Source organism: Scyliorhinus canicula, chromosome 16, assembly GCF_902713615.1.
Source record: "Scyliorhinus canicula chromosome 16, sScyCan1.1, whole genome shotgun sequence".
Lineage (NCBI taxonomy): Eukaryota > Metazoa > Chordata > Chondrichthyes > Carcharhiniformes > Scyliorhinidae > Scyliorhinus > Scyliorhinus canicula.
In genome coordinates, this window is record NC_052161.1 from 46,429,662 (window position 1) to 46,555,203 (window position 125,542).

The window sequence follows — 125,542 nt, forward strand, 5'->3', positions numbered from 1 at the left end:
AAGTCACTTATATTCTTTTGAGCTTTTTGTCCAATCCTCTATTAAAGGTAGGAAATAGATTAAAATACTCAGAAAAAAGTAGGCAAAGGAGCTTAGTAGTGTATGTTTTGAATGCCTTGATTTATTTGAATTGTGTTACAGTCACATACGAGCTGCCAAGGTGCCAGCGTCACCACAAACTCTTTGGGCATTTCTGTTACAGACCCTAACATAATTGACCAGTAAACAACACAAGATGACAGTTAATGTGGCACAGGACTAAGCGTTTGGATGAATCTTGTCTAAGATTCACAATTAACAGTCATATTATAGCTAGAATTCTCCGGCCACCCATCTCCAGTAACAGAGTTCCCAACGTGGTGGAGAATCTCGCATTGGGCAAAAAACAGGATTGGTGCCGTTACGATGCTCCGGTTCCACGCGCCGGTGGAAGGTGACAAACGGGTCATTTTAACCCATTTGCAAATGATTAATGGACTGAATGCTGGATTCACCACTCCTTTGTGATGCTCCAATCCTCTAGGCAGGGATTCACATGAGCATTGATTGGTGCAAATATTTGCCAGTGTAGCCCTGACACAGTGGACCTCACAGTGGGCCAAGTAGGTCCCCTTAAGTGCTTTTACTTTGTCTTTTTCTCAACAGAAAGTACTTCACTGTTTTTGATATGGTCAGGAGCTGTCAATCATAGCTAGATGTTTATAAACATTGTGGTTGGGTTCACAGCAGGGCATTTGAGATGCAATCAAGTTCGAAGGGAAAGGAAAATTTAAAAATCCAGACACCTAACTGTCTGGAAGTTATTATCCTATCAATTACAGCTACTGAAAGTTATTTTTCTTTGATAGTGAATAGAAGCCTCAGATTAAAGTGCCTGATGGGTTTTGAGTTTCTATGAAGTAACAATTGCTGCTTTCTACACCTCTGTCTGAGGCAGGAGCTATGTGCCAGATAAGTGAAAAGCACTGTTTACTGTTTCTACCTGCACTGCTCTCTAGCTTCCAGGCAGGAGTGACTGATGGGGAATGGGGGTCTCTGATATGGGGAGTCTCTGATGAGAGATCTCTCATATGGGGGGTCTCTAATATGGGCGGTCTCATATGGGGGATCTCTGGTGGGGTTCTCTGCTGGGGGTCTGATGGGGGTCTCTGGCATGGGTCTCAGTTGGGAGGCCTGATTGTGGGAGATCCCACAGGCCCTGGGAGTTTGTTTTTCAACTGCATCATTGGATCAGCTTACCGATTACTATGGGACCCCAACTCCCTTCCCCCCACCCCTCCCCAGGAGCATCATGTTCAGGTTTCCATCCCTTCAATCACTCGCCTTCCTTCCCTCGAACACTTGATCCCATTGTTATAGTGTTTCATATCATGTCCTCCCCCAAACTGTTTGATGGTGATATCCTGATGCCCTATGTAGATCTGACCCCTCCCCAACCTGAGGGCTATTTCTCTGTAACTTAACGAGACACCCCAAGAGGCCACCAAGTGTTCCCCCTTACATGATACTTATTCCTCATCTACAGGTTGCAGGTGCCTCCCCTAGATGTGACTGTGCTATATGTGGTCCAATATAAATGCATCAATCTGAATTATGGCACAGATCCATAGGACAAGCTATGCTTTGTGACCCGGACGGCTTGTTGTGCAAATGTTCAGGATGCCTCTGCTTTCTGGCCCCCAGTCATGTGTCTATGTGCCCTTTTCACTGGTTATCCCCACAAGTCACATGTCTGTGTGCTCTCATCCCCAGTATTCCCCCGCCCCATCCAAGCCTTTGCCTTCCAGCACCTTCCCTTGTCTCTCTCTTGTCTGTTCACCCTCCCCGTCAAGGCTTTGCCCTCCAGCCCTTCCCCCTTGAGTTTTTGTTGGTCTTGACTGCACAGCCTTGGTACAGAGCTGGAGCAGCTACAAGCGCAGGGCTATGAAATGGGTGAAAATACCTCAAGGTCATGAGTGAAGTGGTGCCCACATGCACATCACTTATATCTGGTCATGAATCTTATCAATCTAGATAGCCGCCAGCCGAGTCATTTGATCTGTGTGTGGGGACTTGAGTCTGGCAAGCTGCCTTAAAATATTCCTGATATTGAAATGTATTCAAATGCGGTTGCCAACCATACAGTCCAATATTAATTTTTATTTTTAAGCAGTTTTTGCCATGACATAACCATTCTACGTGCACAAATCATGACAAATAAATATGCAGTATGGGTCCATGCAATGTTTTACTTCCACTGCAGGAAACACAAGTGGAAGTGTTTCATTTCATTTTCATTTCATTTCATTTTCTATTTCATTTAATTTCATTTTTCATTTCATTTTCAGTAGTGGAGTGGCATATATGGGGAAAAAGATAGGGAAATGAGACTAATTGTGTAGCTTATTCAAAGAGCCCAAACAAGCACAATAGGCCAAATAGGTCCCTCTGTGCTCTATCATTGTATTGTTCCAGTGATATCTGTTACATATCATTCAGGAAGGCGAGTTGCTGCAGCAACATGCACTTTTATATGCATATTGCAGTCTGAAGTTATAGGTAGTGATGGCAGAGGCTCCAACTTTCTTTCCATCACATGGCTGATAATCAATCTCTTTGGACGCATTACAAATTAACCTTCCTGGCCCATCAAATCCTGGGGTGGGAACCAAATCTGGAGCTTCGGGTTTAGAAACAGGAACACTACCCATTATGCCACAAGCACTCCCTCATGATTTTGGAAGTAACTAAGTAGTAAAACCTTCATGGAGAGCACAATCTTTCCTTCATCTCACATTTTTGCACAGATACTGATGAAAAGTTAGTTTATTGAATCTGATTAGTGCTGAGTTGTACTGTTTGTAACCCAGATTAAAATAATTAACCCACCTTGAGGTGATGGCTTGCATTAAGTTATATAGACAAAAAGTGGCTGCTGTTAAACTCCTTGTTCTATTAAATTAGCAAGAGATCAAAATAGCAACACTTACTAAAAATTCTGAACAATTTGGGCGGGATTCTCCCACCCTCCGGCAGGTCGGAGAATCGCCGGGGGACGGCGTGAATCCCGCGCCGCCGCTCCGACACCGGCTACCGAACTCTCCGGCGCCGGTTTTCAGGCAGGGGCGGGGATCTCACCGCGCCGGTCGGGGGGGCGTTGGAAATGCCCACCCCCCCGGCAATTCACCGGGCCTCGATGGACTGAGCGGCCGTCCGTTTTCGGCCTGTCCCGCCGGCGTGAAATAGACATGGTCCATCACGTCGGGACCTGGCTTGTCGGCCGTCTACCAGGGGGACAAGGGGGGGGATCCGACCCCGGGGGGCCTCTACAGTGGCCTGGCCCGCGATCCGGGCCGACCGATCTGCAGGCGGGCCTGTGCCGTGGGGGCACTCTTTTCCTCCGCGCCGGCCTCTGTAGGGCACCGCTATGGCCGGTGCGGAGAAGAAACCCCCGTGCATGCACAAGAACACGCCGGTGGTTCTGCGCATGTGCCAGAACATGGCGGCGGTTCTGCGCATGCGCGGGATCACGGCGGCCCTTCGGCGCCGCTTGGTGTGCGCCAACCCATCCACCGCCGGCCTAGCCCCCAGAAGTGGTTTGCGCCGTTCTTGGCACCAGCGCCGGGCCATCCCGCCCCTTGTGTCACAAAAGAATACAAAGATTATTTATGTGCAAATATAATTTATGCTTTTTTTTGAGAAGACACATATTTCAGCTTTATATCAGTAAACTGTTATAATCCCAGCTGATGTTAAGCCAAGTCAGGTGCTAGAGTGAAATCTGGCTTGATAGATCCAACATTTGTTTTGAGAAATATGGAGATAAGCTACTGAACAAATTCACAGGAGTCTGTTGACAAACTTTAATACAAAGAATAAAATATTCATTAAAACAAGATTAATAAATTATATTACACCAGACAAAAAGAGTGGAAAGACCACAATACAAACAAATGAAGACAATTCAAATTCCCACTATTCCTTTACCCCAGGAATATATTTACAGACACATAGTCCAGTGAAGAATTATCACTAGATTTGCACAAAGTCTTCTCGTTTGGTATTGGCACAGTTGCAAAAGTTTTTCTTCTGGTGAATTCCTGAGCATTCACGTTATGCTTCTCACTCAATTTGTATCTCTCCCAGAGACACCCCAAAAAACCACACTCTAAACTCACTGTTTTTTCAACTGCAGAGTAATCAAATTAGTTCCCAAAACTCAGTCTTCTAGTGGCATCTCCACTGAACTGATCATTTTATTAAGTCCCACAACTGCTGATTATTCAGTTAACCCCGTCCCACTGGCCTTGCAGTTTTTCTTCTCAGTGGGCATCAAATCCCTGCCTTCTCTCTCTGACTTACACACTAAAATCCCCTCTCTCAACTCCTGTCTTTCCTGTGACTGTATCCCTAGATCACTTTGGCTGACCAACCGTATCATCAAGTTGCGAATGAGCAGCTAAGCCAGGCATGTGAATATGTGATCAGCCTCAGTGTTGCGTGGCATTTGAGGCCAAGAGGCTTGTCAGTTTGGTTTGTGCAGCACTTGGATCCAATGTACTACTGATGGGTCAATATGTATAATAGGGATACATACAGACAAGGAGGTTAGGTGTCACGTGACATGTCACTAAATCTGCACATTGTCATGCAGGAGAAGCAGACGCCCAACTCAAGGGAGAGAGCAAAGTCCAGAGGAATGCCTGGCCTGAGTTAGCTCAACCCTGCCCAGGGTGAAGAAGGAAGAGGCAGGAGAGGGGGATGGCCAAGCAATTGCAGACGGTGAGGCTGCAATAGCCAGAGGTAAGATTGAGAATGCATTCAACCTGGTGCTGGCATATGAGCACACACCAGTCAATGCAATGTGCTCTTAGACTGTGCTGACCCTTAATGTGGATTATTTTGCTCTCCATTACAGGTCCTCACAATTCTGAGTCCAGGCTGCAACCAAGGCAGGAGACTGACGATTCCACCTCTGGGGGTGATAAAACTATTGAGCTGGACGATGCAGCATCACCTGCCTCTCCCACAACCTCCATTAGTATAGTGACACCAACATGGGCCACAGAGGGTTCATGTTTAGAATCAGGAGTATAATTTAGTGAGCACTTTGCGCACATATCCCAGAAGCTGAGGTAGACTGTGACAACCGAGGCCTCTGATACTCGCAGGGCCCTAGGGACTAGACCCCCGCTGATCCCCACTCTGATTAAAGTACTTTGGTCATAGTCACAAGAAGCCTTCTGGGATTGCAGAAAAGGGTAGGGGAATATATTGACCCCGTTGCCTCCAGTAGGCAATATCAAGGAGCATGTCTCTGCACCGGTTGAGGAGACTCCCAGTAGGCTGAGCCCTCAAGGCCTTAGAACTTCAGACACCCACTATAGTCACCATAAGCAACGGGATAGTGCACAAAGCAGACTGCTTCCACCTCAGCTGCTGCTGTTGGAGGCAACTCTGGTTCCTGTGGAGATCACCTCCTGTGAGTTATATCCCAGACATGTTCATGTTTTCGCTTTCCAGGAATATGCAGGAAAAGGGGCTAAAACTCAACTGCAACCCTGGTCTCTGTGCGCTAGTCTGGTGTTCTTGTTCCACTCTTCTAGTGTGTATTGTGAGGACCACAGCTGAAGAGCAGACACTAGGCACCCAAGACACGAGGTCTCTTGCTCTCTGATTGCTAGAAGCAAGTTAGCAAAGTCACAGTCAGAAGGGAAACAGGAGAATGTTTCTCAGCTAACCTGCAGAGCCAAGAATCTCTAAACCAACTGCTCAACTGCCGAAGTGAGCGCTACTGGAATCACCCAGCGTTCCACTATCTACTCCTAACGGACAAGCCAAAGACTGAGCCATATACCTCTTTTAATTTATATTTTTGGCCTCCTAATTTTTAATCTCTACCTATGTATGTTGCATTTTATTATTTCCTTCCCGCATTGTTGTAACTAATTAACTTACTCTTTCTTTAACTCAAAAAAGCCTTGTTAAATTGGCACCTTTTAAAACATCAATACATTTGGACTGGGAAAAGGTACCACAAGGAAGGGATCCTTTTTAAATTAAGCTTGTTACGACCAACCAAGGGGGTTGAATAAGGATGGGGAGCCAGTTCATCCCTCCGCACCCAGGAGTGTAACAATTTGGGGGTATCCCGTCCAGAATCATAATAAATTGGGGGATCTCTCTCGGGGAGAGCCGTAACAAAATAAAATGGGAACTCTAAAATTATGTGTTGCCAACCTTGTTCAGAACCAGTGGAGGCAGATCGCGAATCATGGCTCCTGCACTCAAAAAACAGAACACACAAATTTCTTACCATTGACATCAGAAAATAATAATAGAACAAGCAGAATGCTGACTAATCATTAAGAGAAGGTCAATTTGCAGAAGCTTCAATTTTCCTTTGTTGTGCTCCAGATCTTTCTTTTCATCTCCTGCATCACCAGAGTACACGCTGCCCTTTCAGATACAAGACTACCAATCATTCACTCTTGCAGCTGCACATTCTCCAGAATATCCTCCAGTTAAATAACATTGCTGTGTTTGGTCCAGTTCTTCTTTCTGTTCTTGTGGTAAAGCAACATTATTCCCCATTGGAATAAGGGCAGGGGAGGATTGGTTAATGCGTGAAGAAATGTTACCTTTACGTTAATGCTTTTATCAACAAATACCTAATAATGTATTGTCACTTGTTTTGTAACAGAATAGAATGAAAATTTATTGTCCACACAAGAGTGGAAATTTGTCTTTGGCTTCACCCCCAACATAACATATATCATACAGGCATCAGTTCAAAACAGTATGGGCGCGACTCTCGGCACTCATGACGGGGGAGAGAATAGCGGGCGGCGCAAATTTTTACGGCGACGCTGGTCCAACGCCCTCCCGCTATTCTCCCCCCCCCCCCCCCCCCACGCCCGCCCCCCAACACGAATCGCTGCTCGCTGTTTTTTTACGGCGAGCAGCGATTCTCCCCTGGCCGATGGGCCGATTTCCAAGGCGTTTACGGCCGTTTTCACGAATTTGAATACACCTGCTATACAAGTTCGTGAAAACAGCGCCAAAGTGCCGTTCTGCACAACCATGCTGCGGCCGTGCTAAGGGTGGCATGGGTACTTACCCCGCGCACTCGTTATTACTCCGCCGCCCCGCTGGATCAGTCCGCGGGGCGGCTGAGGGGCATGCGCGGGTCTAACGCATATGCGTGGATGACGTCATCCGCGCATGCACGGATTGGAGTCGTCCAATCCACGCATGCGCGGCTGACGTCATCAATGCGTCAGCCGTCGCTAACTTTGGCGCGCGGGCTTAACGAAATTCGTTAAGCCCGCGATGCCGTAGTTCACGGGGCCGCGATACTAGCCCCGACCGGGGAGCAGAATCGGGTCCCGGGCGGGGGCTCGGAGGCTGCCGTGAAACACGGCCGTTTTCGTGGCAGCCTTCATGACCCGCCGCCTTTGCGGAGAATCGCACCCATATGTTTCATGTATGCCTACATATTTGTGCATATATAGCATATATATAACTAATGCTTCTAAAACCACGCAGTTTAAGGCTGCTGTAAAGTTTTATGTTTATGGATACTAGATTGCTGAACATGAACATATTTGCAATTATTAAAATTAAAGTTAATGCAATTAAATATTTAATATAAATTTAGGTAGGGTGCTCTTTCCAAGGGCCAGTGCAGACTCAATGGACCGAATGGCCTCCTTTTGCACTGTAGGAATTCTATGATTCTAGTATTTCAGACAAAATATTAAATAAGCAAATTTTGCAATTAATGTTCTTCAATTTTTCTAATTTTACATTGCATCTAATCTTACCGGTGATGTGCCACTAATTGCATGCTAATAATTGAAACAAATCATCATATTTTGTACATTTTGCAGTTTTTGTTAAACAGTCTAGGAGAATAGTTACAGATCCTTACTTATTAAATTAACACTTTTGGATTTAAGTTGAAAGAAACCCATTAATGGCATTTTTCAGTAATGCTGGGCACCCATTCATTCTTAACAATTTAATGAAAGGTTGGACTAGGTTAGAGATCAACTGTAATCTTGAAATCAAGTCACCTCTGGAACTATCTGTACTGGAATTTAACTGCATGTGTTTAAGCTACAGGTTTTGGTCAGAAATCATATTAGTTCAGTTCATGTTTTTCATCATTAATGTATCTGGAAGCTTCACTGTAGCAGTTACCTGAAAGGCTTGAAATGGCAGGCAAAAGTGTTCATCAGCCTCACCAAAATGGAATTAATGGTTCAGTCAGCACCTTTCAAACCCTTATAACGAACTATGCATCTCGACAGCAATAGTCATTCTGTAACCTACAAAGCAATTTGTATTCCCTGGTCACGTGTGTTCTAATGTTGTACTCATCAACTGAAAAGGATGGACACAAATTAAACAGATATGTTCAGCATTTTAACAACTCAAAAGTAGAGTCTGGAGAAAGTATGGAATTTAATTCAAGATTGAACTCAAGGTGTTTTTTAAAATATTCTTTCACAGGATGTGAGCGTCGTTGGCTAGGTCAGAATTTATTGTCCATCTCCAATTGCCCTTCAGAAGGTGTTGGTGAGCCGCCTTTTTGAATCGATGCCACCCATGTCATGATGTTAACCCACAGTGCTGTTGGGGAGATGCCTAATGCTAATGACATCAAGGGATATGGGGATAGCGTAGGAAATTGGCATTGGGGTAGATGATCAACTATGATCTAATTGGATGATGGAGCAGATTTGATGGGCCAAATCTGTGGAGAGAGGTGATTTGAGGAGGATTTGAAATTGATCTGCCTGGGGAAGCCTAGTTAATGCTATAATTCTAACTTCACTCTACTCTATACTGAAACAGCCTGGCTCGAGGCAAGGTAAGTTCTAGGACAGAAGTCATCAATACTATTACTGGAATATTGTCAAAGCCCATAGTCTTTGCAGTATCACTGTTTCTCGATATCATGCAGAGTGAATTCAATTGTCTGAAGACTGACAGCTCTGCTGCTGGGGGAACTCCGAAGGAGGCCAAGATGCATCGTTTACTCAGTACTTCTGGCTGAAGATTGTTGCGATTTCTTCAGCCTTATCTTTTCCACTGATGTGCTGGGCTCCTCCATCATTGAGGATGGGGATATTTGTGGAGCCTCCTCCTCCATTAAGTTATTCGATTGCCCGCCACCATTCAGGCCTGGATCGAGCAGGGCTGCAGAGTTTAGGTCTCATTGATTAGTTCTGGAATTGCTTAGCTCTGTCTATTACTATTTGGCACGTAGGAAGTTCTGTGTTGTAGCTTCGCCAGTTTGACACCTCATTTTTAGGTGCACCTTATGTTTACTCTGGCATGCCCTCCTGTACTCTTCATTGATCAAAGGTTGATCCACTCGTTTGGTGGTAATGGGAGACTGGAGGATATGCCAGGCCATGAGGTTACAGATTGTGGTTGAGTACAATATGTAGGGAAGGCAGTTGTATAGTGATACTGGACTAGTATTCAGAGACAGGGGTAATGCTCTGGGGATCCAAATTCAAATCACATCTTCGCAGGTGGTGAAATTTGAATTGAATAAGAATCTGTCAAAAGTCTAATGATGACCATTAAACCATTGTCGATTGTCATAAAAACCCATCTGGTTCATTAATATCCTTTAGGGAAGGAAACTGTTGTCCTTATCGGTCTGGCCTACATGTGACTCCAGATCCACAGCAATGTGGTTGATTCTTAAATGCCCCCTCAAGAGCAATTAGGGATGGTCAATCAATGCTGGCCCAGCCAGTGATGCCTTCATCTGAAGAAAGAATGAAAAATAAAATTCTTCTGGTGCTGATGGCCCACAGCACCTCATGGATGCCCAGTCTTGACCTGTTTGGTCTTTCCCATTTAGCATGGTAGTAGTGCCACACAATATGATGGAGGGTATCCTCTGTGTGAAGAAGGGACCATCTCCACAAGGACTGTGCGGTGGTCACTCCTACCGATATTGTCATGGCCAGACGCATCTGCAGCAGGCAGGTTGGTGAGGATGAGGTCGAGAACAGTTTTCTCTCTTCTTGTTGCCCTCACCAACTCCTGCAGTTCCTGTCTAACAGCTATGTCCAACATGACCGGGCCAGTCTGTCTGTGGTGATACTGCCAAGCCACTGTTGGTGATGGACATTGAAGTTCCCCACCAAGAGTACATTCTGAGCCCCTGACACCTTCAGTGCTTGCTCCAAGTGGTGTTTAACATGGAGGAGTATTGATTCGTCAGATGACAGGGGGAAGGTACATGGTAATCAACAGAAGATTTCCTTGCCCATGTTTGATTTCATGGATCACCTTCACTTCTACGTATTGCAGCCATGTTTATGTATGTCCTCCTTAATAACAATGATACATTGTTCTGTATAACAAACAGAGATTGAATGATTTGTCTCTCCTTGGACTTTAATTTTGCTGGATGTTGTCCAATGACTTTCAATGTAGTCCCAAATGGATCTTGTAGCTGGATAGCTGATGGCTCTGGTGTAATATACTGAAACCATTTTACTTTGTCAGAAAAGATGGCACCTGACCCTGTGTCTAATTTGAACTGTATGGGGTGCCCATTCACTTCAAGATAAATGCGCCAGTATCTATTTTCTGTTTCTTGTGCTTCGTCAAGGAAACCTATTTCCTTTTTCTGTGGTTTTTTCCACTTATTTTATGCCGTTTGGTCTTAATAGTTTTTATGTTCTATTTTATTGGTGTTTTAGATTGGCAGACAACTTTAAAATGTTTGAATTTCCCACAGTTGTGGCAGTCTGCTCCCCCTGCTGGAAATCTTCCTGCATGACCAGCTTTTTCCCCACCAAACCGAGAGCACGTCAAGATGGCAGTGGCGTACTTTTTCCCGTTTTTGCGGGCCTGTATTTTGGTGCACTTTCCCTCCCCTGGCCTACATATTGAACAGCCTCACTCATTCATTTTAAGGGGAGGCTACGTTTCCGCAAATAAACACTCTCTTTTGCTTTCAAAGCTCAGTTTGTCTCGTGATTTGTACTGCCTCAATTAAAGTTAGTTCTCTTGTTTTCTAGTGATCTGCTAGAGCTTCATCTAGGACCCCAACTACTATGCTATCAATTCATCTCTCGACATTCTGTTGCACAATTTTTTTTCCAGTCTATATAGATTGTTGATGAACAAATTCAGGCTTTCACCTGGGCTCTGTTTTCACTCATTAAATGTTGCCCGTTTTCTAAATTTTTTTTGCACATGCTGAAAAATGGATCGAATACCTTAAGGAGCTCTTCATATGAGCTTGAAGTTTGCTCATACATGTCCTGCTATTACATGGTCGACAGTAGTTCCAACTGTGCAGGCTGGTTTAGCACAGTGGGCTAAATAGCTGGTTTGTAATGCAGAACAAGGCCAGCAGCGCGGGTTCAATTCCAGTACCAGCCTCCCCGAACAGGTGCCGGAATGTGGCGACTAGGGGCTTTTCACAGTAACTTCATTGAAGCCTACTTGTGATGATAAGCTATTATTATTACTCAGCCTTTTGTTTATTTTTATGCAAATCAGAAGTGGTTGTATTCCTGGAAAACCTCTTTCTCCAATTGTCTCATTGTTATGCTTTTTGCGAGCCTTCAATGTTTCTGAAAGGTTCTGGGAATGGCAGTGTATACTCCACGCTTGAATTGTTGTTGATTTATGGATATTGTCTGTTGATTCTGGTCTGTGCTCACCACTGTCCACTACCACCATGTTTTGTTGTATGTTCGGGGCCGAGATGGGGTACTTCGGGGTTTGTATATTTGCCTGAAGTAAGTGAATCAAGATAGTGTAACTTATTTACAGCTCAATGTACATCTCAGGAATTCTGCACAAGGTTGGACTTCTCCTCCCTCAGAACTCTCTGACTTAATCATGTGACATTACATCATGATTACATCAGCATCAGCTTTGGATGTTAACTCCTTACGATACCGACTCCCTAAGGGAAAATGACAACTGCATGCAGGTTTCTTCAGAATTCAGGAGTGCAACGTCAAGAATTGGCCCGACTTGCGACACCTGAGTCTCCATGGAAAATCTAACCATCAGTTTTGCTGTTGTATTGCAATCTTGTACACTGAAAATAGTTATATTGCAATCTTATACACTGAAAATAGTTATATTGCAATCTTATACACTGAAAATAGTTATATTGCAATCTTATACACTGAAAATAGTTGTGTAAAACTTTTATAAAGCAAGCCAAACTTCTCCTTGGGTACTGGATTGATTGTACATAGCTCAGTGCTTTATATACTCCACAGTGCTAAATCTTGGGATGGTGTTTATTGTATTCTCATTAATGTTAAATAGATTATTATTTCATGCATCACTGTGGCTGACTTCACCTTTGATGACTGGCAGAAGTTAATGACTTCACTTGCTCACATTTTAAACTTTGCAGGAATTTGTTATGCAGGAATAACCATTCCTATCATTTCGGCTGGGACATATAAGAAGGATCCAAGGTGATTGGGTTTATACATTAGATGTGAATGGCAAATCTTCAAACTAGTTTTTGTTCATTTTACTGGGCCTTTTATTCATTTGTGGGATGTGGGCGTCACTGGTTAGGCCAGCATTTTTTGCGCATCCTGGGTTGCCCTTCAGAAGATGGTGGTGAGCTGCCTTCTTGAACTGCTGCAGTCCGTGTGGTGTAGGTACATCCACAGTGCTGTTCAGCAGGGTTTTCCAGCACTTTGACCCAGCGACAGAGAAGGAACGGTGATGTATTTCGAAGTTGGCATGGTGAGTGACTTGGGATGGAACTTCCAGGTGGTGATGTTTCCATGTAAATGGGACAGGAGAAAAACATTGGGTGGGATTCTTCGCACAGCGACGTCAGAATTGTGACACGCGATAGGCGGGGAATTGTATGTGAGGTGAAAATCCTGGCCAGCACCAGGAGCCCGACAGTATGCCATGCTCCAGGGCCTCAACAACGGCATCAATGCATTCTACTCTGCACATTCAATAATCACCATTGATGCCATTAACGGGCGTCACCCGGTATTTTCCGAGGCACCCGCAATGCTCCGCCTCCACCAGGAGGAATTACCGACGGCAAGCTTCACTTGTGGAAATTGGGGAAAAGGCGTTATGGCTGCTGAGGGAGAGAGAAGATATAGGAGATGCGACCGTGGGCTGCCAGTCCTACCGCTGGCAGGGCTGGCTGCGGGGTGGGGGAGGATGACCGCCATAACCAGGGTGGAGTAATGGGGGAACCGGGGGGAGAGGGGGGGGGGGGTGACCAGGGGATTGGCTGTGAGGTCAGGGGGACCCCCGCCCCGTGAATGGAGTGCAGGCAAGGGCCACCATTGCCACTTCCTGCAGGGCAGCCACCTTGCTGCACACCTCACTGACGGTCCACTGAGGCCTATGGTTGCGCAGAGTGACACTGGCCGTATGGGTGACCCCATCACCACACCCCCACAATCCAACCCACACCCTCCATCCCATCACGTTCCATCCCCCCACGACCGGGTGCCACCTGCCAGCGGGGCAGCTTTCGGTCCACCCAAGGATATGCCCACAGTAGCCCCTACAGGAGGGCGCCGGACAACGTTCCGCCGGCTTGAGTAGGGTGGGAATGGTGAGCGGTTGGTGAAGGGGGTGTGCGGGTGGTCAGAGGGCATGTGGGATGGCTGTGGTCTCACTCATGCCGTGGCAAACAGCAATGCAGCTCACTTGGTTGCCCGATACCAATCTTCACCTCGCCAACTGCCTTCTCTCTTGGCCCACTGACCAGGTTTTATACCCACCACTCTGCTGCAGTGAGAGGCCACAGGTCTGAAGGTCCACCTTCTGCTTTTCCCCCCGCTTTCTGCGGTTATGACCCACCTTCTCTGTGATGTTGGGGCGGAGGGGATGGAGGTGGGGGGGCGGGGGAGGGGAGACGGAAAGTGCAGTGTTACACAGTCAGAAGTGAGCAGCACAGGGTGTGGGTAACTGGTGGCCTTTGTTGCCGGGGCATTCGGCCATGGCGGCCGATATGGGAGCTGGCATGTGGTGCAGGGTGGGGAGCGTGCAAACTGGCAGCTGGGTGGGGTTTAGTCACTCTCCGCGTGGGGGAAGTGAGGTGATGAAGGCTGCACTTGTGTTAATGTATTCTTCTATACAATTAACTGGGCAGAAATTTGCCCTAGACTTCTCGGATGCAAAATTAAATTTTATTGGTAACTATTGATTATAAAGAGAGTTCTCTTCTTCTGGTTAGAAAATCAAAATGTTCTCAATTCAGCCCCTTGCAGAAAGCTTTACTTGAGATGATTATACTTAGTAATTTACAAACGACTTGGAATTCAAAATACATTCATGGTTTCTTTGCTCGAAGCAAACAGCTGCGCAGATTAGATGTTGAATGGAAATATGAAAATACAAAATAAAGATAGTAGATAACTAGGAAAACAGTATAAGATGATTCTAGAATAGAAATAATAGCCTAAAACTATTACCTTTAAGGAATTTGTTATCAGTCTCAGTCAATCTATTCCTGCCCCTGTAACATGCTGATTGGTTTGGCTGAGTCTTCAATACATTTGATTTGATGATTGGGTTGTCAATTTTCAATATGCAACATTAACTTAGAATTATCAGCCATGTTGCATCTGTGAATTCTTTAGTGTGCATTGGTATGCAAAATCTGTTCTTGTCATGGACTGCTATGCACTTTACGCTATAATTCGTTCTTTCGGACAATGGAAGGCTCATATGAACTCTAATGTCAACCTGACCTTCAGTAGAAATGTTGCATTGGCTTAGCTTGTTTGCAAACTGTTTCAAATGCTGTGCCTTCGTTTTGACTTATTTCTGCAAGCTATGTGCTTTGTAAACTGATATTAAATTTGTACAGTTTGCAGTGTCATGATGGAATCCATTTAAAAATGACTTTTGAACTGAGTTTTGTTTTTAAATCTATAATCAAAGGACCATTAATTAACCTTTTTACCTGTCAGAACCAGTTGGTTTCCATCAGTGGGATTACAGGTGTGTGGGACGGGCGTTGTACCTTGGGCATGGTGCTGCCCATTTACCCTGGCATCCCTGCGGTGGTCATGCAGCTTCTTCTTGCATTGCTGTCTGTTCCTGGCAGTGGGGCTCACAGCACTCATGGCCTCTGGCACCTGCATCCAGCTCCGGTGTACGGTGGAGGGTGGTGGCCTTTTTCCACTCCAGGGAAGAGGATGGCCCGCCTCTCCTCCACGGTGTCTAGCAGGGTCTCCAGCTCTGGGTATGCAAACCGGGCTGCCGATCTCCTTGCTGCACTCTTCTTGGCTGGAAAGTGTGTGTGTGGGGAGTGGCGTGCTGACATGCGGCTGAAGCCTGTCAGCCTCCCAAGTGTCAATCCTGACCCTGGCGAATCGGACACGGTTTTTCATTGCAATTACTCGAGTTCCACGTGGAGCAGGTCCTAGCCCATTGACAGATCCTGAATTGCTCCAGGGCCGGTGCAAATTTCATTGTCGTGGAAGTCCACTGATCCAAACCCGGCGTCAGCACTTAGTTTCTGAAATGCAGAATCCCGCCCATCATCTGACTGATGTGTTATCTGTGTTGGTCTAACATCGACTGCAACTGGATGCAGTAAAACGGGAAACAGGCTTCCGACACAGGAGATGGTCCAACACTGTTTTATTGAACCTGTTGATTGCTGTACATAATCTGCTGTGCGTTGACACTCTATTAACCTAACTGATAACCTCCTACTGGCTTGACCAGACTAGCTCTCTATCACATGGTGATGATGTTCATTGGCCTGTTCACTGTGACTATCTCCCTAGCTGTGTCCTGGGAAAGAGAGAGAGCCTTAATGCCCTGTGGGCTTTATAGTGGTGGTATCCTGTCTGGTGATTGGTTGTTCTGTGTCGTGTGTGTTCATTGGTTATCCTGTGTGTCAATCACTGCCTGTCTGCATCGCATGATATACATGAGTGGATATTATGACACTGATAATCTCCAATAAGATTACTTTATTCTTCACAGATTCAGAGTTCATCACTCTAATTCTTTTGCTTTGCAGAATTTCAGCTATAAGGACTTGAAAATGAAAATTTCTTATTGTCACAAGTAGTCTACAAATGAGGTTACTGTGAAAAGCCCCTATTCGCCACATTCTGGCACCTGTTCGGGGTGGCTGGTACAGGAATTGAACCCGCGCTGTTGGCTTGCCTTGGTCTGCTTTAAAAGCCAGCTATTTAGCCCTGTGCTAAACCAGCCCATGACTCTGCTTATGTATCCAAAAGACGTTTTGCACTCAGCCCACAATTTAAATTTCATACCAAACTGAAATTTGAATGCTTAATATTTGAATATTTTGGTAAGCGTTCAATTGATGAATGAAATTTGTTGGCATAGAGTTGTGCTCACAAACCAAACAGCAAGCCATTGTCTCTAAGTCTTGGCCTGTATTGAATTAATATTAATAAATATTTATTTCCACGCCTTTGTTTATCAATCACTGCTGGATAAACAAAGGCAATGCTGTTATGTGTTTTGTGGATATTGGCACTGAGCCCTTCTACAATGGAATCTCTCTGTTTATACAATTCACAATGCATACCTCAGCACTGTGATGCTGCTGACAATGCTGGCCTCCAGGTGGTGCAATAGAGTCGTACTAAGCAGAATGATAGATGCACAGCTAATACCTGTTTAGTTGGCAGGTGAATTATTTTTTTATTTTTTTTTCATAATTTTTATTGAAAATGTTTTACAAAATATATAACAACAAACAGTAATAAACCACAATAAAACAACATAATAAGCATAAAACCTTCAAGACCGTAACAACGCATATATCGAGCCCCCCCCCCCCCCCCCCCCCGCCCCCCGCCAAACCCGGTAAACAACAAAAGAACTTGAAAATAAATTAAATTAAATAAACATAGTCAACACACCCCCCCCCTTTTCCCCCCCCCCCCCCCCCCCCCCCGGGTTGCTGCTGCTGCTGACCTAGTTCCCTATCGTTGAGCCAGAAAATTGAGGAAAGGCTGCCACCGCCTAAAGAACCCTTGTACCGATCCTCTCAGGGCGAATTTGACCTTCTCCAGCTTAATAAAACCTGCCATGTCATTGATCCAGGTCACCACGCTTGGGGGTCTCGCGTCCTTCCACTGTAGCAAGATCCTCCGCCGGGCTACTAGGGACGCAAAGGCCAAAACACTGGCCTCTCTCGCCTCCTGCACTCCCGGCTCCACCGCAACCCCAAAAATCGCGAGTCCCCAGCCTGTCTTGACCCTGGATCCTACCAACCTTGACACCGTCCTCGCCACCCCCTTCCAGAACTCCTCCAGTGCCGGGCATGCCCAGAACATATGGGCATGGTTCGCTGGACTCCCCGAACACCTGACACACCTGTCTTCGCCCCCAAAGAACCTACTCATCCTAGTCCCGGACATATGGGCCCCGGTGCAGCACCTTGAATTGGATGAAGCTAAGCTGCGCACATGAGGAGGAAGAAATAACCCTCTCCAGGGCATCCACCCATGTCCCAACCTCGATCTGCTCCCCCAGCTCCCACTCCCACTTAGCCTTTAACTCCTCTACTGACGCCTCCTCCACCTCCTGCATTACCTTGTAGCTATCAGGGGCGAAATTCTCCGACCCCACGCAGGGTCGGAGAATCGGCCGGCAGCGGCGTTAATCCTGCTCCCGCCGGGTTTTTTATTCTCTGACCGGCCAAAAACCGGCGTTGTGCAAATCCCGCCGGCAGCCTCTGAGAACAGCTGGCGCCGGCGGGATTTCATTATATTTTTACTTTCACCAAATCTCCGGCCCGGATGGGCCGAAGTCCCGCCGACGTGGCCACGGGTCACGTCGGCGAAAAACGCAGTAGCTTTAAAACGGCGTTTGTGTGGGGGGCGTTTGGGGGGGTGGGGGGGAGAGAGAGAGTGTCCCGGCGTTTGGGGGGGGGGGGTTTGCGGCGTTGAAGGGGGGGGTTGCGGCGTTGAGGGGGGGTTGCGGCGTTGAGGGGGGGTTGCGGCGTTGAGGGGGGGGTTGCGGCATTGAGGGGGGGGTTGCGGCGTTGAGGGGGGGTTGCGGCGTTATGAGGGGGGGTTGTGGCATTGAGGGGGGGTTGCGGCGTTGAGGGGGGGTTGCGGCGTTGAGGGGGGGTTGCGGCGTTGGGGGGGTTGCGGCGATGAGAGGGGGGGTTGCGGCGTTGGGGGGGTTGCGGCGTTGAGGGGGGGTTGCGGTGTTGAGGGGGGGTTGCGGCGTTGAGGGGGGGTTGCGGCGATGAGGGGGGGTTGTGGCGTTGAGGGGGGGTTGCGGCGTTGGGGGGGGGGTTGCGGCGTTGAGGGGGGGGTTGCGGCATTGAGGGGGGGGTTGCGGCGTTGGGGGGGTTGCGGCGTTGAGGGGGGGTTGCGGCGTTGAGGGGGGGTTGCGGCGTTGAGGGGGTTGCGGCAATGAGGGGGGGTTGCAGCGATGAGGGGGGTTTGCGGCGTTGAGAGAGGGGGGGTACCGGCGTTGAGAGAGATGGGGGGGCGGTGTTGGAGGGGGGTAGGGGTGGTGGGGAGGGGGGTAGGGGTGGTGGGGAGGGGGGTAGGGGTGGTGGTGAGGGGGGTAGGGGTGGTGGGGGTGGGTAGGGGTGGGGGGTAGGGGTGGGGTGGGGGTAGGGATAGGGGGTTGGGGGCAGCGGCGCCCCCCCCTCTGCCCCCACCCCACCACCCCTACCCCCCTCCAACGCCCCTACCCCCCTCACCATCCCTACCCCCCTCACCACCACCACTGCCCCCCTCACCACCACCCCTACCCCCCTCACCACCACCCCTACCCCCCTCACCACCACCCCTACCCCCTCCAACGCCGCCCCCCCTATCTCTCAACGCCGGTACACACACCCCCTCCCCCTCCCTCTGAAGGCCGGTACCCACACCCCCCTCCCCCTCCCTCTGAAGGCCGGTACCCACACCCCCTCCCCCTCCCTCTGAAGGCCGGTACCCACACCACCCCCTCCCCCTCCCTCTGAGGCAGGTAACCACAACCCCCCTCCCTCTGAAGGCCGTTACCCACACCCCCCTCCCTCTGAAGGCCGGTACCCACACCCCCCTCCCCCGCCCTCTGAAGGCCAGTACCACACACCCCCCCTCTCTCCTCCTCTCCCCCCCCTCTCTCCTCTTCTCCCCCCTCTCTCCTCCTCTCCCCCCCTCTCCTTCTCTCCCCCCCCTCTCTCCTCCTCCCCCCCCCTCTCCTCCTCTCCCCCCTCTCCTCCTCTCCCCACGCCGGTACCCGTCCTCTCTCTCTCAACGCGCCACTTCTGCAGCGCGTTAAAATGACGCATATCGCGTCGGTCCGATGCTGGCCCCTCCGGGAACAGAGATTAGCGGCCTAAAGAAGGCCCCGACGCCGGAGTCATCTGCACTGCTTTGACTCGCCGGAAATCGGCGTCACAACGGTCCGCGGAGAATTTCGCCCCTGATACCTTCCCATCCCCGACCCAGACCCCCGAAAGCACCCTGTCCCTCACTCCCCTCGCGGGAAGCAAAGGGAATCCCTCCACCTGCCGCCTAGCAAACGCCTTTACCTGCAGGTACCTGAACATGTTCCCCGAGGGGAGCTCAAATTTCTCCTCCAACTCTCCCAGGCTCGCAAACCTCCCGTCAATGAACAGGTCCCTTAGCTTTCTGATGCCCGCTCTGAGCCACCCCTGGAACCCCCTATCAATGTTCCCTGGGACGAACCGATGGTTCCCCCTTAGCGGAGCCTCCATCGAGCCCCCCACTTCCCCCCTATGGCGCCTCCACTGCCCCCAAATCTTGAGGGTAGCCGCCACCACTGGACTCGTGGTATACCTCGTAGAAGGGAGCGGCAACGGCGCCGTTACCAGGGCCCCCAGGCTTGTGCCTCCACAGGACGCTATCTCCAACCTTTTCCATGCTGCCCCCTCCCCCTCCATCACCCACTTGCGCACCATCGACACATTGGCCGCCCAATAATACCCCGAGAGGTTGGGTAACGCCAGCCCCCCACTATCTCTGCCCCGCTCCAAGAAGACCCTCTTCACCCTCGGGGTCCCATGTGCCTAAACAAAGCTCATGATGCTGTTAGTCACCCTCCAAAAGAAGGCCCTAGGGATAAGGATGGGCAGGCACTGAAAAAGGAACAAGAACCTCGGGAGCACCGTCATTTTGATGGACTGCACTCTACCCGCCAGCGATAGCGGCACCATGTCCCACCTTTTAAATTCTTCCTCCATCTGCTCCACAAGCCTGGTAAAATTAAGCTTGTGGAGAGTCCCCCAACTCCTGGCCACCTGCACCCCCAGGTACCTAAAACTCTTCACTGCCCTCTTAAACGGGAGCCTACCAATTCCCTCCTCCTGATCACCCAGGTGCACTACAAACACCTGGCTCTTACCCAGATTCAGCTTATAGCCCGAGAAGCCCCCAAACTCAGCTCCATCACCCCCGGCATTCCCCCCACTGGGTCCGCCATATACAGCAGCAGGTCGTCCGCAGGCAGGTGAATAATTAACTATCAGGAATAATATCTAATAAATTTACTTTGATTTCCATGGCGACTTGAATTTAATGTATAAAATATTCTCCAAATGTCAAGTAACATTTACAGTTTCTATTCAGCCCACACTGGGATGTCTTTTGATCGATATAATTGCTGAATGCCAGCTGAACTCTCAAATGCCAAAAGATAGTTAGGGATATCGGGAGATGGAATATGCAGGTGGAAGGATTTTAACCTGGGGGTGCGAACCCTTAGTCTGAAAGACAAGCATCAGCCCCCTGACCTCAGCAGGGTGTAGGCTGGGAGATATTAAGTCCCAGGTCTCACCGGTTGCCCTGCCAAAACAGCGGGATGCAGACGGAAGATCTGCGCATGATTCTGGACATCAGGTCGTCAATGACCAGGATCAAAAGTCTGGTCATCAGCACTCAGAAAAATCAAGAGACTTTTGGAAGGTTCACATGATTGCGATCGAGGGAGCCCAGGACAGGGAGGGTCCAACAGGAACATTTCTGCTTCTCCTGGCCCCACAGTGAAAGTTACTGACAAAGGTTTTAAAGTATATTTGTTTGGGCCTCTTTTGACTCTTCTCAATGGTCCAAATGCCTTTCCTGCCAAGGCACCCAGTTAAAATTGCAACTCTGGCTCAGTTATATCATCAGGACGTCAGATTGCTGGTTTCTCTCCTATCATTTATATTTTATGCTTTGCCTGGTCCCCTTGATTCAAACTTGTTAATTGAAGGCTAAATAAAGGATGTTAATACTTGAGTAGGGAGCAGATTGTGTACCCAAAACAAGTCTTTAAGACTGGGAAGAATAGGGGGCTGGATTCACCGCAGGCCCGCACTTAAATTGCGTTTGGCGTGGGGGTGGAGACTCCAAGTTCATGCCGAAATCGTGCCCACTGCCGGTCCGGCATTTCTCCAGGACCTGGGAATTGGCGTGTTCACAGAGTACTCCGCTGGGGGTCAATTGCCAGAGGCCCAGCCAGCGATCCTCCACTCCCAACCGACTGAGTTCCTGACGGCGTGGTTCTAACCACCTATCGCCATTCTGGAAGCTCGGGTGGCGGCTGCAGACTCAGTCCGCGTCTGCCCTGGTAGGGGGCGGGGGAGCTGGCACCGGGGGGGGGGCCTTTTGGGGGGCCGGGGGACAGATCGGGTCGGTCAGATCTCCGGGCGCCCAGTCAATCGGGGGGGCCTACATTTTGCAGCTGCCTCCACGGTGCGAGTCCACCATGGCACTTGGCACGGCCGCCTCCGTGCGCGCGGACTCGAAACGGGAAGTGTGGGGGCCCGTATCCACTGCTAAAGCTGCGTGAATCACTCTGGGTCCCTGCTAACCACCTGCAGGTGAGCAAATTGGCTTATCTTTTTTTTTAGGACTCTCCGGGGTGAAACACCAGCATTTTTACGCTGGCATGGGGATATAGTCCCATTTTAGGAGAATCCAGCCCAGGATGTTTTATAGTGGATCTCAAACAGTGGCTTCCAAGAGAAGTATGGTCAACATGACGCAGATTTGGAACTTGCACCCAGGATTCAAAAAAACTATCAGTTTCATTGTTGGGTTGTGTCTTGTCCTGGTGCATTATGAATTTTCAGAGAATACTTTGAGATTTTTAACAAAACAATATTGTTAAAACAATATGACCTTTGTCAATATCAGTTCTAGACAGTCCTGAGACTCAGGAAAATACTAAATTACATACTCACAGCCATCCAGGAAATTCACACATCCCTTTGTTTAAGAATGGAACATCCACAAAAGGACTATAGCATTCCAGCCGACTCACCTTTCCAGTTCACCATGGACAAAAGACACATCGAAACTAACTGTGTGATAGATGAATGTGAATGGATCTCCATCAGCCTCCCATTGTATTATGATGGTCTCTGTTCCACATCGTTACTCTTTGCTTACTCCCAGAATGATCTGGTGGTTGTCATTCAATGAAATTATCAGTCTTCAATTTAAAGCAAATAACATTTACTGAATAACGAATATGGATATTAATGAGTTTTTTCCATTTGCTGGGCATTTCTTCTTTAAGTGGGCAGTTCCACATCTATAACATGTCATGAAGTTGAAGTTGAAGTCACGACACATCTTCGCGCATGCGCAGATCGGCTTTCATCCGACTTATTTATTCACGCAGGGTTCGAGTGCGCGCGTGCAAGATGGCTGCCATCCAAAATTCTTCATCGATTGCAACACCATTTTTACACACTCAACCTCGTGGTGGATTTTCACGCCTTTTTCACGGGTATAATATTCATGATATTGATTCGTACTTTGCTGATGTGCTAGCTATTTTTCAATTGCCATTTCTAATGTTAAGTCCTGTTCTCTGAATAGCCTTTCTCTTAGGTGCTCATCGTTTATCCCAAATGCAATCTGGTTAACGAATCATGTAGTGCTGCGAAGTTGCAGGATTGAGCTAGAAGTTTTACGTCTGTCACAAAGCTTGTAAATGATTCCCCTGTTTTTGCAATCTCTTGTAGAAAATAAAACGTTCAAATGTCTCATTTGTTTGGTCGTCGAATTTAATTAAAATCACATCAAATTTAGCTTTGCCCTGACCAGCAGAATACTGGAAGGAGTTATATATTTTGATTGCATGCTGTCCTGCCATCAATAAGAGCAATGCAATTTTTCTAGCATCAGTCGCAGCAGTTAAATCTGTAGCTTCCCAATATATTTGAAAATATTCTTTAAACAGTTTCCAATTAGAATTCAAATTACCAGTAATCTTAAGGTGATGTGTAGCTTGTGAGTGGTCCATCGAAGCGGTTGTCTTCGATGCGGTGATGCTTCTCCAGTCAAATAGCTGCTACAGATTTCTTCTGTTTCCGATCGAACTAAATCACTCTGTCTAGTTTTTTCGAACCCCACTCCTGGTACCATATTATATTACATGATCGTAATATGAATTTACTCTTTGCTTACTCCCAGACTGGTCTAATGGTTGTAGTTCAATTAAACTATCAGTCTTCAATTTAAAGCAAACAACATTTAATGAATAATGAACATAAATACTAATGAGTTTGTTCCCTCTTCAGAACTATAATTGATGATAAAGTAAATCAGAGGAAGTATTAACTGTGTTTAACTACACGTGCAAACTAAGCTATATCTCTCTAACACTCTGCTGTCCAGTCACTCCTGGTTCGAAGAGGCAGGAAGGTTCTCTGAGTTCAGTTTATATACATGGATCTAGTGCTGCCATCTAGTGGTTGTCTAACACTATGATACAGTTGTTAACCCTTTACATAGCAGCAGATATACAGATCGCTCAGAAGTGAGGAAATTTACCTGTTGATTTTCCATTAGTACCGATGCTGGTGATGTGAGGAGAGTGGTAACCGTTTTTATTGCCAATAAAATTGCATAGAAATCTACCATTTGTGAAAATTATTCATAACCAGTAGTAACATTTCTCATCCCACATGATAAAGAGATATTTAACTCATCATTAAGTCCAAAGATGTGCAGGTTAGCTGAACTGGCCATGCTAACTTGCCCCATAGTGTCCAAAAATATGTAGGTTAGGTGGGGTTACAAGGTTACGGGGATAGGGCGGGGGAGTGGACCTAGGTAGGGTGCTGTTTCGGTGCAGACTCGATGGGCCAAATGGCCTCCTTCCGCACTGTAGAGATTGTATAGATTACGGGTGGGACATTACAATACATCTGTGGAACCTGACATGTCTGGGATACACTGATCTTCAAAGGGAGGTTCGGGAGGACAGTTACCCCACTTGCCTCCAATTAACAGCATATTAAACTCCATGAAGAGTTTGTTCATGGTCCGGGAGTGTGAGAATGCAATTTTCAAATGTGAATTCAGTGAACAGGAACAGTCTGCAGCACATTAGTGCAAGGCTGTTAGATTCCATGTGAGAAGTAAAAGTTTTTTTGTAGTGAAGACATCAGGACTCGGGGGACCTTGAGTCATTGGATCTTGAGCATTGCATCTCATTCGGATACATAGACATGTTTGTTATGCTTTAATGCTGCTAGCTCTCCAAGATTCCACCTGTTCTCTTTGGAAAGGCAGCACCAGACCCCATCATGGCTGCCATCTCCACTCATGTTCTGCAGGCAGCTCCCACCTCTTAGTGATACTCTGCATCACTAATTGGACCTTGAACTCGCCTCCAGCCCAATTAAGGCATTTATATTTCAAAATAGCATTACAGCATAGGATCGAGACCCAGGAATTATTATGGTACCAGGTTCCCAACACCACTTTGAAAATCCGGCCCAAAGACGCAGAACATTGTCCATTCTTTGTCTTTATTTGGGGAAATAAACGTTGTAAAAGGAATTGAATTTGACCTGACAAGTTGCATGAAATTACTAATCAAATTATTTTGAAAACTTTATGAATTTTGTCTGGAACTGTCATTTTGATCTTTCGGTCAGCTGAAATTTTTCAAATAGTAACGTAAGACAAAATGAGTTGGACATCCAGCCTAAAAGCAAATTATTGCGGATGCTGGAATCTAAAACCAAAGAGAAAATGCTGGAAATCCTCAGCAGGTCTGGCAGCATCTGTAGGGAGAGAAAAGAGCGAATGTTTTGAGTCCAGATGACCCTTTGTCAAAGCTATAATACAGAGAAAGTGGGGAATATTTATCCTGTGGAGGGGGGAGGGACATACGGAGAAGAGCAGTACATCCTGCCTATTGACTATCTCTTGGAAGGGCCAACTTTATTTTGGAAACCTGGAACAAAATTCAAAGTAATACGGGGGTCTTGGATTACTTTAACTTATCAGTATTGTTAGAGGAAGGAATTTATAAAGTAAATACTGACAGACGTCACTGTACCTATGTTCCTCATCCTCTTATAAAAAACAGTATTGGGTGCTATACTATAAGGAAAGTACTGCGGCTTTAGAAAAAGTGCACCATAGATTCACTAAGGTGCTGTCTGGTTCTGAGGAAATACAGAGTTTACTAGTGTGAAAGAATTGGATAAAGAAGATAGAAATGGACAGTTTCCAGTAGTTGAGACCATTGGTTGTAAGACTAAATGTAAAATATTTAGAACAGAGGGAAGGGAAAATAATTACCTGAGTGTTTTGAGGCTTTGGAATTCACTTCCTAGCTTAGTACATGAGGCTGAGACCATGGGCGGGATTCTCCCCTACCCGGCGGGGAGGGGGGTCCCGGCGTGGCGGAGTAGCGCCAACCACTCCAGCGTCGGGCCTCCCCAAAGATGCGGAATTCTCTGCACCTTTAGGGGCCAAGCCCTCACATTGAGGGGCTAGGCCCGTGCCGGAGCGGTTGGCACCACACCGACTGGCGCCCAAACTGGCTCCAGCGGCCTTTGACGCCCGCCGCCCGGCGTCGGGGCTGGCCGAAAGGCCTTCGCCGGTTCGCGCATGCGCCGGTGCGTCAGCTACCGCTGACGTCACCACCGGCGCATGCGCGCTGGGGGATTCTCTTCTGCCTCCACCATGGTGGAGGCCGTGGCGGCGGCGGAAGAAAAAGAGTGCCCCCAGAGCACTGGCCCGCCCGCCGATCGGTGGGCCACGATTGCGGGCCTAGCCACCATGGGGGCACCCCCCGGGGTCCGATCGCCCCACGCCCCCCCAGGACCCTGGGAGCCCGCTCGCACCGCTGATCCCGCCGCCACCAGAGGTGATTTAAACCACGGCAGCGGGAGAGGCCTCCCAGTGGCGGGACTTCGACCCACCGCGGGCCGGAGAATCGCCGCAGGGGGCTCGCCGATCGGCGGGTGGCGTTTCCTACGGGGGGTCGGAGGATTTTGCCCCATATATGTCACATTCAAAACGGAATTAGATAGGTAGAGATGAGAACAGGCCAGGATAATATAATTAAAATTATTTGTTTGGATGGAAGGTAAAACCCACAAATTGGTTGGACCAAATGAATTGTTTGGTGGTGTAACTTCTTTTTTCTGTAAAATATTTTTATTCTCCATTTTCACATTTTCTCCAGAATTTACACCCCACCCACAAGCAGTAAATGGTAACAAATACAAAGTCAATTTCCTTATCAACAACAACGATCCCATCCTCCCACCACCCCAAGCAATGATCCACCTGACAATATAAACATCAAATAGAACAAACCCTCCCATGATGGGACAAACAAAGGAGAAATAAAAGAGAAAGGAATTAGGAATTGCCTATGGTCACCATTAACCTATAGAGTCCCTCCCATCCGCACACCCCCCCAATACCCTGCCATAAAATCCCCGCCTAACATTCAATGCCATCCAATTCCCGTTGGTGGTGTACCTTCTACACATGTAATTGTACATAGTGATGGCAAAGAAAGAAAGGGGGAGTGGATCGCATTGATAGGGGAGATGGATGGGAATGAAGAGCAGAGAAAAGGGGAAATGGATGGCAATAAAGGGGAGATAGAATGGAAAAAAATAGTAATTGCAACAAGATGGAGAGAAAGGAAGCCGGATGATCAGAGATATACTATTGCAGGACAAAGGTGGAGAAGCTGGGAACAGCACATTGGGTTGGGGGAGGAAATGGTGTTAATATTTGAAGTACAGAACTTGAATATTGCTGAAAGAAAACACATATTTGAAACTATTTGTCTTACACTCATCAGGAAAGTTCATAAGAATATTAAATTGTAAAAGGAACAAGAATTTATACTGCATGAGAAGAGAGTACTAATTGGTTGGCAAGTGAACTCTGATTGGTAGAAATGTTGCTGTGGAACATGTACTTGTTAAGTGATAGCTGACAGTTAACTACAAAACTTTGTTGAAATTCAATAAGCAGGTTGACTGATTGGTCAAGGCGTTGCCCTCGGGAATGAACCAGGGAATGGCTGTTGCCTATTTTGTTTAGTTGAAAAATGCTCAATGAAGTACATGTTCTAGAAGCTGCATATATTAATATACATTGCGTCATGTCCAAATTGACTCTTACCAATTTTTGCAGATGCACCATAGAAAGCATTCTATCTGCTGCATCACAGCTTGGTATGGCAACTGCTAAGCCCAAGACCATAAGAAACTAGAGAGTCGCGAACACAGCCCAATCCATCACACAAACCCGCCTCCCATCGATTGACTCTGTCTATATCTCCCATTGCCATGGGAATAATCGCAGACAGCATAATCAAAGTGTTGCTCGTTCTGGGTGAGTGTGCTTAACACTCAATTTGGCTCTGTTTCGTTACTTAGCTCTGGAGTCGCCAGGTATCGTTAAGATACCGCCACAAGTTTCAAGGTCAAGTTCAAAGCAATAAACCATACACCAATTAGTAAGTTCAAACAACTGAGTTTATTATAATACAATTATAATACTACGCATGCACACGCTAAGATGATTAAACTATTCCTACCACTAAATAAACCAATACTTATCTCAAAGGGAACTGCCGGATCAGGGGACAAGGCCTCTTGCTCTGCTCTGATCTGCAGACTTCAGGTTGGTACGGGTTAAAAAGGGGTCAGGGGTGTCTATCTCTGGTAGTGATCGTTGTGAGACACTTACTTGCTGGTGGCTGCTGTCCCAAACCTCTCCACTCTCTCGTTCAAGGTTTTCTTTGGCAAAAGCTGGTCGACATGCTGGTCCAGAGAGGAGGGCTGGTTAAGAAGAGCGAACTAAGTGTGGGACCTGTCTTTTATAGGTCCTAGGGCTTCGCGCCCTTTTGGGCGGACCCTTTTCCTGCTGGGAATCGATTGGGTCTCTTCCCAATCAATTTGTTTGAATCCCCCCAATAATGAGGCTATCTCTCGGCTACTGGGCGGGCCTTCAGGTGCTTTGTTTTCGAACCCCGCTGGTGCCGGGGTGTCTGGTTTCCCATACACTGTTGCAATCACTTCTCTATTTGTGCCCATTGTCCCTGGGATCGTTCCATTACTATGTTAACTATCCCGGAGATTGCCTCATTAGTATGTGGAATGTTCGTTTCGGTGCTGTCTGCTTTCTTAGCAGACAGAATACACATTGGCTTGGTGCAGCCTGCTTGTGCGGCAAACATCATCCCTTTTAACCTGCAAGCTTTGCGTTCCTCCATTTTGTATTGAGGGAATGGCCAACTTCGGTGGCTACAAAGACCCCTCGCATCCGAGGTATTCTCTCTTCCATCAACAAAAGTCTGAGAACACGCACTAACACAGATTCAGAAACAACTTTTTTGCCCTCTGCTACCAGACTTATAAATGACCTTCTTGTGGACTGAACTGAGCTCTCCACACATCTTCTCTACTGAGTAGCACTACACTCATACATGTCACCCAATATCTCTGTCTATGTATTTACATTGTGTATCTAACGTATGTCCTATGTTTTGTATGTATGGTACGATCTGACTAGACTGTACGCAGAACAATACTTTTTCTGTACCGTGGTACACGTGACAATAAATCGAAATCTAATCTAAAATGTCCTTTGAAGACTGGAAAAACATGTAGATTTCCCAATCATGCCTCCCACATTTAGGTCCAAATCATTAATATATAACATAATAATATAATAATAATAACTTTTATTGGCACAAGTAGGCTTACATTAACAATGCAATGAAGTTAGTGTGAAAAGCCCCGAGTCGCCACATTACGGCATCTGTATCGGGTACATGGAGGGAGAATTCAAAATGTCCAAATTACCTAACATCGCATCTTTTGGAAATTGTGGGAGGAAACCAGAGCACCCGAAGGAAACCCACACAGACACATGGAGAATGTGCAGACTCCGCACAGACAATGACTCAAGCCTGGAATCGATCCTGGGACCCAAGCGCTGTGAAGCAACAGTGCTAACCAGTGTGCTATTGTGCTAAGTTGCAGGGGACCCAACATTGGGCCCTATAGAATGCCACTGAAAACTGCTTTGCATTCACAAAATCATGTGTTGATTATTACCTTTGTTTCCTGTTACTGAGCCAATTTTGGATCCAACTCGCCACATTCCCCTGTATCCGACGGACTTTTACCTTTCTGACCAGACTGTCATTTGGCAAATTGTTGAATGTCTTCCTAAAATCCATGCAGACCACATCTACTGCAGCATCCCCATTAATCCTCCTTGTAACTTTCTCAAAAAAAAATTAAGTTCGCAAATCATGACATTCCCTTAACAAAACCATACTGAGTTTTCCTGATTAACTCCTGTCTTTCCAAGTGACAATTTATCCTGGTTCTCAGATTTGGTTCTAATAATTTGCCCATCACTGAAGTCAGACTGACTGCTCTGTAACTATTTGGTCTATCCTTCACACTCTTTTTAAATAATAGTAAAATGTCCGTAGAGCTTCAATCCTTTGATACCTTGCCTGTATCTAATGAGGATTGGAAAATGATCCTCAGAACATCCATTATTTCTTCTCTGGCTGACTGCAACATCCTGGGATAGAATCCATCGGCCATGATGATTTGTCCATCCTCATGGACGTCAGTACCCTACAGTACTTCATCCCTCATTATGTTTATTGTCTCTCATATTTCACACTCCTCGTCATTAACTAGAATGTCTGCATCATCTCTCACCTTTGTCAGAGGCAGAGACAAAATACTCCTTACGAACCCTGCCAAAATCTTCAGCATCAATGCGTAAGTTACAATCCCTGATGGACTCAAACCTTTCCTTAGTTAATCTGATTTTGCCTTGATTTTACTTGCCAATATCTTTTCATATCCTCTTGTGATGAATGTCGGAAAAGTGTTATATGTATTGTATTATATATCTCTTGTTGTAATATTATTTAAATTTCTGATTTAACATAGAGGCAGACAATGTGTCTTCTTGGCTTGGAATTAAAGTATCAAAAAGTGAGGTAATCATTCATTCCAACCATGTACTTGTTTACCTTTATGGGGTTATTGGAATATTGTGTATTTTGGAAGGTTCCCTGGGATGGAGATAATTGAAGCATTCTGTTTACCCTTAGTAAATATGGTCATGAGAAATATAATGGAATACAGACGATATAACGTTTGGGAGGAGCCAGGTCTGCATCAAATAGTTTAGCTGTCAGGTTTTCTAGCCTTACAAAGACAGAATAATTTCCAGGCTGTGCCTGAAAGGGTTTCTCTCTCATTCTTTGAAAGAAAATATCTGCACAATAGTACAGCAAGTATCCCTGTGTTTTCGAACTTTATTTACAAGTGGCTTTTGATCTGTAAAGGGCTTTGCTTAATTGGAGATAGAGAAAGTATAAGTTAGTAATTAAAGTGTTTCCTTCTATGCTAAGAATTGTTTAACTGTTAATTATAAAGCTATTTTCTGTGATGTTAATGTGTTTAAGAATAAAGTTATTTTAATATAAAAGATCTGTATTTGAGATCTTTTATATCAAACATTAAAGACCAAGTTGAGGGCCTATAGTTAGGATTATCCAGAAATTCCACTTGTACTATTTGCAATTAGTGCCGCACCTAATGAATCAACCAAATTTAGTCCATTGAATTGGTTTTTGGTCATGAGGTAAGAGGACCACTTAGATTACTTACAAAGAAATTGGTGAGTCAGCGTTTGGAGACGACATTATTGGACTATGTGTCAAACTTTAGGGAGAGATTAACTAAGGATGTTGAGTTGGTGAAAAAGTATTTAAAATTGTCACAGAATGTGATGAAAAAAGAGGCGGATAAGAAATATGAAATTTGTGGTTTTGCTTGTGAGGAGTAAATATTAGTATTATTACGAGTGGTACGTGAACCATTAAATGCAAGATGTGGTGGGCCTTATCAAATCGAAAGGAAATTGAGTGATGTGAATTATTTTGATAAGAATGCCAGATAGAAGGAAAACTCACAGAGTGTCATGTTAATATGCTCAAAAGGTATTTTGATTGGGAAGGAAAGCAGAAGGAGGATGTGGGTTATTCATTATAACTCACAGCAAATTCCAGATGGGTCTGAATTTGACATTCCACAAATGAAATTAGGCGATCAGGAAGTAATAAGAAATTGGGTTAAATTACTGAGTTACCTTCCAGAGGAAAATCAGAGTGACTGAAAGAGTTATTGCAGTCACATAAAGCTATATGTGGGAACAAACTTGGAAGTACAAAATGAAATTCTATTCCAATTAATCAGCATCAGTATAGACTTTATCCACTAACGTTGGCCCAGGTCGAAAAAGGATTGAAGGCATGCTTAAGAAGGATATGATTGAAGTGAGTTGCAGTGATTGGAGCTCACCTATTGTGATGGTACCAAAACCAAATGGAATGAAATGATTATGTGTGAACTATAGAAAGGTCAATGCAGTTATAAAGTCAGATTTGTATCCTGTTTCTTTAGTATAAATTTAGAGTGCCCAAATATTTTTTTCGAATTAAGGGGCAATATTAGTGTGGCCTACCTGCACATCTTTGGGTTGTGGGAGTGAGACCCACACAGACATTTTGTTTTATTATTTTTTAATAAATAATAAAATTATTTTTTCCAATTAAGCGGCAATTTAGGATGGCCAATCCACCTACCATGCACATCTTTGTGTTGTGGGAGTGAAACCCAAACAAATGCGAGGAGAATGTGCAAACTCAATATGGACAGTGACCCAGAGCAGGGATCGAACCTGGGACCTCGGCGCCGTGAGACTGCAGCGCTAACCACAGCACCACCAAGACCCATGCAGACATAGGGAGAATGTGCAAACTCCACACGGACTGTGACCCAGGACTGGGGTCAAATCCAGGTCATCGGTGCCATGCGACAGCAGTGCTAACCACTGTGCCACCATGCCGCCCCCTCAGACTCGCATCCTATTCCTTGTTTGGAAGACTGAATTTAAAAGGTGGGAGAAGCAAATTTTATTAACAAACTTTGCCTACTTAAAGGATACTGGCAGAAGGGACTTCCGGTGACAGCGGGTGGGAGGCAGCCGCACATTGGAGGGCTCCCGTTCGGGAATGGCATTTTGGGGGTTTAACGCCCAATCCTAGGGGCAACGAAGGCGGCAAAAGCAGGGAGAAGACACAGTGAAGGGAAATGTCAAAAATAAGTTAAAAAACGGTACATCAGCAAGGTGCAGTGCGGCATAGTATACCCAGCTAAGTTGAGGGTGGCCTACAAATCCAAGGACTTTTATTTTGGGATGGCGAAAGCAGCGGAGGTGTTTGCGAAGGCAGAAGGACTGTGGCTGAATTGAGAAATGGTCGTGTACCGATGTAGCCTCATGTAACTGTATTTTTTCACTGCGTGCTGGTGTATGTGCTAAATGAGCCAACGTTGTATATATTTGGACAAGGGAAGAGATGGGACTTTCATTTGCAATGATGGTTCTTTGGGGCTTGGGTGTGTATGTGGGGTTTGTGTGCTGAAGGGGATTTCTTGCTTTTACTGGGACCAGGCAAGGGGGAAGGAGACCCGGGAGGGGGCCTCCACGCTGGCCAGTTTAAGCCGGCCAGTGAACGGGAGTGAGGTGGGGGGGAGGGGCTGCGGCCATCTGAGCATGACAGAACAGGTACTGATGAGTCCACCCAGGGTGGAAAGTTGGGGGGAAGGATCAGAGGTTGGGGGGAGGAGTTTTATAAGAGGAAGTGGAGGGGAGGAGTCGGGGAGGGGGTGTTTACAGTTCATGGGTGTCATTTACTGTACTCTTTTGGGGATTGGATGGAATTGAATGTTGGGATGGGGGGGGGGGGTGCGAGCTCTATAGGTCAATGGTGACCAGAGGCGATTCCTGATTCCTTTTTCTTTTTTTTCTTTGTTTCCTTTGCTTTTCCCACCGTGGAAAGGTTTGTTTTATTTGATGCTTATATTATCCGGTGGGCCGTTGTTTGGGGTGGTGGGAGGATGGGATCGTTGTTGTTGATAAGGGAATTGACTTTGTATTTGTTACCTTTTACTGCTTGTTGGTGGGGTGTAAATTCTGAAGAAAATGTGAAAATGGAGAATAAAAATATTTTTAAAAAGAATACTGGCAGAAGGGTCAAAGGAAGTTTTGACTTTTGTAATGCCAAATAGTCGGAATCAATTTAAAGTTATGCTGCATGGAATGAAGAATGCACCGGCAACATTCCAAAGACTAACCAGCAAGAATTATGCAGTACATAGAAGATCTGGTAGTGTTCAGTCAAACGTGGAAGGAGCATTTGAAGCATTTAAAGGAATTGTTCAATCAACTACAGGAGGCTGGCTTGGTGGTAAACTTGGCAAAAAGTGAATTTGCAAAATCCCAAGTCACATTCTTTGGCCATACTGTTGGACATGGTAAGGTGGCCCCACGGAATGTGAAAACAAAAGCTATTGGGGAGTTCCCAATATCATGAATGAGAAGAAAAGTTCTGAGATTTCTGGGCATGAGTGATTTCTACAGGACGTTCATGCAAGATTTTAGCAGTGTGGTTCCTCCACTGACTGAACTTCAGAATTTTATTGGATGTTAGGAGGTGCTGAAATCTTTAACATCGGAGTAAGACGTTTAGACTGAAAGAAGCGTAACAGATAACAACACAATTAAAGTTAAATGATTTTACTTAGAGGCCACTAGAATCAAGGGTCGAGCAGGCACTCTGAGGAACATGAGGGACGTAGCGATCTTTATACACAAAAGAAACCCATCTGCCCCCCCCCCCCCCCCCACACAGGTGATACATTGGTAATTGCTGAGCCTCTCAGTTGGCTTACACAGAGACAAAAGTACAATTCTGATACAAAGTAGGGGTGATTAGATGACGTCAATGTCTACTGCAGTAATTCTACAGAGATGAATATACATTAGCAATACAAAGGCCATGCTAATCGACTAACATCATTGGCTCCGATGGTACTGTTATTGAACAATGGTGTGTGTGTGTCACCATACAAACTAAATTGACCTTGTCAAGAAACTGATTAAATGCCAGACAATGTAATCAATTTACAGGGGGCCATCTGTCTGCCTGAATTAATGAGGTAGCTAAAGCAATTTACAATGAGACACTTTAAGACTTTATGTCAAGTATCCCATGATGCTTCAAACAGCCATGTTAGGTTTCCACAGGGGCATTTGACAATCTGAAAACTTTTAACTACCACAACACCAAATTATGCCTAGCAATTTAAGTTGGAACTTGATGCGAGTGATGTGGCCGTTGGTGCTGTACTGAAGATGACAAAAGGATAGAAAGACCTATTGGTTATTTTTCCAGAAACCTAAATATTCATCAAAAGATGTATTTGAGCATTAAGAAGGAGACATTAAGTTTTGTATTGCCATTGCAACATTTTGACATTTATGTTGCTAATAATTTATCACAGACAATTGTATATACAGATCATAATACATTAAAGTTCCTGGAGAAGTTTAAAGATCAAAATGCAACACTGTTTCGGTGGAGTTTATTGCTACAACCATTTAACTTGAAAATTATATATGTAGCAGGAAGAAAAAGCATTATTGCAGAGTGATGGAACATTCAATGCTGAAAAAGAGAGACTGAAATGAACTGTACTGATATGTAAATTTGTATGCAGAAATATAATAAGGTATGTATCTTATGGAGTACTGGTAGTGAGTAGTGTTTAAAGTTGAAAAGACTTTGGAAAAATGAAGCCATTTTGCTGGTTCATTTTTTAAGGGCGAAGATGTGGTGAAAGTAGGAAAATTGTTATATATGTTGTATTATACATCTGTTAATGTAATATTTTTTTAAATCCTGGTTTAACATACACGCAGGCGATGTGCCTGCTAGGGCTGTAATTAAAGTATCGTAAAAATGAGATAATCATTCATTCCAACCATGTACTTGTTTACCTCTATGGGGTTAATGGAATATTGTGTATTTTTGGAAGGATCCCTGGGATGGAGGTAATTGAGGGGTTGTGTTTAGCATTAGTAAGATGGTCATGAGCCAGTTAGTGGGATAGAGATGACGTAATTAATGAGAGGAGCCAGGCTGCAGCAAGCAGTTTAGCTGTAGCACTTTTTAGTCTAAGACTGAAGGATTTCCAGGTTGTGCTTGAAAGGGTCTCCCTCTTGCCTTTACTGAAAGGAAATATCTACACAATAGCACAGCAAGTATTCCTGGCTTTGCTAACTTTATTTACAAATGGCTTTTGACCTATATTGGGCTTTGCTTAATTGGAGATAGAGAAAGTATAAGTTAATCGTTAAAGTGTTTCCATTTAGGTTAAGAATTGTTTAACTGTTAATTGTAAAGCTACTTTATGTGATGTTATGCGTTTAATCCTGTGTTAATAATAAAGATTGTTATAATATAAAAGATCCCTATTTGTCAGAGGAATCACTGGTGGGGATGAAGTATCCTTTCCTCACAGTTTTACAAATTGAAAATCATCGGTGTTTCTCGTCCAATTTCTTTATATAAATTGGGGTTTGGTCCGGTACTGTAACATACTCTTTGCTTTCCAGTTTTCGTTTTTACTTTGCCCCTGTATTTTCTATAAATCTTCAGGCTTTCTAATGTCTTAAGTTTTTTTTGTTACGTCCAAACTTTCTTTTTCTGATCCGCTTACCCTGCATGCTTCTAGATAACGCACAGGGCTCTAGATTTGGCAGCACCACCCTTTTTCCTTGTGGAGACATGCCTACACTGTGCCTGTAGAATCTTGTTTGTGAATACCTCCCATGTAATGCTTTGTCACTGATTTCCCTTCAATTAGCTGTAACAAGTTCACTTTCTCCAGATTACACCTCAGCTTCCTAAAATTTGTCTTTCTACAATTTCGAACTTTTACTCCTGTTGTCCCTTTAATTTTTTCCACAGTTGTGCCAAATCTAACCGTGTTATGGTTACAATCTCCAAGATGAAATGAAATGAAAATTGCTTGTTGTCACAAGTAGGCTTCAAGTGAAGTTACTGTGAAAAGCCCCTAGTCGCCACATTCCGGCGCCTGTCCGGGGAGGCTGTAACGGGAATTGAACTGTGCTGCTGGCCTGCCTTGGTCTGCTTTAAAAGCCAGCTCTTTAGCCCTGTGCTAAACCAGCCCTTTTGCTTCTCCATCCACTTGCCCAGCTTCATTTCCTGAGACTAAATCTAGAATTGCACTCCCTCTCATTGGGCTTATTGTGTGCTGAGTAAAAAATCTATCTTGAATGCAGTTCAAGAATTTCTCCCTGTGTCTGCGTAGATTTCCTTCGAGTGCTCCGGTTTCCTCCCGCAAGTCCCGAAAGATGTGCTTGTTGGTGAATTGGACATTCTGAATTCTCCCTCAGTGTTCTCGAACAGGTGCTGGAATATGGCGACACGTGGATTTTCACAGTAACTTCATTGCAGTGTTAATGTAAGCCGACTTGTGACACTAATAAAGATTATTATTATTATTGTGTGCCCTCTGTGCACTGTTTGTATCCAAATTGATATTCAGGCAGTTGAAGTTCCCAACTATTACTAACCTAAAAATAGGCCTACAGATCAAAAGGCTAACTACCTGCCAGTGGAATTCTCAAAACCAGCTAGGAGGGCTACAAGGGTTAACAAATCTTGTGAAGTTGCAACAAAAGAACCAATTTCAGTCCAGCCACATGCTAGTGAGCTTAAATCAGCCCCCTTATGTCCGTCAAAAAGAACCTTCGGAGAAAAGCGTATTAGTGCAGAAACCTCTGATCCATCTCCTAAAAAAAAAATCAAAAATGGAAAAGGTGACTGGAAAGGTAATGACTGAAGGCAGAAAAACAACTAAAGCAGCCTTGAGCACAAAAAAGGCACTTCCTGTCACACCACAACCAGCCAAGCTAACTGGGCATTCGACCAGATTGTGAAAATACCAAACACCACATCCAGTCGTATTCTTATAATCCTAATATGTAGATTGTAGAAATTGCATTTTATGTGCCTTTTTGATTTTCCTACCTTTTAGTTTGCTTTTGGCACGGGTGAGCTCATATGTTGCAAAATTTTAGTAGATTGCTTGATAGTCGATGGAAAAATAAATATTAATGTTGTATTGGAATTTTGGCGGAAGGACTAATGTTTTGTTATTTTTTTTAAGTTTAAGATTTCAAGTTTATAAGTTGTATGGATAAATATAAAGCAATTATCAATTCATGCGCATAGTGTTAATCGGGAAGATGTAAACTCTCAGCTACAAAACCATTTTTTTTTTGGTTTTAAGTATCTGCATCAAATATTGGAATTGTTCAATGATATAAAAAAACATTTTTATACTCTCTATATTCTTGTTGCAAGAGATATAATTTTAGCAATAAATTTTGTATATTGTGAAAAAAGAAATATGCTTACATATTTTTTCTTCTGCCTCCTCAGTATTTGAGGGTCTGTAGCAGACTCCTAGTAATGTCACTACCCCTTCTTTTAGTTTGGAGCTCAATCTGACCTTATGTGATGATTAATTTAGCATGTCATCCCTCCTCACAAATGTAATTATCTAACCAAAAATGCTACAGCCTATCTGTTTAGCACAACGCTAAATTGCTGGCTTTGAAAGCAGACCAAGCAGGCCAGCAGCACGGTTCGATCCCTGTAACAGCCTCCCCGAACAGGTGCCGGAATGTGGCGACTAGGGGCTTTTCACAGTAACTTCATTTGAAGCCTACTCGTGACAATAAGCGATTTTCATTTCATTTTATGCCCCTCTTTATCCTGTCTGCTCACCTTATATCCAGGGATGTTGAGCTACCAATTTTACCCCTCTTTAAGCCAAGTTTCTGTTCAGCAATTATATCATGCTGCCATCGATCTATCTGTGCCCTTAGCTCGTTGACTTTGTTTGCTGTACTCTTTGCAATACCTTTTATCACTGCCAAAGTTCTGTGCTATACACTTTTGAAACTTTGCTTTGTAAGGGTCCTTCTTGCTGATTTGCTTATTTCCCCTTTCTTTATTTTTACCATTATCATCTTTTATCTACGGATGCTTAATGGACATGTATCTTTAAGTCAAGCAGCAGAGAAAGAGGAATTCAGAAAGTTGCAACATAGTATATGGTGCTGCTAGCTTTGGACAGTAAGACACAGAGTTCTTGGCGTTCACGGGATGGGGTGGGACTTGGTTCGATTAATTGGCTAGTGAGCAATAAATTGGCCAAAAGGCCGTACTCTGCCCGGTAACAGGTGGTGATTGGGTCCTACTCGAGTGCAATCATTTTCAGGGACCCAAGGAGCTCAGTTTGAATCCTGGACACTCAAGGCAAAGGATAATTTCTCTCTCTCCAGACAGTTGCTGTATTTTTGAACTTACAGAGAACCTGAATGAATTAATCTACTGTAAAACCATTACAGGCTGCAACAGAGACCTGAATCTGAAAGCTTACTTTGGAGGAAGGGCTGCTTAAAGACAACCATCTGAAACAACAACTCTTTTTCCGTTTACTTATTATTTTCACCTTCTGTGTTTGCGTGTCCTATGTCTGTGTGTAGAACGTGGGGGCAAATTAAAATGAAGGAATAGGAATTAGATAATAGTTAACCAGGTGTATTTGCAGCATATTTAATTATAGTTCTTGTTTAAAAATAAACAAGTAATTGTGTTTAAATCTACAAACCTGGTGACTGTAATTGTCAGGCAGCCAAGGACCGATGACCTCAGCTATGTTTCTAAGAATTCTTGGTTAATTTAATTGTATTGCGACTTCGGGTCAAGTGGGGCTGGAATTGACCGTACACTAGTCCAGGGGGTTGTAACAGCTTGTTCTGTCTTGCAGTCACTTGCTAATTTTATGTCTCATGCTCTCTACTCTGAACTACCGGTTTCTGCCCTCAGTTTCCCATCCCCCTGTCAATCTAGTTTAAACCATCCCCAACAACACTAGCTAATCTCCCTGTCAGATCATTTGTCCCATCTGGCTCAGGTGTAGGCTATCCTGCTTGTACAAATCCTATGTAAGTGCTGCCGATGTGCCTATTACCCTGAAGTGGTCTGTTTAAGAGATCAGCAGAGTGCAATGCTACCAGTGCTGCCTGTGTGCCCATTACTCTGAAGTGTCCCCTTTAAGAGATGCGTAGTATGCAATGCTATCAGTATTGACTGTGTCAATTATCCTGTGGTGGCCCCTTTAAGACGCCAGCAGTAGGCAATCCAACAGTGCGGCCATTACTCTTAAGTGGACCCTTTAAGACAGGCATTGTCAAACTCAGGGGCGCGATCCGCGGGTGTTGGGAGGGTCGCGGAGCCATCGGTCGCGGCGCTACCGATCGCGCAAACCTGCGCCCAACAGCTGCAGCAGCCGGCTGTTAATAATGCCGGCCGCAAGCGGCCTTCAAAATGACCGTGAACATGTAAAAAAAATGCGACCGCACTGCGCATGCTTGCCAGATCATAGGCGCACATGCGCAAAACTATGCGCATGTGCGCTGATGATTGGTCACACTTGCGCAGTGCGGCCTCTTTTTTTTAAACAGTCGCAGCTTTTTGTTTTACAAGTTCAGGGGGGGTTTTATTCATTTATTTTATTCATTTTATTCTTATTTTTTTCATTTATTTTATTCATTTTATTTTTACTACAAGTTTGGGGTGTTTTATTTGATAAAATTTTGCAGGAAAAAAATGCAGAACTTTGGACAGAAAGAGACTCCATGCTTTCCAACATCGGAAGGCTTCACCTTCATCCAACAGATTCCATTGGAGGAGCATGTACGAGGGTCAAAGGGACCCAAAGCCATCTCTTCCATTTTTGTGAGCAGCAAACAAGGTAAGAGAAAATGGTGGGTCACGAAGGTCGGCCGGCGTGGGTCGTGAAGATTGGCCGGGTTGGGTCCCGAATGTTGGCCGGTTGGTAAAAATGAGTCCCCGGTAAAAAAGTTTGAAGAACACTGCTTTAAGAAACCCGCAGCGTGCAAACCTATCAATGCTGCCCGTGTGCCATTACTCTGAAACGGCCCATTTAAGAGTTCAGCAGTGTGCCATGCCATCTGTGATGCCTGTGCCCCCATTACTCTGAAGAGGTCCCTTTAAGAGACCTGCAGCCAGACATACCTGTGTGCTCATTACCCTGAAGCGGCCCTTTAAGAGACCAGCAGCGTGCCAAGCATGCTACAGTATCAGTGCGGCCTGTGTGCCCATTACTCTGAAGCGGTTCCTTTAAGAGCGGACTGCGCGCGCCGCCAGGCGGTGACGTCAGTGCATCATGCCGCCTCCCCGTGTCCGCCATTTTGGCCTCTCGCTGACGGCCGGAGGGACCTGAAATTCTGTCACCGCTTCCGGACCAAAGATTTAAAAAAAACAACCTGCACCGCCCGGACTTACGGAGCCGCCTCGTCCAGCCCGGCCCCGCGGGAGGGGCGGGGGTGGGAGTTTACTCGGCTTGATCTGAAAGACATGGCGGGTAAGACCTGGCCGGGAATGGGGCCCACATGTCTCCCCCCCCCCCCCCCGCTAATCCTGGGGTGAGGGGATTGGGACGCGCACTCCCTCCCGGTTTACTGGTAATTGATTTTGTTTTTTTTTAAATAGGGGTCGGAGGTGTCGGCACCTGCGGTAACGACCTGCAGTGGTGTTTCTCCCAGGTGAAAGGTGCTGTGGATGAGGATGTGGCGGAAGGTGAGTTGGTGCCGGCGATTCCGGGGGGGTTCGGTATCGGCCGGGTGGGGGGCGGCAGCATCGCCTGCCCTGTAAGCCGGGCCTGATGCCTGTCTGATGCCTCCCAACAACAGCCCAGCCCCGCCGGCAGTAGCAGTTTGTTAATTTGTAAACATCGGGCTGAGTTTAAAAAGTTCCTCCTCGGTGTGAGTGACGCAAATGTTGTGCGTACGCCCTTAGTCCTGGGGGTTTGGGGGGCGGATGAGCGGCCGCTTCAAATTTATCAGCTTGTGTAGTTCAAAAGGACAAAGCTGAGAACAGATTTCCGGGAGGATCTGCTTACTAACGTTAAAGACATCGAGCCACAAGTGCTTGAAGCAGCTTCTCGTATTGTGCAGAATCTCTCGGCGCTTTTATCCAGGCGATTTGAAAGCAGATCCTATTCTGGTGTTTTTGAGACGGCTGTTTTTACGAGTTGCACTTTTCAGGGAGCTAGGCATTTAAAACAAACCAAAAAAAAGTCCCCTTTGCGCCCCATTTAAAGCGTGCGCTGTGTTAGACCCAGGGAATACTGTCCCAGTTAGCGGATGGAGTGCCGCAGGGATTGGTGTTTGGCCCGCAATTGTTCACTGGTGACACGAAAATGGGTGGAAGGGCATGTTGTGACGAGGATGTTGTGATTCTACAACGGGATGTAGATCGGTTGGATGAGTGGGTGAAAACCTGGCAAATGGAGTTTAATGTGGGGCTGAGGCCATGTAATTCGGTACGAGTAATCGAAAGGCAGATTATTATTTAAATGGGGAGAGACTGTGGGTGAAAGAAGTTCAGAGGGAATCTAGGTGTACTAGTGCATGAATCACTGAAAGCTAGAAGGCAAGTTCAACAGGTGGTTAAGACAAACGGCATTTTGGCTTTTATTGCAAAGGGGCTGGCGGTTTTGTTGCAGTTGTATAGGTGATGCCTCATCTGGGTTACTGCATACACTTTTGGCCCCCTTGCCTAATAGAGGATATGGTAACATTGGAGACAGTCTAAAGGAGATTCACCAGGCTAATACTTGGAATGAGAGGGAGACTAAATAGTCTGGGTCTGTGTTCCTGAGTTTAAAAGAGTGAGGGGTGACCTTGTTCAAACATACAAGATCCCAAGGGGGCTTGATAGGATAGATGGTGCAATGTTTTCCACCCACGTGAGTCTCGATAAAGGGCTGGTCATTTAAAACTGAGATTCACAGAATTTCTTCCTGCAGAGGGTGGTGAATCTCTGGAACTCTCTGCCCCAGAGGGTGGTGGAGGCTGGATCATTAGAAGCATTTAAAGTGGAGGTGGATAAATATTTGATAGATCGAAGAATAGAGAGCTGTGGGGAATAGACAAAGCGAAGGATTTGTGGCTGGCATAGAACATACAGTGCAGAAGGAGGCCATTCGGCCCATCAAGTCTGCACCGACCCACTTAAGCCCTCACTTCCACCCTATCCCTGTAACCTGATAACCCCATCTCGCCTTTTTGGTCATGAAGGGCAACTTATCATGGCCAACCCACCTAACCTGCACGCCTTTAGACTGTGGCAGGAAACCGGAGCACCTGAAGGAAACCCATGCAGACACGTGTAGAAAGTGCAGCCGCAACAGCCAGTGACCCAATAGGGAATCGAACCTGGGATCCTGGCGCTGTGAAACCACAGTGCTATCCATTTGTGCTGCCCGTCATAGATCTGTCATGATCATGGCAGGGCAGACTTGAAGGGCCTGGTGGTCAAATCCTGATTATAGTTATTGTTTGTAACAATCTCATGAGTAAATCAGGTGCAGATTAGGTGGATTGGCCATGCAGATTTGCCCCTTAGTGTCCAAACATGTGCAGGTTAGATGGATTGGCCATGTGCAGGGTCACGTGAATGTAGAGTGGCAGAGTGGGTCTGGGTAGGGTGCTCTTTTGGAGTGTTGGTGCAGACTCGATGGGCCAAATGGCCTCGTAGGGATTCTATGGAAATGTGGTTGTAATATGTGTTATTTATGTGGTCAATATGTGAGCTCTTTGTTTTTACTGGATGGCAGTTTTTTTAAAAAAAGTCAAATTATAAAGTTTTTTGCCAAAAAAAACTGCTGGTCAATCAATACTTCAAATATTCCAAGTACATCAATTATACACCTCGCAAGATTAATTTTCTGTTAACTATGCCATTCAAAACAATGAACAAGCTTCATTCACACCTGTATATTTATTTCAAATACTGTGCATGACTTTGAGTTTCAAACTGAGGAACAGAAGCAGTTTCTAATGCAGAATGTATGCAAAATGAGGGCGGGGAGTGAAATAAGTTAATGGCTTGGGTTCATTGTGCAAAGTTAAATATATTGTATCACAAGCATTGTTTGTAATTTGGGTGTATTAATTAGATGCTGCAGAATTTTCTGCAATCTTGAGAAGTAAACAAAATCCATAATATGGTTTTATTTTCACCAGGGGACCTAGGTTTGAATTTATTAAAAGAGGGACCTACGATCGTGCAGTGAAAAATGTCAAAATTCACGCAGGCAGTGCAGGCTATTCTTTGATTATTTAAAATAAAGTAAAAGGTTTTACTCCTGAAGTTCATCATACTAGATATGAGTAGGGAACTATTATTGCTGATACAGGGTGTTAGAAACAAAAATATAAAAAATCACCAAAAAAATGTATTATTTACTTTAGTTGTAAACCCACATATAGAATCTTGATTTTCAAAATTTCCCAATTGATCATATGGAGTGACAATCCTGTATAGAAACTATAAATTGATTTAATTGATGGGTTCAGGTATGGTAAACCACAAACTTGTAGCACTAATTTATGAATGAGTGTACACCTCTAGAGCAAATTACTGTCATGACTTGCATTTAACTCAGAGCTCACTTCTCATTACATATTTTAAGATCGATTTGTTTTATGTGGAGCTTTTCAGGTGGTATTTGAAAGATGAAAGCTGCGGAAGCATTTGGCAGCACGGTAGCATTGTGGATAGCACAATCGCTTCACAGCTCCAGGGTCCCAGGTTCGATTCCGGCTTGGGTCACTGTGCGGAGTCTGCACATCCTCCCCGTGTGTGCGTGGGTTTCCTCCCGGGTGCTCCGGTTTCCTCCCACAGTCCAAAGATGTGCAAGTTAGGTGGATTGGACATGATAAATTGCCCTTAGTGTTGGGTGGGGTTACTGGATTATGGGGATAGGGTAGAGGTGTTAACCTTGGGTGCGGTGATCTTTCCAGGAGCCGGTGCAGACTCGATGGGCCAAAAGGCCTCCTGCACTGTAAATTCTGTAAAATTCTATGACTTCTCTGAGGAATATTATTACCTTATTTGTATGTATTTTGGGTAGCTTGAAATAATCCAAAGTATAATTTCTTTGCGACTTTCTCTTTTTTTTTAATAAATTTAGAATACCCAATTCATTTTCTCCAATTAAGGGGCAATTTAATGTGGCCAATTGACCTACCCTGCACATCTTTGTGTTGTGGGGGCGAAAGCCACGCAGACACTGGGAGAATGTGCAAACTCCACACGGACAGTGAACCAGAGCCGGGATCGAACCTGGGACCTCGGCGCCGTGAGGCAGCAGTTTTTCTTTTCTAACCATTATTAGAGGAAGATAAAACTTGGAGTTGAATTTCAAATATTTCTGTTAACTGGTTCACTGGCTATTAACTGAGAATTTTGGTCAGTTTAATGTTTTTTTTTTAAAGTTCTTTTGGTTTTATGTGCGTTACTATAGAAGTTTAGAGAACTGCAGGATCTCTTGGGGCATGATTGACGATCCTAAACACTGAGCAAAACATGCGTGATTTACAATGTTCCATTCTTCCAGTAGTTTGTGTGATTCACAACTTTATTGCAGTTTGTATCTTCAATTATTGCTGGTTTCTCTGCAACTGTTGCCGTTTGGATGAATTTCTACCCTTTTTAAGTATTTCTGATTGTGGGGATACATTTCTTATTCATTCATGAGATATGCGTGTCTCTGGCTCGGTCAGCATTTATTGCCCATTCCTAATTGATCTCCAGACCGTGGTGGTGTGCTGCTGTGAACCGCTGCAGTCCATGGAAGCCCATAGTGCTGTTAGTGGAGGCATTCAAGGATTTTGACCCAGCAACAGTGAAGGAACAGGTCAGGATGGTGAGTAGTAGGGCAGCACGGTGGCGCAGTGGGTTAGCCCTGCTGCCTCACGGCGTTGAGGTCCCAGGTTCAATCCTGGCTCTGGGTCACTGTCCGTGTGGAATTTGCACATTCTCCCCGTGTTTGCTTGGGATTCACCCCCACAACCCAAAGATGTGCAGGGTAGGTGGATTGGCCACGCTAAATTGTCCCTTAATTGGAAAAAATGAATTGGGTACTCTAAAGTTTTTTAAAAAGGATGGTGAGTAGCTTGGAGGGGAATTCTCAGTTAGCGGTATTCCCATGCATGTATTGCCCTTGTCCTTCTAAATGGTAGCGGTCGTGGGTTTGGAAGGTGCTGCCTAAGGAACATTAGTGAGTTCTTGCAGTGCAACTTGCAGATAGATGGTGTACACTGTTATTGTGTGTCGTTGGTGTAGGGAGTGAATGTTTATGGATGGGGTGCCAATCAATTGGGCTGCTTTGTCTTTGATGTGTGAACCTCTTGAGTATTGTTAGCGCTGCACTCCAGGCAAGTGGAGAATATTCCATTAAACTCCTGATTTGTGGATAGTGGACAGGCTTGGGGGAGTGAGGTCCACCCCCCCCCCCCCCCCCCCCCCCGGGTGCCTCCCTGCCGGATATTGATATATATTAATCCGCGGCGGCTTGGAAGAGTTTCCTTGCACACCCTTTAGAAGGCTGACCTCCATTCACCTTTTGAAATAGAGCAGTCAAATGTTCTCCCCCTCCTTGTTATGCTAGTTGTGAAATATGACTAGAGATTCTCTCCTGCCACCAGTTCCGCGTGCGATAATATTGGCCATATTGGAAACCTCATAAATGGAAACTGGGCAATTTGCTCACCACGCAAACCTGATACTGAAACAGGGTGCATCAAAATCATTTTGCGAGATAATGACTACCCTGATCGGATCATTACTCGTATAACGCACAAACTCATGAAGCTGCCACTTTTGGTTCTGAAGGTGCCCAATCTACCTTCAATTACCCCGAAAGGGTAAGGTGCCTCAGAAATTGGAGCAACAAATGAAGCTAGTCATTTCACATTACAAGTAGTCGCAACCCGAGCATTCACCACTAACAGGATGCTGCCCTCAAACTAAAATGACGTTCTGCATAGCGTGCAAATGAGTAATATGGTATATGAATTTCAGTGCTGATGTGATGCCACGTATGTACTTCCCAAGGACTGGCAGATCATATCAAGTGATCTATCCTTTAGCTGCTTGCAACAGGCAAGTACCGACCGTACCCAACAAGACCAGCTGAAAACACTCAATATTAAATGTGAATCTACGATTTACAACATTTGCTCAACAATCCTGAGTGGGCTAAGAATTATGCCTCGCATTGCACCTGTTTCAAAAATAGGTGACAGCCATTCTCTGGTTCATTCCCCAGGGCAATGCCTTTTCCCATCAGTCAGCCTGTCTAATTTGAATTTAAACAAAGCTTGGTATTTAACTGTTTGTCATTAGTTAACTGGTGCATTCTCCATGGCAGTACTCTGCCAATCAAGAGTCCACTGGCCAACCAGTCAACACCCCTCTTCTAATACAGAATGAATTGTTGTAACTTTTTATAATTTGCTATTCTTGCAAATTCTCGTGAATAGTGAGTGCAATGTGAAAAGCTTCAACAACGTGCTTTTCAAGTTCTGTACTACCAAATGACTTGTATTTTACTGTATTTTCTGCCAAGAAAGAAGCTGAATTTTAAATGGGATTGCAGTGCAGTCAATGTACAGGAAGAAAATATAATTATTTCTTGAGCTTGTTCTCCGCAGAATTTGAAGACTTTTTAATATCTAGCATAAGAAAAAACTTTCATTTATATAGTACCATTCATGTCCTCTGAAATTGTTGGTTGCTACAGAGGCAGGGTATTCTGTGGCAAGCAACTCCTCTTCTAATTCCGCCGAGCCCTCCATATATAAGGTGGGAGTTAAAAGTATGATGGAAAGATCTCCACTTGTCTTTGGATGAGTGCTGCTCCAATAACTCCTCAGAAACTTGACATTGACATTATCAGAGCAAAGCAGCCCACTTGATTGCCCCACCATCACCTTAAATATTCACTCCTTTTATCAACAGCATACACAGGCTGCAGTATGTACCATCCACAAGAGGTACTGTAGCAACTCTCCAAATGTCCTTCAACAGCACTTTCAGGATCTGTAACCTCTGCCATATAGGTTGTGCAGCAAGCACATGGAAACATGGCCATCTGCAAGTTCCCCACCAGGCCACACGCTATCCTGACCGTTCCCCCTCCGCTCCTGCACTGTTGATGCACAGCTATGCAAGTCGCACATCAAAGAAATCCTGAGTGGGAAATATATCAAGAAATAACTGTCAAGGCCATCATGACCATATTATTTTTTTTAAAACAATTTTGTTAGCAGTATAGTAACCAGTTTGCCCATAGCAATAACCTCAAATAAAACAGGATTGATTCAGCTAAACTATTTTGAGTCATTAGTTGAGGAGTAAATTAAGTTGCAAGCAAATTGGTTACTGTGGTTGCCCATACAACTGTGACCATTCAATGATTGGTGATTTGGGACATCTTGAGGATAAGGAAGGTACAGTATATATATTTGTGCTTATTTAAAACAAAAAGGATTTTTGAAATAACTGATTGGTACAAAGGCCATTCAACCCCAGTGCAAACATTCTGACATTGCTTCGGTTTCTGACCTTGGACATGGAGTTAGTCACTCAGATTAGATCATGTAGACTGGCCATTGGTGTCTGGATTTGCAGTTAACATGTAATAGCAATTTTTAAATAACTTGGAAGGAAAGAAATTATAACCTGAAAATAAATTGTTTTCTGAAACATTGTTCACATTGTATGTTCCTCTTGTGAAATGTAGGTGCAGGTGAATTTGGTAGCCCCCTTTTTCAGCTAACCAAATAATAACTGTGGGAAGATGATGAACTCCAAACTCAGGTTTTTGACAGGGACTCAGATTTTTGCGCAAATGCACTAAATAAAGGTACTCTGATAGAAGATGCAACTTTGTAAGAAGCATGTGAACATTAGGAATAGGTGCAGGATTATGATCTCTAGAGCCTGCTTTGCTGTTCGGTATGATTGTGGCTGATCTGCCTCATTGCTGCTTTCCTATCAACTTCCCATGCCCTTGATTCCCTGAGGTCAAAATCGGTCAATCCCACCGTTTTAATGTACTCATTGATGGATCATCCGCAATCCTCTGGGGTGGAGAATGTATAACCCTCTGACTGAAGAAATTTCTCCTTGTCTCAGTCCTAATTGATTGACCTCTTCTTGTGAGGATGTGGCCTCCATGCTCTGGATTCCCCAGCCAGGAGAAATTACTTGTGTGTCTAACCTGTCGAGCTTTCAGAGTCTTGTATGTTTCAATTAGGCAATTTATTTTTGACTCCAGAGAGTGTAGGCCCAATTTTCTCAGCTTCCTATCATTGAATAACCCCCTCACCCCAGGAACCAACCTCTTGAATCTTTTCTTTATTGCCTCCCAAGGCCTATTATTAGAGTATGAGAGAAAGCTAGCCAGAAAATCTTTGGATAATGTCAGGTCTAGTATAGCCTGCTCTCTGGTTGGCTCCAGAGCATGCTATTCCAAGAACTATTCTGAAATCAAGGAACTCCTCATCTAGGTTACTTTGCCCAATCCAGTCTATATGCAAATTAAAATCCTGCCATGATTATCACTGTACCTTTCAGAGAAGCACCAATTATTTATTTTATGCTCCACCTTACCATGTGGTTAGTGTTGAGGGATCTGTACATGACTCCTGCCACGAACTTCTTGCCTTTACCATTTCTGATCTCTGCCGAAACCGTTTCCACATGCTGGTTTCCTTAGTAGAAAAAGGTTAATGAACGTTAGTCCGACAAAGTGAGCCTGGCATATAATAATGAAAAACAGGGAGATGGCAGATGAATTGAACATATATTTTGCGTGTGTCTTCACTATAGAGGATGCAAGTAATATCCCAGAAGCAGCTATAAACCAGGACAGTGAAGGTGGGGGATAAAGTCAGGAATATCACAGTCACCAGAGAAGTAGTAGAGCCTAGGTTTGATGGATTTAATCTAGGGTCCTAAAGGAAGTGTCTAGTGGAATAGTTGATGCATTTGTTTTAATTTTCCAAAACTCCTTGGATTTGGGGAAGGTCCCATTTAGATTGGAAATAGCAAATGTAACTATTATTCAAAAAGTGGAGAACTGCAGATCAATTATCTTAACATCTGTTGTAGGGAAAATGTTAGAATTTTTTAGCAAAGCTTTTAGTGGCCAGCCTAGTAGCACAGTGGTTAACACTGTTGTTCACAGCTCCAGGGTACCAGCTTTGATTCCCGGCTTGGGGCACTATCCGTGCGGAGTCTGCACGTTCTCCCTGTGCCTGCGTGGGTTTTCTCCGGGTGCTCCGATTTCCTCCCACGGTCCAAAGATGTGCAGATTAGGTGGATTGGCCAGGCTAAATTGCCCTGACTGGCCAATAAACAAGGTTAAGGATCGGGTGGAGGTGTGTGTTTTAAGAAGGATGCTTTTTCCAGGGACTGGTGCAGACTCGATAGGCCAAATGGCCTCCTTCTACACAGTAAATTCTATGATTGTACAGGTGATAGCAGGGCACTTGGAAAAGGTCATCAGGTAGAGTCAATATGGCTTGTGAAGGGGAAATCCTGTTTAACAAATCTCAGTTCTTAGCAGAAGTAACCTGTGCTGTAGATCAGTGTTTTTCAAACTTTTTTTCCGGGGGCCCATCTTTACCAACCGGACGACCTTCGCAGCCCATGCCAGCCGACCTTCGCGGCCTACAATGGCTGACCTGCGCGACCCACCATCTTCTCTTTTCATTTCATTTCTTACCTTGTTTGCTCCTGACAAAAATGGAGGAAATGGTTTTGGCTCCCTTTGGCCCTCATACACGCTCCTCCAATGGAATCTGTTGTATGAAGGTGAAGTCCTCTGGTGTCGGAAAGTATGGAGTCTCCATCTGTCCAAAGTTCTGCATTTTTTTTCCTGTAAAAATCCAATGAATAAAATAAATGAATAAAACCCTCCAAACTTGTAAAACAAAAAGCTGCGACCGTTTAAATAGAAAAGCGGCCGCACTGCGCATGCGTGCCCGATGATTGATTGGCGCGCATGTGCAGTGCGGCCACATTTTTTTTATGTTCACAGCCATTTTGAAGACCGCTTGCAGCCGGCGTTATTAACAGCCGGCTGTTGAGCGCAGATTTGCGCGATCGGAAGCGCCGCGACGGACAGCTCCGCGACTTTCCCGTGGGTTGTGCCCCCAAGTTTGACAATGCCTGCTGTAGATAAAGGGGAACTGGTGGATGTATTGTACTTGGATATCCAGGGGGCATTTGATAGAGTACCACATGAAACGATATTGCGGAAAATAAAAACTCATGCTTTGGGGGTGTGATGAATATAAGAAATTTTCATATTTTATTTATTTTTGTGTAATTACAAAGGGAGGGAATCATTGGTTTTGCAATGTAACCTTTCGTAACAAGACACAAAAATGTAGTGAGCTTTTGGATTGCAGGTGGCATAGTTAATGGGAGGGGCCAGGCTTGGCAGTTCTTATGGGAGATCAATTGAACAGACATGGTTCAAGACTCTCTAAAAGGCTTTGTATATAATATAAGCAAGTGGAAACCTTTGGTTGACTTATTCGCAAGTGGTATTCCAGAGATGTTAGCTTGCTTAATTGGAATATATATATATTTAGGCAGGGTTAGAAAATCAGTAAATGTTGTAACTATTAAATGTAATCTATTCCTTTATTGCTGTTGTTAAATTTGTGTTTAAATATTTTTTTTAGATTGCCATAAAAGGTGTCTGCTGGTCAGTGTTGTCACTCTTACGACGCAGTAACATTTATTCACAATTTTCCAGAGTAAAAGATTGGGTTCTCACCTGGACCTATAACGGGGATAACATTGACATGGATAGAAGATTAACTGGCTAACGTGAATAATGAGGTGGCGGGTGGGTGGCCAGGGTGTGAGGGGTGGGACACAATGTTCGTGCCCCTAGCCAGCTCCGTTCCACAGTCATTGAACTGGCTAAAGAGAATAGGCATAAATGTACCTTTTTCAGGTTGGCAAGATGTAACAAGTGGTGTGCCACAGGGATCAGTGCTGGGACCTTCACTGTTTACAGTTTATACAAATGACTTGGATGAAGAGTGCCATGTTTGCTGATGATGCAAAAATAGGTAGAAAAGTAAGCCCTGAAGATGACCTCAGGAGTCTATAAAAAGATAGGGCAGCATGGTGGTGCAGTGGTTAGCACTGCTGCACGGTAGCCTTGTGGTTAGCATAATTGCTTCACAGCTCCAGGGTCCCAAGTTCGATTCCAGCTTGGGTCACTGTCTGTGTGGAGTCTGCACATCCTCCCCTTGTGTGCGTGGGTTTCCTCCGGGTGCTCCGGTTGCCTCCCACAGTCCAAAGATGTGCAGGTTAGGTGGATTGGCCATGATAAATTGCCCTTGGTGTCCAAAATTGCCCTTAGTGTTGGGTGGGGTTATGGGGATGGGGTGGAGGTGTTGACCTTGGGTAGGGTGCTCTTTCCAAGAGCCGGTGCAGACTCGATGGGCCGAATGGCCTCCATCTGCACTGTAAATTCTATGATAATCATGGCACTGGGGTCCATGTTCGATCCTGGCTCTGGGTCACTGTCCGTATGGAGTTTGCATATTCTCCCTGTGTTTGGATGGGTTTTGCCCCCACAACCCAAAGATGTTCAGGGTAGGTGAATTGGCCATGCTAAGTTGACCCTTAATTGGAAAAAATGAATTGGGTACTCTAAATTTATTTTAAAAAAGGAGACTACATTTTGTAGTCTCAAGTGAGTGGGCAAAGATCTGGAAAATGGGATATAATTTGGAAAATTGTCCATTATGGCAGGAAGAATAAACAAAAACATTATCTGAATGGTAAGAGATAGCTGAGCTCTTGAGGTGCAGAGGGATCTGGATATCCCAATGCATGAATCACCAGGCTAGTGTGCGGATACAGTAAGTAATTAGGAAAGCTACTGAAATGCTAATCAGTTATTGTGAGGCCAATTAAATACAAAAGTAGGGAGGTTATGCTTCAGTTATACTGGGCACTAGTAAGACCACATTTGGAGTACTGTGTACAATATTGGTCCCCTTATTTAAGGAAGGATGTAAACACATTGCAGATCAGAGAAGGGTTACCAGGTTGATACTAGGGTGGGAGGGAAGGTTAGGTTTGGATTAGCTGGAGTTTAGAAGAGCAAGTGGCAACATAAGAACCTGAGGGGCCTTGACAGGGTAGATGTGGAGAGGATGTTGTCTCTTGAAGAATCTAGAACTCGGGTCACGGTTTACAAAAAAATAAGAGTCATCCATTTAAAATTGAGAAGAGGTAAAAGTTTTTCTGATGGTCATTTTTGGCCCTCTTCCTGAAAAGGCTTTGGAAGCAGAGTCTTTGAAAATTTTTAAGGCAGATTTGGATAAATTATTGGTTAGCAAGGAGGTGATAGGTTATCAGGAGTAGACAGAATGCAGATTTGAGGTTACTGTTGGGTCAGCCATGTGAGCAGGCTCAAGGGGCTGAATGGTCCACCCCAGTTCCTAGTTTATATGTTCCTAGAACCAATGGATCTCCACAGCCACTTTTTTGAGGTCCTCGGGTAAAGTCCATCATATCCTGGAAACATGTCAGCCTTTTGTTCTAATGGTTTTCTCAGTACCCTATTCCTGATGATTGTAATTGCTTTGTGTTCCTTCCTCTCTTTTGCCTCTTGATTCATAATCCTTTCTGTCTTCTACAGTGAAGTCAAGTACAGTATCTGTTCAATGTATCCATCATTCCATTATTTCCCATTATTAAGTCCCCTGACTTGCTCACTTAAGAACATACATACTAGGAGCAGGAGTAGGCCATCTGGCCCCTCGAGCCTGCTCCATCATTCAATAAGATGATGACTGATCTTTTTATGGACTCACCTCCACTTACCCACCTGCTCACCATAACCCTTAATTCCTTTACTGTCCAAAAATCTAGATCTTTGCCGTAAAAACATTCAACGAGGTAGCCTCAGCTGCTTCACTGGGCCATTACTCTTGCTTTTTAAATACCTGTAGAAATTCTTCCCATTTAAAAAATATTCCTAGCCAGCTTTTTCTCATTGTTGTATCTTTGCACTAACGGTACAAAAGGAATAGATGCACATGGGTTGGATGCGACATTAACAGAGGTTTATTAAATAGGGCTTCACCGTACAAAAGTACAGGCAAAAGCCCGCCAAGTAGCTACTGATGTCATGTATGTTACATGACTGTTCTTGGAGACATTGCATACAACTGCAATAATCCACATATGTAACATTCCACCCCTTTTTTTTTTTACTTCGAAAGTCCAAAGCATAACTAGTATCTTAACAAAGTTATTTACATATATACACAAGTGCAGGCATCAAATTATTGCATCGTGCTAACACAGTTAATAAGATAGATGATCAGGTGGGCATCTATTTCTCACTGGTTGCTGTGCACTTCCAGAACTGTTGTTCTTGTCCTTGGATTATCTTCAGGTTCTCCAGTAGATGTCTCTACTCTGGAAGGTGTTACATTCTCTTTTTCCGAGGGAAGACTAGTAGTAGGAGGTACGCCTGGTGTATTCTCTACTTGTGTAGATGGACTAGAAATTACAGTCTGATGGGCCAGTGACTGTAACCTCTTCAGGTATTTCTGGCACACTGACGCACATTAACAATAATTGACCCGCATGGCGTCTGTCGTTTGGACCATGTAGGAGATTGGATCCATCCAAGCCAACACTGTCGCAGGGACCCACTTCTCTCTAGTGGCGTAGCTGCGTGGTAACATTTGTTGTCCTTGTTGAAATAAGCATTTCCTTGAGTTACTTTCTTATCTCAAGGTCTGTGACTGTTGGTTCAACTCTAGTATGTGAGATGTTTCCTCTGGACGAGTAAACCAAAGGTAGTCCTCAGCTTCCTTTTCATCAATAGCAAAGCTGGGGAACTTTGTGTTGTACTTTGGTGTGTTGTTAAAACTTTGTTCACACGGCGATGAAGTGAACCTTGGTCCTTGGAAGCTTTCCGTGCATGCTTCAAAGACCTGGTCAAAACCTTTGGTTAAACATTCATGGATAGGTGGGAAGGTGCTGACTTTATATGTTGAACTCCATACATCTTTAAGTCTTCGAACACTTAGCTGTAAATCGTAGCCTATTATTGCTCGCGATCGGCTCTAGTTTTCTCAGTCTCTCGTCGGGTTTCTCAATGGTTTGCTCGCAGTGGTTGACTTTATAGTATCGCCTCAGGCCATATTTGGGGCATGGTAGCCCAGTGGTTAGCACTGTAGCTTCACAGCACCGGCTTGGGTCATTGTCTGCAGAGTCTGCACGTTTTCCCCATGTCTGCGTGGGTTTCCTTCGGGTGCTCTGGTTTTTACCACAAATCCCGAAAGATGTGCCTGTAAGGTGAATTGGATATTCTGAATTCTCCCTCTTTACACCCGAACAGGCGCCTGAATGTGGCGACTAGGGGCTGTTGACAGTACCTTCATTGCAGTGTTAATGTAAGCATACTTGTGACAATAATAAAGATTATTATTTGAGTATGTCAAACATGAACGTGTGCCTCTCTAATTGATCAGCAAAGTCAACGTGTTATGTGTTATGTCGACGTTGCCATAACACTTTCGGCCACTCCTGTGGATTCAATGGGTAAATGGTAGTGCGTTCCTTTCCTGTGCATGTGACTGGCACAGTTGTGCTTTTTCTTCCATCTGGGGATCAACTCTTGTCATCAAAAGGAGCTCCTTCATTCAAATTACGCCTTGTGCCCTTCATATAAATGTTCCAATACTCTTTGTCACAAATCTGGAGGAACAATTACAATCCTTCCTCAAAACAGACATCTGTCCCGTGCTGTTAAATAGAATCCACTGGAAATGTATAGGTTAATTCAGGATGTTTTCCTGCTATCTCAGAATACCCAATGCAGAAGAGACCCTTCGGTCCATCGAGTCTGCACCAACACAAGAAAAACACCTGACCTACCTACTTACCTAATATCATTTGCCAGCACTTGGGCCATGGCCTTAAATGTTACGATGTGCCAAGTGCTCTTCCAGGTACTTAAGGATGTGAGGTAACCTGCCTCTATCTCCCTCCCAGGCAGTGCATTCCAGAATGTCACCGCACTTCAGTTAAAAAGGTTTTTCTTCACATCCCTCGCCTTGAACGTGTGTCCCCTAGTGACTGACCCTTCAACTAAGGGGAGCACCTGCTCCCTGTTTATGCACCATATAATTTTGTACACCTCGATCAGGTCGCCCCTCTGTCTTTACCATGACTCGGTAGTATTTTACCAGCTGGAAAGGCAAACTTGATAATGCATCCACATTGGCATGATTTTCTGACTGATGGGAGACCATCGTTGGAGTCTACGTGGCAGTCAAAGGGATACCTTTGTGTGGCCCAACAATAGCTGTTAAGTGCCTGTGATCCTCAGCAACGTGCAGTGATGACCATACAGGTATTGGTGAAATATCTGGACACAAAATATATTACTCCGTGTCTCCTTCTCCAACTAAGCGTAGATTCTGCACTTGTTTTTTTTTTAAATAATTTTTATTGAGAAATTTTGATTTTATACAACAATAACGCACCTTAGTAAAATACCGAAAATAACAATAATATTAACAATCATATACATTCGCCCCATCCCCATGAACAACCCAGCATTTTAACAACAACGCAAATTAACACACTATAAAGTTACAGAATAAACACTACAATAATGCACCCCCCCCCCCCCCTCCCCCGGGTTGCTGCTGCCATTGACCCAGTTACCTATCTCTGAGCCAGGAAGTCCAGAAAAGGCTGCCATCGTTTATAGAACCCTTGTGTTGATCCTCTCAGGGCAAATTTGACCTTTTCCAATTTTATAAATCCCGCCATGTCACTGATCCAGGTCTCCACGCTTGGGGGCCTCGCATCCTTCCACTGTAGCAGAATCCTTCGACGGGCTACTAGGGATGCAAAGGCCAGGACCCCGGCCTCTTTCGCCTCCTGCACTCCCGGCTCCACCCCAACCCCAAAAATCGCGAGTCCCCACCCTGGATCCAACCACCCTCGACACCGTCCCCGCCACCCCCTTCCAGAATTCTTCCAGTGCTGGGCATGCCCAGAACATATGGGCGTGGTTCGCAGGACTCCCCGAACATCTGGTGCACCTGTCCTCACCCCCGAAGAACCTACTCATCCTAGTCCCGGACATGTGGGCCCGGTGCAGCACCTTAAATTGGATGAGACTAAGCCTCGCACATGAGGAGGAAGAGTTGACTCTCTCCAAGGCCTCCGCCCAAGTCCCGTCCTCTATCTGCTCCCCGAGTTCCTCCTCCCATTTAGCCTTCAGCTCCTCCACTGACGACTCCTCCACCTCCTGCATTACCTTATAGATGTCAGACACCTTCCCCTCTCCTACCCACACCCCCGAAAGCACTCTGTCCATCGTCCCCTGCGAGGGCAGCAAAGGGAATCCCTCTACCTGTCGCCTAGCAAACGCCTTTACCTGCAGGTATCTGAACATGTTCTCCTGGGGAAGGCCAAATTTATCTTCCAGTTCCCCCAGGCCCGCAAACCTCCCGCCAATAAACAGGTCCCTCAATTTGCTGATGCCCGCCCTTTGCCATCCCCTGAATCCCCCATCCGTGTTCCCCGGGATGAACCGATGGTTGCCACCCAGTGGAGCCTCCATCGAGCCCCCTGTTTCCCCCCGATGCCGTCTCCACTGTCCCCAGATTCTTAGGGTCGCCGCCACCACCGGGCTCGTGGTAACCCTCTTGGGGGAGAGCGGCAACGGTGCCGTTACCATGGCACCCAGGCTCGTACCTCTACATGACGCCATCTCCATTCTTTTCCACGCCGCCCCTCCCCCCTCCATCACCCATTTACGCACCATTGACACATTGGCTGCCCAATAGTACCCCAGAAGGTTGGGCAGCGCCAGCCCGCCTCTATCCCTTCCTCGCTCCAGGAACACCCTCCTCACTCTCGGAGTCCCATGTGCCCACACAAAGCTCAGAATACTGCCGGTCACTCTCCTAAAGAAGGCCCTGATTCTGCACTTGTTAACATACAAAATGCAAAAACTATGAGGTAATATATAATGACACCATCTTGCAGTGAAGCTCCACAGGCAAGTTGTAATGGTAACCTCGGGTTGAAATGTACCAACACTTATGACTTCAGTGCTTCTTTTGCTGACAAGCTTTTTTTCGTTCAGATGTCCATTGCCAACCTGTTCTGTGAACAAGTATGTATCGGTTTCAATGGAGTTACCAGATTTTGGACTAATTTTCCATAGTTGATTAACCGTAGGAATGATAACCGTAGGAATGATAAAAGTTAAGTGATATTCATTAAACATGAAGCCTCCATAATTGGATGCTTCGTGTCGGCCCTTCCTATCAATTGCATGTTCTAGATATTGTATGGATGTCTGAAAGAAATTGCATTTATCTTTCCTGACATGATCCCATGCAAATGAAGGTATTTCGGTGAAGCATAAGGATTATTCATTTTTAAAAAAAATTTTAAGTATCCTATTCATTTTTTTTCCAATTATGGGGAAGTTTAGCATGGCCAATCCACCTACCCTGCACATCTTTAGTTGTGAGGGTGCGACCCATGGGGAGAATGTGCAAACTCCACACAGCCAGTGACCCGGTGCCAGGATTGAACCCGGGTCCTCCACGCCATGAGGCAGCAATGCTAGCCACTGTGCGGCCCTAGGGTTCTTCATTTTATGCCGGTTATCAGTATATCGTCCAGGTAACTCTGTCCCGAAAAACACTAAGGATCTGGTCCATGTACCTTAAAATAAAGCTGGTGTTATTCCAAAAGGTGTTCTCTTGTGACTGATTAAACCTTTGAGTAATGATGGTGAGCAGCTGTTGAGATTCTGCTACCGCATTCATTTGCAGGTAGGCCTGCAAATTTCTGTTCTGCCAGGCCTATGAACAAATCTGAAATGAATGGTAGCAAATATTGATTTGCACATAGAACTAGATTGATTGTTGTCTTAAAATTTCCGCAGTTACGAATTGTAACATCCTGCTTCATAACAGGTGCAATAGGAGTTTCCCAGTTACTAGCAGTGACTGGTTCTAAGTCTCCAGTTTTCATCAAGTCTGCACCGGCCCTCTGAAAGAGCACTCTACCTAGACACACTCACCTGCCCTATCCACATAACCCACCTACCCTGCACATATTTGGACTGAGAAAACCAGAGCACCCAGAGGAAACCGACACACGTTGATACTGAGAGAACATGCAAATTCCACATACGCAATCACCCAAGGCGGGGATTGAACCCGGGTCCTTAGCAGTGAGGCAGCAGTGCTTTTTGCTGTGCCACCAATGTCACACATCACCTGATTCTGTACTTGGAGATATTGCACACAATTACAAAAACCCACATATAACACTCCTATTCAAATATCGTCTTCCCTTTTTTTCAAAACTCATTTCTGCTGGTTTTTAAATTCTGTCCAATCTTTTGAACTGCCACTAATCTTTCTGTAATTGTCTGCTTTTTCTTTCAATTTAATGCATTAATTAGCCTCAAATGATGCATCCTTCTCGAGAGTCTTTCTTTCTCTTTTCACTGCAACCTTTGTACTGAGTGTTGTGAAATTCCCTCTTCCACTGCATCTCTACTGACATATCCTTTAATGTAATTTCCAAGGTCACATTCGTCAACTTTGTCTTCATACCCTTATTATTGCCTTAAGTTTAACAACTAGTCTTAGATTCACTCTTCCCTTCTCAAATGAATGCAAAATGTGAACGTTATGATCACTGCTACCTCAAAGCTCCTTTACTGTGAGGTCATTAATTAATCCTGTCTCATTGTACATATCATGTTTAGGGTAGGGCCTTGAGCGCTGGATAACAGAGGCACGCTTCAGCTCTTGGAAGATTCCTGAACTAGTGTTCTCTCTAAACTGCACAGCCGTGTAACAGTCAATTACATACCATGTACTTTATTATTACATCCATGCACATCCTGAAAATGAAAAATGAAATGAAAATTGCTTATTGTCACGAGTAGGCTTCAAATTAAGTTACTGTGAAAAGCCCCTAGTCACCACATTCCGGCGCCTGTTCGGGGAGGCTGTGACGGGATGGTTAAATGCAATTTACTGCCACCCTACCACACAAACAAAGAACAGGTAGACTCCCCTATAACTAGAAATTAACAGACGAGAGCCAAGCTGACGGAATTAATCGGGTGGAATTAACAGCTGAACGTCAGCCCAAAGCTATTTCAGCTATGGTGAGTGCCATTCCTGCAGCCTGCTCGCCTACCCTCGCAGTTGCTGCTTCCCTTCTGCCTGCAGTCCGTCATACTCCCTTGTTTGCTTCTTCCCTCTCTCCACCCCAGCCCATTCTACGGCAGCTAGTTTTGTAGAATTGTGAAAAGAAGACTAATCCCAAAAATATCTGAGATTAAAGAACATTTCTAGGGAGTTTCTGACCAGTGTTTAGGATTCTGAGCCCAGACCTTCAAATAATAATAATTCAAAAAATCTTGGTTAACTCGTGGGATGTTTTCAACTTTGCATATTTACAAATATCTTCTCCCCAATTATTTTTTTGTATGCACTGAGACCGTTTACTTTAAAAAGTTTATTCACAACTCGTGTTTTAAAATCTATAGATGGAATAAATGCCACTACTTTCCCAAAACCTTCCTGAACAATCATTCTTCATTCTCCCTCCTGTGATTCCATTCTCTGTTCACCACAACCCACTGACTTGTCAACTACTCTCCAAATTCACAGAGGCGCTTTACTCCTGACTGTGATGTGAAGAAATGAATGGGCTATTATCCTCACTATTCATAGCAGTTTCAAGTAAAGAAAAGACTCAATAGGCTGAAAAAACAAAAATAGCCGTTCCACATTTTCTATTAATTCAAAAGGCAAACCTCCTTCGCGCTTTCTGTTTTGTTTGTCAAATTGAAACATCGAAGATCATTGTCTTGAGCTATCGCTATCAATTCAACTTTTCTTCTGTCACATGACTAAAACGCAAGCTTCTAAGTTTTTATCGTATTGTGATTATGGTACCAAATTTAAAACCTAGAGGCTGAGAGTTCAAATGCCACCATGGTAAATTTAAAATTGAATTCACTAAATCTGGTAATTTGTGGACTAGCAGGTAACTAGAAAAGTGGCTGGGGGCGGTTCTCCTTTTTCCCATACCTCGTGTATATTGTAGAATTCTTTTGGTGGCACATTCACGCATGACCTTCTAATATTGGTGCACATAAAATTGGATAGAAAAATAGTGCCCTACACTAATGCATGTGAGAGCTACCAGGCTTTTTACCACTTGTAATAATGGTCTTGTTCGGCCCATGTGTTTGTGAAATCCCCTTTTGTGAAATAAAGCTCAGGTCAGGGGAAATGAATTTGCAATGTCACCATTAGATGTAGTAAAGGACTCTTTTGCACATAAATGCCTAGTTTCCCATTCTGCTACTGTTGCGGAAACTCTTCAAATAACACTGAAAGTCACCTTGCTTGGTTGCCTTTAGTCACTTTTAATTGCTGTCTCTACATTTGTACACCAATTGAAGCAGGTAAATTCATATCCACTGTTTCCAACAAGTGGTAAAACTGGTCCATTCCTGTGAATCATATGCGGTGCATTTATTCCCTCCCATAAATCTTTCACCTGTATGTATTTCCTGTCAACTTCTCCTATGATGACAAATGTGGATTCAGAAATGTATGAAAACTGAAACATCAGAATTGCTGGGAGAGATCATGACACAGTTGCATTTTTTTTTTAAATGACTTGCATTTATGTAGTTCCTTTCATGACCTCCGGACATCCCAAAACTTGACAGCTAATTAAGTTCTTATGAAATGTAGTCAATATTTTTAGAAGGAAAACAGAAAATACTGGACAATCTCAGCAGTCTGACTATCTGGAGAGAGAAGGGTGCTAATGTTTCGAGTCTGGGTTTGTTAAAGGTGGGGAGAAATGGAAATGGGGTCAGGTTTATACTGTTGTGGGGGGCATGGAGCTGGATAAAGGGCCAGTGATAGGTGGAAATTGACAAAGATGTCGTTGGCAGAAAGACAAAGGGAATGTAAGTGGGGTTGGTCAAGGCTAAGGATAGTGGTACATTAAGAGATCAGAATGTGTTAATGGCAGAAGGCAACTAGGAACGGGGAACAGATGGCCCAAGTGGGGTGGGGACAATGGTAAGGGAAAAACAGACCGATGGAAAAAATAAAAATAAATTAATAGAAATAGAAATGGGGTAAAGGTGGAGGAGAGAGTTCACAGTTGTTGAACTCCGGAAGACCCCAATGTGCCGAATCAGAAGATGAGGTTCTGTTCCTCCAGTTTACGGTGGACTTCACATAGAACATTGCAGCAGGCCAAGGACAGACGTGTGGACATGAGAGTAGGGCAGTGAGTTGAAATGGCAAGCAACAGGAAAGTCTGGGTCCTGCTTGGGGATAGATGAAAGTCTGCAAAGCTGTCAACCAGTCTGAGAAGACCGCATTGGGAGCAGCAAATGAAATAGACCAGAGGTGCATGTGAAGTGCTGCCAAGTGTTTAGGCCCTTGGATGGTGAGCATGGAGGTAGTAAAGGGGCAGATGTTGCACCTTCTGCAATTGTGTGGGAAGGTACCGTGGGAAGAGGATGTGGTGTTGGGGGTGATAGAGTGGACCAGGGTAACCCGGAGTGAGCATCCCTGTGAAATGCTGATAGAGGGAGTGAGGGGATGCACGGTAGCACAAGTGGATAGCAATGTGGCTTCACAGCACCAGGGTCCCAGGTTCGATTCCCTGCTGGGTCACTGTCTGTGCGAAGTCTGCACATTCTCCCCGTTTCTGCGTGGGTTTCCTCTGGGTGCTCCAGTTTCTTCCCACAGTCCAAAGATGCAGGTTAGGTGGATTGACCATGATAAATTGCCCTTGGTGACCGAGAAGGTTGTGGGGGTGGGGTGGAAGTGAGGGCTTAGGTGGGTCGGTGCAGCATCGATGGGTCGAATGGCCCCCTTCTGCACTGTATGTTCTATATTTGGTGGCATCATGCTGGAATTGGCAGACAGAACGGGTGGAGGATGAATCTTGGAATACGGAAACTGGTGGAGTGAAAAGTGAGGACTCTGGAGACCCTATCCTGGTTCAGGGAGGAAGGGGAAGGGATGGGAGCAGAGTTGTAGAAAATGGGTTGGACATGGTTGAGAGCCCTGTAGGCCACACAGTGAGTATCATTTTGGAAAGTAGAGCCATCGGAACAGATGCAAATGAGGTGAAGGAAATGGGAGAATGGGATGGAGTCTTTGCAGGATGTGGGATGTGAAGAGCTGTAGTCGAGGTAGCTGTGGGAGTCGGTGGGTTTTGTGATGCATACTAGTGAACAGTTTATTCCCAGAAATGTGAAATAGAAAGGCCAAGGAAGGGAAGTGTCCTGCCCGATGGAAGAAGTTGGAAGAGTGAATAAGCTGGATGGGAGGGGTATTTGATTATTCTGCCCGCTTTCCCAAGGCAGCGCGAGGTGTAGACAGTCAATGGATGGAAGGTGGGTTCGTGTGATGGATTGGGCTGTGTTCACGACTCTAGTTTCTTGCAGTCTTGGGCCGAGCAGTTGCCATACCAGGCTGTGATGCAGCCAGATAGGATGCTTTCTATGGTGCATCTAGGAAAGTTGAGTCGGTAGACATGCCGAATTTCCTTCGTTTCCAGAGAAAGTATACCAGAGAAAGTATAGGCGCTGTTGTGCTTTCTAGGTTGTAGTGTCGATGTGGGTGGACAAGGACAGATTGTTGGTGATATGCTCACCTTGAAGTTTGAAGCTGTCAACCATCTTCACCTCACATGAGAACATACTGGCCTCGTTAACACCTCATCCAAAAGAAGGAAGCACTAGTACCACAGCACTCTCTCAGTACTTCACACATAATATAGAGCACAGAAACAGATACTTTCGCACTACTAATCCACGCCATTATTTAGCCTCTACACGGGCCGTTTCCCATCTCTCCTCATCGAAACCTATCAGCGTTGTATTCTCTCAAATGCATCTGTTGTTCACCACCTGAACTATTTCCTATCGTGGATAATTCCATATTCTGAGTAAAGAAATGCCTTCAATATTCCTGATTTAATTTCTTGGTGTCTTTTTAAGTTACTTTAAGATTTGACGTTTGACATCAAGGTCAGCATCTATTGCCCTTGAAGATACCTAGGTATTTATGCTTACTAACTTGCATTAAGTGTACTCAACAGCTTTGCAAAAAGCATAACAACCCCCCCCCCCCCCCCCCCCCCCCCCCCCGCCCCCCACGGGGCACCAAACAACAGCATTCTATACTACCCGGAAGTATTTTACTCTCGTTTACTTTTAACATTTCTTTTGGTTTATTTTACCAGCTGTTTGGGATTAATGGCTTGTTTCTGTGCCATATATCGTATGTATTTTGCCGCTTCTGCATGACCAAGGTATGGGGCTGGGATCTTTTGCTGGAGTTCTGAATTGCTATTTTGCAACTAGGCACTGGAAACATGAATGATTGCGGCCGCTACCAGCTTTTAAATGAGGTGAGGCAGTCGGCAGTCTTCCTCCCATAAGTGGCAGCAGCGAGCAGATTACACTCCCTGCACATACATTTGACGTCAAGCACCCTGTACTTGCGTGCTTAGGAACATAGGAATTAGGAGCAGAAGTAGGCAATTGAGCCCTTTGAGTCTGCTCTGACATTGGATTAGATCATGGCTGATCTCTTCCTGGTCTCAAATCCACTTCCCTACCTGTTCCCCATATCCCTTTTAACCCAACCAGTTTTTATCAGGAATATATCTTTCTCCTTCTTGAAACCGTTTAATGATTCAGACACCACTGCGCTATGGGGTAGCGAGTTCCACAAATTCGCCACCCTCTGTGAGAAGTAGTTTCTCCTCATCTCTGTTTTAAATCTACTGCCTCTGAATCTATATCTGAGACCTCTCGTTCTAGATTGCCCCACAAGGGAGAACATCTGGTCTACATTTACCAGTCCCTTTTACTATACCCCGATTAGATCCCCTCTCATTCTTCTAAACTCCAGTGAGTGTAACCACAAACTGTTTAATCTCTCCTCGTATGTCACCCTTTCATCCTGGAATGAATCTGGCAACCCTCTTCTGAACTGCCTCCAATGCCACCACATACTATTTTAAGTAAGGGGACCAAAACTGACGCCATACTCCAGGTGGTCTCGCCAACACCCTAAACAAGTGCAACGACACTTATATACTCGAGTCCTTTTGCAATAAATGCTAAAATTCCATTTGCCTTTTTATTGCATGCTGTACCTACATACCGACTCTTGTGATTCATGAACAAATACACCCAGATCCCTCTGACACATTTTGAATCTGTTTTCCATTTCAATAATTTGCTTTTCTATTTTTCTGGCCAAAATGAATAACCTCACTTATCCACATTCAACTCCATCTGCCAAATTTTGGCCCATTCTCCTAGCCAATCTATATCAGTCTGTGAACTCTTGATCTTCTCTTAGCTGCCTGCTTTCCCATCTATTTTAGTATCATCTGCAAATTTTGTTATGTTACACTGTCCCTGCTTGTAGATCATTTTGTATAGATTGTAAACTGTTGAAGTCTGAGGCTTGACCCCTGTGGCACCCTGCTAGTTACAGTTCGCCAGCCAGAGAAGGACCCATTATCCTGACTCTCTGCTTTCTGTCAGTCAGCCAAACCTTAATCAATCCCCTGTAATCTCTCTCACCTGGATCAGCCTTTTATGCGGCACTTGTCAAACGTCTTCTGGAAGTCTAGATATACCGCATCCAAAAGTTCCCCATTATCCACTTTGCTTGTGACGTCCTCAAAGAGCTTTTTTCAACCATGCTGAAAAACATGGATTGAGCTTAATCTTTCCAAATGTTCAGTCATCTCCTCTCCTCCTTAATGATTGATTCACCACCACCGAGATCAAGCTAAACGATCTATAGTTTCTTACCTTTTGCGCCTCTCAATTTGAATAGTGTGCATTTTTTAATGCTAATTTAGAGGATTTCTGCTAACTGCTAGCAAGCAAGGCAAGAAGACTGAAAAGATGAATCGTTTTCTTACAAGGAACAGAATGCCAGAGATAAACATACGTAATGTACCTACTGGCCAGGATTTCCCATTTGATTTTCTGGAGAGAGAATCCACTGCAGAACAGGTCCTGCTAGTGTTAGCTCTGTACAGAGCTTTAGGGCTTCTGGTTAACAGCCTACAAAGATACTTAACTTTGAAACAAAGCAGTATAAAGATTTGAGGTATGGTTTTGTCAATTGTGCCAATGCAAATAAGAATGCTAAGCCCATGTGTGTTATATGCAGGAGGTACTGGCAAATGAGAGCAGTTTCCGGTTTTGAAATAAGTGGTAGGTGATGAGGTTGAGGCCCCAAGAGTTCGTATTAACTTTCAAAAAGGCCATTAGGCTGTCATCATTCTGTAGTAGCATCTCCCAGGAGTATCCAGTACTGAGTTTTTTTTTAGAAAACATTTTGTTGCTATTGCCTTCATGACGACCTACACGTAAGGTTGTATTTTCCATACTCTCAAAGATGAAGATGGCATAAAGGAACTGGTTGAACTCTGCACCTGATTGCATGTAGCTCTCTCCTGATGTAACCCTTATTACAGTGAGATCATGGGGACCAAGAAGGCTCCCCTTTCACGTTAATATAAGCAAACATGGCATATGCTGCAGAGGTCAGCCGGTTGGCAAAAAGTGGGTCCTGGGGAAGAAAAAGTTTGAAAAACACTGGTCTAGTTGGAACCATTGGCTGAAATCGGCTTGCTGTTTGAATGTGTGAAAACTATCCCTGCTGTTCCATCTTGAGAATGAATTCTCATTCACCTTTGGAAATATTGCTGATTTAATTTTCATGATGCAGATTTAAAATCTCACTTTCAAATGTGTTAAAACAATTCCTTTTTGGGTGTATTATTGCTTTTGGTGAGAAGGAAGACTGAATGGTTTTTATGTAGTCATATAGAATTTCTATCTTTTATATTGTATAGTAGACACTTAAAAAATGGAGTTGATCAAAGCCAGGCATCATTGTACATTGCATGTTTTTTTTGCATGTGACTTTTCACTGACCAGTACTACACAGGAAGTATTTGGAACTGTTATTTCAGAATACATTTTGATGCTTCTGACAAAGTCGGATGTGCAACAAAATCTGACCAAATACAATCACTTGGAACATCACCACCAGCATCTTTCTCTCTTTCCACCACCACCCCCCCCCCCCACCCGCTGTTTAAAAGCACCAAATATCCTGGTTGGTCTGATTTATACAACTTTTATTTGACTAAATGTTGTATATCTTGTAAGGTGGGTCAATAATGTATAACATTTAAAAAAGAATAAGGAAAAATTATATCTCATGGGTTTCTTGTGCAGTGAAAAATTCTGGACAACTGGTTAAAATGCCTTTTTGTTCCTTCACATGTTTAAAACACTGTTACTCATGCAGTGACACATCACAGCACATTTTCTTGTTGAGCCATCTGGGAAATGAGGGTGGCATAAGTCATAGGAGCAGAATTTGGCAACAGGGCCCATCGAATCTGCTCCGCTATTCAATCATGGCTGATATTTTTCTCATCCCCATTCTTGTGCTTTCTCCCCATAACCCCTGATCCCCTTATTAATCAAGAACCTATCTATCTCTGAGTTAAAGGCACTCGGTGATTTGGCCTCCACAGCCTTCTGCAGCAAAGAGTTCTACAGATTCACAACACTCTGACTGAAGAAATTCCTCCTCATCTCTGTTTTAAAGAATCGTCCCTTTAGCCTGAGATGGTGTCCTCTGGTTCTAGTTTTTCCTCCAAGTGGAAACATCTTCTCCACATCCACTCTATCCAGGTCTCGCAGTTTCCTGTAAGTTTCAATAAGATCTCCCCTCATCCTTTTAAACTCCCAACGAGTACAGATCCAGAGTCCTCAACCGTGCCTCATACGACAAGCTCTTCATTCCAGGGATCATTCTTGTGAACGTCCACTGCACCCTTTCCAAGGCCAGCATTAGGGACTGGAGTTTGATTCTGGCCTTGGATGGCTGTCGGTTTTCACACAGATGTGCAGGTTAGGTGGATTCGCTATGATCGATGCATGGGATAGTTGGGGATTGGGTCTAATTAATTAGAATCTTTCGGAGGGTCAGTGCAGACTTGATGGCCAAATGGCCTCCTTCTACACTAGGGATTCTATAGAAATATTCTTCCCTTGCCCTTCGCCAAAAAATAGGTGGAAACAGTCAAATCTGTTCAGCAAATTGACCATTCAAATGCATTCTGAGTGGTCTCTGGTTGAAATACTTGTCAGAATGGTACTACACAGTTGCAAATTGCATTTTGCAGATCTTGCTGTCACTGTATTTTATAAACTAATTTTTTATCAGGATTATAAAAGTGTTTCTACCTTGCATGTGATCTTCCAACTAGTCACTTTTTTTCTTCTTTATTTGGCCTGAATTGTTAAATGATGTTGCATATGGCTACATCACAACAGAGTTCAGAGGCTGGATGATCAGTGAACCCAAGTATATTAATGTAATTCCAGTCCATTTTAAATCGTATGTTCTTGTCATATATATTCATAATTTACCATAAACTGCCAATACAATGCTGAAGCAGATAGGGCTGAAGAAGATGCTGCCAATATCACAGTAGAACAATGTAGTAGAGAAATTGGGTAGGGTGAAAATAAACAGAGGAGCACTGCCAACCTAAAGTGACACCTAGTAGAAAAGTCACTTGCTTTGGTTGGACTGCATTCTAGACTATTAAAGGAAATAAGGATAGAAATTGCAGTGCCCTTGCCATAATCTTACAATCCTCCTTCGTTATAGGAGTGTTGCCAGAGGACTGGAAAATTGCAAATGGCAATCCTGTTCAAAGAAACTGATGGATAAGCTCTGCAATTGCTAGCCAATCCACATAGCCTCTGGGTCAAGGATGCTTTGCATTTGGGAGGTGGGTTCTGCGGTGGCTGAATAGTCCAATCCTGGATCCGAAGACTCTACCACAGGTTTGGCAGCTGGTGTTCGATGAGGTGGGTGGGTACTCTCTTTCGCTGTTTACGCTTGGCCTCTGCGTGCTCCACCCTTAGCGCTCAAGGTGCTTGGCACCTTTGAGGATGCTTCTCCAGTTTGTATTCTAAGGAGAGCATTTCCCACCTGTCAATGGGGATGTTGTTTATATTTAGGGAGGCTTTCAGAGTGTCCTTGTCATGTTTCCTCTGCCTTCTTAGCGATTGCTTGCCATTGTGGAGCTCTGAGTAGAGCACTTGTTTTAGGAGTCTTGTGCTGGGAATGCGGACAGTGTCCTGCCCGTTGCAGCTGGTCGAGTGCGAGCAGTGTCTCGCTTGGTTGCTGTTCCCAGAGTAGGGAGGGCTGACTTGTTGGGTTGTTTCAAATCATACAGGCTATTGATGAGAATAATACACAGAAACTGTTTCCAGTAGCTAAAGATCAGTAACCAGAGGTTATAGGTGACTGACGAAGAAGCCAGAAGCAACATGACGGGCAATTTGATAACTTTAAAAGGAAAACAAGTAGGGGAGTGGGGCTGGGACTAATTGGTAGCTCTTTAAAGAGCTGGCGCAGGCTCAATGTGCTGATTCTCCTCTTTCTACTGTAGGGTTCTGATTCTGAATAAATTTTATCATGCTGTAATTACACCCCCCTACTTTCACAATGATTTCTTCACAATGATTTCTATTATAATTATGGATATTATTTATAATCAAGTTGAAACAAAGTTAACTGAAGATATTTTCTGTAGTTGTCAAGTAAGTAATCTCATCTCATGAAGTGAATGTTTCAGTGGATTCTCAGTGAAAGCTTTCATTTTGTTTGTGTGGTCATAAAATTTTAAGATTTAATTCCCATCAATGTTAAAGTATCACAGCAGTTGAAGCCTTGCTGGTATTTTTCCCACTGAAGATTTTGGATCAGTTTGAGTAATTTCGGATAACTTCATAAGATTGACTAACTTGGTAATATCTGTTAGTCTTGATGGGCTTCTGAACTGTAAGGATTCTGTGATACATGTTCCTATTTATTTGATGCTTATGCTTACATCTTAAGCTAAAAGTTTGATCAGCACTATTCTTTGTGCGTTTGAATATTTCATTCCATTTTAATTAAGTCTGTAAACAGTTTCTTTTTTTCCGAAAGGGTGTTCAGATTGTTTGCATTATTAACAGTTAAAACAATAAGTTCGGTTTGCTAGTGGGTTTTTATTTTTGAGAACCAGTATGCCACTGCAGAAATGTATGCATCATGCCTTTCTGTCACTAAAGACATTCCAAGGATTTTCATAACCTATTCCTGTGCATTTTCCGTGATTTTTGTCCAAGATTGTTGACATTTCTAGTATCATGCGTATTTATATTCTGGTTACTCTTTTTTTTTTATACAGGCCTAAAGGATTTTTAAAGTTTCAATTAAGTATATTTAGTGCAATATATGTCATCGCCTGTGTCATTGCTCACGGGTTGTCTTGGGCCTTGACTGCGGTTTTTGATTTTTACTGAAGTCCCGGATCTTCCCTTCCCTGAAGAGTACCCCTGCCCAGATGCCCTCAATACTCAGAGTGAGTGGTTCCTGACGTCTTAACCAATTCGGAAGAAGAAACTGACAGATATTCAAAGAATAAAATTGACAGATTGTCATGAAAAAACAGTTACTTGTTTCTTAAGCAAGCTTTATAAATGGTAGGTAATTGGTATTACAAATATATTTGAGACTCGCTTCTTTCAGTACCAGTAAAAGGTGTGCAATATTATAGCCTTGTGTCAGTTACAGTTAATTGCTTGAATAGATTTTCTGCATTTGTGGATGAACTCTTGTGTTCAGGATATCACGGTGGCTGTAAATGTCCAAAAACCACATTCCAAAGTTTCTCATGAAAGGGCTATGCAATCTATCACTTGTCACATAACAATCAGTAGTGCCTTTTTATGCAAATATATTGAACCTTTTATGTAAGGATTTGTACACTTTGAAACAATTGAAACATTCAAAACAATTGTTTTCCATTTTTTCTCATTGTAATGTCCAAAGTAAAATTATAACAAGTATTTTGCAATAATGATTAAATGTTTTTGTTGCATTGTTACCAAAAAAAATACTCTTTTCTGGATACTTTTCTGTGGATATTTTTAATCTCCAGTTGGAGATGCCTTTTTTCAACTTTTCAAAGAATTCCAGTATTCAATCTATGCATTAACTTGAGTTGGTATAAAAAGTGCCCTTTTCTTGTTTTAAGCTTGTTCTGATGATTGGAGAACTTTACTTTTTCCAAAGACTTTTAAAAATACTGATTTACAAATATTTATTTATCTAGGCCACTCATAGAGCAAGAGCAGCAATAAGAAAGTGTTCAATCACCCACATATATTTTAGTTGCAAATTCAGTTCTGAACCACTTCCCAAAATCAGCATAATGCTTTTTTTGGAAATGTTTTTGAGTTTTCATATTTTATATCCAACAAATTATTTGAAAAAAAACACGCAAAAATTAACATGTATATTTACAGGCAAGCATCTTCATAATAATAACTGTGGCCACCCCCTTTAACCGGCATACATATTTTACATTCCCCAATATGGCCAAGGCACTTGTTTACAGGCATTTATTTACAATTTGGTTTTGGGCCTTAGCTTACCATCAGACTGTTGCTTGCGGCTTTGTCCTTCCTTTTTTTTTGGAATAATTTTTATTCAAGTTTTCAACAGCAAATTTTATCACAACAGAGAAAAACAGTAACCCCTCCCCTCCAATACAAAAACAATAAATTAACAAGAAAAAGAAATAAGCATAAAACCATGAGAACAAACCCCCATAACGAGCCCGTAGCCCCCCGGCTACCTTCGTCCGATTCCCGTCCGATTCCCGTCCATTTTCCCCTGATTCTTGGCCACCCGGCTATTCTTCCTCTTGTTCGTTGGCCATAAACAGGTCCCGGAACAATTGCATGAATGGCTCCCAAGTTCTGTGGAAGCCGTCGTCTGACCCTCGGATGGCGAATTTGATTTTCTCCATTTGGAGAGATTCCGAGAGGTCTGACAGCCAGTCTGCAGCTCTGGGTGGTGCTGACCGCCAGCCAAACAGGATTCTACGGCGGGTGATCAGGGAGGCAAGGGCGTCCGCCCTCCTCCCCAGGAATAGCTCTGGCTAGTCTGAAACCCTGAAGACCGCCACTATCGGGCATGGCTACACCCTCACCCCCACCACTTTGGACATAGCCTCGAAGAAGGCTGTCCAGTACTCCACAAGTCTGGGGCAAGACCAAAACATGTGGGCGTGGTTGGCCGGGCCTCTTTGGCACCGTTCACATCTGTCCTCCACCTCCGGGAAGAACCTACTCATACGGTTTCTTGTTAAGTGGGCTCTATGTACCACTTTTAGCTGCGTCAGGCTGAGCCTTGCGCACATGGAGGTGGAGTTGACCCTATGCAGTGCTTCGCTCCAGAGTCTCCACCCTATCTCAATCCCCAGGTCATCCTCCCATTTCTTTCTTGTTGCGTCCAGTACGGTGTCGGCCCTTTCTACCAGTCGGTCATACATGTCGCTACAGTTCCCTTTATCTAGGATACTTGCGTCCAGTAGGTCTTCCAGTAGAGTCTCTCGTGGCGGTTGTGGGTACGTCCTTGTCTCCTTTCGTAAGAAGTTTTTGAGCTGCAGATACCGTAGCTCGTTTCCCCCTGGCTAGCTGAAATGTTTCTGTCAGTTCGTCCAGTGTTGTGATCCTGCCGTCCGTGTATAGGTCCCTGACTGTCAGTGTCCCTCCGTCCTGCCTCCACCTTTTGAAGGTGGCTTTAGTCAGTGCTGGTGTGAACCTATGGTTGTTGCAGATGGGAGCCTTGTCCGACATTCTGGTCAGGCCAAATTGCTGCCGCAGTTGGTTTCAGGATTGGAGGGTGGCTGTCACCACTGGGCTGCTGGAGTGTTTTTTGGGTGGGGGTGGGAGTGCTGCTGTAGCGAGGGCCCGGAGGGAGGTCCCCATGCAGGAGGCCTCCTCCGCACGCACCCACTTGGCCTCTGGCTCCTGGATCCATCCCCTTACTCGCTCGGCTGTTGCCACCCAGTGGTAGAATTGTAGGTTTGGGAGGGCTAGCCCCCCCTGGATTTTGTTTTTTGTAGGACCTTCTTTGGGATCCTAGCATTTATACCCCCCCCCCCCCCCCCCCCCCCCCATACAAACGCCATGATTAGTTTGTCCAGCGCTTTGATAAACGCCTTGGGGATGTAGATCGGAATAGATCTAAACAGGAAGAGGAACCTGGGCAGGACGTTCATTTTGATCGTCTGGACTCTCCCCGCGAGGGAGAGTGGGAGTGTGTTCCATCTTTGCAGGTCCTTTTTTACTTCTTCCGTCAGACTGATGAGGTTCCATTTGTGGATCCCTTTCCAGTCATGGGCTATTTGGATCCCCAGGTAGCGGAATTTGTGTCGGGCTTGTTTGAATGGCAGCCCCTTTAGTGCTGCCCCACCCCCCATCTTGCGGGTGTACTGGGAAGATCTCGCTTTTGCTCATGTTGAGTTTGTAGCCCGAGAAGGCTCCAAACTTTTTCAGGAGCGCAATAATTCCGTCCTTGCTGCTCTGTGGGTCCAAGATGTAGAGGAGCAGGTCATCTGCATAGAGTGAGACTCTGTGCTCTCTGCCTCCCCTTCGCACCCACCTCCAATTTTTTGCTGCTTTGAGCGTGATTGCTAGCGGTTCGATTGCTCGTGCGAACAGCAGCGGGGACAGTGGGCATCCTTGTCTGGTGCCCCTGTGCAGCTGGAAGTATTGGGAGTTGGTATTGTTGGTCCGTACGCTCGTCATGGGAGCGTTGTATAGGAGCTTTACCCAAGTGGTGAACCCTGTTCCAAGCCCGAACCGCTCCAGTACCTCTGAGGTATTTCCATTCAACTCTGTCGAAGGCCTTTTCTGCGTCCAGGGAGACGATCACATCTTGTGTTCTCTCCCCGGAGGGGGTCATTATCACGTTCAGCAGGCGCCTGATGTTCGAGGTAAGCTGTCTACCTTTGACGAAGCCCGCCTGGTCCTCTGCGACCACTTCGGATACACAGTCTTCTAGCCTTTTGGCTAGGATTTGTCACACAACAATCAGTAGTGCCTTTTTATGCAAATATATTGAACCTTTTATGTAAGGATTTGTACACTTTGAAACAATTGCAACATTCAAAACAATTGTTTTCCATTTTTTCTCATTGTAATGTCCAATAATGTCCAAAGTAAGATTATAACAAGCATTTTGCAATAATGATTAAATGTTTTTGTTGCATTGTTACCAAGAAAATACTCTTTTCTGGATACTTTTCTGTAGATATTTTTAATCTCCAGTTGGAGACGCCTTTCCGTTGGGTCTTTGTCTTTCTTGGGTATCAGCGAGATTGACGCCTGTGCTAACATGGGTGACAGTGTGCCCCTAGCTAGCGAGTCTGTGAACATCTCCCGCAGGTGCGGGGCCAGCGCTGTCGCGAATTGTTTGTAGAAGTCCGCCGGGAATCCGTCCGGTCCCGGCGCCTTCCCCGTCTGCATGGAGCTAATGCTGTCCATGATCTCTTCCAGTGCTAGTGATGCTTCCAGGTCCCGTTTTCTGCCCTCAGCCACGAATGGTATGTCCAGTCCATCAAGGAACCGGTTCATCCCAGCCTTCCCTGTTGGGGGCTCTGAGGTGTGCAGCTCTTGGTAGAAGGCCTTGAAGGTTTTGTTAATCCTCTCTGGTTCTGTTTCAAACGTGCCTCCGATACCCCTGATTTGCGCAATTTCTCTGGTGGCTGCCTGCTTTCTCAGCTGGTGTGCCAACAGGCGGCTGGCTTTGTCTCCGTGTTCGTACAGGGTCCCGCGCGCCTGGCAGAGTTGGTGCACAGCTTTCTTGGTGGAGAGCAGGTCAAAGTTCCTTTGTAGTTCTTTCCTCTCTGCCAGGAGCCTCAGAGTATTTACGGTCTACCTCCAGTATGGAGTCGACCAGCTTCTGCCTAGCCACCCTTTCCTCCCTGTCTCTTTGCGCTTTGAAGGCAATGATTTCCCCTCTTAGTACGGCCTTAAGCACTTCCCAGAACGTGGAGGGTGAGACCCCGTTTTGGTTGTTCTCCGTGTACTCTGCTATGGCCCGCGCTATCCTTTCGCTGAAGGCCTTGCCAGCTAGTAAGGCACCGTCCAACCTCCATGTGGGGCGCTGGGCCCTTCCCGTCTCTAGCCGCACGTCCATGTAGTGTGGAGCGTGGTCTGATATCACAATTGCGGAGTATTCCACTTTGTCTATCCCTGGAAGCACCGTTTTCCCCACCACAAAGAAGTCAATTCTGGTGTACACGTTGTGTACTGGAGAGAAGAAGGAGAATTCTTTCTCCCCCGGGTGGGCGAACCTCCAGGGGGCCACTGCTCCCATCTGCTCCATAAAGTGACTGAGTTCCCTTGCCATGCTTGAGGTTTTCCCCGTTTTGGGGTTTGATCTGTCCATCTTCGGATCCTGTACACAGTTGAAGTCTCTTCCCCCCCCCCCCCGGTGTCTCCCCGTTTGCTCGCCCGACTTTGGTGGGTGTTCCCCCCCCCCTCCCCTGCCTGGCGCCTTCCCCCCCTGTTGGGGGTGCGCTGCGGCCCTGCTTTGTTGCGTGCCCCCGGCGCTAGCTTTCCTGCTAGTACGGTGGCTCCCCTCTCGGGGGTTATTGTCTCGCTTCTCCCCTGCCTGGCCTCTACGGTTTTCTGCCCGCTCTTCCCCCATCCTGCTCTGCACCCCTCCAATACTTCTCCAATACTCTCGTTCCCTCGTGCTGGGGCCTGGCCTCTCACCTGGAGTGGTCCCCCGGGCAGTGGTTTGTTCTTTGTTCTGGGTGTTCCTGCCGGGGTGGGGTGGCTGGCATTACCTCCCCCCCCCCCCCCCCCCCCCCCCCCCAAAACCCGGTTGTTTTCCAGCCCATGCTCCTCGACGAACCTATTCGCCTCAGCGGGGGCTGTAAAGAAATATTCCCTGTTTTGTTATGTGACCCAGAGTTTAGCTGGGTACAGCATACCAAAACACACTCTGCTCCTGTGGAGAGCTGCTTTCGTTCTGTTGAACTCAGCCCGTCTCCTAATTATATCTGCCCCAAGATCCTCATAGATTCGGATGGCGTGCCCTTCCCATTTGCAAGCTCTCTTTTCCTTGGCCCAGCGTAGGATTATCTCCCTATCCCGTTACCGGTGCAGTTTAGCTATGACTACTCTCGGTTGTTCCCCTGCCTTGGGCTTCGGGCGCAGCGACCGATGTGCTCTGTCCATTTCCAGTGGGTTGGGGAAAGTTTTCCTCCCCACTAAGTCGCCCAGCATCTCAGCCACGTATGCTGTGGGGTTTCTACCCTCGCTCCCCTCTGGCAGGCCCACTATCCTGACATTTTGCCTCCTTGAGCGGTTTTCCTGGTCGTCTACTCTGCCCTTCAGGCTCCCCTGTGTTACGCCCAGTCTCGCCACCTCCTTCTCCAGGGCCGTGACCCGGTCGCTCGCGTCAGTCGCTGCTTTCTCCAGCTCCTTAATGGTCGCCTCCTGGGCTTCCAGTTTCTCCCCTTGGGTATCCAATTTCTCCTCTAGTCTGGTCAGGGTCTGCTGCACCCCTGACATGACCCTGTCCATTGCTGCCTGCACTGTGGCCTCTATTTCTGCCTTCACCTCTGCCTTGAGTACCTGCAACTGCTCCCTCAGCTCCTCGGTAAAGTGTGCCTTCCAGTTCCCGCTCCCCCCTGGCCCCGGGGGAGAGGGCACCTGTCGGTCCAGCTCTTTGCGATGCGGCGATACGTTCGTTCCGCCGCTTCGCTCGCCTGAGCTGGCTCGCCCCTTGCCCGGTCTGTATCTGGTGACCCTTCTCCCTCTGATCTGGCTCTCTTCTGGCATTTTTTCCTCACACTTCCCTTTCTTCTTCCCTTGTTTTTCTTTCCCCCCCTTTTCCTCCTTTTCCGCACCCTATCTTTATTCTTTGTCTCTTCCCTCCTCCCTCCTTTCCTTTGCTACTTTATTTTTCCCCCTTTTATACAACTCCTCTTAGGTAGGCTTGTTTTGGATCGGACAAGAGAGTGCAAGGAGAGAAAAAAATTTTTAAAAAATAAAATAAAGTAATAAAAATATATATGTATATATTTCCCCCTCCCCTCTCTTTAACAGTTTTCTTTTTGTAAAAGTTCTTCTCTTTTTCTTCCTTTCCCCTCTCACCCAGGGTAGAGAGGCTTCTGGTTCAGAGTCTCGTGGTGGTCGCTGCCGGTGGGTGGGGGTTGGGTCGGTCCCCGCTGCTCCGTTTTGGTCGCCGCTGGTCGCACCCCGCGCTCTCCCGGTGGGGGGGGTGTCGACCTGCCGATGCCGCCGCCGAGTATTCAGGTCTCTGCTCCCTTCCCGCAGGCTGGGCCCCGCTTCCGACCGGGTCGCTGCCGCTCCACTCCTGGCCTGCGCTCTGGTGCCCCGGGGGGGGGGGGGGGGGACCTGCCGATGCCGCCGCTGAGTATTCTCTGCCTGCCGTATCGTGGGGTGGGGGGGGGGGGGTACCCTTCCCTGCCCTGCTCTCCCCGCTGCAGAGATAAACGCCCTGGCCTCTTCACTCTGCGGGAGCCCCCTTTTTGTAAATAATATGTACTTCAGCTTAATTTTTAGCACATAAATATTTGGTAATGCTGAAGTATTTTTAAGCATCAGAGTTGTACATTTTTATGGTTATTTATTCAGTAAAGACGGTAAATCAGCAAACTCATTAACAGCATAGTTGAGTAATATGTTCTGCTTCTGTGTACCTAGGAGTGTGGCTGTGTTTCTTATCTTTCAATTCACAAAAAGTTATAGTGCTCAATTTTTTTCATGCATAACGAAAATGAAATGAAAATCACTTTATTGTCACGAGTCGGCTTCAATGAAGTTACTGTGAAAAGCCCCTAGTTGCCACATTCCGGCGCCTGTCCGGGAAGGCTGGTACGGGAATCGAACCGTGCTGCTGGCCTGCTTGGTCTGCTTTAAAAGCCAGCGATTTAGCCCAGTGAGCTAAACCAGCCTCATGTTCGGTGTGCACTGGATTCTTTCATGGTTAAGAGCCAAAAACAAAAGCTGAAAATGCAATGGTCATTTAAGCACTTGATGTGTTTTCAGCTTTTTCCATTAAAAAAAAAAAAAATTTTTTTTAAATTCCTTATTTCCAGTATCTGCAAAGCTTGCCTTTTTACAAGAAAAAACAGGAGCGAAAGGAATTGGCGGGGGCTACCCAGAGGTGCAAATAGTTTTGATGAGTAGTAAGAGCCCCTGGATTTGAGAATGCAGTGGTGAAGAAAATACCAGATGGGCTGAAAGAGGCCATTTTTATTCTCCTGATAACCCTCAAAACCCTGCTCTTTCCAGCACTGATGAATCCTAGCACACTGCCGAGCTAAAAACCCTTTCACCAGTCTTGCCGTTGGTTAAATCCTTGTATACATGCCTAAATTTGGTTGCATCCTACGTGCACTGCTTGTACCTAAATAAAGGTCGTGGTTCTCAAAGCTGAAAACTGTTTTCGTGACACTGAGCTTGAAAAAACAATTTTACGCTTTTTAAGGCATCTAAAGAGATGATGTAGTATAACTAATTCAGATTTTTTAAATGTTAGTTCCTCCACTCTAATCCACAACTGACAGAGAGGAACGATTGACCATAAGAGTTAGGCCTCAAATCTGAATAATGCAGTTGGTGGTGGCAGCAAACGGTGCCACTGGGCAGATAATAAAAATAGCAGGCCATCCCAACAGACATGAATTGTGGGGGTGAGAACTACAAAAATATAATTGATTGGAGAAGACCTCAAGTATGAAATTGGTGAGATTTGTACCATGTAACTTTTAAGATTAATTTAAGAGTATTAAATGAGCACTGTAAATCATGGATGCTGAAATAGACTCGTGTCAATTTAAACGGCTGACTTATGTTGCAGGCAGGAAGCCCAGAAACCCTGTGGAAATGGGGTTTGGAGTTGAGAATGGGATCGGGAAGCACTAAAAATTCAGTCTTTACTTTTGACCATCAGAATCTGAGCGTTTGGGGAGGCAGGAAGAGAAAATTTAGGTTAAACAAGGGCGTGGAATACATCAGTGAGGTATTTCAGGTATAAAATTTGATGGATGGGGGAAGATGGAATGACGAGGAGGGATTGAGAGAGTGGGGGAGAGTTAATCTGTGCAAGGGAATGTTACAGGGTTCCGGGCTACCAGTGAAGTTGTAAGAGTACCCATGCCATCTCCCTCGGATGATTTGTCTTCCCAGCACTGAATCAAAAAAAAAACACAATTCTTCAAATGCTTATGCTGTACAAATGCAGTAGAAGCACTTTCAAACAAAACATGGTTATCAAACAGATGTTTTTTAAGAACAAAGAATGCACAATAAATAAATGAATCAGCAATTGAACAAATGCACAGGCCGGTACCACAGTGGAGGTTATAAGTATCAATAGGGTGAGCAGAAAGGATGATTGAGTTGAAATTATGCAGCACAAGTCCATAAACAAGTTAAGGGACTTCCTTCCCGCCCATCAATGTTGTAATGCTGAATTAAGCAATGACTCTTCAAACAAATTTTTTTTTTGTTTTGAAGACCCTCTTGCTGCTGCACCCCCTCTAGCTCCTAGTGCTGCCTCACCGCTCCAGGGACCCGCGTTCAATTCTGGCCTCTGGTGACTGTCTGTGTGGAGTTTGCACTTTCTCCCTATGTCTGCATGGATTTCCTTCGGGTGCTCCAGTTTCCTGCCACAGTCCAAAGATGTGCGCTAGGTGGATTGGCCATGCTAAATTGTCCCTTCGTGTCCAAAAGGTTAGGTGGGGTTACAGGGATAGGGTGATGGTGGATGCATGGGCCGAAGTAGGGTGCTCCTTCCAAGGGCTGCTGCAGACGATGGGCCGAATGGCCTCCTGTGATGTAGGGATTCTCTGATTGCTCATCCATAGACTCCATTCATTTTCTCTCTCTCTCTTTCTCACCTTCCACTCGTCATTGCTGCCCACTTTGCTGTCTTGTGATCCTGCTTGATCTGCATGCCACAGTTGTCTTGATTCTCCACATATAATGCCACAGAATATTGACATTTGCTTATTTGCATTTGAAATTATACAGTATAGTATTTTGCTACTTGCACCAAGCAAAAGAATTAAAATCTTTGCCTGATACTGTTGATGTGGCGCTGGACAGGAAATGGCTTCACGTATTGCACCACAAACCTTATAGTCAAGTGGATGGATGTTGAGGTTCATTCTCCCATGATCCAATTGAATGGCAGTATAAACCTTGAAGGTTTGAATCGTATACTCCTATTCATTTGTATCTCCCAGAAACGTATATTTGTAACAATTACTTTCTATGAAATTACATTGAGGATACTGCTAAAAATTTGTGAACAGTCATTGTTGAATAAGTGCCAACGCATTGCTTGCTAACTTAAAAGTATAAAGTAAAGCACATCTTGGTAATACTTTTTTTACGTATGAATCACAATCCCAGAGGCTCTTTGGCCGAACCAATTCAGTTTGATGTTTAGCTCATGAGCAGCAGTCCCATTCTAGTCTCATGTTTTCAAATATCTATTTTATTCTTTCCTTCACCTTCCATGTAGCCTTATTAATTGTTTATATCACTAATTCCGGTCGTGTATTCCACAGCACCTCAATTCTCTTGATCCGAGGATGGGCTGGTGAATGGTGTGGAAAGTTAGTTCCCTGATCTTTGTGCTAAACCTCTTGCATTAATCTAGTATCTATGGTCTCTTTTAGTTCCTTCAATCACTGGAAACAATGTATTATTCCTTCCTTATGACCAGAAATGAGATCACTGTAGAATCGAAATAGAACAAGTTCTTCTGTCATTCCAGTATCAAGAAGAAATTTGAAATCCTTCATAGAATTGAGACTAGCTCTGACCTTTTAAAGCTGGCACAGAATTGAAACAAAACCCAACGTGATTATTTTCAAAAATGGCAATAAAATAATCTGTTAACTGTAGGCTGTCTAATCATCCATTCCTAATGGAGCATTGTTCTTTAGGAAGAGGTTTGATGAAGTAAAAATAAATTACTATTATATAATTGCAACTTGGGAAAGCCTCAAATCCTTCGCTTGAATTTTAAAATTGCAGTCAATGGTATGGCGAGGAACGTGGATTACCTGTATGAAAATCTGAAATTATTATTTTTTCCTTTTTGGAGTACCCAATTATGTTTTTCCCCACTTGAGGGGCAATTTAGCATGGCCAATCCACCTAACCTGCACATCTTTGGGTTGTGGGGGTGAAACCCACGCAGACACAAGGAGAATGTGCAAACTCCACGCGGACAGTGACCCAGGGCCTGGATTCGAACCAGGGTCCTCATTGCCGTAGGCAGCAGTGCTAACCACAGCCATGTGCCACCCCGAATGAAATTATAACGAACTGGAATCAAATTATTCCTGAGCACCTCAGATTTTTGAGAAAGTGGCAATTACAATGCTAATAATTTTTTTGGGGGGGCCTTAAATTCCATAGGTAAGCCTACAACACTATGGGGACATAGGTATCCTGGGCAGAATTAAGTGCAAAGGGAATTGGTTAAAATAAAGGAACAGTAAATACTAGTTAGGCGAGAGATATTGGACAAGACCTGTGAATATCTTCATTGCAGGGTCAGTTTTTTTTTTAAAGCCTGCTGTAGTTTTGTTTTATCTTTGATTGCATATTCTTTCCCTTGTTCCTGAATCTGTTCCTTTTTTAATTTATACATTTTTTTAAGCCATTTAATGTCATGCTTTTTTTTGTCTTCAGTTGCCGCTTCTCTCTGCATATTTTTCAACTTTTGCTTCCAATTGCTTACTCCCTAAGATTTGAAACATCTGCTTGGTAGTACAGAACTTAAATATTGCTGAAGGAGACATGCTGCTTAAACCTTTTGTCTTGCACTCTTCAGGATAAATCCAGGAATGCTAAATTTCAAATGATCACAGCTGATTGGTTGTCAACTCTTGATAGGCCGAGGCCTTGCCATGGATAAATAAATAGGTACCTATAGGCTCCCCAGGTATTTCCAAAAAGATTCTTCAAGAAGTACTATCCAATTTCATAATCGCGTCTAACAGTAGTAGATGTTTTTTGCAAGCATGGCAGTGCAATCTGTACTCTGCCTATTACAAACAAGTGAAGGAACATGCAATCATGTGCCTGGAATCACAGCTGAAGTGAAATTCAATTCTGCACTTGCTGAACAACCCTAAGTGGGCTAATAGCTACAGTAACAACTAATTTAAGATGACTGGTTAGGCTCATTTTTTGCGCTTGCTAGAAACACCATGCGTTCAAATGCAGGGAACTGTTGGCTGTAAACAAAAAGAATATGTCCAAGCTTTGTGCTCTTTTTGAATTGCACAGGAGCTAGTGCTTGCTTTCTCCATGGCAAAGCCTTCGTCCGTCTATCCCCTATCCCATCCGTTTTCTCCTGTAGTATAAATTATTGTGCTTGTTTGTTTTTAGATTTGGTATTCTTGCATTTACCCTGATGTGTAAGATGAAAAGCAACATGTCTCTTTTCTAACAATTTCATACACCCTGCAATCTTCGCTATTGCAATCCTTTTAAATACTTACTACTCCAGGCTTGCTGTGTGAGATGGCTGGTGTAACTGTACCCTTAATAAAATTTTAAAGTATGAAGTTAGTTGCACTTGAGCGGCTAATGTTTTGTTTCCATAAGACAATGAATATAATAGTTTAGCTCAGCAGCTTCTATTTATATAGCATCTTTAACACAACACCCCAAGGCATTTCTCAGAAGCAATATAATACAAAATACAGAGTTAGAGGAGTATAAACATCTCTACTATTTGGGACTGCAGAATAGAAAGGCAAGATTGCACTTTCTCCCCGTCTCTGCGTGGGTTTCCTTCAGGTGCTCCGATTCCCTCCCACAGTCCAAAGATATGCAGGTTAGGTGGATTGGTCATGCTAAATTGCCCCTTAGTGTCCAAAAGGTTAGGTGGGGTTACAGGGATAGGATGGAGGCGTAGGGTGCTCTTTCCAATGGCCAGTGCAGATTCGATGGGCTGAATAGCCTCCTTCTGCACTATACACTCTATGATTCTAAGGCAATGGCAGAACCTGAAAATTAGGATGAGAATTGGCGTTGCTTAACCAGCAACCAATGTAGGTGAACAAGCACAGAGGTGATCAGTGAGTAGTGAGACTGATCAGGAGGGAATTGGGATAGTTGAGCCAAATGGGTAGGAAAGGCATCGATGAGGGTTTCTGCAGCAGATGAGCTGAGGGAGGGATGGAGTTGGGCAATCTTACAAGGTGGAAATGGACTGTGTTGTTGATTATGTGCATATATGATTGGAAGAGCATCTTGAGGTCAGAGAAGAGAACATGGTTATGATAATCCGGTTCAGCCTCACAGTTACCAAGAGGAGGAATGGAGTTGGTGGCGAGAGACTATAGTTTCTGGGTCCGGGTCCAATGAACATGGGTTTTAGTCTTTTCATTGGAAGAAACTTCTCCTTTATTGCATATCTGACTAGCAGTCTGATAATTTGTAAATAGTGGATGAGTCAAGAAATGTGCTGTTGAGGTGAGGCTGGGTGTTGTTAGCATATATGAAAATTTCCACCCTGATTGCGGATATGCTACCAAGGGGCATGTGAGAAATAAGAGGTGGGGGGAGGGTGCCAACAGTGTGGCAGTGGGAAGAGAAACCATTTGAAGATCATTTACTAGCTACAATTGGATAGATATAAATGAAACCAAGTGAACGCTGTCCCACAGTAGCGGAGAGATTTTGAAGGAGGCTGATGTGGCAAACCATGTCAAAGGATGTGGAGAGGCAGTTCCAAGTCACATTAGGATGTCATTTGGTGACTAGAGGATTGTTTCAGTACTGTGGTGAGCACAGACCTGATTTGAAATGATTCAAACATGACATTGCGGGAAGGATGGGCTTGGCATGAATTTGAGAGGCAATAACACATTTTGAGTACTGTGGAGATTAACTAGATTTCTATGAAATCCTGAGTTAATTTGTATAATTGCTCAGAGTGGATAATAATCTTTATTAGTGTCACAAGTAGGCTTGCATTAACACTGCAAAGCCTATGAAAAGCCTCTAGTTGCCACACTCCGACACTGACCGAGTATTCAGAATGTCCAATTCGCCTCACAACATATTTTTCGGGACTTGTGGGAGGAAACTGAAGCACCCGGAGGAAACCCATGCGGACACAGAGAGCGTGCAGACTCCGCATAGACAGTGATCGAACCCGGGTCTGTGGCACTGTGAAGCAACAGTGCTAACCACTGTGCTACCGTGCTGCCCCAGGCAACACCACAGGTTCAAAAATAATTTCCGATATCACACAGGACTGGTTGGACAGCAGAGAGGAAAGTGAGGCCTGTGAGTGAATAAGTGAAAACACTGTGCAGAAGTAAACAGTGCACTCTTGATGCTATATCCAGCAACTTCAAAGTTGGCTTTAATATAAATTGAAGGTTATTTTTCTGGCCAATATAAATTACTACCTGTTTAAAATGTGGAGTGGTGGAACCTAATATACCTCCATAGCTTGATGGGAGTGGAATGGGAGAGAAAGCGTTACAACTGGATGTTATCCTGTTCTCGTCAGCCCTGCACCCCCCCCCCCCCCCCCCCCTTACTACTCATCATTACCACCCACTTCTATTCATGCATACACTTAAAGCAAGGTCAGAAAATGTGAGCAGATTGTACGATCAAAATCGCTGGCAAATCTGATTTTTATCGTCAGGAGAACGGTCATAAACATTTGAAGGGAGAATAAAATTCACTGTCTTACATATTGAGTGCATTCTGCACATTTAAGCTGTAGAAATGCAGCTATAAGTAGTGTACATTATAAACACGGGAGATCCAGATCATTTATCTTGTGCATTTGTAAAATGGACTTGTGGTTGGCTGAGGGATAATTTAATAAGCACATGACCTCGGCTGCTTGTGATTTCCTCAGAGCAAACGTGCTGCAGTATTCCAAAAAGAGATGGAAATGGATGATGCTTGATTTCATTTGATTGGCTGTTTCAGTGATTGCCACAGTATGTTGGGCACAGTCATGCTGCTGATTTCAACTGGAAAAGCTGTGCTGTACTTTAAATACCAGTGGCTGACAAAACGAAACTGAAGATTTTGTTTTTATTTCAGATTGTCAAATTGAGTTGAATTGTATTTGTAATTTATAAGAATTTTGTACAGTGCCAAATGAGATCTAAAAACTGTTTAAGGTGACAGTTGCATTGATTTTTATATTTTGGCAATGAACTGGACAGCTCTATTTAGTGCAATGGCCCCTGTCTTAGCAGCATCTTGGGAATAGCGTATGGGGCCTGCACTGTAATGTTGCAAATGCAGAGTCCATCCGTCTCATGCCTGTTCTTTCTGATCTAAAACATTTAACTGTTCTATGCAATGCAGGCATCTAGAAAATCTATAGCAAAAGGAAATCTTATAAAAGGCGAGGGTGTGCAGCCATTTGGACTTTGGAGGTGTCAAATGAGGAATTTAAGGCTGCATTTGCATACTGCAGAAGATGAAATGCTTTCCTTGCAATTTCTCTCAGGTGTTTAAGACTTCTACCCCTGGTACTAATTCACTGATGTCAACATCATCTTTTGATCAAGGTATGGAATATAAACCAAAGATTCCAATTCTAGCATCATGAAAATTCATAATTTGCTGTTGAGATTTTTTTGCTGGTAACCTTTCATTCCCAAGGGTTCTGCAGCATGCTGCTTCCCCTGAATAATTGCATCTCAAAGGGAAAGTCTGCAGAAGACTCCTTCGGCTGCATTACTGAAACCAAACTTCAATTGGATAATGCTTTCTATAGTTAATATTTTTTAAATGTATCTGTTTCATTGCATGGGTTTGCCTACTGTATCCGATATAATGCCAAATATGCTGTCATTGGGAAATATTTTGTATCTGTCACCGATTTACCTTCAGTTTGTTTTGCAGTAGTAAAATATTCTTCCCACAATTATACCTGATTTTGAGGCTCATTAACATATGTTTCAAGCGTATAAAAATTATAATCCTTATATTCTTTCATATGAAATACTTTGGATATTTTAGCATTATGGCCTTGTTTGATTGCATTGTATGTCTAGTGCTAATAGCTATAATTTTTCAATTTTTATGTGCCACTGTAAATAAAAAGTCTGTGGGCGAGGAGTGCTGAGTATGGGTGGGTAATATCACTGGAAAGTAAAAATGTACCAGCAGCAAATAACACTTGAATAAAATATTGTGATCATGCTTTTATAGAACCCAGTACACTACAGTCTGTTGAAATATATCCTTATAAGTTTATGAAAATGAATGTGGGTGTTTTACATTCACTGGGGCATTTGAAAGTAAAACATTTGTAAATTGCATGCACCTTGGACAGAAATGGCACCTTGGACAGAAATAGCATGGCTTTTTGCCATCTATTCCAAAAGGATTGGTCTTTCACTGACCTATTTCTTTCTAATTCCTTGTGTATATATTTCACAAATGCACAAAATAACTTTAGAATCTACTTGAGCATCATATTTGAAAAAAATGAAAGATAAAATCAATAAACAGTTTGTATTCTGCTTTAGAGTTGTCAATTAGCAGTAATCTGGAACTGGAATAATTCTGCAGAGCTCGCCCACCTGTGGCATTATAAACAGTGCTGTTCAGATTCCGTTGTCCTTTTGCACAACATTGTAGGAGCAAAGTTATTACTCGTGTCCAGCTAGTAGCCCTGAAACTGAGTGCAGGATATTCACAACTAACTATTTTCGGAGGACCTTCCACGTTCTCCACGTGTCTGCATGGGTTTCTTCCGATAGTCCAAAGAAGATAGCTGGATTGGCAATCCTAAATTACCTCTTGGTGTCCAGGGATGTGCAGGTTAGGGTGTGGTGGATGGAGGAGAGGACCTGGGAAGAATGCTCTTTTCGAGGGTTGGTGCAGGTTCGATGGGCGGAATGGCCTCCCACACTAGGGATTCTATCCATAATAACATTTGGAATTATGGTACGGTATGTGAATTGTTAAACTGGTGAAATTCTGGCTTTAGATTGATCACATGTCACAAACTCCAACACTAACTTCCTGCTAGCACAGGACATAGGTCATTCTGAGCACCAACTCAGACATTTCTCCCTACCTCTACCTGGACCATAACACCACTGCCGAACATCATGCCAGGACTGTCAGCAAGCTCATCTCAGGAGATCTTCCCTCCACAGCTTTGCACCTTGTAGTCTCCAAACTCTGAACAGCCTACTTCTAGTTACTTACCAAAATCCAGAGACGTCCATCCTTTGACCAATCCTTTGTGCCTGTTTATGCGCCACAAACTATTTCCTTCTATCTTGACTTTCTTTTCTCCCTTTTGTCCGGTCTCTTCCCACCAATATTTGTGATTCCTCTGACACACTGTAATTTTAACTACTTTCAATTTCCCTGCCCGAACCGCCACCTTTTTTACTGTCGACTTTCAATCCCTCCATCTTTGACCAGGAAGGTCTATGGGATATCTGCTTATTCCTTAAATGGAGGTCAGAGCAATCCCCAACCGCCACTATCATCCTCCTCTCCTTGAAAAATTTCTTCTTTTACTACTTCCACTAAATAAAATGTTTATATAGGTACCTGCATAAGTCCTAGTTATGCCTTTTTGTGAGATATCATAGAATTTACAGTGCAGAAGCTATGGGTACCTGCATAGATCCCAGTTATGCCTTTTGGTGAGGTATCATAGAATTTACAATGTAGAAGGCGGCCATTCGGCCCATTGAGTCTGCACTGGCTCTTGGAAAGAGCACCCTACTTAAGCCCAACTAACCTTCACATTGCTGGACTGTGGGAAGAAACTGGAGCACCCAGAGGAAACCCACGCAGACACTGAGAAAATGCAGACTGCCAAGGGACACCCAAGCTGGGAATCAAGCCTGGGACCCTGGAGTTGTAAAGCAACTGTGCTAACTATGCTGCCAAGTGAAGCAGTGATTTACTTGTATCTATTTCAATTTCTGTATTTGCTGCTTACAATACGGTCGTCTCTACATTAGGGAGACCAAACTCTGATTGGGTGACCACTTTGCGTCTGCTCAGTCTGAAAACATGACCCTGCCCTTCTGGCTGCTCCCCCTTTTAATTTGTCACCTTGCTCTCATGTTTGCGTTTCATTCTGCTGTAATCTTAAGTGAAACCCAACATAAGCTTGAGGACTAGCACCTCATCATCCATTAAGGCACTTTACAGCCTCCTGTATTTAACATTGAGTTTGTGATGACTGAACGATTTTAGGAATATTGGATTCTAATTATTATGAATAAAGATTCACAAAATTCTGGGTGCTTTTAGAAACCCAAGGTGAAGTTGACCAAGAGGAATGTGATTTTCAGTCCTGAGTTAATGCGCTGTGGTTTGACTGGATTCAGTCCCTGGGGACTTAATGTGCTTTCAGTCTCTGGGAAGTTGACTTGTTTTTCAGCTTGGAAGATAATGTCATTGCTGGGTGGAGTTGAGAGATTTGGGGGGAGATTTTTGAGAACTTTTGAAGAGGCTACCACCGTAAAGGCAGTTTTCTATCCCAGGAGGACAGTTTAAAAAAAGAATAATATTTTAAAGCAGAGCAGTCTTGACTGAAAAAGAGGAAGAGGCTAAAACAACCCAGTTAAAGCAATTATTTGAAGATATTCAGCCAGAGTCTGCAGGGTTCTATTCTGCAAAGCAAGTATTACTTTATGCAATGCTGGTTTTAAACTGGATTGAGAGCTGTATGTTTCTTCGTGTTGGCTGTTTTTTTTGGGGTGTGAAGTTAGAGTTTAATATTGTATTCATAATTTTATTTTTTAAAAACCAAAGCCCTATGTTTTTTTTTGTTCCTGCAATCTCTCCTGGAGCAAATCATTCTTTCCAATCTTACAAAATAAACTAAAATATTGGGGTTTCGGTCCAGATTCTAGTCACTGTTGGGGTCTGGTTTGGGGTCATAATGTTCAACAACTTCGCACCATGAAGGAACGCACATCCACTTTAAATTATTTTTGCCAAGTGCCAGTCTGTATCGCGTGTTTTGCTTTCAGACAGAGCTGTCCTACCATTAACGCTTCTGGATCAAAGTTTTGTTTCTTTACTACAATCATTACCACTCCCTTTGCCTTTTTTGTTTTGCGACATCTGCCTGTGAACCTCTGACCTTTCTTTTTCCTACTTGACCCACCTCTTTTTTTCAATATCATAAAACCCATCACATTTCTACCTCTTCAGATCCAAAGAGTCATATTGGACTCTACGTTACCTATGTCTATCTCTCCACAGACGCTGCCGGACCTGCACATTTCTGTTTTTATTATGGGTTGTTCTGGGGGATGCAGGAAGGAAGAGTGCACGCCAAGGAACGGTTCAGCTTTACAGCAGTAACTTCCAACGGGGTCTCGCGTATTCCACCTTCCTTCCAAATTTAATTGTTGAAATTGAGATTTCTTTACAATTTGACTCCTTGTAGTTGAAATGGAACTCAAATATGTATCTAAAAGAGTGCATGTGCAGCATTATTGACTGGTTTATTTTTGCTGTAATTGGATTGTTCAAATTGAGAGTTACGCATTAGAAGTTAAACCCTGAATGTTCATATACCACATTCTATTTCTGGCTTTGAATACAGGCTCATGAGTTTGATTTTCATGTGATTACAATTCAGAGGCCTGTGTTAAGCGGCAGGGCTCTATCCGCCAAATTAATGTGGCCTGAATATTTTGGGTGGAATGCTGTCATTGTGCGTTAGCAAGAGGATATTTCTAATGGAACATGTTCAAGCTTTTGTCATAACCCCACGCATTGCTATAACTGAGTGGGCCTATATTTCTGCTGATTTTCCTTTGAATTTTCCACTGAAAGAGTGGTGTGGGAAAGAGGGGTTCCTTTTCATGGGACACTGGCATCAGTTTTGGGACAGGGGGGACCTATACCGTTGGGATGGTCTCCACCTGAACCGAGCTGGGACCAGTGTTCTGGCGAAAAGAGTAAATAGGGTGGTCAATAGGACTTTAAACTAGAGATTGGGGGGAAAGGGAAAGTCAGGGAACCAAGAGGTGAAGAAATCAGTGGGAAGCGTAGCTGCTTAGGATTACAAAAAATCACGAAAAGACAGAGCTCAGGAGAGGTTACGATAGTCCCCATCTCACAAAATATGACAGTGTATGGAAAGGCTCAGTAAACCAAGGTCCACCACACTAAGAAAACAAAAAGGGACAGTCACTAGGGAATTAAAGGTGCTATATTTAAATGCCCGCAGTGTACGGAACAAGGTAGATGAGCTTGTGGCCCAGATTGTGACTGGCAGGTATGATGTGGTAGGCATCACAGAGACGTGGTTGCAGGGGGTTCAGGACTGGCAGTTAAACATCCAGGGATTTACAACCTATCGAAAAGACAGAGAGGTGGGTAGAGGGGGTGGGATTGCCTTGTTAATTAGAAATGAAATTAAATCAATAGCGCTAAACGACATCGGGTCAGACGATGTGGAGTCTGTGTGGGTAGAGTTGAGGAACCACAAAGGCAAAAAAACCATAATGGGAGTTATGTACAGGCCTCCTGACAGTGGTCAGGACCAGGGGCACAAAATGCACCACGAAATAGAAAGGGCATGTCAGAAAGGCAAGGTCACAGTGATCATGGGGGACTTCAATATGCAGGTGGACTGGGTAAATAATGTTGCCAGTGGACCCAAAGAAAGGGAATTCATTGAATGTTTACAGGATGGCTTTTTGGAACAGCTTGTGATGGAGCCCACGAGGGAACAGGCTATTCTGGACTTAGTGTTATGTAATGAGCCAGAATTGATAAAAGATCTTAAAGTAAGGGAACACTTAGGAAGCAGTGATCATAATATGGTAGAATTCAGTCTGCAATTTGAAAGAAGGAAGGTAGAATCAGATGTAAAGGTTTTACAGTTAAATAAAGGTAATTACAGGCGCATGAGGGAGGAACTGACGAAAATCGACTGGAAGCAGAGCCTAGTGGGAAAGACAGTAGAACAGCAATGGCAGGAGTTTCTGGGAGTAATTGAGGACACAGTGCAGAGGTTCATCCCAAAGAAAAGAAAGGTTATCAGAGGGAGGATTAGGCAGCCATGGCTGACAAAGGAAGTCAGGGAATGCATCAAGGCAAAAGAGAGAGCCTATAATGTGGCAGAGTAGTGGGAAGTCAGAAGATTGGGAAGGCTACAAAAACAAACAGAGGATAACAAAGAGAGAAATAAGGAAGGAGAGGATCAAATATGAAGGTAGGCTAGCCAGTAACATTAGGAATGATAGTAACAGTTTCTTTAAATACATTAAAAACAAACGGGAGGCAAAAGTAGACATTGGGCCGCTCCAAAATGACGCTGGTAATCTAGTGATGGGAGACAAGGAAATAGCTGAGGAACTTAATAAGTACTTTGCGTCAGTCTTCACAGTAGAAGACATGAGTAATATCCCAACAATTCAGGAAAGTCGGGGGGCAGAGTTGAATATGGTTGCCATCACAAAGGAGAAGGTGCTAGAGAAACTAAAAGGTCTGAAAATTGATAAATCTCCGGGCCCAGATGGGCTACATCCTAGAGTTCTAAAGGAGATAGCTGAAGAAATAGTGGAGGCGTTAGTTATGATCTTTCAAAAGTCACTGGAATCAGGGAAAGTCCCAGAGGATTGGAAAATCGCTGTTGTAACCCCCCTGTTCAAGAAGGGAACAAGAAAAAAGATGGAAAATTATAGGCCAATTAGCCTAACCTCGGTTGTTGGCAAAATTCTAGAATCCATCGTTAAGGATGAGATTTCTAAATTCTTGGAAGTGCAGGGTCGGATTAGGACAAGTCAGCATGGATTTAGTAAGGGGAGGTCGTGCCTGACAAACCTGTTAGAGTTCTTTTGAAGAGATAACAAATAGGTTAGACCAAGGAGAGCCAATGGATGTTATCTATCTTGACTTCCAAAAGGCCTTTGACAAGGTGCCTCACGGAAGACTGCTGAGTAAAATAAGGGCCCATGGTATTCGAGGCAAGGTACTAACATGGATTGACGATTGGCTGTCAGACAGAAGGCAGAGAGTTGGGATAAAAGGTTCTTTTTCGGAATGGCAACCGGTGACAAGTGGTGTCCCGCAGGATTCAGTGTTGGGGCCATAGCTGTTCTCTTTATATATTAACGATCTAGATGACGGGACTGGGGGCATTCTGGCCAAGTTTGCCGATGATACAAAGATAGGTGGAGGGGCAGGTAGTATTGAGGAGGTGGGGAGGCTGCAGAAAGATTTAGACAGTTTAGGAGAATGGTCCAAGAAGTGGCTGATGAAATTCAACGTGGGCAAGTGCGAGGTCTTGCACTTTGGAAAAAAGAATAGAGGCATGGACTATTTTCTAAACGGTGACAAAATTCATAATGCTAAAGTGCAAAGGGACTTGGGAGTCCTAGTCCAGGATTCTCTAACGGTAAACTTGCAGGTTGAGTCCGTAATTAAGAAAGCAAATGTAATGTTGTCATTTATCTCAAGAGGCTTGGAATATAAAAGCAGGGATGTACTTCTGAGGCTTTATAAAGCACTAGTTAGGCCCCATTTAGAATACTGAGCAATTTTGGGCCCCACACCTCAGGAAGGACATACTGGCACTGGAGCGGGTCCAGCGGAGATTCACACGGATGATCCCAGGAATGGTAGGCCTAACATACGATGAACGTCTGAGGATCGTGGGATTATATTCATTGGAGTTTAGGAGGTTGAGGGGAGATCTAATAGAAACTTACAAGATAATGAATGGCTTGGATAGGATGGACGTAGGGAAGTTGTTTCCATTAGCAGGGGAGACTAGGACGTGGGGGCACAGCCTTAGAATAAAAGGGAGTCACTTTAGAACAGAGATGAGGAGAAATTTCTTCAGCCAAAGAGTGGTAGGTCTGTGGAATTCATTGCCACAGAGGGCGGTGGAGGCCGGGACATTGAGTGTCTTTAAGACAGAAATTGATAAATTCTTGATTTCTCGAGGAATTAAGGGCTATGGGGAGAGAGCGGGTAAATGGAGTTGAAATCAACCATGATTGAATGGTGGAGTGGACTCGATGGGCCGAATGGCCTTACTTCCGCTCCTATGTCTTATGGTCTTATGAATAAAATACCCTAATATCTCAGATTGTGAAAGAGGACAGAAAATTGAAACTTGTGTGGCAGTACCTCTCACTGAGTTTTTATACTGGAATTGTTTTGGTAGCAAAGGAAACAATATCCCTTGTCTGTATTACTACATAGAGAGGAGATAAAAGGTCACTTTCTTTACAATTATGGGTAAGCTTCTCCTCTAGTTAGCATGAAATTAGCTCCTTTGTCCTGTCACATAGATCATGTTTGATGATTGCACGTTTGACCCAATACACTTTTGCGGCTAGTGATATATGGATAAGTAGTTTCCTCCTAATAACTTGTTATCCAAAATTTATAATTATCCCTTTAACCTGAGGACACCAATAACAATGGCAGTCTAAATCATCTGAGACCAGGACCAGTAAGTCAAATTTGAATCCTCTTAAAATTAAAGGACGATGATTATTTTAAAAAACAGATGTAAAGTTATTGATAACTGCCAAAAAAATTAATTCCTGGGTTAAAGTCAGATTATTGCTATTGATTTATTTTGCATATAACATGTGGATTGAGTTGATCTTGGGACCCTGATTACATGCAGAAAGTTAATATGGGTGGTGTATTTATATTCCAAGTTTAATTTTTACCTGGCTGTTTGAAATTCTATTGTATATATGTTGTGCAGTGAATCCCTACCATGTTTCCAGCATAATTTAATTCCAGTAGCATTAATTCCATCAGTATGTCTTTTACAAGTTGCCATCCTTTTTAAAGCTGGTGTTTCCTTAAGATGAATTTTGCAAACCATGTTTTTCAAAGCATCTGTGAAATATGGGTTTTCTGTAAATCCAGCTTCAAGGCATAGTGTAAATGACTACAGCATATCCTGTTTGATATCCGTTATCTGTTCAGCCTGTGTGGTAAGAATATAGTTCTGTAGCACAGATGATCAACTATCTCTTTCTAGTTTATAATACATAAATATTTGGGGAGGGAGGAAATGAACAGACGATTTAAGAACAATTACCCTTGTGAAAACATGACTGAACTGGAGATGGTGTAGAGTGAATGAGGTTAAATGCTGCAAGGTCTAGTTGTTGCAAATTGAAAGGTATGGTGGCATGTTTGTTTACATTGGATTCAGTCCCCAGAGAAGTTAATCCGAATTGGTTGGGGTGGTGGGGTTTGTTTAAAACTGCATTACAGTTGTATTTTTCTGGAATTTCATTCTAGGTTGCACAGTTACTGGTAGTGTTTCGTATGTGGAACCCTAATCATGAAGGGTGATTCACATATAGATAATCTAGGTGTAGTGTTTTAGTGATTATGCTATTTTCTTCGTGAAAAGTAACGTCCAGTCTTGATGTCTATGAATATTCTCTGTACTGGGTTATTTTGTTATTTGTAGCAGAGGATGCGAGAATAGTGGTATTCAAAAGCCATCACCATGTACAAAAGAAATGAGTTAACTAATTGAATCAACTTGAATGGAATTGGGAGGCACAGAACGGCAATTTATTTCTTATGGTCTTTGTTACCTGTTTTATTGACTGGCTCCAATTCTTAATATGTACGTAGGCTCCTTTTCCCACTTATCTAACTTGCACTCCTCATCGCTGCCCCATCATGTTTTTCTTGCACGCTCATGCTTCTCAAATTTGATCTAGAACTACATCTTTCTCACTTTGGGCTTGCATGCACCTATTGAGCTGAACAAAAATGTTTTAATGTTTTTCTTTTGGCAATTTATGCATCTCCTAGGAAAAGTGATATATTGGGTATATAGTTGGATTGGCCAGATGCTGTCAATCGAATACTTCCAGAATTAACTCAAACATATCCATGGTGACATATACCTGGCTTCTTTAGTGATCTTCCTCTGAACAGTTGTTTTCCCCACCACGTTAGCTGGATAAATGTCATCACAGATTGTACGACTGAGAAGGAAGCCATTCAGCCCATCAGGTCTGCACTGGCTCTCCATGACTCCGCTGTGTTCTCGCCTTGTTTTCACTGCTGAGTTCTCAGAAAGCTGTAAAACCTGTACACCTAGAGTTAAACAAGAAAAATCCATGTCTACATTACCTTTTTCTAAAAATGAATTCATGGGATGTGGGCACCACTAGTTAAACCAGCATTTATTGCTCTTGAGAAGGTGGTAGTGAGCTGCCTTCTTACAATGTTGCAGTCCATGTGGTGTAAGTACACCTACACTGCTGTTTGGAAGAGTTCCAGGATTTTGAGCCAACGGCGGTGAAGGAATGGCACTATCGCAGTTTGGTTTGAAAGGTGTTGTCAGAGGAGCTTCGGTGAGTTGCTGCCGTGCATCTGATACACACTACTGCATCAGTGATGGACGGATGCAAGCAAGAATCTGGTTTCTAATTATGAATAGGCTATCATGGTCTAGAATTTGTTGAGCCAGCTATCATGGTCTAGAATTTGTTGAGCCAGCCTGCTGGACATGTGCTGGAATAGGTAGGCCCATGGCACTTCCACTATTGAATAAGCGGGCAGTAGATGCTACTGTATGTTGCTGACGGCTGCCCTTTGTAGGTCCTGGGAGTGAAGGAAGCAAATGAAAGGAAATTGGATAAGTAGTGAAGGAGGAAGCAATGAAGAGGAGTGGGGCTAACTTGATTATTCTTTGAAGAAGTTGGACTCGATGGGCCGAATGGCCTTTGCTGTACTGCTTTATTATTCTGAGGGGGATGTTTGAATTGGGGTGTGCCAATGGTTTTAGGCACTGGGCTGCAGGAGGAGTACGGTTCACTTTTTTGGTACTGGCCCCAAGCAGTCCCTTTAATTTTGTGCATCTGTCATTTGCTTGATTCATTTTGCCTTTACTGCGAGGATGGTCCAGGGCAATCACTGTTGTAATGTGGATAAATGCAGTAATCAGTTTGCACAGCAAGATCCATAGTAGCAATAAGATCAATATTGGAATTGGTTAAGGAACGAATGTTAACTAAAACACTGGAGATATGTTACCTTTTAAAGCAGAGGATGTTGTGCATTTTTGTTTCTCAAAATGTAAAGATCTTTGGTCTTTCTGGAAGCTACTCAATCATTTGAATTTTTTTTTTTTTTTTTTTTGTTTTCTATTTAGCTGAAACCACCAGAATTAAATTTCCAGATTTGTTGGGAGATATTTTCAGTGCTAACTTTTTATATTCTCCCATTACAGCAGATATAATTTCAACTGTTGAATTCAACTACTCTGGAGACCTTCTAGCGACAGGGGACAAAGGTGGCAGAGTTGTTATATTTCAACGGGAGCAAGAGGTGAGTATTGAATTTGTATTTGTTGGCACCGAAGTCAGATTTTAGTAATTAACGTAATAGATCCATGTGGGTTGGTAAAGTAACTGGCAGTTTAATTTTGAGGTAAAGTGACCTCAATTCCTGCTAAATTTATTGTCATTAATTGAATAGTGTGTATCATATAAAAATAATGGAAAGGTCATCCTTTATTGCCCAGGCCCACTTATTAGGTGTGATCTTTTGTGCTTAGATAAACTTCTTCCATATTGAATTGTTTACACTGCCATCATCACAGTTTACGCGGTTCATGATCTACTGCACATATTAAGCCAGAAGGCTATTGTTACTGCTGATATCCACTACTGTTTCTGGTGCGAAGGTGTCGCTTTTTCCTTCATTTATTTATTCAATTTCCTTTTTGATCATCATTTCCTTGGGAACTACTACATTTGACATATAATGTGTGTTTTGAAAACAAAAGGCTAAGGATTGACCTTGCTCTCTTTTCCAAGATAAATGCAAGCTGTCAATAGTCGGATTGCTTTACAAAAAGGAATGTTTTCACAAAGAGACTTTTGGAGGTCAAAGAAAAGGAGCGACTTGTATTGATATGTTGTACTGACTACGGAAATTAACTTTTTATTCTCTGATTTTGTTTTGAAATATTTGTGTTGTAATGTTTTGACTTAAAGAGGAGGATCTAGGTGGCATTAAGTATCTTGAGCACACCGAGAGACATCTGGTACACTGCATATTGGATAGTGACGAGACAGGCGTTTGTAATGTTGCATTCGTAAATAAATTTAATAGGAAGGAAAAACATTTCCTGGGTGGCTGCCTGGCAATTGCATTCCCCTCACTTTCTGCATTCTGAAGGGACCTTTTCCCTCACCCATTCTTCAACATCCCCACACCTTCCTGTGGCACCTCGATGCAAGTGCAGTTTTAAGTTTGACCTCTCCACTTTCCAGCACCCCAAACATTCCCCGCAGAGGAAGGAAAAATTTGCTTTTACTTTCAATTTAGTATGCTATATTTGAGACAGTTTCCCTGCATTCGGTCAGTACGGTGACCTGAGAATCTGATCACTTGCCATTTAAACTCTCCCGCCAATCTCTCTGTCCTCCATCTTCTATGGTGTTCCAGTGAAGTTCAACACAAGCTCAAGGAACAGTACCTCATCTTTTGATTATGCACCGCTTTACTTCAGAATCAATGAGTTCAACTATTTCAGGTCATAACCACTGCCGTAATTTTTCCAGGCAGCAGCTGTTAATGATTCTGCTACTGCCGCTAATAGCGCCTCTAATCCCATCTTGTTTTTCTTGTCCCACGGCCATCCCCTTTTGCCTTGCATCATAATCCTTTGTCATTTAATCTTTCTTGTGACCCTAACACAGACCTTCTATTTTGTTCTTTCCTCCCCTCCTTTCCCTGTCTATATGCACATGATTCAAACCTGTTACATCACTGACATTCTTCAGTTTTGAAGATGGTAATCAACCTGAAATATTAACTTTATTTCTATCCACATAAATGCTGATGGACCAGCTGAATGTTTACAGAATCTGCAGTTTTGTTTTCATTTTCCTGAACCTGTTTCCCTAGTTTTGAACATTTGGTTGTTGTAAAGAATTTGCCTGGGTCAATTTTGTCTGCTCCTTTTCATTACCTTGAAAATCTGTCAAAAGAAAGTTCGCTTTCTTGATTCTTTATCAAGGTAAATTCCTAATGCCCCTCTTTAGTTAAAAGCAAATTGCTGAGGTTGCTGGAATCTAAAACCAAGAGAAAATGCTGGATACTCTCAGCAGTCAGGCAGCATTGCCAAAGCTCAATGTTGACAAAGGGTCATCTGGACTTGAAATATTAGCTTTTTTCTCTCCCTCCAAATGCTGCTAGACCTGCTGAGATTTTCCCGCATTTTCTCCTTGGTTAACACGCTTTAGGGTCTGGTTTAGCACAGTGGGCTAAATAGCTGGCTTGTAAAGCAGAACAATGCCAGCAGCGCGGGTTCAATTCCCGGACCGGCCTCCCCAAACAGGCGCCGGAATGTGACAACTAGGGGCTTTTCACAGTAACTTCATTGAAGCCTACTTGTGACAATAAACAATTATTATTATTAGCTGTTTATGTATTTTCCCCAGAATTGTAATGTTCTTCCTATGAAGAGGTGAACTGAAGTAGCAACTCCAGGTGGATCTGATTGCCTCTAGATCTGTAATCTCTGCCCCTCGATTTATGAAGACTCCTTTACCGGTTCCTGCAATCAAGCAATGTTTAATCTCAATAATCCTTCATCAGGGTGATGCATAATTTGCCATGGCACTCCCTTTTTTCAAGTCTTCATGAGTTCATACATGTTAGGTGCGATCTACTAGCCACGGCGCAACATGGACAGTAAATGACGGGAGACCCCACTCCTGGGATTTACCCGCCTCGCAAGATCGAATGCGATTTCCAGACATCACAATGTGAAGCCTGCCCATTGTGGACGGGGTCACTTTTGGTAAATCTGCATATTAGAGTGTGACAGCTTAATCTCTAATATGCAGTTCCCCAAGGTAACCAAGGCATTGGGATCTATCCCCTTCGCCTTGGAGACCTCAAGCGAGCACAGTTCAGTGCTGTTCTCCACAAGTGGGGACCAGATGAAATGACACTTGTAGGGGTCTCCCAAGGGATCAGAGGCCTCCCATGTGCATTCTCTTTGGGCAGGGTGGCACCCTGGCAGTGCCACCTGGATACCAGCCTGGCACTGCCAATGTGCCCAGGTGGCACTGGCAGGGGCACTGCCAACCTGACATTCTTTTGCGCAATGGTGTTCCGGCCCAGGGGTACCCTGTACACTGGAAGTGGGGTGGGTGAGAGGGCCAATTTATAGGTGAGTTGGGGGGTTCGGGGATTGAGAGATTGGGATGTTATTTTAAAATGGAGTAAACAAAACTCAAAACTGACTGCTCAAAGCCTCAATGACAATTGAAAGCTGCATTAGATTGGAGGAGACACAAGGCCAATAATAATTATAAGAAAGAGCTATAAGTGAAAGGTAGCAATTGGGCTTGAATTGGAGCTGAAAAACGGAACAGAGCAAGATTTTGATTGCTTTACTGATGGTTCATGATGGGCCAGTTAAAAGGTCACGGGTGTTCGTGCACCTCAGGAGCTTGAAAGCGGGGTTGTCTTTCTGCAGGAGACACACCTCCATGTGAAGGACCTGGGTAGGTTTGATTTGAAATAGAGGGGTGTGGTGATTTTAATGAGCAAAAAAATGGGATTTGAGAGTGCGAAGGAGGTGAGGGATCCGGGTGGGAGAGTGATTGTGAGTGGTATTGGAAGGGGCACCGGTAGTGTTGGTAAATGGCTATACCCCAAATTGTGGGTTTTATGAGGCAGTTGCTGTCAGCAATCCAAGATTTGGCCACGCATCAGTTGATCAAGGGGGGAGATTTTAACTGTGTCCTGAAGCCATGGGTGGATCGATCAAGCCCAGGTCGATGGGTAGGGTACAAAATGGCGAGGGAGCTGGGGGGGGTTTATGGAGAGGATGGGTATGGTGGACCCATTTTCAGAACCCGGGGAAGGGAGTATTCCTTCTTTTCACGTCCATAAGGTGTATTCGAGGATTGACTACTTTGTAGTGACTCGGGAGATTTTGGTTGGGGTGGAGGGGGCAGAGTGTGCGGGGATAGTTATCTCGGACCATGCAGCCCATTGGCTGGAGTTTCAGCAGAGACCGGCGTGGAGGTTTGACTCGGGGTTGTTGGCGGATGGAGGTTTTTGTGATAAGGTGCGGTTGGCGATTTGGGGATTATGTGGAGTTTTTTTTATTTTATTTAGAATATCCAATTCATATTTTCCAATTAAGGGGCAATTTAAAGTGGCCAATCCACCTAACCTGCACATCTTTGGGTTGTGGGGGTGAAACCCACGCAGACACGGGGAGAATGTGCAAACTCCTCACAGACAGTGACCCAGGGCCGGGATTCGAACCCGGGTCCTCAGCGCCGTAGGCAGCAATGCTAACCACTGTGCCACCGTGCCGCCCGGGATTATGTGGAGTTGAATCAGAATGGGAGGTGTTGGCAGACATTTTTTGGGAAGCACTGAAGGCAGTGGTCCGGGGAGAAATCATTTTGTTCACGGTGGTTCGTGTGGATAAGGAAAGGAGGACGGAACATGATTATCTAGAGAGCGAGATAGTGGAGGTGGACAGAGAACATTCGAGGGTGCCCACCGTGGAGGGATTGGCGAGGAGGAAAATGTTGCCGGGGCAGCTTGACAGACTGGCAACTGGGAGGGTGGTAGAGCAACTGCGTAGGGCAAGAGCAGTGCAATATGAGTATGGGGAGAAGGCGCGAGCCGCATGCTGCGGAAGCAGGCTGTGTCCAGGGAAATATTGAACATATGGACTGGGGCTGAGGATGTGGTGTCGGAGCCAGGGGAGATAAATGAAGCATTTAGAGAGTATTACCAGGGACTTTGAGGCGAATCCGGGCGGAGAGCAGGGGGTCATGGGGCGGTTTCTGGACGAGCTGGAATTTCCCCAGGTGGAGGAAGCAAAGAGTCAGGCATTGGAGGAGCCCCTGAGGCTGAGGGAGTTTCTGGATAGTATCAGGGATATGAAGTCTGGCAAGGTCCCTGGGATGGATGGGTCGCCGGCAGAATTTTATAAGGAATTTGAGGCCGACCTGGCAGCGCATCTGTTGCAGGTGTTAACGAAACACTGGAGAAGGGGTGTTGCCGGAGACGATGATGCAGGCAGTAATTGCACTAATCCCAAAAAAAGGGAAGGATCCGGTGGAATGTGGGTTGTATAGACCCATATCACTATTGAACACTGATGTGAAAGCATTGGCTAAGTTGTTGGCAGGAGGATGGAGGACTGTGTCCCAAGGGTGGTTGCATAAGATCAAACGGGCTTCGTGAAGGGCAGGCAGCTCACGAGTAATATAAGACGGTTGTTCAATGTGGTGATGAATCCGTCGGGGGCTCTGGTACTCTGGGCTGATGGTGGTGTCCATGGACACAGAGAAGGCATTTGATTGGGTGGAGTGGCGGTGCTTATTCCAAGTTTTGAGAAGGGTTGGGCCGAGATTTGTGGCATGGGTGTGGTTGCTGTATGTGATGCCAAGAGTGAGGGTGAGGACGAATGATAGGAGCTCACGAAGCTTTGACTTGCACAGGAGTGCCTGCTGTTGCTGCTGCTGTTTGCGCTGGCCCTAGAGCCATTGGCGATGGCTCTCTGGGTCAGCAAAGTGGCGGGATAATGAGGGGACAGAGGGAGCATCGGGTGTCGCTCTATGCTGATGACCTCTTGCTGTATGTTTCAGATCCGTTAGAGAGTATGGGAAGGATTATGGGCCTGTTGGGGAGGTTTGGTGGGTTCTCTGGGTACAAGCTGAATGGAGGGAAAAGCGAGGTATTCCTGGTGAATGAGCTGGCACAGCGGTCTAATTTAGGGGGGGTGATGCCATTTAAGGTAGCGAGGGATAGATTTAGGTATTTGGTGATTCAGATAGCGAGGGAATGGACAGGGCTCCATAAGTGGAACTCAACGAAGCTGGTGGAGGAAGCCAGGGAGGATCTTCGAGGTGGGATACATTGCACTTAACGTTGGCGGAAAGGGTCCAAGTGGTGAAAATGAATATTCTGCCGAGGTTCTTGTTTATCTTTCAGGCTCTCCCGATCTTTATACCAAAGGCCTTTTTTTGGAAAGTGGACACTATCATCTCGGACTTTGTATGGGTGGGAGTGTGGTGGACCCTGACCCTTTGGAGGCGATATTTTGGATTTCAGAGAAGTCGGAACTCATGGGAGAGGAGGAAGGCCGATGTTGTAGCCTTCGCCTCTCTGATTGCATGGCGGGGAATTTTGCTGGAGTGGCGGTCGGCAGCGTCACCGGGGGTAGTGGCATGGTTGGGTGACCTGTACGACTTCCTACAGTTGGTGAAGATAAAGTATGAGTTATGGGGCTCAGCAGGGAAGTTTGAGAAAAGGTGGGGGGTGTTTGTTACTGTGTTTGAGGAGCTATTCGTCGCGGGGGGTGGGAGGGGTGATGGGGAGAGGGGGGTGAAAAATTTGAAATATCTGTACAGATTGTATACTTGATTGTTGGGAAGTATGTTTCCCAGGGTGTTTACTTGCTGTAACCTGCTTTGATACATGTTTGTAATAAAATGGTTTTTTTTTAAATAGAAAGGTTTTAAAAAAACTGGAGCAATTTTTATCAGAATCAAATTTTATATTGTAAACTAGAAAATATGTTAATTTTCATAAGAGCTAATTTAATTTTATGCTTCAATCTGACTTCCTGTTTGTTTTTGCAGAGTAAAAACAGACCACATCACAGAGGCGAATACAATGTTTACAGTACCTTTCAGAGTCATGAACCAGAGTTTGATTATTTGAAAAGTCTAGAAATTGAAGAAAAAATTAATAAAATTAGATGGTTACCCCAACAGAATGCTGCACACTTCTTATTGTCTACAAATGGTGAGGTTCAGATTTTCATAATCTCCATGTAATTGTTTGTATTGAGATTAAAGAATGCAGTATAAAACAAAATTTGATGTGCAAATTTGATACTCCACATGTGAGGACTGCCTAGGAATTAGTCCCGTAGATCTTTGTAAATTAATTATGTCAATTTCGAGTGCCATCAGACGTGATGTATTAAAAGTATCTGCTTGATCATTAAGCACCACTCATGGCATGGTGTGTCTAATGAGCTTCTGTTGCTATACTAAGCTGAATGCACTATGAAGTCTTGGATTCAGTTCTGCACTTGTGACCAGTTAACTGAGCTAAGGCACCAATAGGGGTGTTATGGCTGTCCTCTGGAACCCTCGGTTAAAGATAATAGAACTCTGCAAGATTTTCTGTTTACAATCCAGTATTCTTATGAGGGGGGTGTGTAAGTGGCAACAGTTTGATCAAACTTCTTTGATGCTTTATATATTTGAACATCCCACCAGCAATCATTGTCTAATCACATGAAGAACAGCCCACTCGGACAAAACCATGGTGGATTATTGATGCCTCCGATCAAACTCCAGTAGTATTCAATGTTTTCAGAGATGTGGGGAGAATATTGGGGGGTGACAGGAACAAACATAATGTGTTTTGATGTCTAATTGAATGTAAGACGTTAGTCATTCCTGAAAGATAGTATGCATACTATCTTGAAAGTTTGCCAGAAATCCCCTCCCCTTCGCATAGTGTCTTGGAATCATTTCTGTCCATCTGAGAGGACAGCTTTTAATGTAGATACATTTTCTATGTTTAAATCAATTCACTAGTGAATGCTGATACCTTGCCTTGTTTTCAATCATTTTGTTTGTCTAATGAAATTTCATTTGCGTTTCTGCTGGAATTGGGAGCTCTGCACCCTATTTCATAATGTGTCATTTGTTAATTTCAAGAAAAAAATCATGTATAATTTTAAGATGTTGACCATACTTTTCAACTTCCTTTTAATGCGGAGACTATCTTAATATTTCAAGGCTTATGGTCTTTGATGTGGTGAAAACTATACATGTCAAGGTGAAGCATGTTGATGCTGGGGAACAGAACATCAAGCTCTGCCACCATAAGATGCTGGAGCTCAAACTCTTTTTGCACTCATCGGGTGCTTTATGGCACATTTGCTTTGCTAGCTATCCTGGGGCTTCTTTGTGCGTGCTTATCAATTGGTTCAAGACTGTTTTATGCTATATGCCCAATCCTATTTTCAACCAGTTGATATTGTCCAAATTACTTTCACATTGGAATAATAGAGCCAGCAAAGGAGGCTTAATCATTTCCAAAGAAAAAATATTGAATTCTAAAGTATTATTGCTTTTGCTTTTTAGTGTCTTGTTTAATATTCTCTGTAATCTCTACAGTCTCTGAGTCATCTCACAAAAGAAATCCTAAAACTACTCCATTATAGATTCTCCTGGGATGAAACATTTTAAATATAAATTGTGCTTTACCTTGCGATTTACAGATAAAACAATTAAATTGTGGAAGATCAGTGAAAGAGACAAACGAGCAGAAGGATATAATTTGAAAGAAGAGGATGGAAGATTCAGGGACCCTGTCAGAATAACCACACTACGGGTATGTGAGAAGATACTATTGTGATTTATTTGGAATGTGGTCATCTATTTGTTTGGGTTTCTCTATTTATGATGTGTGCTTGCTTATTGACTATTCAGTGCTCCAAAGGGAAAAGTTACAATTTGTAAGACCCTTTATAAAAAATATTTATTCTGGCCCTAATCTTATATCTCTTTTTTTCTTGTTGGAGACTATGCGTAAACCCTACCCCACTACCCAAGTTCTGCTTCAGGACCCTGCTGACGTCGCAGTGCAGTGACACCATGGGATATACCTGGGAAGTTTGGCCTTCCAAGCAATTCCTTGGGACCCTGCTGACGTCGCAGTGCAGTGACACCATGGGATATACCTGGGAAGTTTGGCCTTCCAAGCAATTCCTTGGGACCCTCCAAGGTGTCCAACTCTTAAGTTAGAATCACTTTGGACATTTCTAACTTTGTTACCTGGATAGTTAGCAATGAAATATTGAAAAATCCCTGCCTATTACAACTGAGCTCAGCAATGTTCCCCCACCCCAATGTGCGCACAAACTTGACATTCTCCCGACCCAACCTGACTAACCTTTGGCCGCCTATCCACTTGATAAACTTGCCTCGCCCAATATTCGCTCCTTTACTAAAACACTGAGAAGCTTGGGTGCCTTTTTAAAACTTTGCATAGTGTGGCAGCCAGTGCAGTGCTTAAAAAGGGAATGTGGCTTCTGCACTTACTTTCTTAGCAGCTCTCTGTTGATGAAGGAGGTGTTCTGCATCATGAATCAGAAGTCGCAGCCTTTCCAACAGTGTAGTTGAGTGAATGATTTTCAGGCTGATCAACATTAGACACCGGTTCAGATCGGGGGCTTTGAGCCGGTATAATTGCTTCTAAAACCCTTTTTTACACATTCACCGGACTAGATTTGTGTTCCTCAAAATTGAATTGATTTAGTCTGAATTAAAACTTCATTAAAGGTGTTGATTCATGCATGCATTATATTGTTGAAAGGCCATCATATATATCAAGGTTATACTATCTTCGCAACCTGATCAAAATGATCAGGTCAAATAGTATTATTAGTCCTACATTCCATCAGTAATTTATCTGGATTTCTTCCCATGGTCAATTTTGAAAATAGCGTTCTAATTGTTTGACTGCTATGTTTACCGACTGTCCAAATTAGGCTGTTTTGCTTAGTGGACCAGTGGTGTGTTGACTTATAAAACCATTGCAGTTCTCTTTGCGCCCCTGCCCCTTCCCAGAAACCAAATCACATATTTTAATCTGCTGTATGATTAAATGAGAGAATTCTTTTAAATTTGGGAGTAAATTTAGATGGTCAATGTGAGTAACCTAGCCTTGACTAGTTTTCAAAGTAAGTAGCTGACTTGTGTGATTTTCGTTTAACAAAATAAATTTGCATGTATCCAGTGAATCAATATATTGTCTGGAATTCTACAATGCACTTCTAATGTGGATTTAACTTGAGTATTTAATTGCTACAGGTTAACATTTGTATCTTCTAAATACTTGTAAGCCTACCTCTCTCCATGGAGGCTTATTTTATTTGGTTACCTAATAAAAAAAAATGTACTGAATGGTTTACAGCATCATTGAAAGTAAGCTAAATTTGTTTCTTATTATTCCTGGAATAAAATCTGGATGAGGTGAATAGCATATCCTTATCAATTTTTTGATTTCCAGTAGTATGGGTTTTCACTTATGATACCCCAGAAAAGAAGTCCTGAGTTTGCTCGATAGGCAAACATGAGGAAGACAATATATTGCTAGGCAAGATGATAGTAAATTTTTGGATGTTTTGAAAATTCTGACTTCCAAAATTTGAAGTGGCTGGGTGAGTAGAAATATGTAATTGTCTATTTGACTTGTGATTTTTTTTTTTTGTTTTACTTAATAGGTGCCAGTATTGAAGCCTATGGACTTGATGGTAGAAGCAAGTCCCCGAAGAATATTTGCAAATGCGCACACATATCACATTAACTCCATTTCAGTAAATAGTGACTATGAAACCTACCTTTCTGCAGACGATCTTAGAATTAACCTATGGCATTTAGAAATCACAGATAGAAGTTTTAGTATCCTTTTTTTTTAATATTCATTTTGCAGTATGTTGTGATGACTGATTCAGTATTATCTACTTATGCAATATACAGTTATCCAATTTGGGGATTAGTGATCCATCTAAAACAAAATTTCCATTAATTGGTGTCCCTCTCCTGTCAATTCATAATTTTATGCTTTGTTAATTGTGTTGCTTTTGAAGGTGGATTTAAAAAAAAAAGAATATGCATTACTTGAGTTTAAAAGTAGGCAAATAGAATATAAAAGGTGATCATATTAAAACTTTCTAAATGATTAGGCATCTGCTTGGGTATTGTGGGCGCCACTTTTTTAAAAGAATAAATTCCAATTGAGGGGCAATTGTGCGTGGCCTGCACATCTGTGGGTGTGGGGGTGAGACCTATGCAAGCATTGGGAGACTGGGCACCACTCTTGAGGGCAGATGTAAAAAATGAGTTTTGGGCAAAATAATGTTTGGTGTTTCCCATGTTGTTTGTACCTCATTCAAAAAGGATGTCATTCTCCATTTTTTTTTTGTAGATGTTGTATAGATGCCTGAGGACAATTTTAATTTGACTCTAATTTATTTGACTGACCAGCAGTGGTGCATAGAAACCTAAATGCTAGTAAATTCTTTATTTTGTTATCCCCGAATGTACGAGTAATTATTTGAGTTTTGGTAATTTTGCTGCCTTCTCATCCAGCCTGCCTCTGACGATGTATCTATATGGTATTTATTGGATATATTTGCTTTTTAAAAATGTACTTTCAAGTGTTCCTTCATCTAAATATGAACTTTTCCTTAAACATTGCTAAAGACATTGTAGATATTAAACCTGCCAACATGGAAGAGCTGACAGAAGTTATTACAGCAGCAGAATGTCATCCACATCAGTGTAATGTATTTGCCTATAGTAGCAGTAAGGGAACTATCCGACTGTGTGATATGCGTGCTGGGGCTCTGTGTGACAAACATTCAAAATGTGAGTATTTACACTCCACCTAGTAAGCTGTACAAATTTCTGCATTCATTTCTAATACTCTTCAGCTCAAGAAGTCATACAGACTCAAAAACATAACTGTTTCTATCTCTCTCTCTCTCTCTCTCTCTCCACCGATGCCAGACCTGCTGAGCTTTATCCAGCATTTTCTATTTAATTTTGATTTCCTGCATCTGCAGTATTTAACTTTTATTATATATAAAACATTGTTGAAAATATATTTTATTGAAGTTTTTTGTCTTGCACTCTAATCTTAAGAATACCAGTGCCAGGTGAAACAATTACTTTCTACTATATGAGAAGAGGGTGCTGATTGATTGGCAAGTGGACTCTGGTAGAGGTGTTACCATGGAGTTAATGGTGACTGACAGTTAACGACCAAGCACAGTTTGAAATTTAAACCAGGCTGCTTGACTCTCATCAAGGCCCTCTGGAATAAACCAGTGAATCTCTATCAATTATTTTATTTAGCTGAACTAGTCGCAATGTGCTTATATGATCTTTTCTGCCTGCAAAGAACGGGTCCCGTGCATTAATATATCTGGCTTCTAGTACACTCAAATGCACCATACAGCAAGCTCAACTGACACTGTCAAATTTATTGTTAGTAATACGTTGATTATTTGGCAAATATTGACCCGTCTCGGAATCCCATCTGTTGTTGGGCACATTTTCTGTTTGTATTTTGTAAGCACAGGCTGATTGGGTACAGTTTGTATTTTGGCTGCTGCAAACAGCAGAAGGGATCTGAATGGATGGTCTACACACCTAGCATCACATTAGCACTGAAATTCGTATACCATAATCCTCATCTGTGTGATGAGCATAATGACTTGACAGAGCATCCTGTTAGTGGCGAATACCAATCTGTTGCTACTACATAATAGCAGTGTGAACTAACTAGCTTCACCTGTTCAAATTTTGAGATACTTTGTCCTTCCAAGTTAATCGGAGGTAGATTGGGCACTTTTTAGGGCACTAAAGTTGGTGACCTCAGTTGGCTGGATGTCTGGTTCATGATTCTGAGCGACACCAACATTGGGGGTTCAATTCCCGTACCAGCTGAGGTTATTCATGAAGGCCCGCCTTCTCGATCTTACCCCTCGCCTGAGGTGTGGTGACCCTCAGGTTAAACTACCAGTCAGCTCAGGGGAGAGCAGCATAGGGTCCTTGGGGACTGTGGCAACTTTTACATTTTTCAGCATCAGACTTTCATTGTGAGCAAATTGTTTACAAAATTGGCAGTGAAGCCAATCTTGTAGTAGGTGGAACTGTAAAAACCCCAATGTATGTATTGACCAATGACTGGCTTGTTGTAGACCATGGAGGAGAACCCCCCTGGCAGATACCTCAACTAGTATGTCAAGAAAAGGGACTTAATTTGACTGCTCCACTTTAAAGGTGATGGAGCCCATTCAGAGGTGCAAGGAGATTATTACATGCTGCCATGGATTTAACTATGGCAAATATACATCTGCACATCAGAAATTTGCAAGGTTGGGTGCTATTCCATCAAAGGGGCGTTTCTCACGGAACCCAACAAAGATGTTTGTGAGAGCTTGTTCTAAAGAGGATCCCATGGTAACACCACCTACTTGGGCATATACGTCATTAAAGCTAAACTCGGCTGTGCAAGTTACCAAGTTTATAAGCTCAATGAATACTAATTCACAGTGGTGGAGGGTCTGGGCACACGTGTGCCTGTTTCAGCTAAACAAAATAAGTGATAACCATTTGCCATTCATTCCACCGGGCAATGCCTTGACCAATCTGAATCAATCTGCCTTGTTTAAATTTTAAACAATGCTTGGCAATTAACTGTCAGTCACCATCAAACCATGTATTCTCAGGTGGATTGGCCAAGCTAAATTGCCCCCTTAATTGGAAAAAATAATTGGATAATCTAAATTTATAAAAAAAAAATAAAATAAAATAAAGGGCAGCACGGTGGCCTAGTGGTTAGCATAACCGCCTCACGGCGCTGAGGTCCCAGGTTCGATCCCGGCTCTGGGTCACTGTCCGTGTGGAGTTTGCACATTCTCCCCGTGTCTGCGTGGGTTTCGCCCCCACAACCCAAAAATGTGCAGAGTAGGTGGATTGGCCAAGCTAAATTGCCCCCTTAATTGGAAAAAATAATTGGATAATCTAAATTTATAAAAAAAAAAAAAAAAACCATGTATTCTCCACGGCAGACTCCACTTGCCAACTTATCAATAGCCTTTTATACTGTATAAAGGTATTTTTCTCCTGACATTGGTATTCTTGCAGTTTTCCTGAAGAGTGCACAATGAAGAGATTTGTCAAAATATATTTTTGTGTACTTCACCTATAGTAATGTCTAGACTTATTTTAATTTGGGATTGGGTAATGTAAGTCTTGTACGATACCCTATTTTTTTGTCAGCTGCAGTCATGACTTTGTTGAGCACTAGCTGACCACATAGATGTTTCACAACAACAGTAACATCTGTGAAGATGTTGCTGATCTGCATATCTGGAAATTTCAGATGAGCGCACATTCTAAAACAGAACTTGAGGCTTCTGCTGCAGCTAACCTTAGAATTGTTGCACTCATTATAGGTATAATACAGTAGAGATGCCTCTTCAATGCTGGTACAGTTCAGGTTTTGGTGACTGGGGGGTCAGACCGGCATTCCGTCAGGAACGAGGATGGACTATTCAACATTGTTGATTCATGAGGATGTGGTGAAGGTTTGCTGATCACAAACCACAGCAAAAGGTTTTGCTTGATGGGCTGTGGGCAGCAATCTCTTTCATTTTCTGTACGGCAAGCAGAATAAAAAATCATTTAACTGGCTGCTCTAGTGTGCAGAAAGGAAAATATATTGAATAGGTAAATCACATACAAAATGTGTTTTTTTTTTAAAACTCATCTCACTGCCTGTGCTTATGTGGATAATTCTTGGCTGAATGAGTGCTTAAGTAATTAGTGAGAATAGCTAATGGTCAAATTGTACCTGTGCACACCTTGTGAGAGGGAAAATGGAACGCTGCCAACATATGGTAGAAAGTCAGATCAACATTGGGAAGACAGCAATCTGTTGCTGCATGTCAGAAACTTTGCGCTTTAATCTCCAATTTAGTTCCAACTGGCTCACTTGGGCTTTACCAATTCATGACCTACTAGATAGTGGTCTCCTTCGGGAGTGTAACAAAGGTTCATTAGATTGATTCTTGGGATGAGAGGGTTATTCTAAGAAGAGAAATTGATTTGAATGGACCTATGCTCTGGGGTTAAGGAAAATGAAAGGCGATCGCAGTGAAACATATGAAACTCTCAGGCTCGACAGGGTCAATGCAGAGGAACAGTTTCAACTTGCTGGAGTGGAACTCTGCAGTCATAGCCTTTGGAAAAGGGTCGACCGTTTTGAATTAAGAAGAGAAGATATTTCTTACTGTGTTGTGAATCTTTAGACTGTGGATGCGCACTCAATGAATATGTTCTCGATATATTTTTGGATACTATGGGGGAGAAAAGGGATATGGTGACAGTACAGAAAGTGGAGTTATGGCATACGTTCAGCCAAAACCTTGCTAAACATTGGAGCAAATTCAAGTGCGCCCCCCCCCCCCGGGACTCTTACATTCTTGTGTATCTTGCTATCCTGCAAGGTCATCTCTCTCCTCTTTCCCTGCCACCTGCCATTTCTTGTTTTATCCTGAAACACGTATAATTAATTAAATAAAAACATTTAGATTTCTAACTTTACCTGTTCTACGACTTCTAGTTTTTGAAGAACCAGAAGATCCAAGCAACAGATCATTTTTCTCGGAAATCATCTCCTCCATTTCCGATGTGAAATTCAGCCACAATGGTCGGTACATGATGACACGAGACTATTTGTCTGTTAAGGTGTGGGATGTTAATATGGAAACCAGACCACTAGAAACATACCAAGTAAGCTACTTGCTTTCATTATTGCAGTAAAGAGAGTCATGGTGCTGAAGCTTTTTGTCTTACACTGGTCAGGACCAAAGCAAGAATGCCACATATCAACCATTTGCAGCAATTTATACCACCGGAGAAAGGGGGTGCTGATTGGTTGGCAACTCAATTCATGGAGAGCTTCTAGATACCAAGCTCGTAACATGTTCATTTAGGCTCAATAGAAGCGTAGATACACTCTGCAAACAAAAGGAATATATTCAAGCTTTGTGCATTTTTTAAAAAATTATCCAGAAGCAGGGGAAACTTTTAATTCTTGTTTTGGCCAAGGTGTTGCCATGGAGATTCGGTCACCTCGCCAACCAATCAGCAGCTTTTTCTTGTATAAATTACTGTTGTTTGAAATTTGGTGTTCTTGCAGTTGTCCTGAGAGTACAAGACTAAAAGCTTGGATGGCATGTCTCTCTTGTCAGCACTATTCAAATCATTTATTATTTGCAGTTCTGTTCCTTGGACTGTGCTTTATTTTATTTTTTTGGTCTCTACTCTCCAGGTGCACGAATATCTCCGGAGCAAACTGTGTTCCTTGTATGAGAATGACTGCATTTTTGACAAATTTGAATGCTGCTGGAATGGTTCAGACAGGTAAATTGTTACAGAAATGTAGAAAATAGGAGCAGGTTTATCATGTATCCGTGGTCCGTAACCCGTTCCGGACTCCCCAGTCATCTGGAACATCCTTCCTGCATCTACCCTGTTTAATCCTATTGGAATTATGTGGAGGTGCCGGCGTTGGACTGGGGTGAGCACAGTAAGAAGTCTTACAACACCAGGTTAAAGTCTGACAGGTTTGTTTCAAATCGCTAACCTCAGCACTGCTCCTTCCTCATTCACCTGAGGAAGGAGCAGTTCTCCGAAAGCTAGTGATTTGAAACAAACCTGTCGGACTTTAACCTGGTGTTGTAAGACTTCTTGCTGTATTCTATTAGAATTTTACAGTTTCTTATCAGAACCCGCACCCCAGTGAATCCTTAGAATCCCTATAATAATAATAATCGCTTATTGTCACAAGTAGGCTTCAGTGAAGTTACTGTGAAAAGCCCCTAGTCGCCACATTCTGGTGCCTGTTCAGGGAGGCCGGTACGGGAATTGAACCCATGCTGCTGCCTTGTTCTGCATTACAAGCCAGCTGTTTAGCCCACTGTGCTAAACCGGCCCCTATAGTGCAGAAAGAGGCTATTCAGTCCATCAAGTCTAATCCGGCCATCTAAAAGAGCACCCCACCTGAACCCTATCCCCGTAACCCCACCGAACCGAGGGCGGAATTCTCCGCTCCCCACGTGGCGTGGGAGAATCGTGCGAGGGCCTCCCGACATTTTTTGCGCCCCCGGCGATTTTCTCCCCCCCCCCCCCAGCTCGGAAAAATCGTTTTTCACGGTGAACAGCAATTCTCCGATGGGCCGAGCGGCCTGCCCATCACGCCCGTTTCACCACGGTAGCAGCCACACCTGGTCGCTGCATTCGTGAAACGGGCGCCAGATGCCCGTTTGGGGCATCTAGGGGCCCGATTTGGACGAGAGCACAGCGACTGTGCTCGGGAGGGGACAGGCCCGCGATCGGTGCCCACCGATCGTCGGTCCAGCATCCAAAACGGACGCACGCTTTCCCCTCCGCCGCCTGGCAGGATCAAGCCGCCACGTCTTGCCGGGCGGCTGAGGGGACAGGCGGCCACCGCGCATGCGCGGTTCGCGCCACCTGCGCGATGAAGTCATCCGCGTATGCACGGGTTGGAACCGGCAACACGCGCATGCGCGGATGAACTCTCAAATGCACCATTTTGCGTGTCATTTCCAGCGCGACATGGTCACGGACGGGAAAGACGGAGGCCCGCTCCTAGCCCCCCGGGTGGGGGTGAATTAGGTGCGGGGAGCGGGCCCCGAGGCCGTCGTGAACCTCGGCCGATTTCACGACAGCCATCCCAATTTTTATCGGGAGCGGAGAATACCGCCCCACATCCTTTGGATTGTGCGAGGAAACTGGATGCCAAGCAGACAGTGGGTGAATGTGTACCCAAGGTCGGAATCGAACTCTGGTCCCTGGCACTGTGAGGTAGCGGTGCATTTTTTAACCAAAAAAAAAAATGTCATATTTAGAGTAACCAATCTCCAGGGCAATTTAGCATGGCCAATCCACCTACCCTGGCTTGAGGGGAGGAGACCCACACAGACACCGTGAGAATATGAAACTCACACGGACAGTGAGGGCCGAGATCGAACCCAGGTCCTCAGTGCCATGATGCCCAATATTGTCCTAACTGACTCGATCTCTCCTCAACATCAGTCCCACCATCGCAGGAATCATACTGGTAAACCTTTGCTGTACTCCCCCTACAGCAAGAACATCCTTTCTCCGATAAGGTATCCAAAACAGCGCACACTATTACAGCTATGGTCTCATCAAGGTCCTGGATAATTGCTGCAAGATATCCCTACTCGTGTACTCCAATCCTCCCTCTATGAAGGCCAGGTGGGGTGGCACAGTGGTAGCACCGCTGCTTCACGGTGCCAGAGATGCAGGTTAAATTCTGGCATTGGGTGACTGCGTGGAGTTTGCATGTTCTTCCCTTGTATGCTCTGGTTTCCTCCCACAGTCCAAAGATGTGCAGGTTAGGTGTATTGGCCATGCTAAATTGCCCCTGGTGTCCAGGAATGTACCATAAAACATAGGAGCAGAATTAGGCCACTCAGCCCATCGAGTCTGTTCTGCCATTCAATCGTGGCTGATATTTTCTCATCCCCATTCTCCTGCCTTAAAGACACTCAGTGATTTGTCCTCCACAGCCTTCTGCAGCAAAGAGTTCCACAGATTCACCACCCTCTGGCTGAAGAAATTCCTCCTCATCTCTCTTTGAAAGGATTGTCCCTTTAGTCTGAGATGGTGTCCTCTGGTTCTAGTACAGGTTAGGTTATAGGGGTAGGCGGGAGTGGGCCTCGGAGAGTGCTCTTTTAGAGGGTCGGTGCAGATTTGATGGGCCGAATGGCTTCCTGTATTGTACGATTTTATGATTCTATACCATTTGCTGCCTTCACATGCTTGCTTTCAGCGACTGGTGTATAAGGACACCCAGGTCTCATTGTACACCCCTCTCAATCTATAGTCATTCGAACCTCGTTTATCCACTCTAAACTGCATTTTCCCAGTCCCGATGACCTAATTTTGTTGCCATCATTTTAGGTGCCTATAACCTTTTTACTGTTGACCTTGGTTTTGTTTCCATGCAAGAAAGTGTGTAGTTTCATTGGCTTGCTGCTTTTCTAGACTAGAAAATAATGTAGATGTATATCATTTTTGTAGTTTGTTGCAAACACATGTGGAGTACAAATAGCTCCCTTAATATGCCACTTCAAGCCCGTTACAACAGTTTTTCTTGTGGATTTAAATGGATGAAGGAATTTTACTCTGGTGTTCAACCATTTGCGTACTGATTGCAAAGAAACAGGTCTGATGGGATTTCTTGAGGTTCAGAACCCCTTGAGTTAAAACCCCTTGCAGGTATAGATAGCAAAATGTTTAAGAAGCAAATCCCACTTAAACTATCAATCCCCATTCACATAACGTAAGCATGCAAAATTTACAAGTTTATTCTATTGGCAGTTATTTTCCTAGACAAATTATACTTCAGTGCTGAAAGATAAACTTGAGTTCACTGCTCAAGCCCTTGGTTGCTCACCTGAGGCTGCGGCAGAAATGTTTCCAAGTTCCTTTTAGATTCCTGGAGTTAAGCTCATGTAATTGCAATTGCCGTAAAATAATTTTAAATCCGCCATCTGTCTGTTCCAGAGGACGTTGAATTTTGCACCTGAGGTTTCTTTCGAAGGAAAAGTCACTATCCCTGTGCTGGATTTTTAAACTGACAGATAATGGGTAGCACAGTGGTTAGCATTGTTGCTTCACAGTGCCAGGGACCTGAGGTTGATTCCCAGCTTGGGTCACTGTCTGTGCGGAGTCTGCACACTCTTCCCATTTCTGCGTGGGTTTCCTCCAACAAGTTCCGATAGACTGACTTGTTAAGTGAATTGGACATTCTGAATTCTCCCTCTGTACCCAAACAGGCACCGGAATGTGGCGACTAGGGGATGTTCACAGTAAGTTCATTGCAGTGTTAATGTAAGTCTTTGTGACACTAATAAAGATTATTATGTCTTGGCTCAGGAGAGGAGAGAAAGGAGCACATTAACTGTTCCAATAGCAGATATTTCAGACCGTTCACTACTTCTATCATTGACAGATTGTATTAGAGATTTCAAAATAGGTACCTCAGTCACACACCCTCTCCCATAAACTTTCAGAAGGGGTTTGTTCATCTGATATTGAAGCATTGGTTGCTTTTATTTGATGGCCAGGAGGTAAGTAGATTCTGTAATGCCCCAGCCATTAACACCTTAAGTGAGTCATTATCTAACCTGATGAGAAAGAGAGAGTTCGCCACATAAACCATCATTCTAAGAAACCTTCTGTCTCTGGCAGAAAGGTAGTCTTGTAGAAATGCAAATTCCAAGTCCATTAAATCTCAGTAAACCCCTTTTAAAGTGGTTCGCAACCATAGGGTCCGGCTTCATCTCAAGCCCTACAATCCTCGATAGGTTCCTAAACAATGCCTCCCAAAAGTTTTCCAACTCCTCAAATTCCCAGAACATAGGGACATGTTTCAATTTTTTAAAATTTCTAATGGTGGTGCAGTGGTTAGCACTGCTGCCTCATGGTACTGAGGACGCAGGTTCGATCCCAGCCCTGGGTGACTGCTGTGTGGAGTTTTCACATTCTCCCCGTGGCTCAACCCCCCCCCAACCCAAAAAATGTTTGGAGTTGGTGATGGGCCATGTTAATTGCCCCTTAATTTGGCGGGGGTGGAATTGGGAACTCTAGTTTTATAAGTTTTTTAAAAACTTCGACAGTAAGCTTGCCAACTTTTTAACAGACAACATTTCAACTAACACAGCCGTTGATTTTCATACCTCAGCCTGACACACATTAGTTTTGGTTTCACTACTTAGTCCAAATTAAACTGCTGTATAATTATACAGATTTTTTTTTCTCGCGGAGAGAAATGGGAAGGCTGCATCTCCCATTAATATGAATATGGCTCTCAATCGATAGACAGGAAAAGAAAGCACACTTCAAATGGAAGGGATATGGCGGGGGGAGGAAAGAAATTTGGGCAAATCCTTCTTATGCCAAGTGGTAGTATCCTCAATTACAGCTTATTGACATTCTAATAATTTTGGCTGTGTTCTGCTGATCCATATATACCATCTGATTTGGCAGTGGGATGATGTAGAAAAATTAATAATGGCATAATGTACTCAACAGATATCGTAACACCTGACACCAATAAGCAATTCTGCAACCCCACCCTTTTTGAATGCCATGTATTTGATTTGGATATTTATGTTGAACTTTAATTCATTTGCATTTTTAAATTTATAAACAGTGCCATCATGACCGGTTCATACAATAACTTCTTCCGGATGTTTGATAGAAACACCAAGCGCGACATCACACTTGAAGCATCTAGAGAAAGCAGTAAGCCACGTGCCATCTTGAAACCACGTAAAGTTTGCACAGGTGGGAAAAGGAAGAAAGATGAAATTAGTGTTGACAGTCTGGACTTCAACAAGAAGATTCTGCATACAGCTTGGCATCCTAAAGAGAACATTATAGCTGTTGCCGCAACTAACAATTTGTATATATTCCAGGACAAAGTAAATTAAAATTGGCTTGGTTTAAGATGAGACTTGCTCTTGCACAGATAAGCCTAGCAATTTTTCTTTGAAGGAAAAAATGTTGTTCTCTAAAATTAATACATCTGATGCACATTGTACAGCTACAGGAGAAGCATTGACCTATTAATTTGTATGTGTGATGCATTTCTGCCTTCAGTCAGGACATTACTTTTCATGGCACAGTTTCTCTCGATGTGAGAAAACCACCAGAAGCAGACTGGAAGGACAGTACTGGTCATATAAGGCTTCTCTTCAATATTGATTTACTTAATCAAGTCTGAGCTTTCCATTATGATAAAAGACCAAAAGTGAAACACAGTTTAATGCCTGTGTAATCTGTCCTTGCTGTGTAATTTTTGGCCTTTCTGAACATGAATTGTGCTTGATTATGCCTGTAAACATTCCTCCTCTGGCCTCGGTCTTTTGGCTCAAGTGACCTGGGTTTGGACGCTTCATTGGGCATTGAGCAGAGTCAGTGGACTTTTCTTTCCTTGTATAATAACATTTACTCACTGACTGTGTATCTATAACCACACCTCCTGGTGTAAAAACCACTTAATAAAATAACAAATCGTGAAAAATGTGTTTTTAAATCTGAAGCTAGGTAACGTGGTTTTGTTCTTTTTGCAATTGTGTATTAGGAAAGCTAATTTGAAGTGCAAGAGTTTAACATGGAGTATTGCATGTTACACTTCCACTAGGCAGCAGATAAGTGTTTTAATTGTATGATAGAAATTCAATTTCATTTGCAATGTATTTCACAAATGCGATAGCTGAAAAATGAACTGAACTCCATTATTATGAAGAGAAATTATATTTTTATAGTCTTTTTTTTTGATTTGCTTATCTGGATAATCAATTTAAATGGAAGTGGAATAGTTAAATACGTTGTCTTACACTTCCTGCAAATGACTGTATCTAATGAGTGCTTCCCTGAGCTTATGACATTGCTGAAAATCGGCAGTAATCCTATACCTCATCATACATTTCTGATTATTCATCGCATTGTAGTAATGGCCACCCTCAAAATTCAAAGAATATGTAACTGCTTGCCCTTATCCACTGTGCTAGGTCCACAATATTACAACGTTCGCCCAAAAGGTACGTTTATTTTTCTTTGGAAGAGAAGCAGAATTTTTCTGGTTGAATACTTTTCATTGGTTCTGATACAAAGTCATTGACCTGAAACTTTACATCTGTTTCTCCCTCCATAGATGCTGCCAGAACTTCTGAGTATTTCCAGAATTTTCTGTTTTTATTTCAGACTTCCAGCATTTTGCTTTTGTAAATATTATGCTTTCTGCCTGCACCTGCTTGTTCACACTTTCTCTTTCCCTTTTCTCCCTCTGCCTCATGCAAAATATTTGGTAAAAATCATGAATGGTAAAAAAGCTTTTATGTTCTCTATCATTTTGCTTCAATTCTCCTTGCACTCCAATCCTTTTTGTAAATAAAGTTTGTATTGTTTGTTTCCTTTGATATTAAATTAAGTGAATTTCCATCCATTCTTCATAATTTTAAAGTTGTATTTATAGAGTAGCACACTTCTCATTCCTCTGCGGCAACAGTTTTGATTTATTCTTCCTATGTTTGTTCATGATTAGCCAAAATATTACTTCCCCTCCACTACAAGTTTTGTCCCTTTTATTTCCCATCCCATGGGTTTTCTGTGCAGAAACTGCTGAAGCGGTGATCGCTTTAATCACGACATGCTTGTGGTACACTGTTTATTGATTTCATTTATTTCTGTTTAGATCAAGCAGTTTTGAAACTATATTATAATTTCTGTCTGAATATTTTTCAATATCATGTGGAATATTTTCATACGTCCCAAGTAATTCGCTTGCATTGCTTTTTCGATAATCGGTTATAATGCATGAATTTGGAAGGGCGTTCATGATAAATTATTCCGACAAGTCACTGAAACCCTAGAAAATTGAAAGCAATAATTTCAAAGGATCCTGTAGTGTTTTGCATGAAGTGCACAGACAACTGTATAAATCAATGTTGCAATGAAATTACTGTCCATGGATTGGTATTCTTAATACTTGCAGCTTCTAATGTGTTCTAACTTATTGAATGTTAAAATGCTTTGAAAATATAAGTAGGAACATTGTACTACAGATGTAAATGAGTTATAATGCCATATTCAATTTAAAATGCGCTTCATTTTAGCACTTTTGAGCATTAAGTTTGACCTGGTGCCAAAACAAGTTCAAGTGTGCTAAAGCAGTAATATGCATGTGCCTTTCTATTGTTTTACTTATTTTTTTATATATAAATATATATACATAGAATTATTTAATACATTTTAATTGTTTGTATAAAATCTGTTTAGATTTTAAGGTGTACATGGTAAACGATAAAATTCTAAGTAAATGGATCCTTTTTTTAAACTGTATGCCACAAGATTTGTAAGAGTAATTAGGTGTGTCGTTTCAAAGTTATCACGGTGGAATTAAAATTGGGAAATCTTTAGTATAGTAATGAAATTCAGTCTGCTCTATTTCACTTTTGTTTCATAACACGTTTGCTTTGGTTTTCTTTAAACTTACAAGGTTAAAACGAGGTAGCTGTCTCTTCAGGGCTTGTTATTTCCCACTCATAACTTCATTTAGCCCTCATCACTTGCTGAACAGAATCTTTTTCACTGGTCCAGATATTTATGCATTCTTTCATTTATGTGGATGCCAAGAAAATTTGGTTTTGAGCTGTGTTTGGTTGATGCTTCTAATATTTCCTATTTTATTCTGAATAATCAAATCTCCAAAATATATTTAAATCTTGTGTTCTATACACCTTCTCGCTTCAAAAAATAATTTTTAAATGCATTTTCTACGCCTATTCCAAATGGAAGTCAAATTGCTTTTTTTTTAACTGATGAATTTGCTTACAGTAAATTCAGTTTTCAGGTGCTAAAACTGCCACAGTGCTAACTTGTATTACCTCCGCACACAAATCATCAGTGTTGGGAATGTAATACCAACACCAAACTCCATCAGTGTTGGGGATAAAGTACAGTAATGTGTTCAGATGCAATAAAAGTATGTTTGGGAAGAAGTATTTATTTAAGAACGTTTCCACATAAGATTTTAAGGGGGCATTCATTCATTCTACGGGTGCATAGTTCTTTCTATTTGCTTACCCCCATCTATTTACCTATTTATTTTTTGTTGCAGAAATCCACTTAGTCTGGTATGTTAATTTTTAAAATAAAACTCTCTGGGTAATTCTGATAGGACCATAGAAGAATACAGCACAGCAGGATGCCATTCAACCCATTGATTATATCCTAGCTCTCTCCCGAAGCAATCTAGTTAGTCCCACTCCTTCAATTGTTTTACCTGATCCCTGTAATTTTCTTTCTCCAGTAGGTGCTTAGCCAGTTGATATTTGAAGGCTACTATTTAAATCTACATCCAAAGTTGGATCATGAAAAGTACAGTTGCACCAGGCAAGCCAATCCTCTTGGAATGCAATTGCTTCCAAGGACCTTGTCCCTTTAAAAATTTGTTTACAGATCAATTGCAATGTGTCATTTTATTATTTTTTAAAAATAGGTTTCACTGTGTTGTAGATCCAGGAATGAAATTCAGACTGCTTTTGTGCGAGTGCTTGCGTAACTTGTCACTTAGTAATACTAGTAATTGACTCGTAGCTTCTCCATTTTCCATGCATCTCCATTTTGAGAAGTATAGCAACTGAAACTTAAAAGTATAGCAAATAGTTAAAGACCATGGTTCCAGTCAATCTCAAATGAATTGTTTCTTGAAATAAACATGTTATTATACAAGTTTTTTTGTGAGGTGTCAGATTTGACTCGAGTGAAAATGGTCATGCTTATCCTGAGGAAAATCCACCCATTCCTACATTTTCATCAACGTGTTAATTTTTTATGCCTTTTACTGCTATGCTGTAAACCTAACCCAAAGAATTTCAACCTCCACATTTCTCCTTGGTCCATTATAGGGTCTAAAACCATTTATTATCTTAACTTTCTGATTAATAGCAATTAATAATCAATAACAGGTTTTACCTGCTGGTTTGTGTTGCCCCTCGCACAGGTAAGTGTACATGGTGATTGAGATTTGAATACAAGGCTTAACAATCATAAAAATATATCCAAATGGTATTTTTAAATTTCACTCCTTGCCAATTGAGCAAGAAAGAATAACCACATTGTTGTTTTGTTTAAATAGATATACAATATCCATTGCTTATTGGATACAATGCATTTTTACTTCATGCATTTTTAAGTGTATTTGTTTTTGTGCACCAAAGTAATGGCCATTGTTGTAGAAATTAAAGTAATTTCATAAGCTTAAAGCAATAATTCAGGCTATTTTACCTTATTGATCCACCATCTCTTTTAAACAATTCTCAACCCCAAATCCCTAAATGACATACCAAGAATTTTCTTTTTGTATTAAGAGTCTATTGCTGAGATCCTAAATTGCACTTTCAATAATTTTAGCCTTGTTCTGACTTGACTGACCTTTCTTTGTAGTGCTCTAGATTAGTGTCACATGTCAAATCAACCATATGTTATTGAGTTGTGGGCAGCAGAGGGAATGAAGTGGCATTCAACAAGAGTCCAGACTGGGACCACTGCTGTTCAGTTTACATTAGTGATTTGTGTAATATTGGGACAGTGTCTGTGGTGGTGAGTCAAGTGAACACTAGTAATATCAGGCAAAGGCACAGGCTTTAGTCCCATGAAGGTATTCATGAGCCTTCTTAAGTATCGCAATCTTCAGGTTGAATCAGAACTAGATGGTCATCTGGACCTATTGTTATGGGCCGGGGGTTTAGAAACTCCAAAGTATATGAAGTCCACCTGACCTACAATATTTATGTTGAATTTGGCTAGGATGAGCACAAGAGACTTCCCTTTAGGTGTGATTCAACAGTCTTTCTCGACGCTTTAATCAAAATAAGCTTTATTTTAAGAATTTTTATCAATTACAAACATAAAGACATCTTAGAGCTATAGTAATCTATGCATAACAATGAATTTCCCTTAACTGTTCCAATTCTAAAACAAAGTCCCCATAAATCAAAGAACCCATTTATAAGGGCATGGACCAGCACCTCACTTGAATAAGATTGCCTTTTTCTGAGATTCTGACCCTGCCTCACCAGGTTTAAACCCTTCCGGAAAGCAAACTATTTTTGAAGTTACCAAAGCAGGTACCTGATCAATGATTGAACAGATATTTAAAATGAAAATAAGAGTCCACAGCAACTAAAAGTGAAAGTAAAACAAACCTCAGTCCAGCTTCACCCACAAAATGACATCACTGAAGCCATGTGATGAGACAAAAACCTTTCTTAAAGGGGCACTCCCATGACATTGTTTTGTTCCAGTCTTAGTATTTAAGCCTACGTGTGTGCTGCTACAGAAGTTAATAAAAACCCTAATTGGTGAGTTTGCTATCTATTTGGTTCCAACTGGCCTAGTACATGGCCCAGTACAGAGTAACTGATGACAAGGGGAAATTTTCAGCCAGCATCTTTTTTACTTTCTGCCACACCCCAACATCAGACCAACAGGAGAGGGACTGCATTGGCTTCAGGATCCAGTAACAAGGGAAAAAAATAGCATGTCGCTTGGGTGCCATATGACCTTCCTGAAGAATTAGAAGGCTTGTTGGCCTTACACTGAAAAATTATATATTACGACAAATAAAACTGCAGGTGAATTGATAACTGTTTTCTTCACTAAGCCAGTAAAGCCTTACATTTGTGCAGCTGCTGGAAAAATGTGCAGAATGCATACCAGGAATGAGTTGGTATTTTAGAGGACCTTTTATGCCTCAAAGCTGTTACTAATAAAGAGGAATCAGCTGGTAAAGGAATCTGGCTCAATTCATCACTCTTTAAGCGCAGTTTGGAAATGTTTTAACTGCTACATTAAAAGACAGGCTTGGCCTTGCAGTGGCTGCTATGAGCTGAGTGGCCACATAAAAGGTGGCTCTCTTGTGAACTTAGGCACTTTTTAACCTGTCAGATATAAAAGTAACAAAAAAATAACACTCGCCCCAACTTAACAACCAAAGCAATGCCGTTGAACCAGTTCTGGAGCCGAAAATGTGGTAAAAGTCAGGTGAGAATGACCTCTGAGTGAGGGGGCACATGGAGCAGCGCATGGTACACCAAGCAGTCACCAAAGCAAACTCGGCCCAACCATTGAAACTTTTTGCAATAGTTCTCTGGAAACACAAAGACTCTATGGACCTCCTGTTGGCCATGGAAACTCGCTGGCCCCAATAAAGAGACTTTGGACAGAATGGAGAGGAGACTGGAAGACTGAAGTTGCAGGATCTGGAAAAAGAGGCCACCGGTCAGAGTGAATGGATTGCTTCGCTCAAGGTCGAGTTGGTAAGAACCCAAAGAGAAGGTTGATGATCGGGAAAGCAGGTCTTGCCGCCAGAACCTGAGGATTGCCGGCCTGCCTGAGGGCAGAAACCCGACACAGTATGGCGTGAGGACGCTCAGGAAACGGGACAAAATGGGCTGATGGCAAAAAGAACTCCCTGACGAGTATTCTAGTGCACGCAAATGGGCAGTTCCCAAAAGGGAGATGGCACCTGGGGGGTGAGGGGGACAAAGTAACAAACTGGGGAAAGGGGAAGCAATAGTGATACTGGAAAAGGGAAGGGCGGATTAGGTGGGGTGAGAGCATAACACGTCACAACAGATCATACATGCGGACGGTTGGAACAACATGGCCAATGGTGGCCACAAACAAGGGGAAACCCCTGCGTAAGTATGGCTGACCCCACGTGAGGGGGCTGTGACAGAACCCCTCCCCCTTATGAGAATAGTCACCTGGAAAGTAAGGAGATTAACGAGCCAGTGAAGAGATCCAGAATCTTTGCCCATCTAAAAAGCCTGCGGGGCGACATAGTCTTCCTTCAAGAGACACATCTGAGGGAAGAAAATGATAATCTTTATTAGTGCCACAGGTAGGCTTACATTAACTCTACAATGAAATTACTGTGGAAAATCCCCTATTCGCCACACGCCGGTGCCTGTTCGGGTACACGGAGGGAGAATTCAGAATATCCAATTCACCTAACCTGCACATCTTTCGGGACTTGTGGGAGGAAACCAGAGCACCCAGAGGAAACGCCCGCAGACACTGGGAGAATGTGCAGACTCCGCACAGACAGTGACCCAAGCTGGGAATCGAACCCGGGTCCCTGGCACTGTGAAGCAACAGTGCAAACCAAAAGCTGGATAGGACAGATGTACTACGCGTGCTTCGGTGCGAGGAGGGTTCCCGTACCAGCCTCCCCGAACAGGAACCGGAATGTGGCGACCAGGGGTTTTTCACAGTAACTTCATTGAAGCCTACTTGTGACAATAAGTGATTATTATTATTATATTATGTACTATTTACCAAAAGGACAACATTCACAGCGACAAACACAGTCACAGACCCAATGTAACTGTTAGCGGTGTCCTGGAAGGGAGACCGGTGGTGCTTATAAATAAGTGTGCCCATACCTGGGACGACGCGGACTTCATTTAAAAAAAACACACAGTCCTCATGGGAGGGGGGGAGGTGCGGTCAACCACGGATCAATCCAGCCCTACATCAGGTAAACAATCCGTGATGGCAAAGAAACTGAACACTTTTGTGGGCGTGGGGGCGAGGACCAGCTGAGAGAGAAAGAATTCTTCTCCCAAGTTCACAAAGTATATTCTCTATTTGACTTCTTTGCAGTGGGTAAACCGATGCTTCCAGGGGTTGGAGGGGCGGAATACTCTGTAATAGTAATTCTCCAACCACGCACGTGAATGTGAAGTTGGAGATGGGCTAGGCCCAGCGCACGCCCCAAGGAGGGCCCTCCTCGCTGACACGGCGCTTTGCAAAAGAATGTCACAAGCCATTGGCGGGTATGCAACCTGCAACCAAAATGGGGAGGTCTCTCCCTCCACATTCTGGGAGGCACTGAAGCCAGTAATAATAATAGAACATAGAACACTACAGCGCAGTACGGGCCCTTCGGCCCTCGATGTTGCGCCGACCTGTGAAACCATCTGAAGCCTATCTGACCTACACTATTCCATTTTTATCCATATGTCTATCCAGTGACCACTTAAATGCCCTTAAAGTTGGTGAGTCAACTACTGTTGAAGGCAGGGCGTTCCACACCCCTACTACTCTCTGAGTAAAGAAACTGCCTCTGACATCTGTCCTATATCTATCACCCCTCAATTTAAAGCTATGTCCCCTCGTGTTGGTCATCACCATCCAAGGAAAAAGACTCTCACTGTCCACCCTATCTAACCCTCTGACTATCTTATATGTCTCTATTAAGTCACCTCTCAGCCTTCTCCTCTCTAACGAAAACAACCTCAATTCCCTGAGCCTTTCCTCGTAAGACCTTCCCTCCATACCAGGCAACATCCTAGTAAATCTCCTCTGAACCCTTTCCAAAGCTTCCACATCCTTCCTATAATGTGGTGACCAGAACTGCACGCAGTACTCCAGGTGCAGCCGCACCAGAGTTATGTACAGCTGCAGCATGACCTTGTGGTTCCGAAACTCAATCCCCCTGCTTATAAAGGCTAGCACACCATATGCCTTCTTAACAGCCCTATTAACCTGGGTGGCAACTTTCAGGGATTTATGTACCTGGCTGCCGAGATCTCTCTGTTCATCGACACTACCAAGAATCTTGCCATTAGCCCAGTGCTCTGCATTCCTGTTACTCCTTCCAAAGTGAACCACCTCACACTTTTCCGCATTAAACTCCATCTGCCACCTCTCAGCCCAGCTCTGCAGCTTATCTATGTCCCTCTGTATCCTATAACATCCTTCAGCACTATCCACAACTCCACCGACCTTCGTGTCATCTGCAAATTTACTATCCCATCCTTCTACACCCTCTTCCAGGTCATTTATAAAAATGACAAACAGCAGTGGCCCCAAAACAGATCCTTGCGGTACACCACTACATAGTAACTGAACTCCAGGCTGAACATTTGCCATCAACCACCACCCTCTGTCTTCTTTCAGCTAGCCAATTACTGATCCAAACCGCTAAATCACCTTCAATTCCATACTTCCTTATTTTCTGCAATAACCTACGAGGGGGAGAGGGGGAGGGGGAGAGGGGGGTGAGGGGGAGGGGGAGGGGGGGGAGGAAAGGGGGGGAGGGGAGGGGGAGTAGGGGGGAGGG

The 125,542-nt window shown here is 43.8% G+C and overlaps 1 protein-coding gene across 3 annotated transcripts; it reads left to right on the forward strand.

The window, feature by feature from the left end:
• Window positions 1–40,448: 40,448 nt before the first annotated feature.
• On the forward strand, window positions 40,449–120,141 carry ppp2r2d (protein phosphatase 2, regulatory subunit B, delta). Of its 3 annotated transcripts, none has more exons than XM_038821439.1 (10): window positions 40,449–40,639; window positions 40,768–40,854; window positions 95,424–95,521; window positions 101,827–101,992; window positions 103,488–103,600; window positions 105,495–105,672; window positions 106,477–106,641; window positions 110,408–110,577; window positions 111,119–111,210; window positions 116,057–120,141. In XM_038821439.1, exons 1-10 carry the CDS (start codon window positions 40,633–40,635, stop codon window positions 116,334–116,336), a joined length of 1,356 nt encoding a protein of 451 aa, XP_038677367.1. In that variant the 5' UTR covers window positions 40,449–40,632; the 3' UTR covers window positions 116,337–120,141. The 3 variants fall into 3 exon arrangements, with proteins under 3 accessions (XP_038677367.1, XP_038677369.1, XP_038677368.1); XM_038821441.1 differs by lacking the exons at window positions 40,449–40,639; window positions 40,768–40,854 and adding exons at window positions 69,809–69,826; window positions 84,699–84,759 and having other exon boundaries at window positions 116,057–116,336; XM_038821440.1 differs by lacking the exons at window positions 40,449–40,639; window positions 40,768–40,854 and adding an exon at window positions 84,232–84,759 and having other exon boundaries at window positions 116,057–116,336.
• Window positions 120,142–125,542: the final 5,401 nt, after the last annotated feature.

Bases quoted from the DNA above. Each gene is read 5' to 3' on its own strand.
- ppp2r2d (XM_038821439.1), top strand. The intron at 40,855-95,423 runs GTGAGTTGGTGC...CTCCCATTACAG, and splicing joins GGATGAGGATGTGGCGGAAG to CAGATATAATTTCAACTGTT. The intron at 106,642-110,407 runs GTGAGTATTTAC...TACGACTTCTAG, and splicing joins GTGTGACAAACATTCAAAAT to TTTTTGAAGAACCAGAAGAT.